The sequence below is a fragment of the Mirounga angustirostris genome, unplaced genomic scaffold (assembly GCF_029215605.1).
Source record: "Mirounga angustirostris isolate CCGP_5_RB_7025 unplaced genomic scaffold, mMirAng1.0.hap1 SCAF_15, whole genome shotgun sequence".
NCBI classification, from domain to species: Eukaryota; Metazoa; Chordata; class Mammalia; order Carnivora; family Phocidae; genus Mirounga; species Mirounga angustirostris.
The window spans coordinates 80,235,792-80,368,704 of NW_026991723.1; the positions used below are offsets into that span (position 1 = coordinate 80,235,792).

Sequence of the window (132,913 nt, forward strand, 5' to 3'; positions counted from 1 at the left end):
CTGCTTGTGGTCCAGTCTTCATTTCTTTTTTTTTTTTTAAGATTTTTCATTTATTTGTTTGAGAGAGAGAAAGAGAGCGCGCGAGCAGGGGGGAGAGTCAGAGGGAGAGGGAGAAGCAGACTCCCCGCTGAGCAGGGCGCCAAACCCAGGATTCAATCCCATGACCTGAGCCAAAGGCAGACACTTAACCGACTGAGCCACCCAGGCGCCCCAAGTCTTCATTTCTTTTCTTTTTTAAAGATTTTATTTATTCATTTGAGACACAGATACAGAGAGAGAGAGAGCATGAGCAGGGGAGATGCACAGGGAGAGGGAGAAGCAGGCTCCCCGCTGAGCCAGGAGCCAGACGTGGGGCTCGATCCCAGGACCCCGGGATCATAACCTGAGCCGAAGACAGACGCTTAACCATCTGAGCCACCCAGGCGCCCCCCAGTCTTCATTTCTTAAATAATTTCTCATTCTTTTCTGAATTCTTCATCCCATTTTGGATTTATGCAATTCTCTCATGTCTTATTTCATGTGCTTAGTGTATTTTCATTTTTAAATATGTTACGGTTTTGGTCTCTTTCTAACCAAGTCTCCGTGGTGTGCTTCCATTGTCTATAGGGATGTTATTTTGCTTCCTCTTGGTCCCTTTTCTGTTCATAACTTTGGATGGAATTTGGCCTTAATACTTTTCTATTGTTTGATTGTGAAATGATCCTTCCTGGCTTTTTGAATTAAGGCTATATTCAGGAAAGATTTTCAACCTTCACAGAGCCCTCTCTTCTGTTGCTTGTGTGTGGAGTTTAAAAATAAAGCAGCTTGTTTTCTGGGACTTCCTGTCTCTGTCCTTATCCTTTCTTGGGTCTCGGCCATCTCTTTCTTTCCTTGGTCTTCAAATTCTTGTAGTGTCTTACATGTTCCTACATTGCCTACAAAGACTCTCAAGAGGAATAGTCTCTCTTTTGCCTCTGTCCTGCTCAATTCTGCTTTTAGTCCCAGGTGTTTTCCCCAGTGTGGGGTCCTGTTCTAGAAGAAAGCAGGCAGTCTCATGAGCTTATAAGGGCTGCCCTGCTCCGGCCCTCGCATGAACCCACTGTTGGGAGAGAACAATAGTTCTCCCAGCTTCAGCCAACATTTTTAGATGGGCTGCCCCTCTTCAGTGATCACCTGTTGCCTATCTTGGGTTCTCCTGTTCTCACGTCTGTCATATACTACCCTGTTCCTTCCTTTTCCTCCTGCGCAGATGCTGTTCTCATGCCAGTTTTTTGTTTGCCCCACCTGCTTATATTTTGGGGTTCATGGTGTTACCTTGAGACCTACTTTTTTTTTTTTAAGATTTTATTTACTCATTTGAGACACAGAGATACAGAGAGAGAGAGCATGAGCAGGGGGAGAGGCAGGGGGAGAGGGAGAAGCAGGCTCCCCGCTGAGCAGGGAGCCCGATGCGGGACTCGATCCCAGGACCCTGGGATCATGACCTGAGCCGAAGGCAGACGCTTAACCATCTGAGCCACCCAGGCGCCCCGAGACCTACTTTTAAGTATTGTCTGGGTTTTTGGTTTTTCTACTGAGGGGTTGTTTTTATGGACAGATTTGGAGAGACTGAAAAACTAGGCCTCCACCACCAACAGCCTGCTCTTTTTGTGTTGAATTTCAGTTGTTTAATGATTTTGTCTTCAAATTCTAGCACTGTCTTATGTGTTCCTGTATTGACTACAGAGACCCCCAGGAGTAATACAATCCAGTCAACCACGCATATCCTAGAGCTGGCTTACAAAGGCTGGTAACTTACTAGGTATCTGGATCTAGAATCCTCTTAGCTTGGGAACTCCATACGGAGAGTTACTTCTTCCAGGAAACCGTGGTTATCACCCTTAAGTAGAGTTTCTCCCTTATTTGTACTTTCTTCATTATACCTCTCGGGTTTTGTGTGTATGACACCCCAGAGAACCGTGAGCTCCAGGAAGCAGGGACCATACACATTTCATCGCTGCATCCCCGGGCCCTAGCACAATGTCTGGTATGGGGACTTTGTAAATATTTCTGGAGAGAAGGAATTTGAGCTAAATGATGCTTGCAGCTGTATTACATAACCTAAAATATTTAAAAAATTATTCTTGGGGCGCCTGTGTGGCTCAGATGGTTAAACGTCTGCCTTCGGCTTAGGTCATGATCCCAGGGTCCTGGGATCGAGCCCCGCATTGGGTTCCTGGCTCAGCAGGAGCCTGCTTCTGCCTCTCCCCCAGCTCATGCTCTCTCTCTATCTCTCTGTCTCAAATGAATAACTAGAATATTTTTTAAAAATTATTCTTAAAAATAATTCATATTCAGTGTAGAAAACTTAGAAAATACAAAAAAAGAAAAAGAAGCATATAGAAAATATTTACCTACAATCTCATCCCCAAGAAAGAACCACTATTACCCTTTTGGTGTATTTCATTTTGTTGTTCTGCATATTTAAACCATTTAGTTTGAATAATGTTGTAGGCCATTTTAACCCGGTTTTTCAGGTATATTTGTGCATTTCCCCATGTATTATTCTTCCTAGCACTATTTAATAGTTGTGTATTATTTCAGTGTATGATAAAAGCAATTTCAGTACAAAATTAAAGGCATTTCTAAAACAATAAAGACAAGTTCGCACAGACTGCCTGCTGATATCGTGACATAACCTGCCCTATAATAACTGGAAACAAGTAGAAGGCAACTCCAGTTTTAGAACACATTCAGAGTGGCTGTAAGGGCAAAAAAGTTAATAGAATTAATGTACTCGACTCATTGCCAGGTGTTATTCCCAAATATTCCAGTAGGTGGCAGAACAGGTTAGCTAATGGTGGTTCTCAACCTTCATGGGCATCATCACCACCTGCCAGGCTCCAGTTGGGAGTTTGAGTCATTAGCCTTGGGTTGTGGCCCAACCATTTGCATTTCTAACAAGTCCCAGGTAATTCTGATATGCTGGACGGAAAGAAACCTTGAGAACATTGAATTAGAGGAAGTCGTTGTAGATCAACCCAAAGCACATTCACCCACACATCCATGCATCCCCATGTTCAGTTTACTTTGCACCGGTTTTATGAGCACAGGAAAGAAAAAGAGATTTCCTGTTCTCCAGACATAGTCTTGTAGGGGGGTGGGAGGGAGGAGAAATGAAGAAAATAATGCTCTGTTTATTACTTCTACCTCTCCATTTTTTCTTCCTGACATGCAGCCTTCATGAGTGTTTGTTTTTCTGATCCTGTCTCAAATAGAGTTCGAGCTTTGCGCCCTTAAAGCTTGAATGATCAACTAGTTCAAGAGTCGCCTTACATGGCTAAATCTGATGAACTACCAAACTCAAGAATGTCTGCTCTCCTAAAACTCTGAGAGATGAAAACTCTCCTCTCTGAACCCACCAAGGCTTGAGATATAAAAGCACACTGGACAACGTCCTCCCTGACTCTGCATGAGTAAAAACGAAACACTAGTATGACTATGTTCTTGGTATCTGCACTTGGTTGTCTCCTGGATTAATTCCCCATTTTAAATTTCAAACATATTATGGTTAATTTTGGAAGAAAAACTTGGCCCTGGATCGTCCATATTTTCCTTTAAATACTACTGATCACCTGCAATACATCTGCATTAGGAAAATATTAAATTAAAAATACAGTTCTACTATATGTCCAGTACTATTGATTAGCTCTCTTCTGCGGTTCTGGGTCTTACTAGACCTACTTTAAGAGATGATGCAGGGGTGCCTGGGTGGCTCAGTCGGTTAAGTGTCTGCCTTCCCCGCTCAGGTCATGATCTCAGGGTCTTGGGATCGAGCCCCACATTGTTGGGCTCCCTGCTCAGTGGGAAGCCTGCTTCTCCCTCACCCTGCAGCTTCCCCTGCTTGTACGCTCTTCTCTCTCTCTGTCAAATAAATAAATAATCTTAAAAAAAAGAGGGACACAATGCATATTTGTGACCTATCACATTAATTACTGGGATGTTAATAGTGATTGTTGATAGGTTTGCTTTCAACACATGCCTTGGGTTTAATTATTATTTCTAAATTAGTGATGCCTATATTAGTGAAATTTTATTTGTGACCTTAATTCATCTCAATGTTTCCCAAGTACTGAAAATGTAATAAAAGTAAACGGGTGAAAGATGCAGACAGAATTCAAAAGAAATACAAATATACATTAAAAAAATCTGTTTTCTGTCTTCACATAAAGACAAGAAATGTCAATTAAAGCAAACTTGAGATGCCCTCTTTATACCTACTAAATTGGCAAACATATTCAAAATAACCACTCAATCTTCCCATTGAACTAATTGCTACAATAATGAAAGACTTTATACAATTCTGCAAACTATGTAGGTTACATCAATGTAAAAGAAAATTATGGCAATACATCTGTATTTTCCAGTTAACATAGGAATTACCAGGTAAATACTGTTAAATTCTTTGTCCCACAACAAGAGTTGATTCATTTGGATGGTATAATTTATTATTTATTTTTTTAACCAAATACCTCCTCGGTAATTTATAATGGCTTTGCAGTAATGTGTATCAAATAAGCAGCACTAGGAAACGGATATGCATGTTGATGAATATGCATGTTGATGAATATGTAATAATAAACATATCTCTTATAGTTAATTTAAAAAAAAAATACTCAAAACTGATGATGTTGTGGTGAAACATTGCATTTAATCCAGCAAGGTGACAATATAAATCCCTTTAACCCCTTTGGAAAGCCATATGATAAATATGATGCAAAAGCCAAGAAATGTTCCTTCCTGGACACAGAGGAGGTTTCTGGGGAGCCAGAAATTACCCCTCTTGACTTTGACAGTCCTCAGACAGGTGTTTGCTTTGTAATCGTTCAATAAACTGTGTGCTTTATGCACTCTTCCCTGTCTGTGACAAAAAATGTTAAGAAAGAATTCTCCTTTGCTTTTACTGATGAGTCTTCTACTAGGAATTGTTCTAAGAAAATATGCACAAAGAAGTCCTCTGTAGCATTGTCTAAAAGCAAAACTGGAAGCTACCTAATTATCCACCCAAACAGGAACAGGTTAGCAAATTATAATAATAAAAGAATATTACAAAGTATTATGGTAAATGAAAAGACTTCAAGCACATTTTTGACAGCGCAATAAAACACAATGATCTGTCATCATATAAATCTATACTTAGGTGCATAAGGATGAGAAGAGAATATTAAAAATTGTTATGATACAGGAGCTCTGGAGAATTTTCTCCATAAATGTGTCTTATTGTTCGATGAGCTTTACCACAATGAGAGCAGAACATGTGGTTCAAATGCAAAGGACAGGAACATCCCACTGGCAAGGACTACCCATGTCTAATCACAGAATGATCATCAAACATTGTGCCTTTGCAAATGTTCTCAGAACAATTTAGGCATTTATAGGATATGGCAGAACAGGGGAATCTAAGAGGAAGAGCTGTGTATCATCGGTCTTTCATTCTGCTTCAATGCTCTGATACTCTCAAAAGTTAATGTAGCCCCTAAGATGATCCGTGGAACTTATTAAAATATCTTCCCAAGAACTTACTGAGCATCATGCAGTAATTCAACCTTAAACAGTGTTGCTGGGGAGATAAGGTATTCACCTGAATTTTGAGAAGTTTATGGAGCAAGGGTGAACGTTAATGGTTTGCCAACCGCAAAAGGTACAATGTGATGAACTGCCAACAGGTTGCACATCTCACAACCCTAGGCAAAAATGTTGAGTCAGGCTGAGTGGGAGATGTTGGTCAGCTGAGGCTCTAAAGATAGTGGGAGGTCAATGGGATCCTAAAGGCTGGCTGTAGGAGTGGGAGAAAGGAACTTGGGGACTTTTCCATGAGGATGGGAGAAGACCCAATGTGCAAAGTCAGGAAAAGAAAGAGCAAGAACTGTTTGAAGAGATGAGTCAGAACTCAATTATGGATAGGTTAATAAATCTAGACACCCCGTTGTTAATAGGGAGTCACTGTGGTTGTTTGAACAGAGAAGCCACGTGCTCAAAGGAGTGGTTGGCAAGATGCCCTGGAGGCAGGTGCCAACGGTTTGAAAGGCGCACACAAGTGGCGAAGGGGGAGGGGGGCCAAAGGGGGAGGGGAGCCGCACAGGTTTGGATGGAAGAGTCTTGAAGTAGGCAGAGAGTGGGACGGGAAACAAGAAAAGGGGGAAAAATCTAGGACCTGGGTCTGTGGAGGCTAACACTCTGGGCCCCAACCTCCTCCTCACCACTCACTACTCCTCCAAGCAATTAGCCATTTTCCAAGCTTCAATCTGCTCCTCTATGTAACAAGAGTGACAATCTGCCTATGTTGGTACTGTGGGGGATCAACGGTACAGGACCATGTTTGGTGAACGACAAGGAGTCCTACAAATTTAAATTAAGAACGAACCAACTATGGGATTGGCTGAGTAGAGGAGGCAGGAAGATAATCCCAAGATCTGGAACCTGCATTAATGGCACTCCCCTCCCGACGCCCCCCACCCCCCCGCCCAATTTGCACCTACTCATGGAGGTTGCCAAAATTCTTTCCTTGCATTTGACTTTTCAATGTATTGTTTTCCTGTTGGATCTCACTCAGAAATTGTTGTAAGGTTGGGCTTCTATTCTAGAACATGCAGAAACAGTAATTACTAGGCACAGAGCTGCTTTAGCTCACACGAGAGGCAGTTCCATTTCTAAAAACACATTCTAAAACGCAATCACTCTCGAAAAGTCCCATCTGAATTCACTGAGGAAAAAAAGTGAGAAAATACTTTTTTTTTTTTAAAGATTTTATTCATTTATTTGAGAGAGAGAATGAGAGAGAGAGAGCACTAGAGGGAAGAGGGCAGAGGGAGAAGCAGACCCCCCGCCGAGCAGGGAGCCCGACGTGGGACTCGATCCCGGGACTCCAGGATCGTGACCTGAGCCGAAGGCAGTCGCTTAACCAACTGAGCCACCCAGGTGCCTGAGAAAATAGTCTTAACTACAGGATGTATTTTTAAGGAAATGCAGCTTTATTACTTTCAAGTACAAACAATAACTTGGACTTGACTAACCAAACGTTGCCTAATTGAGAGAACCTGCCTTAATGTATAAGTATCAATGATTTATAGTTAGCACAATCACCATGGTAGAAGAATGCTCCCGTGATGCATGAAAATAACTTCTCATTGTATGGAGACATCTTGTCCCCCATTTGCTCCACTATCTGCCTTGGCGATCCCTTCTCCCCGCACCCCAGAGACACTTCAGATAGAAACTTCAGCTCTTTTCCCTAGATCACAACATACATCAAATTAGTGAAACAGGAGTTGATACATTTTTACCACATTGCCATAGACGTTGGATTGGTGAGACCAGCCTTTTTCAACCTGAGCATTCTCATCAAGAGCACTAAGTCTAAATTAGTGAAATACGTCTGTTCACAATGTGAATAGAGGGACACAATAATTGTGAGCTTCGTCATCTGAATTAATGATTTTCCAGGCTTACATATGCAAAAACATTTTAATTTGAGCACATTCACGAAGAGAAGTAGCTGGGTTTAAACTGCCATAATCCAGTGGGGTTACACTCCTCAGGACTGTGATACTAACCTGAAGCAACTAAAGTTCCCTGTTGTGCGGAAGACAAAGCACACTGAAACTACTTGGTGGCAAACATCCATCTGCACTGAGCATGATCATTCAGCCTGACTAGGGAGTGGTGCAGAGACAATCCAGGACTCTACTGGAGGATTTATTCTGGAAAGAACTTTCACTTTCCTAGAGCAGTCACAAGGGACCCTCTGATCGAACACTGCCAAAGATGGCTAGTGGGCATTTCTATCAAAAATGCTAACCTGCTCTTTCCATCAGACACTCTAGCTGGGAACTGCATAATTCACAAGAGGGTCTTGGTGGTCTTAAAAATATCTTAGCAAGCCCCAGCATAACCAGGTAGGAAGCCTGTGTCAAGGGGACAGACCTAAAGAGCTTCGCCCCTACCCCGACAAACTCTGTGTCCCTAAAGGCAAAGGTGACCGTGTGCCCTGCCCCAGACTGCATCCTAGAGCGGTGATCAGATTCTGTACACTTCCCTACTGAGAAAGGCACTTGCAGGCCACCTCGGCCCGTAAGAGGCCCAGCGGAGGAGGCCCAGAGACTGGTAGAGTGATAGTGGAAGATTCACCTCTAGGTTCCCAAGAAGCCAGGGCACACAGCCACAGCTTCAAGGAGCTGGCTGGGTTTGGCCAAAGCAATGTTGTAAAGCCCGGCTCCACCATCCTTAGCTACCTCTGTTAGGTCAAAATGCCTAACCTAACAAACAACTTTGTGTCTAAAATAATACTCTTTCCAAAAATATTTCTTTTCTCCCTAAGATGTTTTCTAAATGCACAGCAGTAATCACTCTCCTGAGAACAAACACTAGAATGATTACATAATCCTCATTCATACTTTACAAGTGTCTGCAGTGGCCAGAACGGTCTTTTTTAACTATGAAAAATGAAGTGCAATCCTTAAAATTTAATAGCAGTATTCCCCTACCTTCCACTTATGAAAAGCTATCCAAAACTGTGTACTTTCCTGTGGAACTTTTCAACGTCTAGCCCCACCCCTGAAAAGAAGTCTTTCTTCCTATTTCTCTGATACGTCTAAAGGTCAGCTTAGGGCCAATTTTGACAAATCTGACTTATTACTTCAAATATTGGCCTGGAGGAAATTACCTCCCTTTGGAATGTGAAAATGTCTCACTCACTCAGCTCTCCTGGACCCTCATCCTCACCCCGGAGCCTGAAGTTGTTTCCCTGCTCTTTATGAACCCGAGAGGAAAGGAGCCCTTCGCTTCCACCACACAACTTCACTCAAGAAATCCAACGCTCGTAAAAAAAGGATGGGGTCTCTGTGCTCATGACCTACAAATTTTCCAGAAATGAGAATGCTCACAAAAAAAGAGGAAAAGGCAATTTCCTCCCCTCTGAGCTAAGGAAGCAGCAGTCAACGCGCGGGGAAGGTAGCCCCCTAACGCGAAGCAAGGGGACTACGCCACTCCAGCTTCGGCTAGCCCCTACCCACTTCTCTCACTGACCCTCCACTTTGCTTTTTAAAGGATGTGTCAGCTTTTCATTTTCATAAAAACTGGCACTTGTCTGATTAAACCTGGCACCTATAAAGCTATTAAATAAAATGCTCAGGTCTAACAAAGGCCTCTGTGAGGAGGAATCAAAGCTAGGACTCCAGCCCCTGCCTCAGGTACTGCTGTCAACATGAGCTGCACCAAGCTACCACCAGGAGGGTAACTCCAGCATCCACTGAAAACTGAAATGGGACGTGCCATACAAGTTCCAGGCTTGTCATTTGAAAAAAAAAAATTTCCCACAAATAACTGTTATTACTTGCCCTGTGAAACTGCTGGATGTATCTGGAAGTGAGGTGGGAGTAGGGATGGTCATCCGATCAGTGATCTCAGAGATGTGTTCAGGTCGGAGGAAAAGGAAAAAGGCATTCGCCCTCCTCACGGCCCCACGGCCCCTGAGGCTCCTGCAAAATGGAGCCCAGCTGCAATTCCCAGTCCATTTCTGGAAGACCGAGCAGAGCTCATGCACACAACTCAGTGTGAGATGGACTTTGGGGATGGAGAAGATACTATTCTTTTGCCTAATCTCCTTAGAGTCCCAAGAGGACTATGAACTACACCTGTCCTTGAAACCGACCACCGATTCTCTAGAGTTAACTTCACGGCATTGGCTCCGTGCTACTGCGGATTCTGGGAGAGCTGGGTCTCCACCAGGATTGGTTTCCTTCCCAGCTCTGCCAGCAAGCCCTCTGTCCACCTGTGAAATGGATATGCTTTATATTGGCACCAGCAAGAATGAGTCGCTCACACTCCCAGGCAGAGGCTACAACTGAGGTTCCAGTTTGTGTGTTCATCTTCAAACTACTTCCTGTTGGTGTGCGGATGAAATAAGCCCCCTCACTTTCCTGTAACACAATGGGAAACAGGTGAATTATCCTGGGGCTGGCTCCCTCTACTCTCTCCCTAATGTCTGTGACAATTATGTTAAAACATTCCCACTGCTGATGCCAGAGTTACCTAACTTTACAAGAATGAGAGGCTGGAGGATACAAACTGGCAGCTCGTGGACACACTTTGTTTAGCTCACTCTATTTCAAACTATCCTCGATTAGCTGTCAACATGTTAAAAATCAGATTTCAAATAAAAATCTGGATTTCCACTTCCTCCTGAAAAAAATCCTAAGAGCTGCCACCACTGGGCTCACTTCTACCTAACACTCAGAGCTGAGTAACTGCCCCATTAGATGAGCTTTCCATGATTCAGCACAACCCTGCCCAGCACGTTCCAATCATTTACGTCATGTGAATGGCTGCCCCGGGCATTTGAGTCTGTGAACCTTAATCTAGGGCAATTCCTTCATTTTAAAGATGAAAATGAGGGTCCAGGGATAGAAAGTTAATCTGCCTGAAGCCACACATCAGATTAGAGGCAAAAGAGCAAGAAAAGTCAGGTTCAGGTGTCTTTCTTTCTAAGACCACCCATTCTGTCTAAAGAACCACGATTCCCCTTAGCATTTCATCCAGTTGCTAACATTTTCTAGGTGGAATCTGTTATATTTTCTACATTCCCCCTTTATCCATCCTTGTCATTTATCTGGTTTCCTTATAGATAATAACTTTGTACCAATGATTTCATTTAAGTATCTTCAACCTAAAAGAAATAATGAATCAGACAAAACTGAAATACCAACTTTTGTCCACACCTCAGCAGACACAGGACCAAACCTTAGAAATCACTTAGCTTAACACAGGCAGGGAAAATGGGGCCCAGGAAAGTGATATACTGAGGGGTATACTGCAGGGATGCTAGGTAACAGAGCTGGTCTTCAACCTTCCAGCTCAGTGCTCTTTCTACTGTATCCCATCACCTCTGTGCACTCACCCAAGCGGTGGGGGACTGAGGACCAGCTTGCTCCACATGGAAACAAAAACTCCAGAACTCCCTTACACCTCAGACATGGCCAACCTTGACTTTGCCGAGTACTAGAGTTTAGAATGTGTTGTGAACAATCAATTTATAGAACTTGATTTGCCCTGGAAGACAAACTTTCTTTAGAACTGGTATTTGGTGGAGAGTTCATGAATGTCACAGGACTCAGTGGTCTTTATAACACTGGCGGTTATAAAAGCTAAACCCCACGTGAGAGAAGTTGCTGGAACATCATAGCACCTTTGCTTCAACTTCAAAAGAAAAAAAGGCGATGGTAAGAAGCTTTAATAGACTGTGTTTTTACAGGCAACCAATTAGCAGATTAATGAACCATTTAACCTTCTTTACTGAAAACCAATATTCAAGAAAGATGAACCCCAAATGCATCCTCTTATACTGACCAACGTAACTAAGTACAAATGAAGTCAATGGTGTACCCCATTAGCATGCTGTGCTGTGTGTCAAGAAAACAAGCCCTCCCCCGCCCCGAGCCCTGGCCCCCTGGCAAACACAGATAAATGATTGTGCATTGCGCGATGATACCATTAGGTGAGAACTTTGGTTCATGCAGTCGGCTGCCAGAGAGGTTGCACTGAAAACCCGCAGCCCCGGCACCCAAAGTCGGTCAGCAGTGGTCAGCTCGTGGCATCAACCGTGCTCCTTCCACAACACCAGGTGAATACTGTGGTCAGGCATGCTGGTGGCAAAGACCAAGCCCGTGTCATTGTGCCCATCCAGTCCGTTGAGCCAGGATGCTTCACCCGCCAGGAAGCTCGAGCCTCTCTTTGATTTCCGGTACTCTGGCAGAGGCCAGCGGCTAATCAGGCTCTCTGTCCGCAAGTCCATGATGTACAGGTAGCGGTTGTCAAACAGCAGGGCAAAGATATCTCCAAAGCCAAGCAAGGCCAAGTTAGCTATCTCAGGAGTCTTGATGACCCTACAGAGACGAGAGTTAGGAAATATGAACCAGAAGGCAACTTCACTTCTGTTTCTGCCACTGTCATCTTTTCTGGACACACAGAAAAACAATGCAAATTCAAGAAAATTTAGAGAGCTAAAGGAAAGTTTTCCATAAAATGGAACAGACGAAAAACTAGGCTTCCTTAAGAAAGGGGAAGGGGGAAAAGCCCTTCACAATGACATGACAGCCCAGGCACGTAAGGAGAAAGGAGGCATCTGATGAACATTTCTGAAAGCACAAAATGCCCAAGGCTGAAAAGGATCTTACAGATGATCTCACTTAACATCTCATTTCCAAGATGTGAAAACTCAAGTCCAGCTGGCACACATACTTTGTCTAAGGATTCACAACTGGTCAGTTACCAGTAAGAACTGGGATGCAATCACTCTTACTACCAGGTAAAAAGATGGATTCATCAAATCTAGAATACTGGCCTAGGGGAGCCTCTTATGCCTGGAAACCAAGTGACTCACATACTAGTCTATTCAGCAGGTAGCAAACTCTAAAAACAGTAGAGGCTGAAAGACTGAAGTGTTCCTAAATAATCCAGAAACATTAATAATAAATGTGTCCGAAGTTGTTAACAGAAAACTCGGGGAGCGGGAAGACAGACAGCCTTCACTTTCCCCAAATGCTGATGACAAAGGCACAGAGAAATGGGAGAGATCCAGCCAAACAGCAGCATAAATGAAAAACAAAAACAAAACCACACAGTCTGTTGTCTGCACACTTAGTGAGGCAAAAGGCTGACAAGAAAAGCTGATGTCCTCTTTGGAGGCACTAGGAAGAGCTACAAGAGAAGGATATGCAAATTGTGCTCTGCGACAAGACAATAGGTCCGGGCCTCGTGACGGTTAACCCGAGTTCCAACAAGGACACTACTGTCTAAGAGGTCAGCCAGAACGGGCGTGGCCTGGTTACCAGGACAAATAAGGAACAGGTGAAGGAGATCAGCTGAGAGGGGTAGAAAAAGAATTCGCAGGGACAGGGAAACTATAGCTGATCATCACCTATAAATACAAAGTGAAGGATGTGTGAGGCCAGATATGACGAGCTCTAGAACAGAGAACTAGGTCCAAGGCAAAGAGTTACAGTGAAGCAGATTTCACCTCACGTTAGGAAGGGAGGGCATTTAGTCATGAAAAAGACCTGTTCCTCACACTCAAGTCATCCCAAACCGAACTTGCTGGCCAAACCTGTTTCTCCTCCTTACTTCCTGGCTTGTTCTTTCACCCCGTTGCTCAAGCTAGGAAACATGGCAATCCTCCAACTCTCCTCCTTATTCAAGCCACCAATTCAATCACCACCATCTATCGATTTTACCTCTTAAATTTTCTCCTACTTCATTCACTATTATCTAAATTGCCACGACTCTGACCCAATTTGTCTCTTTTGCCTGCACTGCTGCCAACAGTTCCAACTGGTCTCCCCACATCTACTCTCGGCCCCTTTCAATCAGCTAATCTCACCTTAAGATGTAATCCTATTACCACCTCATTTAACTTTAAACCCTCTAGGACTCTCTACTGCACTCACATCTCCAGCACCAGGCTCCTTCAGTCTCAGGGCCTTTGAACAGACTGGTTTCTTGGCGTCCAATGCTCCTTACTGCACACCCACTGCTGGCACTTAGTTAATGCAGATAGTCATCCTTCGGAGCTTAGCCCAAACCTCTTCTTCAAAGAGCTTTCCCTTACTCCTCAACGGGGTGGGGTCTCGAAGTACGACACACAGTGTGGCCCTCAGCCCAACCATGAAAACATCCCTAGGTAATTAGCTATTTAATGTCAATCTTCCCTTCTGCGGGTTAGTAATTTCCACCAGTGTGGTATCTCTACAGGCTCCCAGTGTAGATCCCAATACCTAAACACAGGTAATGCTCAATAACTACCTGCTAATGAATGCAGCAGTGGTGCAATGAACATGGGCACATAAAAACTCCTACAAAGCAAATCCAAAGGAAACTGGGAAAACAGCAAGAAAGTCTAGTAAGCCCCACGTCACCGACGCAAAGCAGGAAATAATCAGAACTTAGATAACTGGGTGGCTGGGGATAGGACTTAAGCCTGGTGAAGATGAGCCAACTCCGAAGACTGAAGCAAAAATATGTTGCAGAGGAGAATACAGGTCTTGACAGGCTCGTTGCCCCTTTAACTTTGATTACTTTAGAACTGTAAACAGACATCCCTGCTATGCAGTCTGGGCCCTTGAACTTAAATAACCCTGCTTGCTATACTAAGATAACTCAGCTCCAGAGATTGCATCATATCTTAGATTTATTGAGCAACATGCTACCATTTGCACTTTGCTTCTTTTCAGTTAGCTTCAAAGCCTAAGTAGCCCTATCTGATCTTAGCAACTGAGGCCAAAGGAGTTGCACTAAGATTTCAAAAGAGGCTGGTTTATTTGTGTTGCTGGAAGTGGGGAGGAGGCAAGAGATAAAACGTCTCCCTTTCCAAGAAATCTGAATCTAACACTTCCTGGCAGCAAACAATTCTGCAGATTTATTGCTCAAAGCTAGTGTACCCGAATCCCCAAAATTAACACAACTTTCATCTGGCTCTCTGGACTCTCTACACTCCACTCAGAGTAAGAAAAATACATACATGAGAAAGGTAGATGCAGGATCAAATTAAAACCTTTAGAAACTCAAAGCATTAAAAAGATGATACCTCTATTCCACCTTACTTCTGCATCCCTCCCATCCAAGCCTTAATTGAACAATAAAGGATGCCTGGGTGGCTCAGTTGGTTAAGTGTCTGCCTTCAACTCAGGTCATGATCCTGGAGGCCTGGGATCGAACTCTGCATCAGGCTCCCTGCTCAAGTGGGGAGTCTGCTTCTCCCCCTGCCCCTCACCCAGCTCATGCTCTCTCTCTCAAATAGATAAAATCTTTAAAAACAAACAAACACAATACTAAACTATAGAAAGTCTGATTTTCCCACGGTGACTACTTGGATTTTTGCGAAGTATCAAGTTCTTTCAAAAGTTCCTTCTCTCTGGCTTGCTGGTACCTTAAGCATATGACTGCTGGATGATGCCAGGATGGATGGATGGACAGACAGATAGATGGACAGACAGATGGTTGGATGCAGGACTAGAATGAGCTATGGGATGCTGGGCAAGGCCCATACCTGCTCTTGGCTTCATTTTCCCCATCTATAAAACAAAATGCTTAGACTAATGTTTTTTGGGATCTATTCCAGTCTTTTTTTTTCTCAAAGCATAATTATCAATCATATCTAGAAATGATTCTGACCGTTTGGAATCTTAAATGGTTAGAAATGTAGGTCTGATTCCAGGAAGACATAAAAGGGGTTATAACTGTATGACCAGAGACAGGACCCGCCAAAGTCCTGCTGGCTAGTATGACAGATACCATACAGCTGACCTCAAACAGTCATGCATAAAAACGACGACGAGGGCGCCTGGGTGGCTCAGTTGGTTAAGCGACTGCCTTCGGCTCAGGTCATAATCCTGGAGTCCCGGGATCGAGTCCCGCATCGGGCTCCCTGCTCGGCGGGGAGTCTGCTTCTCCCTCTGACCCTCCCCCTCTCATGCTCTCTGTCTCCCATTCTCTCTCTCAGATAAATAAATAAATAAATCTTTAAAAAAAAACCACACACACAAAAAAAACAACGACGACGAGAACGTTCAATTTTCTGTACTACTGCAAGTCAGCATTTCCTGAACCATGCCACAGAACACTAATTCTGTGAGGTGGTAAAAGAGGTGTTCCTCAAAAAAAAGTACAAGTGAGAGGTACAGTAGGTTAAATGAATTCAAGCAGGCTTCTTTATGTAGGGCTTCTCAGAGCTATTAGTAATAAAGATCGGCCAGGTCCTGTGCTTGGTCCTCATTACAGGTACTTCATTTGATCTTCACTTTCCAGATCAGGAAACTGAGGCACAGAAAGGTTAAGAAACTTACATAAAATCCTCCAATTTACAGGAGGTTGCGCCGGTTTTAAATCAAGGATTATCACCAAAATAATTTCTCTCTCTCTCTTTTTTTTTAGAGAGAAAGAGAGCATGCATGCCCGGGGTGGGGGTGTGTGGAGGGGCAGAGGGAAAGGGAGAGAGAGAATCCTCAAGCAGGCCCCATGCACTGAGTGGAGCCTGACATGGGACTCGATCTCACAACCCTGAGATCATGACTTGAGCCAAAATCAAGAGTTCGGATGCTTAACCAACTGAGCCACCTAGATGCCCCACCAAAATAATTTCTCTTAGCCACCATATAGCACTGGCTTCCATTAGCCTCCAACATGCTTACAGATACCATCAATCTCCAAGAAGGGTCTAAGGTATGCAATGAATCATAAAATTATTTGGCCATGGACCAGGAAAAAAACCCTCTAAGTTTTATTTTTCTATAAATACCTCTGTCTTTCTACTAGTCAACAAAAGGCCACTTGATCCCTCGATGCAGAATTCCACTGACCAGGAAGTAGAACTTAAAATATCAGAACTAGACATACAGATGGCCAATGGACACATGAGAAGATATATAACATCACTCATCATCAGGGAAATGCAAATCAAAACCATGATGAGGAGTGCCTGGGTGGGTCAGTGGGTTAAGCATCTGCTTTTGGCTCAGGTCATGATCCCAGGGTCCTGAGATCGAGTCCTGCATTGGGCTCCCTGCTCAGCGGGGAGTCTGCTCCTCCCTCTGCCCCTCTCCCTGCTCATGCTCACTCACGCTCTCTCTCTCTCAAATAAAATTTAAAACAAAAACAAAAACAAAAAACCATGATGAGATATCACCTCGTACCTGTCAGAATGGCTAAAATCAAAAACATAAGAAATAAAAAGTGTTGGTGAGGATGTGGAGAAAAAGGAACCCTCTTGCACTGTCAGTAGGAATGCAAACTGGTGCAGCCATTGTGGAAAACTGTGTGGAGTTCCCTCAAAAAGTTAAAAAAGAGAACTACCTTACAATCCAGTAACTGCACTACTGTGTATTTACCCAAAGAATACAAAACACTAATTCAACGGGATACATGCACCCTGATGTTTATTGCAGCAGTATTAACAATAGCCAAGATACAGAAGCAGCCCGAGTGTCCATCAACAGATGAATAAAGATGTGGTGTACACACACACACACACACACACACACACACACACACACACACTGGAGTATTAAACAGCCATAAAAAATGAAATTTTGCCATTTGTAACAACATGGATGGAGCTAGAAAGTATAATGCTAAGCGAGATAAGTCTGAGATACCATATGATTTCACTCATATGTGGAATTTAAGAAACAAAACAAACAAAGAAAGGGGGGGAAAAAAGAGAAAGAGAGACAAACCAAGAAACAGACTTTTAAGTATAGAGAACAAACTGATGGTTACTAGAGGGAAGGTGGGGGGGGTTGGGTGAAATAGGTGATGGGGATTAAGGAGTGCACTTGTCATGAGGGGCACTGAGTGACATACAGAAGTGATGAATCACTATATTGTACATCTGACACTAATAATACTACAGTGGTAACTATACTGGAATTAAAATAAGAAACTTTATAAATGTATCACTATTTTACTAAATACACATTATCGGTCTAAAATCTTAAAAAAATATATTAAAAAAAATGTATCAGAACTAGGGGACCTGAAAGATCTCTTCATCCAAGCCCCTCATCTTCCGGAAAAGCACGTTCAATTCTTTTTTTTTTTTTGGTGGGCAAAGTTTATTGAGGGCTAATAAAAAGCTCCCGAAGAGAGAGAGAACCCAAGAGGGTTGCCCAGCATGTTCAATTCTGAAAAGGGAAGTGACACAGTAAGGGGAAGAGATTAGAACCTACATCTTCTAAGCTCTAGCATAAAACTGTAATAATTGCCTCTAAAATATTTTTTAGGTGTGTGATTTTCAGCATATAACTCTGTTTATAACATTTCCCAGATTCAAGCTACTGACTGGTTTATCCAAATACTTAGTCTGGTCTTTACTATTAAACCACAACAAAAAACTAAACAGGAACAGACTGTCATAGGTGAAGGCTCAAAGAAACATTACCTGAGAATATCATAACTTGCGAAGTCCCACTGGTAGAGACCCAGTGCCGAACTACAGACAATGTATTTGCCATCAAAATGAAGTCTTGGCTGCAGGCAGATACTCCTATCTTCAGAGACAGACAATGTCTTTAAGCACTTGCAGTTGATTTCTCTTCCAATTGGCCAAATCTACAGATAAAAGAAAATTAGGGAAGATGACAAATCACATCACCATAGAAAAGCTTGTCCTTAAACAATGTGATTTGTGTTTGCCAAAGCCAGATAAAAAGTGAAGTAAATTGGAAAGACCTCAGGTTTTATAGTTGACAGGCATGGGTTCAAGCTCTGATGCTACATGTATGTACTGTGTGATCTCAGATAAAATACTTAACCTCTCTGAACCTCAGTTCCCACAATGAAGATACCTACCCACATGGAATAGTTTTAAAAATGCACTAAGAACATATATAAGAGTGCTCTGTAAAGTTTTTGCAAATTTTTTTTTTTATTACACAAGTAAATTTTTATGTTTTCATAGTTTAGGTCTGAGAATTAAAAGGGTATGAGATATGGGTCTTAAGAAAACAGAATGTGAAGATAAATTTCTGTGGATCTTTTTTTCTTCATTTACAAATCAGGGGTAGAAACTGCCTCGTACATACGGGACACCTGGGTGGCTCAGTCGGTTAAGCGTCTGCCTTCGGCTCAGGTCATGATCCCAGGATCCTGGGATCAAGTCCCGCATCAGGCTCCTTGCTCAGCGGGAGCCTGCTTCTCCCTCTAAATGCTGCTCCCCTCCGCCCCACTTGTCCTCAGTCTCTCTCTCTGACAAATAAATAAATAAAATCTTAAAAAAGAAAAGAAACTGCTTCATACATAGAAATAATAATTCTTTCCAAGGAATTTAAGATGGCTTATACTAAGACATTCCTGCTTCCCTTGAAATATTCCCCCTGTGCTGCACCATTTTAATTTTCTTGTATTTGCCAGTTTTCCTTTGATGAGGTGAATTAATGGAGGAGAAAACCTCACCTTGATCTCATATTTGTCCGCACTTAAGAGTATGTAGTCTCCAGGGCTGTGCAAAAGAGACTTGACTTTACACTTTTGCAAAACCACCTAGAAATATAAACATCCATGTTTCAGAATGATCCATTTAAAACTATTTCTATATTGCTTTTTTAAAAATTAAAATATGAAGAAGAGCCTGAAATGAGATGGTATGCTAGAAGAGCGAAGCTGTAATGCTACAACCACATTAGCCTCTAGTTAGTACAACCAGATTCTCTACATTGTCAGTAGGATCTAAAATTGCCTAGGGCGCCCAGGTGGCTCAGTTGGTTAAGCAACTGCCTTTGGTTCAGGTCATGATCCTGGAGTTCCGGGATGGAGTCCCACATCAGGCTCCCTGCTGAGCAGGGAGTCTGCTTCTCCCTCTGACCCTCTTCCCTCTCGTGCTCTCTCTCTCATTCTCTCTCTCTCAAATAAATAAATAAAATCTAAAAAAAAAAAAGAAAATTCTTTTAAAAATAAATAAATAAATAAATAAATTTGTCTAATGTTGGCAGCATTTAATTTCCACTTTAGTCTGGAAGCAAACATTAGGAATGATTTTAAAAACTGTAAAATGTGACTTTACAGAAAATGTGAGGAACAGGAAAGAAAACAGCCCATAGACCTAGAAGCAGATACGAATGATCGGTTTTCCTGAGCACATGCATTATAACAGAAAAAGCACTGGACTTGGGACCAGAATCTGCCATATACTGACTCTGCAACCTGGGGCAAGACCAGCTAGCATCTTTGTTTCTCAACTTCCTCATCTTTAAAATAGGGGATGAGGCACGTATTATATCTCATAACTGCAATGAAAATGAAATAAAACAATTAAATGAGGATGATGATGATATAATAAAAGCTAACATTCCATTAGCACTTGGGATAGTCTGTAAACATTTAGGGGCTATTTTTGTAGTAAGTCAGCACCAAGTGAGAGGGAGGCCAAGCTCACTTCTTCAGAAGTCTGGGTTGCAGATTCAACTGAAACTGACAGACGTACTACACACAGATGCCCTGCTGGGTCCTGTCCCATCATCTCATTCAGAATTCACAAGAACATTTAACAGATAAAACTCAGGCCCTGAAGGGACGAGTGACTTGTCTTAAGACATCACAGTGTCCTGGCCCCAAGTCCAATGTTTTTAACATAACACCAAATTGTCTTATGTAACTTTTCCATTTAAATAATTCAATGTGCCCAATACAGAACTGTGATAAAAGATACATTAATATAAAATGTACTATTCTCAGCTATTTTAAGTGTACAGTTTAGTGGTGTTATTGATCTTCTCACCAACTGTCCCTTTAGCTCCGCCTATTTCAGAAAAACACATTCACCCACCTAACCTAAAACCCACTGGGAGGCTCTTATTCCTCCTTCTTTGTTCCCCATGAGTCGGTAAGTTCAGCTGGCTTTCCCCTAAAGACATATCTTTCATGCATGATCTTCTCTTTCTTCCCTGCCACCTGGGTCCGAGCCACAGGTATCTTTTCCTTAGATTACTGCAAAAGCCTACTTGGCCTCCCTCGGTCTGTTTGTGCCCAACTCCAATCCATATTTTACTTAGCAGTTATTTTCTTAAAACATAAATCACACAGCTCCTTGCTCAGAACACTCAACTGTTTCCTACTACACGTATGACAACCAAATCCTTAACATGGCCAAGGGAAGGTCTACATGATGGCCACCTCTCCCATACCACCCCCAACCACAACACAGCTCCACTGGCCTTCAGGCCATCAAATGTTCTAGGATCCTTCCCACCTCAGGGCCTGGGCACATACTGCACACTCTGAAACACTCTACTACTCTTTATCCAGCTACCTCCAATTTCTTCTTCATGTTTTGTCCCTTCTCTCAAGCTCTCCCTGAATGAATTAAACTAGATACCTTCGAGACTTTTTCACAGAGCACCGCACTTTGTCTTCAAAGCACTTAACACCATTTGCAACTGTACATTTATTTGCGAAATTACTGTTTAATAACTATTTCTCCTACTGGGGTAACGTCTATGTCAAGCCTGGGTCTGTTTTGCTCACTCCTGTATCCTCTGTCCTGCACAGAAAGGAATGGGAAGCTCAGGAAAAGTGTTTCTGCATGACATTCCCATGATTAATACTGCATTTGATCCTCACAGCCACCTTTTTTTGAAAATGAGAAAACACCACAATATTCTTTTAAAGATCCCATACGTTTTTCTTTATTCCACTTGCGATTATTATTTTTTCAAGGTGAAAATTGCTTTCCTGATTAAAAAAGAAATATGCTTAACCTAAAGGGAAAAAAGCACCTACAATTCCATAAGTAATAATAAACTATAACATTTTGGTGCATAACACATTTGTTCAGAAACTGCTATCAGACTCTACAATGTAGTTTTTTGTCTATGACCTGTTTATTTGCTCCCTCTACCCACTGAATACACTGTGGGCATTTTTCCACGTCCATAAGTCATTCATTTGTTAAACTATTTACCAAGTGTCTTTTACTTGGCTAGTCACTGCTGCAGGCCATCGTGCATTGTGGGTACATCTGCTCCATCTTACAGCTCACCTACCACTTACAAGAAAGCACCTAGCATCCTCCACCCCACCCCCAGCTCCCTCACCCCTACAAAGCCTGATGTCAAGGAGATTTCTTCTGTAAGTCTTCCTACCTTGGTGACCCATTCCGTGTGCCCGGTGAGTGTGTTCAGGCACGTCCCAGCAGATAAAGCCCATACTTTCACAGTGAAGTCTGCAGAGCCACTCACCAAGATATCCAGTTCATCATTGTAGTCAACGCTAAACACTAGTATATATAACATACACAAAGTTAACACATGCCCCTGGGAGGGTCTTTCATAATAGAGTTCAATCACGTTCATTCTCCCTAGCTAACCAATTGTATAATTTCTCAACCAGAGATACTAAAAGAATGGTGCTACTCAACTAAGAATTTTATGATAAAAAACATACCATTTCAAAATTCTTGTTATTATTATAGCTTATTATTCTAAGGATGGAACGTCCCTGGAATAACAGAATCCCTTATACGTGTGCTAGCTTCGAAGTGAGAGGTAAAACCAGTGCTGGAGATAATGGCATTCCCACTCAGGCCTGCCTGCCATGCCACAAAACTAATCCAGCTCGTGCAGGGAAAATACAACATACAAAGGTGGCCCTACTCAGATTTGCACTATTCATCACGAGACAAAATGTCAGAATAATACCCATAATCAAGAAAAGCCAGTGTAATGAGAAAAACAAAACACACACAAGTATCTCAAAGGTCAGACTTAAGCCATTCTCTCCAACTATCTGAATTTCTTCACGGGTGTACCCCCAGCACCTAAAACAGTGCTTGACTATAGCAAGTACTCAAACATTTGTTTTTAAATGCCTGCCAAACTCTAAAGGAACACTGGGGACCCAGAGATGAAGACACTGGGCTTTTCCTTAAGGAACTAAGTGAAGGGTGAAGGAGGAGTCCAAAAAAATTAAATGTTTACCTCTTGCTAGGGAAACACCAAGGAGAATGACTAACTCTGCCCAGGGGTATCAGGGAGGACTTCAGGGAAGAGGCGATATTGGAGATGGGCCCTGAAGGATGAGTAGAGTTTGTCAAGAAAAGAAAGAATATTGCAGGTAGAGGGAACAGCAAAGGCATGGAGTTAGGAAAAGCCATAGCAATGTCAAGGAACAGCAAGGAAGAAATTTTTTGAGCAGAGCTCTTGAAGTTGATCAGGTATAAAATCACCTGGAAGTCAATGTACATCCTGACATACGGAACAGTACACTCAATTTAATATATACCATACTAAATCATGTATCTTCCAATATTAATTTCTAAAAAGCAAGTGGTAACAAATAGACTGAGGAAAAATGTATAAGAGGGCAAACAAAATGGGGAAAAAATTGTTTTCAGCAAAATAGCTAGGTTCACTTCAAAGTATTACTGAGCACCAGACACAATACAAGGAACTCAGGACCTCAGGGTGAACAAGACAGGCAGGATCCCTGTCCTCCTAGCGTGTATAGCCTGATGAGGAATCAGATTACCATACTTATTTGTATGATGAGTGTTATGACAAAATATAGGTTATCGGGGAAACCTATAGCAGAAGGGAGTCCAAGAAGACTGCTCATAAAACGTGATGCTTAAGATCACAGACGTGACTCTCCAAGGCTGAGGCAGTGGGTAAATGGAGGAAAGGAAGAAGGGAGCTGATGCACAAGAGGCTGGGAAACAGCTCAACATGATTTCTGCACAAAGCTCCAAAATACAATGCAGGAGAGTTTAGCAGCTCAGGTCTCAAAGCTATATTCAAATGACCAGTTTCTGCACACTAGGCCACTATAAAATTATTAGGAAATATTCACATATCTGTTTCCTTTATCTTATCTCTAGGCACTGGTTTATTTTAATCAATTGTCAACCAAGCTCCAATTCAACATAGTATGTGTGGATCATACAATCTGAGAACTACTGTCACTCCAAAGGATTTTGAGCCCTGATTCTACAAATAGAGTAGACTGAATTTACAAGTGTAGGACTTGCTCGATTTGGAGGTATGGAATCTGACTAAAGCAAAATGAACTGACTGTTCAACAGGGTATAAATGAAACACATAAGGAGAACCACCCCCTCCCAGCACAAGGGTACACAGAAGAGTTTTAAAATGCACGAAGGAAATGAAGCAAATGAAATAAAATGAAGCAAAATTCAGGAAAAAATTCCAAACAGGAGTACCTTAAATAAAGGGATTAATTGCTATGACTAAGAAAAAAGAGGAGGGAAAGGCAGGTTAAGTTAAAAACAAAAAGAAAACAAAACGGGGTCACATTCTTGGCTCCTGGTTTTAAGGAACGAGGTTAAAGTAACTGTAGAAACCCCTGAAAAAGGGCAACCCACCCGCCCCTGTGTGCCCCCGGAAGTGCTGGGTCCTGGCTCCAGAACTCCATTCCCAGCAGGCCACAGTGTTGTCAAAGGAGCCTGTCACAAGCTTCTGCTCATCAAATTTCACTGCTGCACAAGTGTGGGTCTGGATGCCATAAACGCACTGTCCTGTGCTCACATCCCACAGTTTTGCAGACAAGTCATCTGACCCTTCAAGAGAAAAACAGGGAGGTTAGTAAGAAACCAAACACTAAAGAAGGAAAGTCAATCCCCAAACCATGGTATTCTTCAAGTGGAACATCATCTTCCCCTCTTCTAGCATTTCCACTTCATAGCTGAGAAAAGCAAAGCATGGGGAGGGTAACGACTCACTTAGGGTCACCAAAGTGGTGTGAAGAGCACGGGGACTGAATGCAAGCTTTCTGGTTTAGTCCTTTTCCCTTAACTTCCAAGGCTATAGAGGAGTACTAGACTAAAGCATCCCTTGGTCCTTCCACTTAAAAAATTTCATAAATCTTTGACTATCATGAGCTTTCTGATTTGAGCTTGAAATGATGGGTATTACCTATGACTGCACGTATACATTTGCATGCCTACCCATAACCCAACAACCCTGAGCAAATAAAGAATGCTGAATAGTAAAACTGTCTGCTAGAATATATTCTACTCTAAGTCAAAGATAAGCCTCAGATCATGGGCTAACTTCTGCAAAGGCTAACTGCTAATTCCTTGAGCCATCCTGAAATGTGTAAAGGAACCTCTAAGAAAACCACTGATAAATTATTCCCAGACATTCATGACAACTCAACAATGAGCTTATAAAGCCTCTTAAGATTCTGCAGAAAAAAGTAGGTTTTATTTCTGCATCTGAGATTATACTGATCATGATGATAATTCAGGTGTAGCTTTAACTACGTTTAAAACTCTAATGATTAGATCAGCCTCACAACTTACCTTTATAACAAAAAGTAATAGTAAGAATTAATAAAGACGTCTTGAGAATACAAAAGATACAGTCATTATGACAAGGACATCGTATGCAGGAAAGCACCGAATGACCAGTTTTGGAATAGACAAAATGACTAAATAAAGCCAGCCACAATTCTACCTTTAAGGGCTGGTGAAAAGCCACTGTTTCACACAATGGAAAAAGACCACTTATGAAAGGGGTAGAGCATGAATTTCAACCTGGACAAACGCTAGGAGAACATACTGAAATGAAGATTATATTTGTTGTCACTCTATTTAGAGACTCAGTTTCTTCTTTATAAAATAAGGGATAGGACTTGGTTGGTGCTCCTCAATGGTCATATGAGACATCAGAATCATCTGGGTAGGGGCACTGGGCTGGCCCAGTCGATAAAGCATGTGACTCTTGATCTTGGGGTTGTGGATTCAAGCCCCATGCTGGGTGTAGAGATTACTTAAAAATAAAATCTTTGGAAACAGTGCTGTCCAACAGAAACATAATACAAATCATAGAAGTAATTGAGATATGTAATTAAAATTTTCTACTATTTACTTTAAAAAGTAAAAAAATATGTAATTCCATTAGCCCACTGTATCAAAATATAATTTCAACTTGATGTAACCAATATAAAATTATTAACGAAATATTTTATATTCTAAGTCTTTGAACTCCATTGAGTATTTCCCATTTCACATCTCAGTTTGGACTAGCCACATCTCAAGAGCTCAAAAGCCTTATGTGGCCTGTGGCTACTATACTGGATAGTTATGTCTAGATAACCTCAACTATACAACACTTAAAAATGGTTAAAATGATAAGCCTAGGTGTTCCATAAATATGTCTTAGGAAATGGCATGATTGGCTCCTCAATCTTGTATATATTTTACCACAATTTGATAAAAACAAAAAAAAGGGAGATTATCCTAATTATTTAAATTCATTTATATATGAAAACATTGGGCCATTCAGTTTTATACCCTAAAAAAACATCAGAGAACAATTAGCTTGACTTCAATTCCATTTTATAGTGTTGCAAGTCTACTCTTCACTGTTAAGCCTTCAGGAGCCATTATTCTCCCCTCCTGTTTAGTTTTATTTTAACCTTCCCTGTGGACTCCCATTCGCTGCGCTGACTAGCAGCAGGTCATCAATGATGCAACCCAGAGATGAAAAGGGACTAAATAAATGCAGACTATTTTTCATTATATGAAAGAAAAAACAAGCCCTCTCAATTCAGGAAAGATGATGAAAATAATACTTTGATATAAAAAATTACAGGGACAGGTACATAACAAAAAGGTAAGCAGAAAACAGAGCTGTAACTCAAATGGAGTAAACTATCGGATCAAGTGAAGTTTAAATATTTAACTGGTAGAATCAGATCTCGGCTCTCAGCTGCCTCTTGGGGGCATTTGACTCTGATGACCAAATGAACAAACATTTGCCACTGCCTCTTCGAGACAGGCAATTTTCAATGCCCTTCTTGAAACTCTTCATCACCATTCTGCTTCTGTACCTCTTCCTCCTCTTAAGTACACTCTTCAAGGATCCATCCTATTCTTCCATCTATCCTTCCTTCCTATTCCATCTATTCTTCTTCCTCTCCATCTCCTTTTTAAATTCCCCTGTTCTAGCCAGAGCTGTAATGTGGCTAACCCCTCAACCTTTTGCTCTAGCTCTGAGCTACATCCTGAAGCTCTGATGTTGCATTTCCAGGTACTTGTGGGAATCTCCACTCACATCCAACTGCATTAAGTTCATCCCAAAGTGAACTCCCTCTACCCTCTCGAATTTATTCCTTCATTTCCTATTCTTGTTATTAGTACCACCAACTTCCCAGGTGTATATATAGCTAGAAATCCTAGTCATTTTTTAAATCAACCCTTTCCTCGCCACATACTCAATCCATTGCCAAATCCTGTCAATTCCATTTCAATGGCTGCTCTTCCATTTAACTGCTCCTTTAAAAAATCTCTACCCTTACTGTCCTAAATCTACATCTATCTACTCTTACCTAAACTGCAACACCCTAATACTTTAATTTAGAAACTCTACATTTGTCTATGTCAGAGGGTCTCAACAGAAGTAGTATCATCTCCTAAGGTAACATTAGGAATGTGTAGGGGTGATTTCAATTGTCACAATGATTTTGGGGCAGGGGGTGAGGGGCATTACTGGCCTCTATCGAGCAAAGGCTGGAAATGCTAGACATCCTGGAATGTTTGGGACAGTACACAAAAAAAATTGTCTCGTATTTTGCACGACCTTGTGAAGATTCTGCCCGATAGTCCTTTTTTTGTTTGTTTTTAAAGATTTTATTTATTTGACAGAGAGAGAGACAGCGAGAGAGGGAGCACAAGCAGGGGGAGTGGGAGAGGGAGAAGCAGGCTTCCCGCCGAACAGAGAGCCCATCGCGGGGCTCGATCCCAGGACCCTGGGATCATGACCTGAGCTGAAGGCAGATGCTTAACGACTCAGCCACCCAGGCGCTCCGCTGCCTGATATTCCTAAGTGAAAAGCTTATCCTTAGTTGTCTGAGCCTTGGACCTGTTTTACAAAGCATGGAGTTTATTCTAAATTTTTTGAGTGTACCAGGTAGACTGAGGAAAAACGTACTTTGCTTTGTTGGGGACTTTATTAAGAGCTTTTCACCACTTGAGGTCACATCACTGATGGTACAAATACAACATTCTGCATTTAGAGCTGTCATGTTCATAACAACAGTACATACATAGGTGCAAATTTGATTACACTTCTGTCTTCTAGCACAAATGTGCTTGAGCACAACACGTTTAATGTGTACTACTTAAAATTACTGTCTTTTTAATTTCTGCTCTGGATCAAAGTTTAGGTATTACATTAATTTTCTGAAATATGTGTATGTGCAGATAAGTTATTTCTATGAATTTTACTTCAAGGTAAGAGAATATTATAAAATATGTTATAAGAAGACCTGGGTCTGACAGAAGTAAGAAACACTGGTCTACTTGGAAGACAGCTCTGATACTGGCCCTTTTTCAGCTCAGAAATCTTTCATATTTTTTTTCTTACTACTCACAGAAAATTGTCCAAACTCATGTTCCCAATATTTAAGGTTTTTCTAATACACCTCAAGCCAATTCTTCAGCTTATATTCTAAGAATCTCATAGAGTCCCTACTTATATCCTGAGTTCAGCTAAAATGAATTTTCTTTATTTTCCTCCTATATGCTCCATGCTTTCCTTTCCACACCTTTGCTAATGCTGACCTTACTACTGGAAAGTGCTTATTCTCATCTCTCTAATATCCACCCATTCTCTAAGATTCAACATAAATACTGCTCAATTTTTGCAAATGGAGGAAATCGATCCTTCCTCTGAACAACTGTATGATTTGTTTTCCTCATATAATTCAACTATATCACCTGATCACACCTCTTTTATAGCTATTATTTTTCTTATTCAACCAACTATAAGCCAAGGTCACAATATGGCAGCTTGCAGACTCACTATGACCCAACCATAATATTTTAAAAATGTGAATAATACTTAAAAATCAGTACACTAAAAAAAAAAAATCAGAATATTGCACAGAAATCTAGATTTGGGAATTCTCTTACTATCAGATCCGATCACTCTAAGCTTAGATCCCACATGACAATAATTCACTACACCCTCCCTAGAAGGGCAAGTGCTCTCTGATTAGCACAGTCTACACGGAGACTTTTACTTAATCAGGTTACCTTCTAATCCCAGTGTGTACTTTCTCTGAGCAAAGAACTGCCCTAATTCATCCATGTATGCCCTCACATTGTCTTTCACATAGAGCTCATTTTATAAATACCTACTGGATGGCACAAAGCACAACAGGTTCCTTTCTTAACATTTCAGAACTAAGCAGAAGGATAACTATCTAACTAACTATACTACGTTAATTTTTAGCATGAGCCATCAATCTTTTTGGCAATACTATTTTATTGCTTGTTCAAGGGGCTAATCTAAAGATGTCACTGTAAACTTACTGCCAAATTCAGAATTTCCCAATTCAACCACAGAGAAAACACAAGCTCTTCAGTAATAGCATGAAACAAACACATGTATATTGGTATAACAAATACTTCTCTCACTGGTTACGGTCCCAGGGATGCTATTAGAAAAATTAAACTAATGCTTTGGATTATTTTCAATAGAGCATAATTTTCAATATGCAAACCTGATTAATTTAATCAGAGTAAAAAATACAAAATATAGACCCACCTAGAAAATAACCTTAAAATGCAGGGTTGGGTTCACAGTTATTGTAGGTATTAACTTTCCAGGTAGTTAAAGAATTTCAGTGAATGTGTCCCATTCACTTCTGCTTCAAGTAACTGAAGTTTTACCGCATTTCAAAAGTAAAGTTTGATGAGAATTTTTTTTTTTAAAGCTCGATGTGGTTCTGAAAATGAGTCAACTGCCACTATTTACCTAAGTACAAATGAGCACAAATCTCAAAGGTAATACTGCATCTTAATCTTTAAAAACTACCTGCCATTGATCATAAGGCAAAAAGGACAAAGAAAAGCCATCACCCCAAATGGGAAAGTACATCAAAATATAAAAGAACGGATGATGCTTTTCCAATAACCTGGCTTATAGGACAGGGAATAACATGAGCATGGAGTAACTTCAGGATGACAAACAAATGAAACCACGAAATGCCTTAAATTTAATGTTTATTTTATAAAACTGGCAAGTATCTAGCATTTCAGAGAATATATCACCACATGAGAAAATGTATATCCTTGAGAAATCATCCATCTCAAAAATATTAAAATTGATTCTGGTGGAACGCTCAGAGAGAAGCAGGTTATTTAAAACTTTGCTGTGGCCATGGCACCAATTCAATCTCTCTGGGAAGGACAGTAAAAGGAGCTTTAAAATCATTCATATTTCTGGATCTGTGATTCTACTTTGAGGCTTCTGCCCCAAGTAAATAATTCAAGGGAAAAAAATGCAAACAAAAATATTCATAAAAACAGAAACAATCTGAATATGCATTAATATTGAATTGGCCAAATAATGATGACATATTTACACAAAGGAATAGTATATGCAATTTAAAAAAGGCCACTATTTAGAAGTTATCTTGGGGGGGGGGGGGGTGCCTGGATGGCACAGTTGGTTAAGCATCTGACTCTTGGTTTTCGGCTTTGGTTGTGATCTCAGGGCTGTGAGATCGAGCTCCGTGTGTGGGGCTCCACGCTCAGTGTGGAGTCTGCTTGAGATTCTCTCTCCCTCTTCCTGTACCCCTCCCGCTTCTGCTCCCTCTCTCTCTCTCATAAATAAATATTTAAAAAAAAAAAGAAGGAAGGAATTATCTTGAATGAAGAAAGAACACCAAGTATCCCTAAATATTATATACAGTGAAAGTGAATAGGCATTGGGATCATTGATAAGAACTGCCTGGAACCATTCTAGACATTGCCTAAGAATTACTTACAATGCCTATCAAAATGTATTGCCTAAAACATGTGCACTGATTATAATTATGCATAGAAACATATGCTCATTATAATTAGAAGATATACATAATTACAAATTTTAATGATTATTTTATTTGTTATACAGTTACTTAATTGCTTAGGGTTAAAATATCTAACTTTGTTTCCATGCCCAAACTCAGATTCTAATTCTTCTTAGAACTACAGGAATTTACAGCACAAGACAAATACCTCCCTTCCCATATTATACAGACAAGGAAACAAACACAGAGAGGTTAAGTAATTCTTCCAAGATGATCTAACTACTCACTAGGTCTAGACACCAACTTTTTCACTGATTTTTCTCAAAAAACATTGCTGACAGAAAAAAAAAATTTTAACCAACACGGAGAACCGTACATGGAAGGAAAAAGCACTGAAAAAAATAGTTACAGCTTCCTGATTCACATCACATTTAAAAGAATGTCTGAAGCTTTCTTCTCATACAATTTTATAAAAATGATTTGTTTCCTAGAAGGAAAGAGAATAAATGCAGGTAAAACCACTTAGGGATGGGGGAAGGGGGAATGCAACTACAGATATCTCATATAATTAATACTTGCCATCCTCAAGCCTAAGGAGTCATTTGTTCTGTTTCTAAGATTATACCCTATGAAATGCAAAACAATAACAAAACCGTTCCAGGATCTCTTACCTGTACAGAGAAGTCCATCTTTATAGTAAAGTGCATACACTCTGGCACTGTGTCCAATTAATGATGAGGTCTCAAAGGCTTCATGGTCCTCCAGTTGCTTCATTCTCAAAATAGCCTTCAAATAAACCTTCTTCCAGTGCAAAGCGTCCTGAACAGAATCATCTATCTGCCAGCCCAAATTTTTACATGCAGTCTGCCACACCTCTGTACAGGCACTTATCACCTTATTCCACTGTTTAGAGACGAGGCAGCATGTGAGTAAAGTCTGAGGATCGAGCCATTTTAACAAATAAAAACTGAGCTCCAGGGGAAGGAGTTTGAGGAAGTCCCGCTTGAGGAGAGTCTCCAGGTTATTGGAGAGATGCCTGAGCTGGACTGCCCCACTCAGACTAATCAGGTGATCCAGAGTTTCATTTTTCTGCAAGTCCGTCAGAGAAAGAAATGTAACAGAAATGTTATCAAGCCATGTCTCAAAGTCCTTTCTCTCCATAAGGTTATGGAAAAATTTACCTGTGGCACATCAAAATATTGTATTAGTTCTGCTCAAAAAGACTGTTCAAGCAAGACTGCTAACAAATGAAAATTAGTGTAAAAAACTTGGCATTACAACTTTATGCAGAGTTACTACAACTTTACAGTTAATATACTGCATTTGAAAATCTTCCATGCACACAGAGGAAAATACATTTGAGAAAACATACTTTTAATAAATCATGATCTCTGAAACACAAGTCAGTGAGACTCATGTAGGTGTATGTGACTTGCTCCTTTTGAAGTCTAGCAAATGCTACATGCATCTTCACAGTAAAAGATTTACAAAGTATTCATTCATTATAAAATAGTTTATTCTACATAATATACTTCTCCCCACCCACCCCCATCAAAACCATCATAACACTACTTCCTTAATATACACTCTATTTGGGTACTAAAATCACAAAAATAAGCACCAGCATGTGACAACCAGAAGGCAAGTCTCCTGAGCAGTAACTGGATATATTAGTTATCATGCTAGGCACAGCCTGACCTGTTACCAAAATCACAAATCTGACTACTGGCTTTTCAACAGATGTTCAGCCAAAAAGGGTTTAGGGAAGAAAAATAAGCATATGTAATAAGTTATGTGGCTCAGGTATTCTGGTTCTTCTACTTCCTTTATGGCACTACCTGTTAGAACATGAATTACCATAGGCCTTACGTGGCCTCACACAGTTTTTATAAGCCTCGTTATGAGCTGGTGACAACTCCTAACCATGTGCCACACAGAGCAATGAGGGTCAAGGAAGCCTGCACAAATAAGTCAAATGAGTGATCCTGATGCTTCCAAAACACCAAAAAACCAGGTAGCATCATGTCCACTTTGCAGAGGAGGAAGTTAAAAGTCAGATAAGGTAAGTGATTTGCCTGTAGTCAACAGAGCCATTAAAATGGCATCAGAACAGCCTGGAGGTCAGTGCTCTCACCATCAGTACTCTTCTAACCACATCAAGCTGTCTCACCCTGACAACAGCTACAACCAGGAGCATCATAGGCTGGTCATAAAATCTGGAGGCACTGTAACTACCTGATTACAGCACCTTCTCCTTTAGGAGAACGACAAATTGCTCCAGGACTAACTGGAACAAAAAAAAACCTTACAAGTATACAGCATTACATACTGTGTCAAAGTGTCAACCCACTTTTAACAAAAGGGTCTAAACTAATGAAAAGAAAACAAAAAATGAAGCAAATCAGTAAAAACATCTTTCCCAAGGTTGGCTATATGTTGATACATGTTAGTGCTGGTGATTGGTACATGGAGGGTTTTTTATTCTCTTTATTATCATATGTTTAAACATTTCCATAATTTAAAAAGAAAACCATCTTTCCTTCTAACCTGATCACTTATTCTCCCACCAGACTGTCATACTAATTTTAAAAATTTATATCCAAATTAATGTGGAAGAGGAAAATAAATTCCTTCCCATATATGTCTTCTAGGTCAGGTCTACATCAAAAGCCAGATCTCATCTTTCAACTTTGTTCATGGAGGTCAGTAAAAATCATTTCCATTAATTTCCCAATACCAAATTTGGCAAGAATGTTATCGGACACAAAAGAGTAAAAGCAACCAAACCTTCCAATCATATCATCTCCTATCTCACAGTTTGGTTTTGGGAACAGTGAATGAACTTTAAAATAATATTTTGGAATCCTCCGGGTTTGGGCTAGGTAGGATTTATTAGTTTAAGGATTTACTTGGCAACCAAAAAATAGTTCACCAAAAGTTTTATCAACAAAACAAGCTAACAAGCCTCCTCCTTCTGAATCCAAACAACATTTTAACATTTCTGGAAATTTTTTACTATAAAAAAACCACTCACAGCAAGACAAAACAACCGTTTTCTGTGGACATTCACAAAGTGTCACAACAGCTAATTAATTAATACTGGCCAATTAAAAACATACACCAAAACATCTACCCAGGAATCACTTTTTACAGTGAAAAAGTGTGGAAGACTTCCTCTCTCACACCTACACACACACAAGTATCCACACATCCATCACAGAAATGCTTATTTCCGCTTATAAGAAGCTGAATTATTAAATGACTACAAGGCAAATTTATAATACCCATGAAAACGTTATCAGGTTGCCACCATTGACAACAACTAAGAGACATCCTACAGAATGCCAAATTAATGTACTCATGACACCACACAAGATTATGGGACAAACTTTCCAATGAGCACCTTTAAAAAACTCAGCCATTTCTGAGATTCAGATATTCTCTTAACCTCTAATAATTTTTTCCCCAACTCGGCACTATTAAAAAAACACCAGTTTTTACTTTTCTAAAAAAAATCAACTGACTTGGAGGGAACTTTCTTAAGGTCACAGGTCTAAAACGAACCCTTTTAGAGAGCCTCTAGGAATATCATGTACTGGCAGCACAAGGTCCAAATGGGACAACTTCAGGAAGCAGGATTTCAATTCAACAGGAGCTTTCCAATAATTTAAGGGCTGTCTCCAGAACAGTGTGAGGTTCCCACTGCTGGGAAAGTCAAGGACAGTTAGAAACAGAGGCAGAATGAGGTAAATGAAAATGCTCTGGAGTCAGTCAAATCTTGTACTGATTCAGCTACTTCCTATGGGATCATGGGCAACTTTGACCAATTTCTAAACTTCAGTTCGGTCATCTGTAAAATGGAAGCTATTACTCACTTTGAGAGTTATGAAAATCAGAAATAGGGCAAGGACATCCTTCACACAGTCTAAAGCTAACTCACATGGTATTTTTGTTAGTTTTATCACTATGAATACCTGCCAGGAAAGCTTATAGTAGCCATAAGGCTGGAACAGATAGGACCACTAACATCCCTTACTACCCTATGATCCTTATCATAAAGTTTCCCTTAAAATGGCTCAAAATATATGGAGGAAAAACTCAAGGGCTCAAGCTTACTGGGATTTAATTTTATAATTAAGGGCAGGTATTGACTTGAGGCTAGAATTTCCCACTAGGTGCATTTTTGTCTCTACCCACACTTCATTCTGTCTTGCCCTTTTTCCCCCAATTCAGATTAAACATTAAACCTGCCCTTCTGCCCTCAATATTAACAATCACAAGGCTCCGAAATGGGTGGTGTGATGAAGACTCCTAAACTGGAAGATGGGAGGTCTGGGTTTGGTCTCTAGTTCTGCCATTAACTCCATATATTCCCTTAGGCAACCCTCATATTTGTATTGGTTTAAAAGACTCACGTACTATTCATAGACACTACTTCATCTGATTATCAGAACTTCATGGAAAGTATCAGTACTCCTGCCCTTAACTAATAAATGAAGAAATTTATGGCCTAAAAAGTAGAGTGACTTTCCCAGGGTCCCATAGGAAGCAGCTGCTTAACATCTTTCCCAGCCCCCACCCTCCCAAAACAAAACAAAACCTATACCCCTAGGTTTCATTAGAGACAGCCTTCTGGATAAAACATCGCATATGTGTTTTCCTTTTCTCCACCAGGACCTGGCCTAGTTAAGAATGAAAGCAAGACATTTGTTGTTGGAGAGGAGGCTTCATCTTCCCTGCTTCCTTATGAAACATTATCAGCAGTTATGGTACAGAGGTTTTGAAAACGTGTATTTATAAACATACACGTGCCTGGTATCTTTTGACTATTCAAGAAGCTGGTAATACTGGTTGCCTCCAGAGAAAACTAGACAGCTAAGGAATAGGCGCGAGGAGCCCTTTCTTGAATTTAAAACCATGTGAATATACTGTTTACTTTAAAACCGCCTTTAGTTTTAAGATAAATAAAAACAGCTCGGAAAGAATACAAATAGTGCTAAATACAAGCTCTGCAACTCCACTTGTTGCTGAGTGACCCTGGGGAAATCACTTCACCCATCCCAAGTCCAATCTCTTCACTTGAAAAATGCAACCACGCACAGCATTCCCTACAAGGGTTTTTGTGAGGATTAAGTCGGATAATGCACGTAAAGCGTTTAGCACAGTACCCGACACACTGTAAGCCTCCAAGAAACGCCAGGTACCATTATTATTTAGCATTAATATTGTTATCTGTATTGCAAGCGGCACCCCACATGCACACCTGTTTCCATCGCATACCCACAACTATGGCGCAGTCCCTCACATTAATACAGCGCTTTGTACTTCTTAAACCACCTCGCCACACTTCATCATCTTTCAAAGTCACGGCAGCCCTGGGACATCACTGTTAACTCATTTCACAGCTAAGGAAACTGAGGAACTAAGAGGCAGTAACTCCGAGACTCAATTTTCCCAGATCCCTTATTAACTCCAGATCCCTTCAACCCGTTCGTCGCTCCCAGGGCCCCTGCTTCCAGAGTCGTGTTCCGCGCAGCACTGACCTGAGCGAGCGCCCCGGGGCCCGGGACCTCGCGCCGGGCTCACACCGACTAGGCGCGCTCGGGCCGCCAGAGCCTCGCAGCGGCCGGGTCCGCTCCGCAGCCATGGCGCCTGCAGGGAAAGAAACACAAACGGCCCGAGGCGCGGCTGGTCAGCAGAGGCGCGGGCGCCTGAGAGCCCCCTCCTCGGCCCGGCCCCGCCTCAAATACAGACCTGGACCAGCGGCCGCCGCTCGGGGTCTGCAACCTCACAGGGGAGCGGCTTCCGGTGCTGCCTGCGTCATCTCCGCGCGTCCCTCCGCCCGCGGCGCCCAGCGGACGCGGGTGCACTTCCGGCCCCGGCCTCCGGAGGGAAGCGGGCGGGCGGGGAAGAGCGCGGAGAGGGGCGCGGAGAGGGGCGAGCATGCGCACTACAACTTAGACCTGTGGAGCCTCGTCCTAAACTTCTTTCCGTGCTGTGTATCGGAAATGTCTCTCGTCCGATCTGACCTTGCACTGTGTGGCACTTTTTCTTATCCTCTCCTTACGGAGGAGAGGGAGGGAAATTTCAAAGACGTGTCCACAGTCAAACAACCCATCGAGCCACCTATTATTTCCCAAAAACTGTTCTGGGAGATAGGGTTAATGAGCCAAAAGCACAAAAATACCCGACCGCCTGGGATTTACGTCCTAGCGGGGAGGGAGACAGATAAATAACTAAACAAGGTATGGTGCAAGTCTTAGCAAGGGCTAAGGAGAAAATTAAGCAAGTGAGGGGATGGGTGAGCGAAAGAACAGTCAGGTGATCTAGATTCGAATCCCAGCTCTGAACATGCCCATGCCCTACTTATTTAACCTCTCTGGATTTATTTCCCTCTATTGCATAGTAGTCATAGTACCTTCCTCCTGTGATCCTTCCAAGGACTGAAAGATGAAGCATAAATCTTTAAGTGTCAAAGAACTAAAACTGTGCTTCCTATGTGCCAGGCACTATGCTGATCACTTTATGTCACCGCGCTCAATTCCCACAGCAGCCCTATACGGTAGTTACTATTATTAGCTCTGTTTTTAGAGATAGGGAAATCGAGGTCAAAAGGCATCTTGCCTAAAGTCTTAGTAACTGGCTATCATGGGATTTCAACCCAGGCCCCCTTCAGAGCATAAATTCTCCTTGTCGCTCTGTGAAGGCTCATAAACCGCATACACGCACTCGTATCTTACACCAGCACCATCCGATAGGATTTTTCAGCAAGGATATTCTCTATTTGCATCGTCTAATAGGGCAGCCACTAGCCTCTTGAGACTATTGAACACTTGAAAATGCCTAATATGACTGAGGAAATACAATTTTAATTAATTTAAATTTAAATAGCCACACGTGGCTAATGGCTACCCTGTTGAACAGACTGGTCCAAGAGATAGCACATTGTATAGACCATAAGACAGTCGCATATCCAGTTAGTGGTGGAGAATGGCCAAAGGTCCAAGCATCCTGGGTTCATCTAGTGTACTTGAAACATGGGAAATAAAAATTTGACTACGTGAGGTAGAAGTCAGGTATGATGTCTTGAAAGTCAGGTCTGGGAGAGCAAAAGGAAGCCTCTGTAGCCAAAGAGTGACTGATGACAACATTATAAGAAAATTTAGGAAGACAGGGGTATGCAGATCAGATAACCTCTATGAAAGGGAAGGCAATGACAAGATAATTAAGAAAACCAAGCACCCCTATGTGTCTCAATCCCAGTGAGGTAGGAGTTTGATGAATCAAAGTGAAAATCCCAGATAGAGCTGCCTGGAGATAATGTTGTTTGACTTTCCCATGGACAAAGAAACCAAACTGTCTAAGTTGAAGCCAAGAGGAGATCTGGGAACAAAATTTATAGCTGAGAAATGAAAATTGCAAAATAGGATTTGTATTCAATTAAATACAAGACCTATTTAATTGCTAAACTTAGAATGTATTAAAAATTTCCTTTCACTTGCATTTTTTTAGGTTAGATTTTCCCACTTTGTAAAAATTTCCAAGATTACATGACAGTGGTTGAGAAAACATAGCCAACTTTGAATGTAATGAGATTTTCCTGGCTAAACAATTACCAGAAAAAATGCTGTGAGTAGCAGGCAGGAAGATCAACATGTGAAAAGACAAAGATGAAATATAGCCCTGCCTGAAAACAGAATGCTCAATACAACTGCTTATATGACAAGAACATGAAAATATGCTGAGTGTTGTTTCTTTTCTTCAACTTGCTGGTAGAAACAGTGTTTGGAATAATTCCTGCACATTCATGCCCTAGGAAAATGGCAAACATAAACCAAACCTCACCATATGATGTTTCTTTTGGGAGAAAAAAATGCACCCATTAGGGATGACAAGTATTCCTTGATGTTTAGTATATGTCTTGCATGTGCATAGACCAGGGAGCAGGAACTATTCCAATTGTTTAGTTTCTTGAGAGCACTCCAAAACAGACTGTTCGACATTTCTCCTTGTGTGATGATGTGTGGAGGGGTGATGTAGGTGAACTGCTCTTTCAACTCCCACACTTACTTCACCAGGAATTCAGCATAAAGGCAAGGGATCAGTTTCAAGAGGTACACAAGGTTGGGAGCATTTGAATAGGTTTGTGTTCTCTGTTCTTTGTTCTGGATTCACCCTAGCTGTAACATAATCTGTACTTGCTTTCCTATGGAGCCAGCAGGTATTCTGGGACAAAAGCTCAGGTTGATTAGGAAGAAACTTTATCCTTAAAGTCTCAGACACAAAGTACTTTACTTCAATTGCTGTTAGACTGGAATGATGCTGAACTACATTTGGGCATCATTTGGCATCTGGACTCAATAATTTCCAAAGCCCTGAAATTGCTCACAGATAACATGCAGGTAAGCTCCTTAAATCTTTGAAGCATTTGATATCTATTAAAATCTTCTCTGTGCAAATCATCAGCATTGAGAAAATGGAAAGGAGTTCAGATTATAATTGCAGGGGTTCATTTTGTTTTGTTGTTCTTTTCCAATTCAGTAGACGTAGAGAAGGAAAAGATGAGAGTCAGGATTCTCAGCGGTTAAGAGTGAGCTTTGGAATTTCACAGACTTGAATTCAAATCATGGCCCTACCCTTTGTACTTACCCATTGAGTGATCTTTGACAGGTTTTGAAACTTGGATGCTTACCTTAATTTTGAAGATAACCTGAAAAGGATATTACCAGGGCTAAATGAATTAAGGCATGTAAAGTGCTTAGCACAGTGCCTGGCATGCTGCAAGTGCTGGATAAGAGGTTACTGTTATTACGAGAAGCTTTGTCAATCGAAGCTCCAGTAGAAATTTAATTCCTTTAATGTTCCCTTTCTCTGTTATGTTACAATACTGTATTTACCCTTCCAGATGGAAAGTTTCCATCTTCTTTGATGATGTGGAGTAAACTTGGCACAGGTCCATCCTAGATCTCCAAAGGGGTGCCATGCAGATAGAGGGAACTTGTCCATATTGATAGATGTGTCAGATGGATTAGGGGACATTGCCAAAACAGACAATGTCAGAATTCAGTATTAGATTAAATTGGAAAGTCATACTAGAAGGATGTAAATGTTTGATAATAGCCATTGTTCACTGGCCAACAAAAGCAACTATTTCATGGAAAATTAGCCCTTGACCTTTATAATTAGAGAAGAAACTGATCCAAATGCTTCACTTCCAGAAAGAACATCATATATTTTCCTATACGTTTTTAGCACAATAATGCCACTTGCTACTTTGTATCCATGTGTCTATGTCTGATTCCTCTTTGCTTCTCCAGTGTCTAACACAGTGCCTTGCATATAGTAAGTAGGCTTTCATCCAAACGAGGAAGAAAACAACCAACTAACATTTTATTCAGTTCCTACTTCATACCAAACACTAAACTCTGCAGCACTGGAGAAGAGAGAGGCATGAAACCACCTGTCCAAGGGGCCATGATATAGTGGGAGAGACATATAACAAAAATAAATTAAAAACCCCTAAAATAGTGTACTTCTAAGTGCTGTAAGAAGTACTTATACCATTCAGTGGGGGCAAAAACAAGAATAGAGTTGAAATTTGAATGAACATGTGTTTTCTTCTTATTTAGGTGACATTCTGCAGACTCCGGACTCACCAGTGGTGTTTCATTCTATTTAATGTTATCCTATTTCATGCCTTGCTTTTTGGGGCTGATTTTATGGAAGAATACTTTCTGCATGCTTTGCCTTATGTAGATATGAAAGTTCTTGAAATAAAGGATAAGGCAAGAAAATTGAACGTGGAACCCCTAAGAAGTAATCTTTCCAAATATTATATCCTGAGCCAGTCGGAGGTGTGTAAAGGGAAGAATATATTTTTACTTTCTCTTATCTTCAGTAGCCCAGGAAATGGAACAAGGCGGGACCTCATCAGGAAAACCTGGGGTAACGTGACCAGCGTCCAAGGGCACCACATTCTCACACTGTTTGCTTTGGGAATGCCTGTTTTGGTAACTACCCAGCAAGAGATAGACAAAGAGTCCCATAAGAATAATGATATAATTGAAGGAATCTTCTTGGACAGCTCTGAGAACCAAACCCTGAAGATCATCACAATGATGCAATGGGCTGTGACTTTCTGCCCTAATGCCCTATTCATTCTCAAGGTTGATGAAGAGATGTTTGTCAATCTACCAAGCTTGGTAGACTATCTTCTCAATCTGAAAGAACACTTTGAGGATATCTATTTAGGAAGAGTTATCCATCAGGATACACCCAACAGAGACCCTAATAATCAAGAATTTGTTCCTTTTAGCGAGTACCAAGAAAAGTATTACCCAGATTACTGCAGCAGTGAGGCCTTTATTATGTCCCAAGATGTGGCTCGGATGATGTATGTGGTTTTCAAAGAAGTACCCATTATGGTTCCTGCTGATGTGTTTGTAGGGATTTGTGCCAAGGCCATTGGCCTTATTCCCATCCACAGTTCAAGGTTTTCTGGGAAAAAGCACATCAGATACAACAGATGTTGCTATAAGTTCATTTTTACGTCCTCAGAAACTACAGATGCTGAAATGCCCCTGGCATGGAAGGAAATTAGCAGTGGGAAAGAATGTACCCTGTTTGAGACTTACTACGGGCTCATTTCCTGCAAACTTCTGACATACCTTGACAGCTTTAAACGTTTTCACTTGAGTACCATGAAAAACAATGGCATGTATTTTGGTGATTAGGAGGGTTTTTGGTTTTCTTTTTTGCTTTTTCTTATAAATGTCTTATTTTTAAATTAACTCATACCTTGTTATAGAAGGCATCCCTCCTTCCTTATGTTTATGTAGTTTCTCTTAGCAAGTTGCAAAATGTTATTAGTGCTGTGATGTACTACATCATATTGAGATTTCATTTTATGATATTTAAGTTGATGGAGCGTGACTCTTTACAAAATAAAACCTTTTGGGGCTCCTGGGTGGCACAGTCAGTTAAACATCTGATTCTTGTTTTTGGCTCAGGTCATGACCTCATGGTCATGAGATCAAGCCCCACGTGGGGCTCTGCACTCAACGTGTAGTCTGCTTAAGACTCTTTCTCCCTCTCCCTCTGCCCCTCCAAGCTGCTCTCTCCCTCTCTAAAATAAATAAATCTTAAAAAAAGAACAACATAAAACCTTATATCCAGAAATGAGAGAACATTACATTTAATTATAACCAGAAGTCTTGTTTCTCTTTACAGTTAGTGAATTTGTAAACATCATATTCTGTGGAACTGTCATGACTGAGCAATAGCAATGGTGACTGATTTTTGAGAATGCTCAGAATTGAAGGAAAATACTAAGGAATGTGTTGAACAACATTTTCATCTTGGATGTAAGCAGGAAACATTTCAGTAATCGGGTGGTAGAATTTCACTTAATTTAAAAGTGTCAACCACCTAGTATATGTTAACTTAAACCATACCAAAGACTTGGATCTCTAACTCTTTGTAAAGCTATTTTCATCAAGTCCTAGTTAGACACTGCTTTACAGATAGGATGCAACAAATTCACATTTTGTGTTATGTGTATACTCTCCATTAGTTTCCTAGGAATGCTGTAAGAAAGTACCACAATTTGGGTGAATTAAAAGAACAGAAATGTATTTGCTCAAAGTTCTGAAGACTAAATGTCTGAAAGTAAGGTGCTGGCAGGACCCTGCTCTCCCTGAAGCCTATAGAAGGGAGAATCCTTCCTTGTCTTTTCTAGCTTCTGGTGGTGGACAACCATCCTTAGCATTCTTTGGCTTGCAGACAGATCACTTTAATCTCTACCTCCATCTTCACACATGGCCTTCTCCTGTGTGTCTGTGACTTCACATAATTTTCCCTCTGTGCTGTGTCCAAATTTCCCTGTTCTAAGGATAACAGTCATTGGACTGGTACCCAAATGACCCCATCCTACTTTGATTACATCAGCAAAAACTATTTCAAAATAAGGCCACATTAGGAATCAGGGGTTAGGAATCCAACATTATCTTTTTTGGGGGACACAATTCAACTTACAACACACTTTCTGATTTCTCTTGTATAAAGACTAGGCACTAGATCAATAGCTCCCATCCTGGGTGGGGTTCTTGGGATTTTAGGTGTCCCCAAAGTAATACACTTTGAAAATCTCCACCATGACACTTATTAGATATTTTTTGATATATTACTAAAATATACTGAGCCTCAGTTTATGTACAAAATCAACCTTGTAGGACTTATGGACTAAATGAGATATGTCAAGCATTTTGCATTGGATTTGGCCCACAGTAAATGTCCAATAAGAGGAAGAGGCAGCATTTATGTTTTGAGTTAAACAGTTTAGGTTCAAATCTTGGCTCCACTTGCTGTGTGATCTTGTGCAAGTTCTTTAATTTTGCTGTACCATGGCCTCATGTGTAAACAGGGTAATAACAGTATTTTATTTCTGGGAGAGGAAGGATAGCAACATAAGTTAATAGATGAAAAGCTATTTATTTATTTATTGGGGTAGGGGAGAAGCAGAGGGAGAGAGACAAGCAGACTCCCCACTGAGCAAAGAGCCTGATCAGGGGCTCAGTCTCACAACCCTGAGATCATGAGCTGAGCCAAAATCAAGAGTTGGATGCTTAACCGTCGGAGCCACCCACGTGCCCCTGCAAAGCTTTTAGAACAATGCTTCACAAACATTTGTTTGTTATTATCTTCAAAATATAATCAAGCAACACATCTGACTAGCCACCAGGAAGCCAGGTTAACATTCTAGCTCTGGAGTGTGCAATCTGTCAGAAATAGTAGCTACTATTAGTAATAATGATAAAGAATTTCATAATTTTCCCCTTTTAAGTTCCAGGGTTTGGTCACAATGCCTTGTAGTTCCCCAAATGTTTCTTGTTTTCATATCTGAACCTCTGCTTTCCCTGCTACTCTCCATTATTTTTCACTTGACTCTCTCCTACCGGTTCTCCAAGAGTCAGGTGTTTCCTTCTCTGGGAAACCTTCCTTCAAGTCTAGGGTAGGTGTTTCCTGTTTTTCTCTATTATTGTACTTACTATATACACTAATGTTTTATTTCTAGTTCTAGTTCTCTAGTTCTTGTTTCTCTTTTCCTCCACTATTAGTTGCTTGCTACCTGTGTGATTTTGAGATAAGCTACTTAATTTCTCTGAGCCTGGGTTTCTTCATCAGTGAACTACAGATGTAAAAACGTAAACAAGATGAACTTAGCACTTAGGACAATGTCTAACACTTTTCCCAATGCCAAGCACACAATGAGCAGTCAATAGTGTTTATTGATTAAATGCAAAATAAAATAATTTGCAGATTTTATTTAATCTCAGAAAAAAGTCACGGGTGCAAAATCAGAATGAGTATGTAGGCCACACATAGGAGAGAGGGCAACTCTCTGAACTCGGATGTTAAATGAATAAAATTAACATCATGAATGAGATTAAAAAAGTCATCTTAGAGATAGACTGTTTCTCAGGCCAGGAAAGACTTGGCTATAACTTATTAGTGGTATTAGCTGTAGAGAAATGATCAGTATGGAAACAAACAAAAACACCCACAGAGGGTTATCAGAGATGTTAGAAACGAGATGATTAATCTGGGACAAGAGAACTCCAGGCACTTGAGAACCATTTTGTTACAGAGTGGGAAAGGTTTATCAACATCACCATGGCTTAAAAGAGATCTACCTCTGGATTCTGAATCACACTCTGATAACACTCTCATGCCGAAACCTGACTGGTGATTGGCGTGCAGAGTGTTTTTCCAGTTACAAAGCAGGGCACTGGAAACAGGTGGGAACATTTTTTTTTGTCGATGAAAAGAAACTGCATCCTTTGTTAAATCAATGCGATGGCATCCTGGTTTATATATAGTGTCCTGCCATCCGACTCTGGTTATTAGGAGTCAGTGTCTCTCTCTCTGGTCAATTCAATTCTGACTCGATGGCTCTGAAAGATTAAAAGCGAAACCCTCAACAATGATGATCCACCAATAAGTAAAACAAGAGTTTGGAGAATCTTTCTGCTCTAGCATGTTAGCACTCCTTCCAAACCACAACAGAGTACAATTCAATGATAAACAACAAAAAAAGCAAAGAACACTAGAAACATTTTTAAAAGATTTATTGTCCATTTTCCAAAGGAATATAATGGTAACAAAAAACCCAAAGACACCTTATTAAAAGTACTTATTCTTAGTATGGAGAACATAATTTCAAGATTCCATATTGTTCTTCAAAGAATATTTATACCCAAGACTTTGAAAGTGGAATCAGAAAGGCAAAAAGGACCTAAAAGGAAAAAAAAGGTGGTAAAGAGAATTCAGAAACAATTTGTTTCCAATCTATTTGAAGCAGAATTTTAAATAAGACAGTGAGTAAGTCCATGAAAATTTCTGGGGGAACAAAAACACCATCTTCTTGGAAAGATTAAGGCAGTCAAAGGAATCTGAAAAACATCGGTGCAATTAAGACCAAGTTTGCCTGCTTTCCTGGTTCCACACTGTGTTTCCATGTAGAAACACCACAGATGTAGTGATATAATTACATTAGACACTCCATGATAATTCTGGGGGAAGGGAAGCCTCTCTTTTGTAAAATACAGGTGAAGTCAAATGCCTTAGGAGAAGTTTTGGTCAAAAGTGGTCTCAACTCTAGAAGAAATCATTCAGCTCCTTCCACGGCTGTTGTGGAGATAGGTTTCACATAGTATGGACCTTCACTCAGGTAAGTTCTGAGCCTCAAATAATTTGGGTTCCCAAAGATTTCTGCAATTGTCTTGGAATTGGCAAGTGCTTTCACCAGTTCATATTTAGCATCCTTTGAAGCTTTGTCACGCTCCACAGACCGGTCCATCACATATTCCACAAACCCTGGACTATTAAACATAAGTTTCTGAGCCCAGGGTTGATTTGCAATGGCCTGAAATGGAAAGCAGAAAGATTAAAACTCCTCTGAGCCTTCAGAAGTTAAATGTGTTACTCGGATAGCACAATCCTTAGGAAAAAACTGGACAACATGAACCTTAAAAACGTTACTTTTTGGGCCACCTGGGTAGCTTAGTCAGTTAAGCATCTGACTCTTGATTTCAGCTCAGGTCATGATCTCAGGGTCCTGGGATTGAGCGCCATGTCAGGCTACACACTCAGCAGGGAGTCTGCTTGAGATTCTCTCTCTCCCTCTGCCCCTCCCCCACTCACACTGTCTCTAAAATAAATAAAAATAAATCTTTAAAAAAATGATACTTTTGCCTAAATAAATTCCCTCCTGAAAATCTAACTTAAGAAAATAACCTAGGGGTGCCTGGATGGCTCAGTCAGTTAAGCATCTGACTCTTGATTTTGGCTCAGGTCATGATCTCAGGGTCATGAGATCAAGCCCAGTGCTGGTCTCTGTGCTCAAAGTGGAGTCTGCTTGTCCCTCTCCCTCTACTACTCCCCCTACTTGTTCTCTCTTTCCCTCTCTCTTGCAAATAAATAAATAAAATCTAAAAAAAAAGAATCTGAATATTAAAAAGCTTTGTTTACAAAGATGTTTATCATAGTGTGGAAGTCATAATATAAATGTCTAATAGTGGGGGGGATAGGTAAGTAAATTATGGTATATAGGAAGAAAAAATTAAATAAACATAAAGAATAATGTTTATAGGGGCGCCTGCGTGGCTCAGTTGGTTAAGCAACTGCCTCCGGCTCAGGTCATGATCCTGGAGTCCCGGGATCAAGTCCCACATCAGGCTCCCTGCTCAGCAAGGAGTCTGCTTCTCCCTCTGACCCTTCCCCCTCTCATGTGCGCTCTCTCTCTCTCTCATTCTCTCTCTCTCAAATAAATAAATAAAATCTTTAAAAAAAAAAAAAGAAGAATGTTTATAAAGAATAGGCAAATCTATGATATTAAAAAAGTAGATCCAAATTATATACATGGCATAATCACAACAGTGGAAAAATAAAAACTAAAGAAGAAAAGACTACCCTGAAGAAACTCTCATATGTGTGCAAAAGATAAGATTTTTGAGAATGTTCATTGTAGTACCATTTGTAATAGAGAACTACTGAAATCTTCATTGATAGGAAAGTGATTCAACTGTGGCTATACAATGAAATAATGACCCCTTTTTAAAAAAAGATTTTATTTATTTATTTATTTATTTAGAGAGTGCAAGTGGGGGTGGGGCAAAGGGAGAGAGAGAATCTCAGGCAGACTCCACACTGACTGCAGAGCTCAATCGGGGCTCAAACTCAGGACCCTAAGATCATGACCTGAGCTAAAATCAAGAGTCAGATGCTTAACTGACTGAGCCACCCAGGCACCCCTGAAATAAAGACTTTCTAATTGCCACTTTTAACATACACAAACCTTAGAAACATAATGTTGAAGAGAAAAGAATGATATGAACAGCATGATACCATTCACAAAGTTTAAGTATAGGCAAAATACTGTAATTTGTTTAAAGATACACACATATGTAGTAAAAGTATAAAATCATGCATAGGCTTATAAACCCCGAATTCATGACAGTGATTACATCCAGAGAGGGAGGAAGGCGGGGTGGGGGGCGGTTTGGCAGAGATTGGAAAGTATTACTGATGTCTGAAATTTTCACTAAAGGGCGCCTGGGTGGTTCAGTTGGTTAAGTGTCTGCCTTTGGCTCAGGTCATGATCTCAGGGTCCTGGGATCGAGCCCCGCATCGGACTCCTCGCTCAGGGGGAAGTCTGCTTCTCCTTCTCCCTCTGCCCCTCCCCCTGCTTGTGCACTCTCTCGCTCTCAAATAAATAAAATCTTAAAAAAAAATTTTTCACCAAAAAAAAGGTACATAAATACTAACACTAACACTAAAAGGAAATACACAAAACAGGTCTGACTTTAAGTGATTTCAAAAATTTCTACTTCACAATGTTTTCCAAATTTTAAAATAACGAATAAGCAGCTTTTACGAGAGCTGACACAGCTTAACTCAACCTTGTGGGTTTGGGCAAAGCTTGCTGAAGACATGCCTGAGCTAGTCCTTTAAGAATGAGTAAGAGGTTAACAAGCAAAGTTAGAGAACAGTGTTGAATGTAGAGGGCACATAAAGGTCCAGAGATGTGAAGCAAGCAGTTTGGTATTACTAGAGCACTGAGTGCCAGAAGGGGAATGGCAGGAAATAAGGCTCAGGAAGAAGTCTCGGGCTGGGTCAATAGAGGATTTGCTTGATGGCAGATAAGGAATCTGGAATTAATTCTGTGATCCCACAGAATCCTGTCCAAACCTCTGCCACAATACCTAATGCCTTTAACTGAAACAATCTGTTGACACATCTGTCTCCCTCATTAGTATACACTAATAGCACAGGGCTACGCACTGGTATTTCCCAGGGCATGGCAGAGTAGCCACAGGCTGAACTAGCTTCATCCCAGAAGGACCTGAGAAAACGAAGAAGATTCCTACCGTGAACACTTTTAAGGCAGCGCAGTGCAGTTCAGGGAAGGGTTGATTACTGATACCACGGAAGAGCTCCAGAGGATCCCGAGATAAAGAAGAAAACCAGGATTCTGTCATCCGCAGGAGGTCATCAGTCTGCTGCTCAGGCTACAGGACAGAAAGGAAAAATCTCAAGCCTTTGGAAGTCAGGAAGCCTGGGTCTGATGGCAGGCTGTCCTTAGTTTGCTACATGATCTCTGCTAAGTCTGGAGCACACTTTCCCAAACCCAGCTCAGACTTCCCCAGTTGTTTTTTGTTTTCCTGATGGGGTGGATTAGGGAAGCTCTAGGGTCCTCTCTCTCCAGTTCTTACCTGGATGACTCCACTTTAACTTAAAAGATGTCACTAGTTAAATAGTGAGGGTTATCTTCTTTTACTAAAAGTTGAGTAACATTTATATTAAGTTAACCAGTATTATGTTGACTTATACAGATTTATTCTCCCAAACATATCCCACGGTCCTTCATTAATTTCCCAATTTACTTACCGGTATATAAAAAATAGATGAAATAGCATCTAAACACCTAATTTTGAGCTCTGTCGAGGCATTCTTTGCTTGATATCCTATTTTCATGAGCAAGCGTTCAAAGCGAGTTCCTTTGAAGGATAACAAAGTATTTTTTATTGTGGTAAAATTAATATAAAATTTAACATTTTAACCATTTTTAAGTATAGAGCTTAGTACATTCATGTTGTTGTGCAACCATCATCACTACCCATCTCCAGAACGTCTTCATCATCTCAAACCAAAGCTCTGTATTCATTAAACAGTAACTCCCCATTTCCCCCACCCTCATCCCCTGATAACCAGTATTTTACTTTCTGTCTCTATGTATTTGACTAAGTACCTCATATAAGTGGAATCATATAATACTTGTCCCTTTGAGTCTGGCTTATTGCACTTAGCATAATGTCTTCAAAGTCCCTACATGTTATAGCATGTATAAGAATTTCATTCCTTTTTTTGTTCTGACTGGACCATGCCCAGTGTGGAGCCCAATGTGGAACTTGAACTCATGACCCTGAGATCAAGACCTGAGCTGAGATCAGGAGCTGGACACTTAACCAACTGAGCCACCCAGGCGCCCCTCATTCCTTTTTAAGATTGGATATTTCATTGTATTGTATACACCACATTTTGTTTATCCATTCATCCATCAATGAACATTTTGGATTGTTTCTACCTTCTTGGCTATTATGAATAATGCTGTTATGAATACAGGTGTACAAATACCTTCTGAGTCCCTTCTTTCAATTCCCTCGGGTATATATCTAGAAGTGTATTTGCTGGATCATATGGTAATTCTATGCATAATTTTTTAAAAAAGATTTTATTTATTTATTTATTTTAGAAAGAGAGCGCATACAAACCGGGGGGAAGAGCGGGGGGCGGGTGGGGAGGGCAAAAGAATCTCAAGCTGACTCCATGCTGAGTGTGGAGCCTGATGTGGGGCTCAATCTTAGGATCTTGAGATCATGATCCAAGCTGAAATCAAGGGTCAGTCACTCAACCAACTGAGCCACCCAGTCGCCCCTCTATGTATAATTTTTTGAGGAACCAACCACCATAATGTTTTCCACAGCAGCTGTACCATTTTACATTCCCACCAAATATGTACCAGGCTCTCAATTTCTCTACATCCTTGTCAACATTTGTTATTTTGTTTTTGTTGTCTTTTTTTGTCATAATAGCCATTCTAATGGGTATGAAGTGAACAATGAGATTTTTTTAAAAGTATGCTTTTATATACTATGACCTCTACCAATCTAAACCAACACAAAAATGAAACATGTAGTTGGAGACCAAGTGACAGGCCTAAAACACACATTTATATGTAATACAGCATATATATAAGACAAACTGCAGAGGATTTGGAATCAAAGGACCTGGATTTGAGTATGAGCTGCCCCACTGTCTGTGTGATCTTAAAAATTCTCTTAACTTCTCTGAGTTTCAGCTACCTTATCTATAAAATGAGAATGCCATACTATGTTCTTTGCAGGACCATAAAAGGATTACATGTCATAGGTAAAAGCACTTAGAAAAGTATATATAACCAGGATACCAGTTGTGATACACAATAGCATACTAATTTTCAATTCAAGATATACTTCATAAAGGTTTTAATAGTGCCCATATTATTTTTTGTATAGAATTCAGAATGCTTTAAGATACTCATGGATGTGCTGTAAAAGTATCATTCTTAACATAAATTTGTAACAAATTTTTGTTTCTTTTTCTTCCTGGACATTATAAATATAAAACAAATGTCTGTTTTCATTAAATATTCACAATCCCAAGAAACAGTTGTTTATCCTTTTTATGAATATACGAGGAAAACGGCCTAGGGTAATGAAGTAAGGATATAAAGTTCAAAAAGCTAAGTCAGTGTTGGAACTGGGACGTGAACCCAGGTCTTTCTGACTCTGGTCCACGGTCTCTGGACCATGAATACCATCAAGGAAGGTGTAGAGGGGACACAGTGCTTGGTCTAGCCAAGTAAAAACATAAATAAACAAAAATTCAGTAATAATTATGAGACTTTCTAGGGATGAATCCAAGGTCACAGTAAAAAGACAGCCGTCTGTAAGAGTAGTTTCTACAGTGTAGTTAATGCACCAACAAATGAGCTTATATATTGAATCCTTGTCAAAAATGAAGATATCCCTAAAGAAAGCCAAAATAAGTCATACCAACCTGTTTTTTGTAAAACTTGTTTTCCTTCAACATTGGATCCCAGGATTCCAATTGTGTCCACTGCTACACCAATCATGGTGAGGTCCTGACTTTCTGTCATTTCAAAGACTTTTTCCATAAAGACAGGATAACGCTCACAGATTTGTTGAGGACTATCCATGATAGCCAGGTTTCCAAAAAACTTCACAAATCCTAAAGATATTTACAAAAACATACGTTAATAGAGGAGGAAGGCCACATAAATTGTGGGCCCTGTTTTCATAGGGACGGTAATAAACTACCGGCCAGGAAGGGGAGATTGGTTATAGTACTGTACTCAGTTCCTGGCAATCAGACAGCCCATAAGGAGATACCGAAGAACCTGTGATGTGTGGTCCTGAGAAGAGAAACCCCAGGGTATCAATGGAGCTGGATTCAAATACTGAAGCATTGTCATATGCAAGAGGAAGAGTAAAGAACAAGATACAAATTGGATACAAATTATAGGAAAGCAAGTTTGGAGCGACTGTAAGGAAGAAATTTTTTTTTTTTTAAAGTAAGCTCTATGCCTAATGTGGGGCTTGAACTCATGATCCCGAGATCAAGAGTCGTGTGTTCAATACAGACTGAGCCAGCCAGGTGCCCCAAGAAATTTTTAAACAGAGATGTTCATCGATGAAGTAAGCTAGGCTCCCTAAGGAAGGAATACATTTCCAATTTCTGCAAGTGCTCAAGAAAAACTAATTAGCCATGTCCTAGAACAGCATGGCTGGAGTAGATCCTATATTAGATAAAGATTCCAAGAAAGATTTGTTGAATCTGTGAAATATACTGTAAATGTCATTAGTAGTATTTTTATTTATGTTGCTTTTGACTAAGGTTTGAAGGAAACTATCCTCATGCTCTAAATAGCAATGGTATTTCCAGAAAATCAGAATCAATAAGGCATGGCTCCCACGGCAATACAGTCCATCTCATTAAGGGCTGTGGCTATCATCTAAAGGGAATCTGCTCTAAAGAAAATAATCCCCGGGGCGCCTAGGTGGCTCAGTTGTTAAGCGTCTGCCTTCGGCTCAGGTCATGATCCCAGCGTCCTGGGATCAAGCCCCGCATCGGGCTCCCTGCTCCGTGGGAAGCCTGCTTCTCCCTCTCTCACCCCCCCTGCTTGTGTTCCCTCTCTGTGTCTCTCTCTCTCTCTGTCAAATAAATAAATAAAATCTTTAAAAAAAGAAAAGAAAAGAAAAGAAAAGAATCCCTGGCCTCTCCCGTCAGAAAGAACTCAGAAAAAACATATACCATCATTTTCACAGAAATCAGTATTTCTTACCTGGCAAATAGAAGCTAGAGAAAGGGTCTGACTCTGCCCCAACAATTATATTAGAAATCTGATCAATTACTCCTTCTTGAGCAAGGTACTGTCGTCCATGATGAGTATATGCCAGTGACGTCACCATTTCTATACAGGTGGCTCTGAAATGCCAAGATTTTGCATGTGGTTAACATAGTTTATAAACTGCTTTCATAGGCTATCTTACTTAATTCTTTTAATCTAAAAGGTCAGTAACCCTGGCTCTACTTTTCAGATGAGGACACAAGGATGAGAAAATTGCAATGATTTGTTCAGAATCACATTGTTATTACAAGGTAGAGTTTAGACTTAAATTTTGACCTTCTGACTTGAGGCCCATTACTATTTCCACTATGATAGGGCTGCTTCCTAAAGAATTTTTTTTAATTTTTATTTTGAAATGTCACACATATACAAGAGTATAAGAGATCAGTGTAGTATGTCGCCATGTACCCATAATCCTGATTGCATAGCCATCATGATTTTGCCTTACATAAGATTTTTGACAAGATTTTGCTTTTCATCTTTTTCCCTCCATTTCTGCTGAATTATTTTAAAGCAAATTCTAGTCATCTAGCCATTTACCCCTGCATACTTCGGTATGCATCTCTAAAAACATGAATATTTCCTCACACAACTATAATGTCATTTCCACATATTTTAAAAATTGATAAAAATTCTTGGTATCAGGGACCTTTGGCTCCATTGGGCTTGTTGGCTCTTACTATTGCAGTGGTGACGCACTTCATCCTGTCTTTCTCAGACTCTTAACATCTGGAGGTCTTCCTACTCCTCTCAGCTCTTCCACCTAGATCCATAAGCCTGGGCCTTTCTTACAATCTCGCTCTTTTTTTTTTTTTCCGTCTACCCTCGACTCACCAACATGAGTGCAGATCCAGCTCTGCCCCAATGCCCGCCTGGCCCCAAAGCACCCAGTTCTAGGGACTCTTCTCCAATGCCTGAGATTTATGGGGCTGGAGAAAATTATGCGTCCCTGCAAATGTCATCTGCTGAGACACCCCATGCGGAGACGGTCTCTCCTCTTCCTTCATCCATGGATCTCCTTGTTCAGGACAGCCCCGACTCCTCCACCAGTACCAGGATAAAACTACCACCCACTTCTGGAGAGGAGAGAACAGTGAAGAAGGACGATACGGCCCAGGGCAAGAAACAGAAGATCAGGACTGTGTTCTCTCAGACCCAACTCCATGTCCTCAATGATCGATTTCAGAGACAGAAATACCTCAGTCTCCAGCAGATGCAAGAACTTTTCAACATTCTGAACCTTAGCTATAAGCAGGTGAAGACCTGGTTCCAGAACCAGAATGTAAGAGGTGGCAGAAAAACCACTGGCCAAAGGAGAGCAAGAGTGTGACTCAGAACAGCACAGCAACCGCAGAATACCCAGGCTTCTATTCCTACCACCAGGGATACCTGAGGAACACTTCCAGAAACCTTCCAATATGGAGCAACCAGACCTGGAATAACCCGAATTGGAGCAACCAGATCTGGAACAGCCAGTCTTGGAGCAACTCCTGGACCAGTCAGACCTGGTGCCCCCAAGCCTGGAACAATCAGCTCCAGAACTGTGGCGAGGAATCCCTGCAGCCCCAGATCCAGTTCCAGCAAAATTCCATCAGCAATTTGGAGTCCATCTTAGAAACTTCTGGGGAAAGCCATAGCGTAATACAACAATCTGCTAAGTATTTTAGTACCCAGAAAATAATGGATTTGTTCCCAAATTACTCTGTGAACATACAGCCTGAAGATGTATGACGATGAGTATATTATTCGATCTCAATTTGGGCGGTGGCTGCATTACTTCTCCTAGGCTTTGTCTTTTAGGGTCCTATATATCTCTGCCTCGATATTCTGTTTCCCATTATTCTTATTGTGTCCGTTGAGGGGGTTCGATTGGAGTCAAAGAGGTTTCAGTAGCATTGGCTGCTATGGACAACATGATAAAAGGTGTTTCTGGCTATAGATAACTAGATACAATCCTAACGTGGATATCTTTAGGCTCTAGAATCTAACCTCAAGAATAGGAAGTGAAGATACAAAGACGTGTGATGAAGGATAATTTGTATTTTCTGAGATTGTGAGGCTTTTCTTGTTAATAACCTCAACTGTTAACGGTGAAGGGTTAAGCTATAATGTGCCTCATTGATTTCCTCTGTCCCTTGTGATGTTTTACTAGAACTGTTAATTTGTTCATTATTCTAGTATTTGTAGAAAGATGTTTTGTATTTTAATGTATCATGATAATAGTACCAGTCTGGCTGATTGGTTTATAGGTTTAAGTACAAATAAATAAAATATCCACTTTAAAAAAAAAAATTCTTGGTATCAGGGCGACTAGGTGGCTCAGTCAGTTAAGCAGCTGACTTGATTTCAGCTCAGGTCATGATCTCAGCATCCTGGTTACTAAGTCCCAAAGCTGTTTCCTGGACCTCCAAAAAAAGACGTTTTAAGAGCTCTCTCAGCCAACATACCTGACCAGCACATCCTCCCCAGTCAACTCCCTGAGGAGCTGGGTTACCAATCCACTGGTGGTACAGTAGGTTAAAGATTCTGGTGACAGAGAAGAAATCTCCACAATTAACTGAAAGAAAAAGACAGAAAAAGCAAAAAGGTCAAAACAGCCCCAAATCTGTTAAATCTCATTTTTATAATAGTTATTTAGATATGTATAACCAAACAGGTTCTCTTGTCCTTTCTCAATTCTTCCAATGACAAGATGAAATGAAACCTCTTCTAACATAAGGAAGACTCTACTCTTTAAAGCTCCCTGGCCCAAGGCCTTTAATACTACTCCTTTTTTTTAATTAATTTTTTTATTATGTTCAGTTAGCTGCTGTATAGTACATCATTAGTTTTTGATGTAGTGTTCAATGATTCATTAGTTGCATATAACACCCCGTGCTCATCACAACACGTGCCCTCCTTAGTACCCATCACCCTGTTACCCCAATCCCCTCACCCCCCTCCCCTCTGAAACCCTCAGTTTGTTTCTCGGGGTCCATAGTCTCTCATGGTTCATCTTCATCTCTGATTTCTCCCCCTTCAGATTTCCCTCCCTTCCCCTATGGTCCTCAGTGCTATTTGTTTATGTTCCACATATGAGTGAAACCATATAATTGTCTTTCTCTGCTTGACTTACTTCACTTAGCACCCCTCCAGTTCCATCCATGTCGATGCAAATGGTGGGTACTTATCCTTTCTGATGGCTGAGTAATATTCCATTGTATATATGGACTACATCTTCTTTATCCATTCATCTGTTGAAGGGCATCTCGGCTCCTTCCACAGTTTGGCTATTGTGGACACTGCTGCTATGAACATTGGGTGCAGGTGCCCCTTCTTTTCACTACATCTGTATCTTTGGGGTAAATACCTAGTAGTACATTTGCTGGGTTGTAGGGAAGCTCTATTTTTAACATCTTGAGGAACCTCCATACTGCTTTCCAGAGTGGCTGCACCAGCTTGCATTCCCACCAACAGTGTAAGATGGTTCCCCTTTCTCAACATCCTCGCCAACATTTGTTGTTTCCTGTCTTGTTAATTTTTGCCATTCTAATTGGTAAGGTGGTATCTCATTGTGGTTTTGATTTGTATTTCCCTGATGGCTAGTGATGTTGAGCATTTTTTTCATGTGTTAGGTCTCAGTTTAAATTAAACACAGGACTAGGCACTTTATATAACTGAATTTTTAAAAAAATCCATTATCTGTCTCCATAAGTAGAAAAACTTCATTGAACGCGTAAGAATTACTTTGGCACAGAAATACTCCATTGTATCTGATTGTATTTGTGTGTGTGTGTTTTTTTTTTAAGAAATCATCAATCAGGGTACAAAAGCCTAAATCAGCAAAAAGATGGTTAAAAATCATTCATTCATTCATACATTCTATCAGTCAGTCATTCACTTACTCATTCCACAAGGTTGTCCTGAGGGCTTATGGAGATACAGGACATTGAAGGATTTTAAGCAGAGGAATGACAGAACCAGATTTGAATATTTAAAAGATCATCCTGACTACATCCGAAAATAGACGAGTGGTATCAAAAATGGATGGGAAGAGACCAGTCTGGATGCAAATAGAATAGCCCAGGTGAGAGATACTGGTAGCTTAGACTAGGGTAGTGGTGGTTGTATCAAGGAAGAGAAGTGCATGGTTTAAGTAAAACTGACACCATATGGACCTAATGGATATGTGGCAGGGAGAACAAGGCCTCACAGAGAATGAGCCCAAGGTCTAATACCCAACCATGCTGACTATGATACAGGGCCAGTGTGTTGCTATTTTTGACTGGAGCATGGGCTGGGTAAGGAAGCTTAGGAGTTTGGTTTGAGCATGAGTGTGAGGGGCCTAGAATACATAGGTCTAAAGGGGGAACAGTGAGTAAGCCATTGGACATGAGGGTCTGGGCTCAGAAGAGAGGTCTGGGTTGGAGGTGTATGGAGTCATTCCATATAGATGGGAACTGAAATCATAAGATGAATAAAATTGCCTAGAAATGTATATACAGTGAGAACAGGGTTTGGGAATTCACCTTTATGAACTCCAACAATTAAAAGTTCAATAGAGGATAATGAGCCAGGAGACTGAGAAGAAATAGCTAGAGAGGCAGAAGGGAAACCAGGAGAGCATGGTATTAAGACATGCAAAGTAAGAAAGTGTTGTGAACAGGGAATTAGACTGTCAACAATTCCATTTTGTATATGCAGCCTATTAACTGTATGGCCTGGGTCAGCTACTCCATCAATAGTGAGGTTAATGATGATCATGTACAGGGTTTACCATAAAAACTGAAGACAATATATGTGGAGATTTAGCACAATGGTAAGTACAAAGTGGGTACAAATGAGAGTCATTTCTTCATCTTACTACTGTAACTATTTCAAAGTCTAGTTGTTGTTTTTTTTTTTTAAAGATTTTATTTTTATTTATTGGACAGAGAGAGACACAGCGAGAGAGGGAACACAAGCAGAGGGAGTGGGAGAGGGAGAAGCGGATTTCCCGTGGAGCAGGGAGCCCGATGCAGGGCTCGATCCCAGGACCCTGGGATTGTGACCTGAGCCGAAGGCAGACGCTTAACGACTGAGCCATCCAGGTGCCCCTCAAAGTCTAGTTTTAACATTATCTCCTTTATTATAGTACTTTATGTAGTGCACTGTAAATATTTTTTATATGACTGTCCCACATACTAGACTGGGAGTTCACCCCCACATCCCCAGCATCTAATATAGGGCCTAACACACTCAATGAATACATGGTAAACAAGCCATCTTGCCTTGCAGTGTAAGCTCTACTGCATTCTGAATTGCAGGCATCAGAAAGTGTGCGGGGTGCCTGGGTGGCTCAGTTGTTAAGCGTCTGCCTTCGGCTCAGGTCATAATCCCAGGGTCCTGGGATCGAGCCCCACATCATGCTCCCTGCTCCGTGGGAAGCCTGCTTCTCCTTCTCCCACTCCCCCTGCTTGGGTTCCCTCTCTCGCTGTGTCTCTCTCTGTCAAATAAATAAATAAAATCTTAAAAAAAAAAAGAAAGTGTGCTTTTAGGGGCACCTGGCTGGCTCAGTTGGTTGAGTGTCCGACTCTTGATTTTGGCTCAAGTCATGATCTCAGGGTCATGAGATCAAGCCCTGCGTTGGGCTCCATGCTGAGCACTCAGGCTGCTTAAGATCTTCTCTTCCTCTCCCTCTGCCCTTCCCCTTGCACTCCTGCACTCTCTCCCTCAAACAAACAAAAAAAAGCGTGCTTTTAGTCTTACCTCATACACTCTGTATCGAACAATGTCATTTGTTTTCATTACCCTTTTCAAATCATCCAGCAGATTGCTTTCAAATAAAGCCTCCAGTCCAGCTTGGGTTAGTGATATTCTTGACAGGGACTTAATGGCCTTATAAGGAAAGAAAATACCTCTTAAATCATAAAAATGCAAAATATTAATACTTATTTCATGAGATTGATGTGAAATTAGTATGTGGAATGCATCTTGCACAATGAGCGTTCACTATGTTTTAGGTATCATTATTTAAAACTGAAAAAGATACACAGTATTCCCACTAGAAAACAGATGATGTAAATTTTGTTTCTTATCAAGCAACCTAATATAAGCTCCATGATGGATAATTTAGATATGTGTATTCTAGAAAACAGAAAGGGTTTACTGGTATTTATTTGACACCATTTATTTATCTGATACCATCTATATGAGGTTACCAATTCAACTATACAAATCATCCATCCTAAACTTGCACCTCTCAATCCAGAAGGCCTTCTTTTGTTTTTTAGAATACTCTGTGTATTTAAGCTGATGGTTTTAGGTGACTCACCGCTTTAGCTACAGACAGATTGTCTCCACCAATACAATAAACAATCTGTTTTAGTAATTCAGCATTATTTAGAATCTCAGTAACAGCATCAGAATTTTCAACAATTCTTCCGACCTGAAATAAAAAAGCAATCAGAAACTCCCTTAGTGTGCATTTATCTTAGGAGTTACTGATTACAGCTATAAGACAAGCCATTAAAAATTCCAAATGACCCAAATTCATTAAAGCTGAACATACTCATGGTATAGTCACATTATTGAAAAGAAAGAAAAAAATTAACGGTAAAGAACTGACACTTCAGTGAGAGAAGACAATACAAATTCTAGTTCTATCAATTTTTAGCTACACTGACCTTGGGCAAATTAACTTTCTTTGAACCTAATTTCTTATCTGTTAAATGAGAATACTATACTTAACTGTAGATAGTTATGATGATTGAAGGAGACTAAACAGGAAAAGTACCTACTATGGTGTCTAGCACATAAATAGTCAGAGAATCAATCAATACTTTCTCCTTTTCTGTTGAATTAATACTTCCAGAGGAGAGAAGGAAAAACAGTACTTGAATGCCTACTAAGTAACTAACTGCTTGGGTCCTAACAACTTAACAAAATAATCCTCAGCAGCAGCTCTTCACCCAAATAGCAGAGTATTTTGGTTACTAGGGTTATAAGAGTTACTGTCTCAATTTCTTGGTTTAGTGACCTTTACAATAGTACTTTTTTCATGCCACTATAATAAGACCTAATATGGCAATTACTTTCTCTAGACAAGGAGCTCCTTGAAAGAAAGAAATAGGCTTTATTTATCTTGGTAGCTCTAATAGTATATGGTACAATGCCCGGCATGTAAAAGGAATTCAGTCAGTATTTGATGAATGAATATTTCAGACAATACTTATTAGAACTCCTTACTTTAGCTTGGATCCTCCCGGTTATAGTTAGCTATGCACACTAGAATAGACTAGATACTTCCTAGGCACAGAGAGAGATTCTGTTTTCTTCATCTTTCTATCTTTGGCACCCAACACAGAGCCTGGTCCAGAGCAGGTGGTCACTAAATGTCAGTTCCCTTATTATGTGCTAGTAAAACTTCATACCTGGGATAGAGTGAGAATTTTTACAGAATCATTGGGGTGAGTCAGTCCCCTCTGAAGGTCAGCCCCGAGGTTCCGGGCCACGTGAACTGGCTCCATAGCTTGGAGCAATCTCTCCAGAATGGATACACACAAAGTGATCTGTTCCCTAAAGGAGACATCATAGATCTCATTAGTTTGTGTCCTGCCACATACGTAGTAACAACCTATTAATATCTGAAGTCTGGCTCAATGAGGATCTTCTCCACACAGACTTCCCTTTAAAGTACTAACTTCGGGGGTGCCTGGGTGGCTCCGTTGGTTAAGTATCTGCTTTCGGCTCAGGTCATGATCTCTGGGTCTTGGGATCAAGCCCCATCCCCATGGCGGGCTCCCTGCTTCTCCCTCTCCGCCCTGCTCATGCTCTCTCTTGCTATCTCTCCCTCTCTCTCAAAAAATAAATAAAATCTTAAAAAAAATACTAACTTCTACTAATTTACTAAACATTTACTAAGTACCCATTATGTGCCATGCCTGTGCTGGGGCTACAGAGAAGGATAATTCTCTAGCCTCAATGAGCTCAGTCTAATGGAAAATATAGAAGAACAGAAGGGCAACTATAATCAGGTGGATAAATGTTAGAGGTTAGGATTGGAAGCTATGGGAGCTCAAAAAAGAATGCAGGGATCAGGAAGCCCTCCCAGAGGGGTAATAGCTGAGCTAAATTTTAAGAAAAAGTGGGGATTATCTAGGAGGACAAAGGTGTTCCAGGTAGAACACATGAAGGGGAACAGAGGAATGAGGCAGTGTTATACATTCAAGGAAGTACAAGGAGCTCCATCTCACTGGGGTAAGAATGGGAGAGAACTGGGGAGAAGGTAAAAGGGGGGTATGAATGGGGAGCAATAAAAAAGGAAAGATGCACAGAAGACACATTCTGATGGGTCTTTTTTGTCATGCTACAGAATTCAGACTTTTTCCAGAAGGCAATGGCAAGCCACAAAGTGGTTTTAAGCAGAAAGTAACATGATGAGATCTGACTTGAGGAAGTCACTCTGCATCAGTTAGAGAAAGAATTTTTCAGTTAGAAGGCCGGTGATGAGGGAGTGAAACGAGGGAGTAGTAAGGAGGGATGGAGAAGAGAGAAAAGATTCAGGAGCAATTAAAGAGGTAAATTAATCAGAACTTGATGACTACCAGTTGTGGATACAGAAGATGTTTTAAGAATAACTTCCTTTTCTCTTAATGGGCAGTACAAGTAAACAGCCCAGGCACTCATATACGGTTAATAGGAGCATACAATTAAACTGATACAACTTTTCTAAAAGTTGATTAAGCAATACATAGCAAAAGCCTTAAAAATGAACATAACATTTTTAACTTAGGGATTCCACTTTGTATAACTGCACCTAAGGGAATGATTAAGAATGTTTATTATACCCAAGATAACTGAAACCATATGTCCACACAAGAATTTGTACGTGGATGTTCATAGCAATAGAAACAACCCAAATGTCCCATCAATTAATGAATGGATAAACACAACCCAATTTTATCCATCCAATGGAATATTATACAACATGGATAAAATGTGGAAATATGCTAAGTGAAAGAAGCCAGACATAAAAAGCTTCCTTTTGATGATGATTCCATTTATATGAATGTCCAGAACAGACAAATCTATGGAGACAGAAAGCAAATTCCTGGTTGTCAGGGCTAGGGGAGGGACAGAGAGGAGGAAGGTGGAGGAAGGACTGTTAATGGATATGGATTTCTTTTCCTTTTTAAAAAAACTGTGACTGGATATACCATGGAATTTACCATTTTAACCATTTTTTAAATGTACAGTTCTGTGCATTAAAGTTCATTCACATTGTCGTGCAACCATCACCATCAACCATCTCTAGAACTTTTTCATCTTCCCAAATGGAAAACTCTGTATCTATTTTTTAAAGATGCATTTATTTATTTGCTAGCAAGAGTACGAGAGAGCATGGGCAGGGGGTAGGGGCAGAGAGAGAAGGAGAGGGAGAAGCAGACTCCCCGCTGGGCAGGGAGCCCAACACGGGGCTGGATCCTAGGACACCAGGATCATGACCTGAGCCGAAGGCTGACACTTACCCAATGAGCCACTCTGGTGCCCCAAACTCTGTATCTGTTAAACAGTAACTTCCTATTCTCCCCTCCCCTGAGCCCCTAGTAACCACCATTCTACTTTCTCTCTCTCTAAATGTGACTACCCTTGGTGCCTCATCTAATTGGAATCATACAATATTGTCCTTTGTGACTGGCTTATTTCACTTAGAATGGTGTCTCCAAGTTTCCTCCACGTTGTAGCATGTGTTAGAAGTTCCTTTCTTTTTAAGGCTGAATAATACTCCATTGTATGTATATACCACACTTTATCTATTCATCTGCTGGTAGATACTTGAATTGCTTTGTTATTGTAATTTCAATTTGCATTTCCCTAATGACTAATGACATTGAGTATCTTTTTATGTGCTTATTTGCCATCCTTGTATCTTCTTGTTCAAATATTTTGCCCATTTTTAAATTGGATACTTTTCTTGTTTCTGAATTTTGAAAGCTCTTTATATATTCTGAATACAAGTCCTTTATCAGATACACTCTTCGCAAAGATTTTTCTCCATTTGTGACTTGCCTTTTTATTCTCTTAACTGTGGCCTTTGAAGAGCAGATTAATTTTGATGAAGTCCAATTTATCAATTTTTCCTTCTATGGATCACGCTTTTGGTGTCACACCAAAGAAATCTTTGTTCAATCCAAGGTCATAAAAATTCTCTCCCAGGTTTTCTTCTAGAAGTTTTATAGTTTTAGGTTTTATATTTAGGCCTATAATCTCTCATACACTGTTGGTGGGAATGTAAAATGGTACAATTACTTTGGAAAACAGTTAGACAGTTTCTTAAAAAGTTAAATATACACCTGCCATATGATCTAGCCATTTCACTCCTAGGTATTAACTCAAAGAGAAAAGAATATGTCTGTGTAAAGACTTGTACACAAACGTTCATAGCAGTATTATTTGTAATAGAGTCAAACTGAAGACAGCTCAAATGTTCACCAGCAGGAAAACCGAAAACAAATGTGGTACATCTATACAAGGGACTACTATTCAGCAACAAAAAGAAATGAAGTATTCATCCACACCACATGGAAAAATTTAAAATAATTATGATGAGTGAAAGAGACCAGAGTACATACTATAGGATTCCGTTTATATAAAACTCTTTTTTTAAAAAAAAGGCAAGGGCGCCTGGGTGGCTCAGTTGGTTAAGTGACTGCCTTCGGCTCAGGTCATGATCCTGGAGTCCCGGGATCGAGTCCCGCATCGGGCTCCCTGCTCGGCAGGGAGTCTGCTTCTCCCTCTGACCCTCCTCCCTCTCATGCTCTCTGTCTCTCATTCTCTCTCTCTCAAATAAATAAATAAAATCTTAAAAAAAAAAAAAAGGCAAACTCATCTATAGTGATCAATGGTTGCCTGGCTGAGGTGGAAAGGGTTTACAAGGAAACTTCTGGGGGTAAGAGATATCTTTGCTATCTTGACTGTGGTGATGGTTCCATGGGTGTATACATATGTCAGTATGTCAATACCTGTCAAATTGTGTAGTTTTTTAAAGATTTTATTTATTTATTTGACAGGGAGAGAGCAACAGAGCACAAGCAGGAGTGGCAGAGGGAGAAGCAGGCTCCCTGCTGAGCAAGGAGCCAGATGCAGGGCTCAATCCCAGGACCTGAGATCATGACCTGAGCTGAAGGCAGACGCTTAACCAACTGAGCCACCCAGGCGCCCCTCAAATTGTTTATTATGTGCAGTTTATTTTATGCAAACTACATTTCAATAAGGCTATTTTTTTTAAAAAAAGCAGCCATAGGTTAAACTGTATAGTGCATAAATTTCAGATCACATGTAGCCCTTTATAGTAAAAAGCCAAAGAGTTAATAATTTACAATCAATCTCCATATTGTAAAGCAATAATCTTAGGACTTACTTTCTATCACAAAAACTCCTGTCAAGATTCTAGATTTACATCTATTAGATCAGATTCTGAACCAATATATAGCAGCCTGGTTTTGCCAGGATAATAGAACTAGATCTAGAGACTGCCAATCTACTATCTGCAGAAGAATTATTCTCACAAATTGCAATTGATATCTCCTATGTACCCAGTTCTGAATTACCCTGTTTTTAAATTTCCATTAAAATTGTTGCCTAGAGCACTGCTCCTTCATTAGGCAAAACACATCCCCCATAGACCTTACTCTTCAAACTCCCATTCATTTCAGCTCCTACTGTATCTCTGGTGTTAATTTAGGTTATGACTTTTGAAATTTTCTTCATCCCTGATATAAAGTGGTTGGACTAGGTGGCCTCTTTAAAATTTATGAGTCTAATCTTTTATTTGGCATATATTGTACTATGTGCTACACCCTAAGAGGGATGCAGAGATGAACAAAATACGTCCCCTGCATTCAAAGGATTTTCAAACCAGAAGTAAACACATAAAGAACTATAATATAATGCAACAATGTCAAATATCATTAACAGAAATAATGATAATGCCTCTCAGGAGATCTGAGGACCAGTCACTTGAAACTGGAGTGGCCAAGTGAGACTTTTTGGAGGTGACAGCACTTTACCTGGGCTTTCAAGAATGGAAGAATTTGGAGAGAGGGAGGGCATTTCAGTTAGAAGGACATGCATGAACAAATTAGGAAAGTGCCAAGTCATGCTCAAGGGAAAGTAAATGTGCCACATGGTAGCTGAAGCAGATGAAATATCTGTAGAGGAGTGGAGGGAAAAGATGAGGCTGGAAAAGTAGGATGGAAATATACTGTACCGGCCCAAATGCCAGAAAAAGAAGTCATAATTTCATACTGTAGACAATGGGAAACGATGGCAAAGATTTGAGACAAATAACCCAAGAAGTTAACTGGTTGCTGTGTGGGAAGAACGTGCTGGACAAAGAAGCTTAAAGGTAGTGAGTCAGACTAATAGCAAGAGACCCAGCAAGAGGGAGAAAATGAGGGCCTGAATTAGAGAGGACAGAAAAGAGAGATTTCATAGGCAGAACCGGATACTGTTAACTAATGGATTTAATGAAGCAGAACATGTATAAAAAAGGGAGGAATCTCAGAAGGATATAGCCAAGAAAGCCCCCTGAAATCACCCAGTGTTGATCTAGTTAAGATTTTTTTATCGTTTCAAGTAGAAGGATCACTTTTACATTTCTGGATCACAAAACATTTGTAAAATTAGGAGCTCCAGTGGCGCAATCGGTTAGCCCGCGGTACTTATACAAAGTGCTTTTTAATCAAACAGTACAGATGTGCATAAAATGAAAAAAGTTGCCATCCTAAGTCCCACTTCTGCTTTAACAGTTCCTGCTGTACCTTTCAGATATTATCAGTGTTCTACTAGTCTGTGTAGTGGGGAGGGGGGACGGCGATTGAAATCCTCAAAAACATTACACATAATGGAATCACAAACTCCTACAATTTTCCTTTTTCATTCAACAAGATATATTAAGAGATTCTTCCATGTCCACATACATAGATCTACCTCAATTCTTCTACTAGCTGCACAGGGTTACACAGTAGTAATGTGTCATAATTTCTTTCCAACCCCTTCTAATGGATATTTAGGTTGTTTCTAGTTTTTTGCTGTCACCTTCTGTTATGCAGCTTTCTCTGTATACAGGACATTTTGAGTGCGAGCATACCTGCCTGTTCCATGCCTACGGATCAAAAGATACGTGAACTCAGAATGTGGGTGGACCTTGTCAAATTGCCAGGATAGGACCCATTCTTAAGAGGAAAGAAAGTCACGAACCCGCACACGGGACTGCGGAGCCTCCTTCTAGGTGGGCAACCTCGCTCTCCCTCTCCAATTCCTATTTCAAGGATGGAGGCAGTGAGGCCGGGCGACGGCCAGGGGCACACAACTCGGAGGCTGGACCTGAGCGCCGTGTCTGGCCTCGCGACCCAGGGTCCCTCCCGCTAAAGCGTCAGCGACTTCTTTACCCTCCCTGCGACTGGGGAGAACCCTTCCCCTCCTCCCAGCCACCCTCGTCTCCATGCTTGGGGTCGTCTCACCGATGGTTCTCGTTGAGCAGGGAGAAGAGCGGGCCGAGGCGCAGTTCGGCCGCTAACTCGCGGAGCTCGCTGAGCGGCACGGTCTGCAGCACCGAGTGAAGCGCGCGCAGCTCCTCCAGCGGCGCTTCCAGTCGCGACACCTCCCTCAACAGCGCTAGCGCCTGGGCCGCCATCGTGCCCCCCCCGCCCCGGCTCGCGGCTCCGCCGGCTCCCGGCTCCCGGCTGCCGGCTCCCGGCGCGCCGCTCCGAGCCTCGCGAGATTTGCGGGGCGCAGCCTCCCTTCGCGGGGTTTCCGCCGGGACTGCGAGCTGCCCCGGCCGCACCAATAGCAATGTGGGGGCGGGCGGGCAGCGCGCGCGCTGCGGGGCCGCCAAGCCTCGCGAGACGGAGGCCGTCACGGGCCGGGCCAACTGTCGCCGGTGGTTACGGGGTTGCGGCCGGGTGTCATCGTGGGCGCCGCTTGGTGGGTCGCGGAGGCCGACTTTCCGGTCGGCTTGCGTATTTCCCGCAGAGAGCGAAGGCGCGTCAGATGCCCGGCAAGCGGAGTGGTGACAATGAGGACCCACAGAAGGTTAAACGGCCTCGCGGGCGGCCGCCCGGTCCCAAAGCCAGGCTGTCGGCTGCGGCGAGGGCGGCGGTGGTGGAGGCCGCCGCGGCTTGGGCAGCGGCCGAGGCCACCCCCGGCGGCGCGGAGGCTATGGGCATCCTGCTTCCGGGCCAGACACGAATCAAGAGGAGGCGGAGGGTCATGCCTCTGGAAGACAAGATGAAAATTCTCGAGAAGCTGGAAGAAGGCGTGAGTAACACCGACGTGGGGCGCCTGTTTGGCGTCAACGAGTCGACCGTGCGCACCATTAAGAAAAACGAGAAGGCCATCAGGGCCAGCATGGAGAGTGTTTCGCCCGTGTCCTCCAAGGTGCTGTGCATTCCCCGTGACGTAAACATCGAGAAGATGGAGACCGAGTTAACCTTCTGGGTGGAGGACCAGACCATAGGGGGCCGGCCTCTGACGCTGAAGGCCATCTGCAGCCAGGCCAAACGCATTTACAAGCAGCTGGTCGAAACCACTGGCAACGGCAACCCGGATAAGTTTCATGCGAGCAAGGGATGGTTTGAGAAGTTTAGAAATCGCTACAGTCTGCGAAATTCGAGGTTGATGGGGGAGGAAGAACCCCTGAATGCCCAGTCGGCACCCAAGTATTCCAAACAACTGCAGAGACTGATCAGAGCCAGAGGCTACGTGCCTCAACAGGTCTTCAACGCCGAGGAGATGAGCCTGTTTTGGAAGTGCATGCCTTCACGTACTTTTAGGGAAAAAGACAAAAATCCCGAAAGCTTAGAGGAAGCTAAGGACAGGATTTCCCTCATTTTTTGTGCCAACGCCGCCGGTGACAAAATGATAAAGCCCTTGCTGCTTTATAAAGACCCCAATCCCACTTGTCTTTTGGAAAAAGATAAAAACCGCCTTCCTGTGTTCTGGCGATCACACCCCAAAGTATCATTAACTGCTGCCCTCTTTTTGGATTGGTTTCATAATTGTTTTATCCATCAGGCCCGGAGTTATTTAATAGAAAAAAATCTTGAGTTCAGAGTGTTGCTAATTCTGGACAGAGGTCCCAATCACCCAGACTCATTATTCTTTGCTCATCCTAATGTTGATATTGTGTTCCTCCCTCTGGAAGGCACTAGCTATCTTCAGCCCTTGGACCAGGGTATAATTGAAGCATTCAGGAGGTATTACACTAAGCATATGTTTGACCACTTTGCTGACTGTATTGAAAAAAACCCCTGTCTTACTTTGAAAGAAACATGGCAACAGTACAACATTGCTGATGCTTTGGTAGTGATAAAAGAGGCAATGGATGATATAAAACCGGCTGCTCTTAATAAAGCCTGGTGGAAACTTTGGGATGATGTTGTGAATGATTATGCGTGTTTCCCTAGAGCTAATGAAGAAGTTGCAAAAATCGTAGAGTCTGCAAAACGGATGGACTTTAAATTCCTTGACATTGAAGAGGGTGAAATTAATGAGCTGCTCAAGTTTCAGGCTTTGGCCATAACTGAGAGAGAGTCTGTATCAATAAGTACGGAAGAAGACAAGTCCCCGGAACCAGAGGTAAAGATGAATTTAAGGAAATTGAATGCTGTCTTACGCCAGGCCTCAGACCTCATTGATGCTGCAATTGATATGGATCCTTTCCTGGACCGAAGTTTGGCCTTTAAAAAAGACTTCAATAAATTGTTATATACCTATAAAGAGGTACAGAAGAACCTTCAAAATAAAGCAAAGGAGTTGAAGAAAGAAAAAGACACAAACAAAGAGGAAGTAGTGTGGATGAAGAAGATGGATACAGAATCAGAGTCCGAAGGGGAGTCTGAATCTGAATCCGAGTCTAAATCCGAATCTGAATCCCATAAGGAGGAGCAGGTAGAGAGAAGGAAAGAGGACAAGAAGCCTCCAGAAGAAGATCCTGGACCCTCAAGCAGTGGCACTGAGACTCTCACTATATCTGAAGAATCTGCCAAAGCCATAAATGCAGAATTGGACTTTTGGAATCTAACCTTGGAATTGAATCTGGAGAGAGTAGATGTGCCTGAGTTAAAGGAAGAGAATCCAGAGGCAGTTCCTTCCAAATGACAGTTCATCTCTTGCCATTTTTCCCCTGTTGCCCCAACATCTCCCTTCATCATGACCATCCTTATCATCACCAGCCACACATCCGTATCATTTAGTCATTCAACAAACAGTTACTGAGCATAAGCTGTGTGGGGTCCTGTGCTAAAATTGGGGACATCATCTCAGGAAATCATCTCGGGATCTAAGGTAAATAGTCATTAACAGTGGCTACATTTCTTATTAATGTAATAGGTATAAAAGATCACAGTCTTGACTTATTTTACTGGACTTTGGATATAAAGGTTTTCTTAGGACCACAGCTTCATTTTCTCTAAGCCAGTTTTTCCACAGATACTAAGTTCTTCAATCACAAATGGAGATTTTCTGAGTTAACCCTGGTAGTCAGTATGAGATTACTTGCTTCTGGATTTTGTTTGTTTGTTTGTTTAAAGGTTTTATTTTTAAGTAATCTCTACACCCAATGTGGGGCTCAAACTCACAACCCTGAGATCAAGAGTCACATGCTCTGCCACTGAGCCGGCCAGGAGTCCTGAGACTACTTTCTTTTGAAAAGCTGACATGGTCTTACGTTTTCTACAACATTCTTACCATCAGTATTCTTTGTTAATCCCGCCCCCGCCCCCCGAAGGTGGCATTAGCCCTTCCTTTACCAACACCACCGTCGTCCCCCCCCCCCCCCCACCCCAGAGCTCAAAGAGTTTATGTAATTGGCATAAGTCTTCACAGCTAACTATGTAAATGATAAGGCCAGGGCTACAACTGGATTATTAACTACTTTGTCAGACACTGGTGAGAAATGTGGGCCTTTAAGAACTTAAGAGTCCCAAGGAATGAGACAGACAGTAAACAGATAATTAAACACAAAGACTGTGAACTGGCAGCCTGCAAGCCAGATTTGGCTAGCAGATGTGTTTTGTTTGGTTTACCCAGCATACAACAATTCTGAATTGGTTTCCAGCATTTCCCCGGCTTGCTAAGGTACTGTTTACATACAATATAGAATTCACCAACATAAGCGTATGTTGAATTTTGTTGAATTTTTTTAAACGCTTGTGTAACCACTACCACAATCCAGATATAGAACAGTTTCCTTAAGAAAGTTTACTTGTGGCCTTGTGTACTCAGTCCTTTCCCCTGCCCCAGAGATATCATTTAAAAATTAAGATATTTCACATAAAAAGCTGGATTAAAAAATTGCACACCCTGGCATCAGTGGACTCTGCATCCCCGAAGGGCAGCAGTCAGTCATTAGCTTGCTGCTCTTCTTACTTGTTTGCAGCTCCCCATAGTTGATGATGTCGAATGCTGCAACACAAGTGTGTACGAAGTGCCTTAGGGGAAATAGAGGACTGTGGGACTAACCCTGCAAAAAGCTTCACGGAGCGGCTGGTCTAGAAAGATGAGTGAGTTCGTAGGTTTAAGCCAAGGAGAATTAGATGTGAGATCCTGGGAGGAGGAGGTGCTGTGGGGGGATGGGAAGGTAGGGGTGTGTGTGGGTGTGCGCACGCATGTATGTATGTGTGCTTCACTTGTTTTTGTAGGCAGGATGGACCCCTATAAAGTGGAAGAGTTTTGTGTGTGTGTATTAGTGTTTGTGTGCCGTGGTTTCTGGAAGTTTTATATATCTAAGAAACTTAGATCTCTTTATCTGTACATGTGGGGATTTTATCATTTTTTTTGTTGTTAGAATGGGAAGGGAAAATTAGTATTTTTATTTTTGGAGGGGTTGTAGGTCAGCATATGGTGTCTGGGTTTTTTGTTTCTAGGAAGAGAATTGCCTAGTGAGAATTACTCCCTCTTTCCCTGCCCCCTCCCCCTGCACTTTGTCCTCCCCGCCAGCCTGGCTGGGGCCTGGCTGGGCAGTGGGGCAGGCAGCAGGTGGTGAGGGGATAGGGCAGTGTAGGCCCTCAGTGCCCGCCCATCAGGTTGCAGCTCAGCCCGAGGCTGCAGTTTGCTACAGCTGTGCTACTGAATTACCAGTGACGCCATGGACAGGCTGGGCGCTCGGTGCCCTCTGCCAGGCTGTCTGCGGCCCTCTGTCCTCATATGCTTCCTGGTGAGTGTCCCATGCTACGGCTCTGTGAACTCTCTCACCCCTAGACCTCCAACCTGGGGAATTGAGGGGAGAAGGTGTGTTTCTTTTTTCTGCTCCTGGGATTTTGAGCTGGGAGCAGGCAGGTAGGAGGTGGAAGGGGGAATCCCCCGAGACACACGACCCCTTCCAACCCCGCCCCCCCACCGGTGTCCTGGAGAGTGTATAGCATGCTTCTGAAGATTACCAGCAATGCCTCACTCCCCATTTTGTGAGGAGGAAGGACTGGGCTGCGTTTCATTGCCAGGGTTGTCCGGGGAGGTGATGGGCTGTCTGCTGGTGAGTTCTGATCTAGGGGTCACATGGTAGATTCTTTTAACCTTTCTCTTGCGGTCACCATCTCGTTTTTTGTTTGTTTTGTTTGTTTGTTTGGGTTTTTTTTTTTGCATTTGAAGAAGAGTTTGGTTTTCTTATCTCTGAAATATCTTCAAATGTTAAGGTTGGAAGTGGCCACAGAGCACCACCAGTGGTGTGGTGGTGGTGTTTGAAGGGGCGGTGGAAAGAACTGTAGGAGACGGTCAGAAGTCTTGCTCACTTTTTGGGTGATTTCTTCTCTGTGGCCGTTACATTGCTCATCTGAAAAACTGGCACAAATCAGTGGCTCTTAACCTTTTTGGAACTGTAGATTTTCTTGATTTGTGTGTGTGTGTGTGTGTGTGTGAAAATTGTGGATTTGTACGAGGAAAATGTATGGCTAAACACAATGTAGCACTCAATTCCAGAGTATCACAGGTTCCTTAAAATTAGGTCGATTACAAGCTTAGAACCACTGGGTGGCTTCTGAGGCCCCTTCTGCCTTAACACAGGTTGTAAAGTCAATCATAACCTCTTCAAAGCTATGTAAATATTCCAGGACAAAAAAAAAATGGCAGAATGAAATATGAACCAAAGGGATACATAAAATATTTTAAAAGAATGTAAAATTAGAAAAAGTGTTTAGTGAAAGGTAAGTATGAAAATGGTATAAAGACTTTAAAAATTATAGTGAATCTTTTTTCCATTATAATATTTCTATTGGGGAATATTCTGATGTGTGTATTTTCTGTCAATTTTGCATTCATAGAATGTCACAGAATATGTCATAGAATGAATATATTGTAGTCCACCCTTGGTTCCAAACTGTCCTCTCATGCTTCCAACACATTGTGGCTAGGTCCACAAACATTTCTCAAATCTCCCTGTCAAGGGTGGTAAAGTCCTGCACGTGTGAAAATGAATGAGACTGTAGAGCTCATGCCCAGTGGGGGAGACATGTGTAAACAGCTGTCTGTCCTTCACTGTGATCAGTGGAACAACAGAAGGATGTGAGCAGCAACTCTGGCCTCTACCTACCTACTAGATGCCAAGAGCATCTCCTCCCCAGTCATGACAGTCAGAATTGTCTCTAGACGTTGTCAGATGTCCCCCCGGGGGCAAAATTCCTCTGAGTTGAGAACCACTGGAGTATGTGAAGCTGAAATGACCCCACTAAACCCATTCCTAGGCATGCTCACTGCAGTTCAAAGAACCCACAGTGGGATGCAGGAGTCTTGGATTAGTCTTGGTTCTATCACAGTTTCTGTATGTTCTGTCTGTTACCTTGTTTGTGAAATGATGGGTTATCTTAGATACCTGAGGGCCCATTTACCTCTTAGCATTTTGACTATGAGTTCATATGAGAGTTTCAATACATTTTAGGTGAGTTTATAGTTAATCCTGTAAGTGCAGTTTCCCACTGATACCTACTGGCTGAAATGTTCCAGATCTTCCCTAGGGATGGCTTTTTTGGTTGGGGGACAGGCCACTACCCCTTTTGTCTAGATTCTGTGCTGGAAGCCACTTTAGAGTCATTGGAGCCTTACAGTGTTTTAGTATATCCAGTTCTCTGGTCAAAGCCAAAGCTGGTGACTCAAAAGCCCTATCTACTTCACTATTTAGTCTTTTTTTTTTTAAGATTTTATTTATTTATTTGACAGAGAGCACACAAGTAGACAGAGCGGCAGGCAGAGGGAGAAGGAGAAACAGGCTCTAGGCTCCCCACTGAGCAGAGAGCCCAATGTGGGACTTGATCCCAGGACCCTGGGATCATGACCTGAGCCAAAGGCAGACACTTAACCGATTGAGCCACCCAGATGTCCCCACTATTTAGTCTTAATAACCACATCTTGCTGGTGTAATTATTAATTCACTAGTTTACAAGTATTTATTGTGAACCTTCTGCGTGCCATGAACTGTGTGGGGGGGTACAGTGATGAGCAAAGCACGGTGCCTTTCTTTATCGGATCAGTGATTACAAAGTCTTTTTCCTATCCGGTTTGAACCCATGGCAACTCTGAGATAGGCAGTAGAAGTGTCAGAATCTGCATTCTCTAAGGAACAGTTACGGAAGGGAGAGGAGGTAACTTGTCGAAGGCCACAGGCAGTGAGCAGTACTGGCACTAGGATTTAAATCCTGCTCTCTAGTGCTTTTACTTTTTTCTTACAGTCTAGTTGAGTTGTCATTAAAAAACACACACGTGCAATAAAAGCTTCACTGAGAAGCCTGGTTCTTTTGTTCTTGTGTGGTCACTGGTTTAGTTCAGAGGACTGGTATTTTGATTTGGAGGTGTTGGCGGAGGTGGTAGGAGGGATTGAGGAACCCAACCCAGACAGGCCTCTAGTCAAACTGAAACTCCAAACATTAAAAACGCTGCTCAGGCCCTGCCAAGAAGTAGGAGCCAGGCTCCAGGCAATACTGTGGAAGGAGTGGAAGGACAGAGGCTTATTTGAGTGAGGCCTGAGCCCTGGGCTGGGAGGCAGGAGAAGCGCACTTCTGTTCAGCCTTGCCTGAGTCACTGCGGGCCTCCTTTCAAGTCGCCTCTATCCTGTTAATGGCTCCATGATCTCCCCCAAGCAGAGAGCCCTGGAATGGAAGCCGTTCTCCAGTTGTTTCCAGTTCCTCTTATTTTAAATGTTTATCATTAAAATAGTAAGAACAATTGTATCTTGAGTGTCTTTTGCTCTCACATTGTCACTGCCATCTTCTTTGCTCAAGATTTTAAGGTCTGTTACCTAGATCATTGTAGTGGCCTTTTAAGTAGACGGCCTTCTGGTCACTCCTCTCTCTGTTATTCTTCCCAACTTGACCACGTTTATTACTCTCCTACCTAAAAACCTCCGACGGCACCCTATCCCATGAGTACAAACCCCAAACTCCTCTGACTGAGCCTTCTCTTTATAAGGCTAGCCAGTCTCATTTCCTCTTGATATCATACCTGCAGATTGGAGATCTCATCTATCCCATAATACCTCTTGAGTTTGTACATATTAACGTTTACTAGGAGTACCTCCCTCTCCTCTTGTAAACTTACTTAGGATTTCAGATCCAACTTAGACGGTACCTTCCCTTTGAAGCCTCTTCTGCTCCCTCAGGTACAACCTTCCTCTAGGTCCTACCACCTCTCAGTTACAACAACACAGGTCACATTACTTTGAATTAGGCTACCTTTTCCACTGGACTACCCACAGTGCCTGCACAGACACAAATGAATGGAGGTGAAATTAACTCTCTACGACATCAGTAGATCATTCATAAATAATCCCCATAGGATGATAGTAGTTCAGTGGATTCCAGTTGGCATTACCTCCAATAGCAGTTTTATACAATCAGAATGGATTTCTGCTCATCCAGATGACAATTCCTAATCTTGGCTTCACCAATTACAAGCTATGTGATCTTGATTTCTGAGCCTCCATTTTTTTTATCACCTGCAAAATGCAGAGGAAAATATTTAGGCACAAAAACTTAAGCACTAAAGCTCAATACAGATACCAGGAATTATTTTGTGGATGGGGAATGGGGATGAAAAAATGATGCTTAGCCTTGGTTACAATTTGCTTGAGCTGGCAGATCGTGAATTGGCCATGTCACTGCTGACCTGTGCTTTTTTTTCCCTACCATGTAGATCCTGACAGCTTCTTTCCTGTCATACCCCATATTCAGGACCCTTAGCCTGCGGCTCCATTCAGCTGTCACCGGCAGCTATGTTTCCGGCACTTACTCCATCGTCTTTGTCAACTGTCCCAATGAGCAAATTGCCAGAGATATTGCCAGGTACGGTGAAGGGGCTTAGGTGCTGCCCCAGGACGCTGGGGGAGCTATCGGGATACTCCACTATGTCCACTACACAGCTATCTGCTTGAGGTGATAAGAGAAGCATGGCTGTATGATCCCCCGACAGATCCTGCTGCTGGGCCTGAAAATGTTGAGTGGTGCATGGGAGCGTTTAAGGGATATGAGGCCCAGAGAGCTAGGTGGCTTGCCCAAGGTGTTAAGGTCAGAGGACAAGGGAACTCTGCAGGCTGAGAATTTAAGTCTTCTAATACTTGGCTCAGCTCTTTTTCTTCTTAGAGATATTCTCTTAGCTTACTCCTAGAGGTGTTCACCATGGCAAGTGAGGAGGAGGAGGCCATTCCACATATTTAGCAAATTTCTTTCTTTCTTTTCTTTCTTTCTTTTTCTCTTTCTCTCTCTCTCTCTCTCCCCCTCTCCTCCTCTCCCCCTCCTCCCTCCCTCCCTCCCTCCCTTCTTTCCTTCCTTCCTTCCTTCAAGATTTGTTTATTTTAGAGAGAGACAGAGAAAGAAGAGTGTACGAGCAGGGGGAGGGACAGAGGGAGAGAGAAAGAATCCCAGGCAGACTCCCCAGTGAGCATGGAGCCAAATGGTGGGGCTTGATCCCACATCCCCAAGATCATAACCTGAGTCGAAATGAAGAGTTGGATGATCAACTGACTGAGCCACCTGGGCGCCCCAGTATTTGGCAAATTTCTTTCTTTTTTTTAAGATTTTATTTATTTATTTGACACAGAGAGAGAGAGAGCGAGCAAGAGAGGGAACACAAGCAGGGGGAGTGGGAGAGGGAGAAGTAGGTTTCCCGTTGAGCAGGGAGCCTGATGCGGGGCTTGATCCCAGGACCCTGGGATTATGACCTGAGCTGAAGGCAGACGCTTAACGACCGAGCCACCCGGGCATCCCAGTATTTGGCAAATTTCTTTAAAAGCAGCTATGGTGTGGTACAAAGAGCACTGGACTTACAATCAGACCAGGGTTTGAATCTTGGCTGTGCCACGTCAGTAACTGTGTGACCCTGGGCAAGTCGCTTTCTTTCTCAAAGCATTAGTTTTCTGAGTTATAGCATAGGATAATGCCACTTACCTCACAGGACCCTTGTGAGGGTTAAACGATAGGAAATATGTACAGTTCTTACCCCAGTAAAGTGGACATAGCAGATGCTCAGTAAATGTTTGTTGTATCTGAATGTCCCCCATCACTCCTTTTTATAGCTGTGACTTTGAAGAGGGTTAATGGGTCTGGAGGGCGATGGACTGGCTTACTCTATAAACTCAGCCATCTTGAAATTGATAGACTAAGTTACAGTGTTTTAAAATGTTGAATCTGGTCTTTAGGGACACAACAGCTTCCAAATTCTTGGTCACAGATTAACCTTGCAATTTATTCCATTTTTCTTCCCCCAACCAGAATGTCTATGTTTTCCCCATTACACAATGTTACATTTGGAGACTAGCACTTGCCTGAAAGAACCCATGATTACTCCAGAAATACGACCATAATATTTAGCAGCTAGGAATTGAAATCCCTTTAAAGCTTCTGGTGTACCTAGGGTATGTGCTAAACTGTTTGAATCAGCTGCTCTGAGTCCTGTCAGGGAACAGTGTCAGCTCACATCTGTGAGGTGGGGTATTGGGAGGACAAGGACTCTAACTCCTGGGTCCTAGCTAGTCGAAAGGCCAGTTCAGTAAATGGATCCATGTATGCTTGGGGAGCGGTCTCTGTTGACTTCTTGCATCCAAGGTTCTGTTGAGAAGTCAGGTGTTTGTTGAGTCTCGTTCTTTGTAGGTAATGCTTTTGGTCTCTGATTTTAGGAGTTTCTCTCTATCTTAATGTTCAACTATTCATTTGGTAAATATTCTTTCTCTATTCTTTCTGTGTCCGTTTCCTGGAGCTCCTAGTTAGGTAGATGTTGAGTTTGTTCTCTGGGACTGAACTTTTATATTTTTCTGTTTCTTTATTCTACATGCTGGGAGATTTTGGAGCATTCTTCTCTCTTCTTTGTTTCTCAGCTCTTTTGCTATTCAGCCCTCCTGGTTTTTTGTTTAAACAATTATAGTTTTTTAAAAATAGTTTTTTAATAGTTTTACTTTTCAAGATTTCTAATTATTTTTAATAACCAACTGCTCTTATTTCATAATTGATCATATTTTATGGATGCAATAACTTTGCCTTATCTCTGTAGATATTAATTATACTTAATATATTTTAAATTTTTTTCCAATTTTATTGACCAATTATTGACATATATAACATTGTGTAAATTTAAGGTGTACCACTTGATACTTTATATAAATACATATTGCTAAATGAGTACCACAGTAAGGTTAGTTACCACATCCATGACCTCACATAGTTTATGTGTGTGTGGTGAAAACTTTGAAGATTTGCTCTCAGCAACTTTCAAGTATATATAATTATACTTATTTTAAAAGCTTGGTTTTGAAAGTTCTATTAACTGATTCTCTTGTGTAAATTCTTCTGTTCGTTCAGTTTTGTCTCTCTTGGTTATTGACCTTCCTCAGTTACTTGGGATTAATTGGGACCTCTCTCATCTTTTTTTTTTTTTTTTAAAGATTTTATTTATTTATTTGAGAGAGAGAGAATGAGAGAGCACGAGAGGGAAGAGGGTCAGAGGGAGAAGCAGACCCCCCCGCTGAGCAGGGAGCCCGATGAGGGACTCGATCCCGCGACTCCAGGATCACGACCTGAGCCGAAGGCAGTCGCTTAACCAACTGAGCAACCCAGGCGCCCGGGACCTCTCTCATCTTTTTAGTCACGTTTGTTGGGGGGGGGGGGGGGTGCAGAAGGGCTGCCAGGAATTGGCATTATGCAGCACTGTTTTCAGTGAGTGGGGGCTGGGGGCCCTCGTGATGGCTCTCCTGGCACATTTAGCGCTCCTGCCTGGCGACAAGCACTCCATCACTTGTGCCTGGGCCCTGGGAGATTCCAGGGGTCCACCTGCTCCTGCCGTGACATCCCAGCTACTCACCTGGATGGTTGCCTCCATGTTCCTGCCTGCTCTGGTTCCCCCGTGGCCTCCAGACAGGGACTGTTGCTCTCATCTTCTGTGGCAGTTCCCCTGCCTGCACCCACTCATGTCTCAGGGTGGCCTTTTCTCCTTTGGGGCTTCCTCGTAGTTGCTGGTACGTAACACGTTCTTACTGGGTGCTGGCAGGGCTGAGTAATGAGCATTTCCTGTTGTCTCTACGGTTTGTTAGTCCACCCACTTGACCTGCAGGTCTGAAGTGGAGCCTTTAGGGAATATGGCTGTGGGGCTCTCACTCAACCTAATTTGTTTCGTAGTTTTTATTAATGGTTTCGAGAGAAAAGAGGCAGACAGGTTTAGTTGCCAGAGTTTATAGAAGGAGAGTAAATGGTACATGATGGGGAGGGCCGCATGAACAGGAGCAGGCAGGAACCCAAGCTTAGCTACAGAACCAGCACTGAGGCCAGGTCCCTTAGCTCTGGGCTAGTGGTCTGTCTTCTGTAGTGTTCTTTAGAGATTAGTCTGCTGCCTCTCAATTCTGGGTCAGTTCAGTTCTGGTTCCTGGCAGGTTCTTAGATCTCTTCATTGAAAGACACATCCTTAGCTAGAAAAATTACCTAGAAACATTTCTTATTGGGGCCGGGGTGAAAATCCTGAGTGTTGAATCAGAAGACCTGATTCTAGTGTCCTCTTTGCTGCCAACTCCACATAGGACCTTAGGCAAGTCTTCCTTCCCTGGGCTTCCATCTCCTGTATATAGAGGGAAATGGATTAGATCCGGGCGCAAACACAGATACCTACAGGCAGGCCCCTAAATGAGCAAAGTGGGCTGGAGTGTCATGAGGGCAGGTGATGGTGGATAGCAGCCCTGACTCTCCCTGTGTGTTGGGAGGAAGAAGAGCAGTGGGAACTGTGTGGACCTGAGAAGCGGATGTCACGCCTCAAGGGAGTAGCCACTGCTCAGCTCTAGCTAAACGTGACCTTGTCAGACTGTAGTTCTAATGTTACCAGGCTTACTTTCTGGTGAGAAGATAGATAATCTGATTTTTTGAGTGTGAAATATCCTAATAATAAATATTAGTAACAGAGTCAAAATTTTTAAAAATTCTGGGGATGCCTGGGTGGCTCAGTCAGTTGGGCATCTGCCTTCAACTCGGGTCATGATCCCAGGGTCCTGGGATCGAGTCCCGCGTCAGGCTCCCTGCTTCGTGGGGAGCCTGCTTCTCCCTCTGCCTCTGTCTCTCTCTCTCTCTCTGTCTCTCATGAATAAATAAATAAAACCTTTAAAAATTTAAAAATATTCTGTAAGAGCCAAACCATGTCTGTGGTCTGTGATTCACTAGTCTGTGAATTTGGCAGTTTCTCAAGGCCCTAAGAGCTCTATGTGTCTCTGTCCTCTGCTCTCCTCAGATGAGCCTGTGTGTCAGTCAGCTGATGTGCTCTCTTTTGCTTTCACGCTCTCTGGTTGTGTTTTTGTTTTTGTTTGGGGTTTTTTTTGGCTATAGGGTCATTTTGAATAACACAGTCCTCCATATTTCTACAGTGTTTTACCTATGGACAGGTTGCTGTGATCAGTCACTGAGGAGTTTACATTCTAGGCCTTTGAGACAATGGGATTATTTTTTTTAAAGGTTTAACTCACTCCTTGTGTTTCCTTGCCACCTTCAGGAGCAATAAAATGTCATTTCTCAGTGGACAATTGAATAAGACTTGCCATGGTTGCTTAAACAGATTTGTGCCATGTGCCTCTCCTTACAGTCAGGGACTTATTTAGCTCTGGAACTTTCCAAGGGAATGCCACATTAATGTGGAGCCTTAAAAAGAGTACTGTTGAACCTGGAACTGGAAGAGAAAGTAGGTCAGTTCTCTTGGCAGCAGCTGAGGGCAGGAGGGATCGGTGTGTAGGGCTCAGATGAGGTTGATCTGGCAGGGTCCAAGCACTTCAGAGCACAGAGACCAGCCCCCGCTTGGCGGCCTGAGACCTGAGAAAGGTTTGTCAGGGCCGGCCTGATTCTGAGGGCTTCCGGTTTGTTGCTTGGGAATGCTTCTTTGCATCGATGATTTGGTGGTGCCCCCATTTCTGTGACACCTGCACTAATTCTGTGTTCCCCGGGGCTCTGCACAGGAATCAGAACGTCAGACCAGGAGCTCCAAGCTGTGGTCTGCCCAAAAAATCTTAGAGGTCTGCAAAGTGATGGCTGTGCTCTTAGAGCTGTGGTGGAAACCTTTACATAAAAAAGGTGAAAAGAGCCTATATTTGCCAAACACAGGGTATGATTTTTTTTTTTTTTTTTTTTTTTTTTTTTGCTTTTACTTGGACTTATAGCTGTTCTGTGTGGTCACGTGGGTATCTATAGATCAGAAGCAGTGAGTGTCAGCCCGACACATACCCAAGAGATAACAGCAGAAGATGGTGATAGACTAAAATGATGGTGGAAGGGTTGGAAACTGCTGACGAACTGATCCTGTTATTGTACAGGAGAGTCAGCTTTAGTGAGGGGGACATGCCTATCTTGGGTAGGGGCTCAAATACTTATTCTAAGAATGAAAGAAAGAACATGGTTAAAGTCACGTGCAAGGTCGGAAATGGAATCCAGGTCTTGTGTCCAGTGTTAATCAGTTTCCCTTCCCCAAACAGACTGGGCCTGTCCTTAAAACTGCCTTGCCATAGCTACTTCCTTCCTTTCCTCCCCACCCAGGGAAGGATTTATAAACTGCGCTGTCTTTAGAAGTTCTGTGGTGTGCATGCTGGTTATGGAATGTGTTGGCTTGAGGGGGAAGGGTTGCTCTAAATGGTTCTCAGGAAACCAGAGTAATTCCCAAGAACTCCTGTCCCTTGTCCCTTTTCTTAAGATGTTGGGTACTTACCTTGGTGACGGTGACTCTGTCTGTTTGCTTTAGGGCTAGCCTGGATAAGAAGCTGGCTGCCTCTGTGAACATCCTGCCCAAGGCATCCTCACTGTGAGTTTTGCTGTGGCCTGTAGAAGGGTGTGGGGGTGCTAGGTCAGGTCCTGGCTGGTGGAAAGAGCACTCAACTGCTGGGTATTTGTTTAATGAACACTTCATTGTTAATTTGTATTCGGAGGAAGTCACCTAGTGGATTTCTGTCAACCAACAAAAGCAAAAATAGGCTGTGTATGGAGAAGGGAGGAAAAAGACCTAGTTCAGAAAAAGCGAATCTTGTTTGCACATTCTTTGTTTTAATTAGTTAGCTTGCTGTTAGCAAAGAAGTCCGACTGGGCATTCCATCCCTGAGTAAGCCTGTTAGGGATATCAAAGAAAATAATTCCCACTGCTTTTGAATTCTCTGGAAAACTTTGAGGGGTTGGCTTATGTGACAAGCTGTTTCTGGGTTGTTTGCCTTTCATTTTTTTAACACCCTCACTTGAGTTAATTCTGGTCTTTCCATTTCCCTCATAAAAATATGTCAGCATCCCAGTACTAGCTGTGCAGGATTTGTCTTGTGCCTTAATCTCTCCCATCCTAGCCTGTTTCTCATCTCCTTCTTCCCCTGGTTGGGTGGGGGGAGGGAGGGTGGGTGAGGAGAGAGAATATCTACTGTGAAGGTCAAAACAGAAAAGTGCTCTATAATGGAAGCTCCCTCCACACCCCTCCCCCAACGATGTCATCCCCTCAGGACTCACATCATCTATAGCTATAGCTCCCAAATTTGGCTGTGTTTTAGAGTCCTGAGCACCATTCTAGATCTGCTCTATCATTCTCCCTGAGAGTGGGGCTCGGGTCACTGAATTTTTAAAAAATTGTGTAGGTGATTCACATAAAGCCTGTCTGGGAACCAGTGCTTGGGAACTAGAACAGAATTTCAGCCTCACATTCCCTTCATATGTCCATCCTTTTTATAATTGACCCCTTCACCATAGCACCAGTGGTCTAGGTCATCTTAGACTTGCCCTGAGTCAGTATAGATATTTTCAGGCCAACTTTCTTTCCCTTCCATTGATACTGTTTTTGGACTCTTTTCTGAACTTCATTACTGACTTTGTTTTTTAACTTTTGGACCTGTTTTCATATGTTATAAGGCTCACTTTCCCTGAAGTCTCCTGTGCTTTTTTGATTATCCATTTGTGGGCACTCCACTTTGAGAGTCAATAATAAAAGTATCAGTAGTCCAAAGGATGGGAGGGGCCTAGAAGCCAGGAGTATGGGATGAGCATAGAAAGAGCTGAAGGGGTGCCTGGGTGGCACAGTCGGGTAAGTGTCCAACTCTTGGTTTCGGCTGAGGTCGTGATCTCAGGGTCGTGAGATCGAGCCCTACGTCAGGTTCCATGCTTAGTGCAAAGTGTGTTTGAGACTCTCTCTTATTAAGATAAATAAAATCCGAAAGAGCTGGAGATGCCCAGTTTGGAGGAGAGAAAACGTAAGAGTTTCTGCAGGGCTGCCCTGAGGTGGCTCTTCATATGGAAGTTGGAGAAAACGACTGGGTGGCAGATGTTGGCATGCCATAAAGAAAACCGTCTCATGTTTTCTAGCCTGTAAGGTAGATCGATGGACTTCTTCAAGAGATGGTGAACCTCTCACCCCCAGGAACGTTTAGGCAGCTGCTAGAAGCATTCATTAGAATGGTTGGACTAGATGACCTTTGGGGACTTGGCCAATTCCAGATATTTTTATGTGGGCTTGGAAAGATTTTAAAGTTTCTACCTTGGTAAGTCACCTGACTGGGCCAGGTCAGGCATCTCACTGGGCTCATCTTGTGAGCATAATAATTTGCTTTTGTTCTCTTCTTCTAGGTACTTTTGGAATGGAGAAATCGAAGAAGCCACTGAAATCCTGTTGGTGAGTGAGGATGGGGGGGTTGGGGCCTTGATAGAGGAAGAGTGAGACCAAGGCCTTTTCCCAGGTTCCAAGGAAAATTGAGCAAAGATCAACCGATTGAGGTTCTTGCCCCACATCAGATGCCCTAGGCTAATTTGTGAATGCACCAGTGCCTGGTCACCTGTAGGAATGCTGTTTCCTGAGTGGCCAGATGAATCAGTAGCTGCCCAACTGGGCCTGAGGTCCTCCCTAAAGCAGGGATTTTTTTTTTTTTTTCCTTTACAGCTAATAAAGACAAAGACTTCCAAGGTCCACGTGCTATCCAGCTATATCAGGTAATGTTGGCATCTCTTCTCAGGCAGGGACGTACTAGGGACTAAGTGAATAAGCTTGAAAATCAGGAGACTAGAGCCTAGTCACCAACCTCCCACATGACCCTCGGCACATCCTTGCCCCTCAGATTCTTCATCTGTAAAATGAGAGGCTAGAATGAGTTTGTTGACAATGGTTCTCAAAATTTTAGTCTCAGGATCCCTTTACACGTTTAAAAATTATCGGGGGGCCAGAGGAGCTTTGTTTGCATGGGTTATATTAAAGTTTATTGTGTTAGAAATTAAAACTGGGGCGCCTGGGTGGCTCAGTTGGTTAAGCAACTGCCTTCGGCTCAGATCATGATCTTGGAGTCCCGGGATCGAGTCCTGCATCGGGCTCCCTGCTCAGCAGGGAGTCTGCTTCTCCCTCTGATCCTCCCCCTCTCATGCTCTCTGTCTCCCATTCTCTCTCTCAGATAAAAAAAAAAAAAAAAAAGAAATTAAAACTGATAAATTAAAAAAATATTTTAGTTCTTTTAAAATAATAATAGGTATACCTGGTGGCTTGGTTGGTTAAGCATCCAGCTCTTGATTTCAACTCAGGTCATGATCTCAGGATCCTGGGATTGAGCTCCATGTCAGGCTCTGCGCTAGGCATGGAGCCTGCTTAAGATTTTCTCTCTCCCTCTCTCTCTGCCCCTCACCCCCCCAAAATAAAACAAACAAATACGTACACTGACGTGTGTCCCTAAAATAAGAAAATTCACTGTCTTGAGTCATTGGATAAAATTACCCCAACTCCCAAATGTTTAAGCACCTGTGCATGTGCCATGATTACTAAGGATGCTATCTCATGAGAACTTGACCGTGCCTCTTTCACTGGAAAGGAAGCAGGGATTATCACCCCATTTGACAGATGGGGAACTGAGGCCCAAGGCCTCACATATCTGCCTTGTGTGCTGAGGGCCAGGTGAAAGAAATGGAGAGAAGGGAGAGATCCCTGTGGCTTTGGATAGTCGAGGAAGATCCCTTGGAGAAGGTCAGTGGTTGAGTTGGGACTTGAGGGATAGATAAGCTTTTAAGTGATCAACGGAGAACTTTATAGATGGACAAGAGAATCCGGAGGTATGGGGGGGTGGGGCTTGTTTGGGGAAGGCACAGTGATGAGTGTGGGATAGTAATGAAGATAGTAAGTGACATTTAACGAGGGCACACAAGGCTGGTCAGTATACCAGGTAAGCGCTTCATGTGTCTCATTGCATTTAATCCTTGGCAGTCCAGTCGCGGAGGAACTATTTTTATCCCCTCTTTTGTAGGGCCTTTGGAGAAACAAAGTGACCTGTCCATAGTTCCATAGCTATGAGGAGGGGCAGACTTAGAATTTGAACCCATGACTGTGAGACTAAAGCCATCTGGCCCAACTCCCCACTTGTTGACAGGTGGGAAACAGGCTCAGAAGCGGTGGGCCACTGCGCTGGACAAGATGGGCTACGGCAGATCGCAGGGCAGCTCAGGTGACACTTTCCAGTTGGGTCTAATTGCATAGACTGGTTCTAACCCTCATCACTTACAGGGCTCTGCTTTCTTTCCAAAGGTTGGTGCATCCTTTTGAAATCCCAGAAGTCTTCAGTCTTCCCATGGACCAAGGAGATGTCCACTATTTCAAGTGGCTGGAGGAGGGCATGGAGGAGGACTGATTTGGGGCAGGGGCGGGGGGAGGCTTTTGTGTCTCCTGATGGCTGCCTCTAGGGAAGGGGGGTCTCTCTCTGTTTCCTGGCACCTCTGGATTCTGTGTCATTACATCACGGAAGAGCTAAGGAACTTGAGAGGCTGAAGGTCTGAGCCCCTGAGGCTGGAAGAAGAGGCTGGGTTGGTCGGGCCAACCAAGAACCCGGTGGAATTTGTCTCGAGTGCTTCAGGCTTAAAGGTGGCCAGGGGGTGGGAGGGCGAGGATGGTTATGTGGGGAGGCCAAGGGGAGGTGGCAGTGAGGGTGAGGTTTGTCATCTGCTCCTTCAGTCACTGGGCCTACCTCGAGTGCCCAGGATGTAATTACTCTTCTGCTTCTCATGAGGAGGAATGGACCTGGTGACCTGTTTACCCGAAGTGTGTGGGCTGAATGTCGCCTTCTAGGGGAACTGGCAAGCCCTTTATCCAAAAGGATGAATTGCTAATGGTAGAAATTTAGGGACAAGCAGGATTATTTCTTGTAACTAAAGATGCTATTTGTTATTCCTGAGTCCTGAGGAGGTGGGAATGGGCTTCATGAGTGTGGGTAGGACTGGGGGAACATTAGGTATTAGACACAGCCTCATGGCTTAGAAGCAGGTCTAGACTCTTCTGTAGCCTGAATGTGATGGGTATCAGAAGGTTCTGGTGCCTTGCTCATTGGAGACATAGGTTCTGAGCCCATGGTACTAACCTTGTCAGTTGAGCATTGAAACTGAGCATCCTAAAGTGGCAAGAGCCCTGGGAACTGCCAGACCAGTGTTTTCCAGACTTGTTCCCTTGGGTCTCAGAAGTTGACAGATGGTACCCTGGGTGCTTCCTGGGTGGGGGTAAGGGTATGAGGCTCCCCACCCATACCTCAACCAGTATAACTACCTTTTACCATTTTTATGTATTAAGCTCACTTGTAAGATTTTGGGTTTGGTTTGGTTTTGTTAATTTTTTTGGTTAAAAGCTAGTAAACCAGTGTTCTAAGCCAGTCTCCATTTTATAGATTACCAAAGGAAACTGAACTGCACTGAGGTCCAGCAAGGGGGTGGCGTGTTGCGTTAAGGATGGTAAGGCCAAGCCTACTCACCCTGTGTCTGGTGCTCCTCTACCTGCTCCCTGGGTCTCAGGTGGAAGAGAGCAGGGAAGGCAGAGCCCCTTTGGGGTGAGAAGAAAGACTTGAGCTAGGCCCCCTCCATGAACCTGTCACAAGGTAACCTCGCTCTGGGGAGACTCATGGGCAGTTTGGGTGGGGGTCCACAGACCTCTGTGGAATCCCAGGTCTTCCCAGAGGGAAGGGTATGTGGGATGGGTATTTACTGCCAGGCTCTGGTTCTGACACGAGCTGTGCTTCTTAAACCTTAGTGCCTCCAAATATAAAATGGAGGCCCTCCCAGGGCCCTTCTGTGAAGCTCTTGTAGGGACTTAAGGCAGAGGCTCTTCCAAAGGTCCAGAGGATCCTTTTTTGATAGCCAGTGGGGATTTTGGAGGGTTACCTCAGGAGAAGGACAAAGAGAATGATAATGGTGATGTCCCTTTTTACAACAGATGTTTCTGATACACGCGAAAATCTTGGATAAAGTAAGCCCTAGGGAAAATGCTTTGGGGACCCCAGAAGGACTGCCTCTGTTGCTTTCGGGTTAGAGCCCAGTTTCTTTCTTTTTTTTTTTTTTTAAAGATTTTATTTATTTATTTGACAGAGAGAGAGAGCATAAGCAGGGGGAGTGGCAGGCAGAGGCAGAGGGAGAAGCAGACTCCCCGCAGAGCAGGGGGAGCCTGATGCGGGACTCGATCCCAGGACCCTGGGATCATGACCTGAGCCGAAGGCAGTCGCTTAACCAGCTGAGCCACCCAGGCGCCCTAGAGCCCAGTTTCTTGGTCTGGCCTTCAAGGCCCTTCATAGCCTTGCCTCCCCTCACTTTTTCCATCTTCACCTTCCACCTGTCCTTGCCCACGCTGGCAAGGAGATGTCTCCAGTAGGCTGTGTGAAGCTATTCCTGTGTTCGGGCCTCCCCTCGGCCTGGAGCGCCGCCCGCATGAATGCCTGGGAAATCTGGCTGCTCCTTTGCAAGGCCAGCTCTGCTTGGAGGGAAGCTCTCTGGCCTCGGTGTCCCTGTTATCCTTGTGTATCACGGTCATCCTCCTGTTTCTAGATCATGAACTACTCGAGGTCAAGGGCATGTCTGAATCTGTTTGAGCTCTTGCACAGGATTGGGCAAGGATTTGAATAAAGAGTTCTCTGTAGCCCACAGTTACTCAGCTATGGAATTGGCAAAGTCCAGCCTTTTTTCTTGGAACTTTCTTAAAGTGGGACTAATTCCAAAGGAGATTTTTCTATTTCTGGCCTTCATTGGGGCATTTTCTGTGCTGACTGCACAGAAAACTGTCTCTTGGGGGACTTCCTTTGCCTCAGTGTCCCAGCTGGCTACAGGAAATGGGAGAGGGGAGGACAAACGCCAGCTCTCTGCCTGGTGCTCTCCTAGGTTCTCCACATTATTTTATCTTCTAACTCATTGTTCTCCTCAGCTGGAAGCTGACTCCTGAGATCAGAGAGCATGACACTTAAAATACTTGGCCGACTAGGCTGTGAACCCATGTGTCCAATTCTAGATCTGATGCTCTTACTGCCTCCTTCAGAGAGGTTGGACATACCCTTGGTAGGCCAAACACCTTGAGAGCCTACTGTAGCCAATTCTAAAAGAAGGGGTATTGGTTCCAAAAAACTCTGTGCAGTAAGTTGATCTGACACTTAAAAATGTATTGTTTACTTCTCCCCACTTATCTGGAGGCTGGTGACAGGATCTTTATTCTGCAGATGAGGGAACAGATCTAGAGGAGATGAGTGATTTTTCAGGTCTGCGTGACTCCCAGCTTACTCACCCTAGACCACACTGTCCCTCCAGAGTGCTGCTGTGGGGCTGGGCTAGGACCTAGACTAGCGGCTCCATGCAGGAATGCCTTCCCAGCATTTCTCAGGGAAGGTCTGTTTTTTGAATCCAAAATCTCCAGAAAAGTCACTTGAGGAAATGAGAAAAAAATATTAAAATTATCTGTGAATACTGAAGCTTAAAAGCATAGAGATGTCAACTGGTTTGAAGAAATCATCAGATAAAAAAAGCAAGAAACACCAACATGCGGAGTTGAGGGTTGAAGGGAACCAGGACAGGAGTGCGCAGGAGAGAAATGATTACCATGGAATCAGTCTTGCTTGCAATTGTTGCTGAGTCCCAAGTGCATCTGTCTAGCCCTATCTGCTGCAAACTGAGTTATTTTTGCAGATAAGTTTATACACATAGTATACATTAAACAAATTCTGTGAGCTTTGTTTGAAGAAATAAGCTTTGAAAGAAAAATAAATTTTAATTGAGCAATTCCGACATGTGATTTCATGTAGTATTCTTAACCTTGCTAGGATATTTGAATGTTCTTTGAATGCTATCCAGTAACGTTCCCCGGCATTTTCCAGTGTTTAAATATTCCCTATAGGCTACAGTTCTTTGTAAATACTACTAAGTAAAATTCCTATTTGTTAAAATTTTTTCAGATATCTATGATAATGGGGAAAATATGAAAAATGTTTTAAGTATTTTAAGAATAACTTATGATTTGGGGAATTTTTGAGAATTCTAATTTCTTGTTCCTAAGCTCCAAAGGTAAATATTTATTGTAAATCTGAATCACTAATCTAGACCACAGAGAACCAGGCACTCTTCAGCCTGGGAAGGACCACTAATCTGAGGAGGTCTATACAGCTGTTCACTTTGGAACTTGGACTGGAACCCAAGTCTCTTGACACCGCAGACCATTCACTTTTCATTCCATTAAATTGATTTCAGCCCAAAGAATAATCCCACCCCCTTCCCCCACCCTGGCTCCAACTGTGATTTTGTTCTAAGGGCAGTTAAAAGGCCAAAGCAGAAAGCATGGTAGCAAAAAGCGGGAGCCACAGCTAATGAAGTTCTAGGTGCAGACATTAATAGGCTACACTCTGGGGTGTTTAACAGGTTACACTCTACCCCTGAAATTACAGAATCCACTTGAACCCGTGGCCTGCACCTATTTCTGACTTTTTCCTATTCCTTCATGCCAACTTTTTTCTCAAATTCAGACAAGTTTAAGGTCCTAACCCATCACATTTATATGTGAAATGGTTTCCTCTTTCACCTGGGAGCTGACTTCAGCAGGGATTATTGCTGGCACTGGAAGGGTGAGGAATGCAAAGGAACCTGCCCAAAGTGCTGTAAGTTATAACTAGCAGAGACAGGCCTAGAACTGACTGCAGATTTCTAGGTTTATGTGCCTGTGTGCATTAAGTAGTTTTACAGTGGCTGTACGTATTTTAACAAGGTCCGTTTCTAAGGCCATTTCCCATCTTTTACTTCTCCATGGCCCTGAGCTAATGCTGTTTGCCCTGATGGGTCAGGTACTCACAGATAAAAATTCCACATCCTGTTGGTGGTAGGGTGAGAGTATTGTGGGGGAGAATGTGGGAGGCAGTTGAAGGACTGGCAGGTGGCCAGATGGGGTCCTGTCATTCCTCCTCAGTTTCCAGGAAACCAAGACCAGAAACCAGATAATTCCTCCTGGTGCCCAACAGCTGATAGTTCGTTCACTAGAGGGAAGATAGTTAATTTTTCAAAGGGAGCTTTTAAATTATAAACCAGACACATTAATTATAACTTTAATATAACAAATGTTATTAAAAGCAGCAAATTCAAAACCATAAATCTTTTCAAAGGTGCACAGGGTTATTATAAGGTCAGTTGGCAGTAATGCAGCTGTTAACTGGTACAAATGAAATGCTGGGATGTGGAGTCAAGGTGGCCTTGCTAGGCCTTATGCTGAATTTCCAAGTGAGGAAGACACCCCCTTCCCCCCTTCCCCTTCTTCAAGCCCAGAGCCTCTCTGGAGCTTGAGTAGAGAAGGTGCAGGTGCAGAACTGTGGCAGGCCTTGCTTGTCCTGTGCTTTCTCAGAACCCTAGAAAGCAGGCCTGGGGGGTTGCTGTACCCTCTGAAGCCAGGCAGGAAGCCACAGATTGGATCCCAGGTCCCACACCCCTGCTGGGCGGGGGGCTGGCTTCTCAGCTCCCCTTCCATCTGGCCCCAGTTGGGGGCTTCAGTGGCAGCAGCTGTGGGGCTGAGAAGGGAGAGAACGGGGCCCACCCCCAGCTGTTCCCTGCCTGGCTCACGCTAGGGAAGCAGAGGGAAGTTGGTGGGCCGTGTGCAGGAGGTGAGGTCCTGTGTGAAAGGCACTATAGGAGCTAAGTTTGAGGCAAGGGGCATCTGGATGATCTCAGGGACTCCCTGATGCTCACGGGGGGGAGGGGCTGAGCCTAGCAATGGAAAAACCAGCTCCCCAGGCCCGCTGCCCTGATGCCACCCCTCTGTTCATCCACCTTCGCCCTGCAGCTGGCGGCCTGCAAAACCCAGCCAAGCTGGGGGCCGCAGCAGCGGTTGGCAAGGCTGGCGCCCATCTGGCCCAGGCCCTGCCCTAGTGAAGGCACTTATTTCTACTTTCCAATCATGTGAGTCAGTTTCTGATATCTCTGGAAGCAGCAAAAATGAGGGGTCCCCTCCCCTTCTCATTTCTGGTTTTCCTCCAGATGGGTAGGAGTTGTAATGTCAGTTCTAAAAATTCTATTTTTACTCCCACTGACAAAGACTTTCCTTTGAGGGGACTGAATAACACAAGCCCTTTAAAAATCCCAACCTGTTCCAGAAAGTGATTGTCAATCTCAGGGCACAGCAGGGGCTAAGGAAGAGGGTAGGCGTCCTCTGTGCCTCCCCGCGGGGTCACAGCTGGTTCATGGCTGAAGGAAGGGGGCAAGGGCTGGACTTCCACGTGTGGTTGCAGCACGCGGCCCTGAAGAGGGCCGAGGGAGAGCCAAGGGCAGGAGCGAGGCCGGTACCAGAGGGAGTGGGGGTGTGTGGTGTGGGTGTGTGTGGTGTGTACTCCGGAGGGTGAAAGCACACGTGTGATGGGGGCTTCTGTGTGAGTGTGTACTGTCTGGCTGCGTGTGTGGTGGGTCGGGGGTGGGAGGCACAGGAGACATCCGAAGGTTAGCGTGACACGGCTTCCTTTCCTCCCACTTCCGCCCCCGTCCCGCAGGTTTTCCAGGCCACTTCCATTCCAGCAAGGCCAGGCGCGGCTCCTTGGCAGCTATGAGGGGGTGTGGCCAGGGAGAGGATAACTCCTGGGACCTGGGAAGCTGACACCCACAGCCCTTACGCTTAGCCTTAGTCACTGGGCTCTGTCGTTGGTGCCTTCGGAGGCAGAGACCCAGCCTCTTCTGGCCTCAGATCCCAAGAGTCCCAGGCTCTCTGCCTCCCAGGCTTTCACAGAGGCAGTCTCCCACCCTCACCACCCCTGGCCAAGGGCAGCAGGGAATGGCAGGAAAGCGGGAGGGGAAAAGCTCTGAGAGGCGTCCTCTTCTCTACCTTCAGCAATGCTTAACGGCTCCTGTTCTTAGAATGCGATCCGGGGGTCGACTGGCTGTGCACGGGTCAGGGGTGAAGGACATCCAGGAGAGGGACAGCCATGCACGTGTTAAGTGTGTAAACGCACACACCCAAAAGGGGTGGGGGAGAGAGGGACACAGACAAAGAGAAAGACTCGGGCCTCAGGAAAAAGGGTCGGAGAGCCAGGGGGACACCCAATTCAGAGTTACAGGTGAACAGTTTGCGGAAGTGTGTGGAGACACTGAGGCATAGCCAGTGGGACCTTAGAGACACAGGCAAAGGGGTGAGGAGCCTGAGGAGGCCCAAGAGCAGAATGGGCACGCGGAGCGGCGCAGGCCTCGGCCTGGCAGGCGGGCGCGAAGGGCCTTTTGCCAAGCACTGGGAGCTGTCTTGCTTTCCTCCCCCAGCCCCACCTGGAGAGAAGTGTCTCTCCGTTGGTCTCCAGGCTCCTGGCATCTCCTGGAGCGAGTCAGTAAGGGGTGGTCCCTTCCCACTCCACCAGGTACTGAACCTTGCCCTCGGGTGTGACCCTCCTGGCCAACACCTGGTACTTCTCCCCACAGGCTAGCCGCCCGGCCGCGCCAAAGTAGTTGGTGATAGATGACTTGAGGTGGGACAAGGACGAGTCATCCTCACTGATGCTCTCGAAGGTGTGGCTGTCGATGCCTTCGTCGGGCCGCTCAGGGCCCGAAGCCCCCTCGGCACTGCTGTCCGAGGGGCAGCGCCCACCCAGCTCGGCTGCCCGCCGCTTTGCCCGCAGGGGCATGTACGCTTTGGCCGCCAGCTTCCTCTTGCGGCTGCCCACCGTCCGTCTGCGTCGGGATGGGGAAAGGAAGACGACAGGAGTGGGGTGGAGTCATCCTGACAAGCCCCTCTCCCCGAGCACCCCCCGGGCCCCGGGCGCTGGGATGGAGCACTTCCCTGGGTCCTCACCACGATCCCGAGGAGGCTCGGGGAGCGGGGGAAACGGCCCGCGGAGGGAGTGACGGCGCCAGGGCCCGAGCCTGGGTGTGCCCAGCGCTAAAGGCCGCTGCCGAGGCCCTGCCTGCGCTGCCTCGTCCCTTCCCTGGACTGTCCCTGGACTCGCAGCTAGGAGTCCAGTGGGTGGGGGGATGGGAGCGACACACTACCGTACCTTGTCCCCAGAGCCTGGACTGGAGAAAGGCAGACGTGCGTGTGCAACACACACAGAGGGACAGAAAGAGCTGGGGGAGAGACGGACACACACAAAACAAGAGGTGCGTGTCCACAGGTGCTTAGGAACAGGAAGCAAGCCCCGAAGAGCTTGTGAGAACCAAAGAAACAGGAGGAACCAAATACAGACAGAGGTGATGCAGAGAGAGCCACCCAGAGAGGCCTGAGGGCGGACAGACGCCAGGACATGAGTGTCCTAGAACGCAGCTGCAGGAGCCTCCGGCGCCGCTGAGGACCGGCTACTGCCAAACAGACGGTAGCCTTGTCTAGGTCCCCAGGTGTTTCTGTCCCCTCTCCCAGGCCCCACCCCCTGCACGATGCCATTTCCCCCTCCATCGGGCTTCCAAATCAACGGCTCTTTTCCTTAGGGACCCAGAAGACAGACCCCAGATTTAGACAGCCAAGAAGCAGGGCGCGCTGCGCTCAGAGGCAGAGACATGCGAAGCCGTGGCCCATGGAGGCCAAGAACCCTGGCGCGGAAACTCCCCAGGGACAAGTGTCACATCACCCGCAGCCGGGGCAGAGCACCGTGAATGGCCGTACGCAGCCCCGTCTGAACCCCAGGACTCCGAAGCAGATGGTCCCAGACCCAGACTCACGAGCGGAGAGAGCCAGGTCCCCAGGCTTGAGGAGGCACGGCGAGGGGCGGCCTCACCTGGAGTCGTAGGAGAGGCTGGTGGAGGCCGAGCCAGAGGTGCTGGCGGCATCAGTGGAGTCCACATCTGAGAAGAAGGTCTGGCCTGAGCTGGCGCTGAGAGGGAGCAGAGGGTGAGCCTGGCCCCCGACACCCGGCTACTCTCTAGACCCGAACGGCCTTCATTTCCAGCACCTGTTTCAACCTCCTACCAGCCATGCAGACCCAGGTGACGAGGTTCAGAGAGGCTGAAGGACTCCGCTGGGGCTGCACAGTTTAGTAACTGCTCAGGAGGGGCTAGAGCCCAGGCCTGCCTGACCGACACCCTTCCTCTCCTCCAGGAAGCACTAAATGACCTTTCATCATTTTGGAACCAAAACGGGACTGTGCAGTCCCTCCCCTGAGGTGCACCGACACAGCCTGGGGAGCCTGGGGAGCGTCAGGGAAGGCGCCCTGGAGGAGTGGGAATGCAGGGTAACCAAAGCAATTCTGGTGCACAGTGGGAGGGCCGGCAGAAGCAGGAGAGGGGCTGGAGAGGTCGGGAGGGCCCAGGCAAGGTGGCCCGTGACCGTGCTCTGGGGAGCTGTCCTGGCCACCTTCCAGCAGGGGCATGGCGTGCCGAGACAGCTCTAACGTGGGAAGACCGGTCAGGCAGCCTAGGCAGGCAGCCTAACGCAGCGTGGACCCCTTTAACGGGAATGACCCCCGACGGGGCTTCAACTCCTTGAAAGGCTCTCTGCTTCGTCCCTTCCAGAGCCTTCCTTCGTTGCTGGGGAATCGAGGTCTCACTGCTTGCTTCCACCCCACGCTTCAGAGCAGCCCTCTCTTGCCGGGTCCCTCACTGTTACCTCTTTAAGCTCTGAATTTCATCCAGCGAGAAGTCGAATATGCTGGCTAGGTGGTGGTTGGTGCTCCAGGCTGAGGTAAAGTCGCTCTGTGGACACAGAAGGAGGGGGAGGAGGGTCAGTGAGCGTCAGACCCGCCTCACAGCAGCCTCTCTCTGCCAAGGGCCACACAGGCTCTCCGAGGACTGGGCCTCCGGACGGTAAGACTGGTCACTCGCTCTTCCGTCCCAGGCCGGCCAGGGAGCCGGATCACAGCGGGCCTGGCCCTGACTCCCTCTCTAGCCGACTGCGCCACCTTCCCACCTCTGGGCCTCAGCCACCCGAACGGCAGAAGGCGGACAGGAACGGCTGCCGGGCTTCCCTGCGCGCGGGGCCGGGACGCAGAGCAGAGTGAGACGCTGACTACGAGCACCTTGCACAGCGTCAGGTGCGGGGCAGGTGTGAGGACCGCTGGCGTCACTGCCCACACGGAGGGCTGGCGCGCCGAGGCCCGGCCACTAAGGAAAGAGTGCTCTGGGGACCTGTTCTAGGCTGGGCTCGGCCACTGGCGGACGTGTGACCTCAGGGGAGTCGCTGGCCCCTCCTGGTCCGCAGTGACCCCACGGGACTGTGGGAGCAAGGACATCACCTCCCCTGCCCTGCCCCCTCGGCTTCTGGGGAGAACTCGAGGAGATAAGGGAGTGGTCTTGCGGAGCCTTAGCCTTTGCTTGTTTAGCTAGGGGAGGAACTGGCTTCTCCTTTAAGGGACGTGGGGGAGTCTCCCCCCTAGGCCTGGGGGCTCAGTTCCCTGCACAGGAATCCCTACTGTGCGCTGACCCTGTGTGTGAATGTGGAGAGCAAGAAAACAAGAAACTAACACTGGGAATAGCATCTTCCAGCAAAAACTTTGATCTTTTTCTTCTATAAACTCGCCTTTTCTGCTGCTGGAATTCGTGAGGCAACAAACTGTGGAGACAGAAAGGGGAGAGGGGGGCCAGGTCAGAGCCTGAAGGCCCAGGGGGAGGAGAGGCAGGGCTGGGGGACACAGCAGTGCTGGGGCGGGGGGAAGGGAGACAGGCACTCCTTCCAGGCAGTGGGTGTGGGAGGGCGTGGGGCAGGGGGGTATGGTGGGCAGAAGAGAGAGAGGGCTGGTCTGTCCCCGACGCCCAGGATGAGGGGCTCAGCTCAGCCAGAACCAGGGACGCCTTACGCACTCTCACTTCCCCTTACCTCTCTGCCTAAGCCCTAACCCAGCAAGACCGGGCCCCCTGAGCTGGCTTGCCCTCCAAGCAAGGCAACAGGGGCGACGGTGGAAGGAGCCCAGGGTGTGGGACTGGGCCCCAGCTCGGTTGCTAACTGGCCCTCTCGGGTGCCTCCAGCTGGGCCTAGCAGGGTGGAGGTCTTCCCTGCTCACTTGGGCCCGTCTGGGCCCACTGCACAGCCCATCGGCTGGGGCTGGAGCTGGGAGTAGCAGAGACCCCGAGCTCGCCCCCCAGGCACTGACCCAGGCTTGCTCCTTCCTCTCTTACGCAGCTCAGAGGAGGCGCCGCTCTCAGTGGGCGCCAGGCCCTTGTCAGGCAGCAGCTTCCCTGGGGGGTTGGGGGGGACACGGATACGCAGACGGAAGATGCACTTCTTCTTCTTGATCTCCTTGCCACAGAGGAACCTGGGGGATGGGCAGGGGGAGGAGAAAGTTCTGGAGTCTGTCGGTCCATCCTCCTGGTCAGGAGAGTCAAGCATTAAAATCACCCTCTCTGCCTCCCTGGACCTAGAGCTAAAATCCAGGGTTGCCCGTGGAGACGCTGATTCCTCAAGGCTCGTGGGACCAAGGGTCCTGGGTGGTGGCTGGGGATGTGGCTATGGTTCCTCCCTGTCCTCCCTCTTGCATGTATATGATTCTTGCTGCTCCTCTCCCTTTTCTACCCTGCCTAAACTGGCCCCAAGGTCACCGCCTCCAGAAAGGTCTCCTCTAGCTCCCAGGGGAACGGCTATGGCCGACACTGGATTCTACACCATTCCGTTTTCTGGTCTCCCCAAGGAGACTGAAAACACCTCCAGGTGCTTCCCTCCTCCTTCCAACACTGGCTGAGCTGCCATGAGGTGAGGACGTGACTCAAACAGTCCTACCCTCAGAAGACTGTCCACAGGGAGTGTGGAAGGCCCCACTGTTCAAGAGTAGGACTGTGTCTGGGCCCCAAACCATGAGAAGGTGGAAGAGAGAGTGGATAATTCTGTCTAGAGATGTCTGGAGAGGTTTCACAGAAGCAGGGACCATGTCCTATTCCTCACTGTGTCCTCGGGACCTACACAGGGCTGATACAGTAGCAGTTCAATAAACAGTCATTCGTAGAACAAATGAATGAAAGGGATGGAAGAGCATTCTGGTCAACAGAGGGATCTTAGCAAAAGCACTGAATGGGAGAGCAGTGGGTTCAGAATGGCCAACACCCAGAATAAATAAAGCAATGGATCAACGGCAGAAGGCAGGGGCAGGGTCTGCTCATGAGAGGCCTTGAATGCCGTGCTCAGGAGCCTGGGCATTCCCTGCAGCGGCAGCATGGGATGTGTCAGCTGTGTGTTCTGAGAAGGACTTGGAAGTCTGGAGGAAAGACGAGTTAGGAGGCTGCAGCCCACCCGGGAGATGATGAATTGATCCTTCAGTGCCTGGCCCAGAACCACAGATGGTGAGAGCAGGAGGGGCCCTCAAAGCTCAGGGGTGTACCCTCTATGGAGCCAAACCCAGGACCCAAATGCATCAAGCTGCTGGAGTGGTCGGGGAGGCATCACAAAGGAGGTGGGGTGTCCCCTGAATCTTGAAGAATGGGTAGGACTTATTTAGTCAAAGAGAAGGGGAGGGAGACCCAGGCTGGAGCACAGTTTGAGCCAAGGCCATGAGGCAGGAAGATGCTTTACACCCAATCCCACCTGTTGGGGGCCCCGTGCACTCCCTCCCTTCCCTGCACGCACCGGCTTTTGTAACTGTTCAGCGCATTGAGGAGATGTGGTCCTCGGTCAGTCACGGGGGTGCTGGTGAGCTGAGGGGAGCAGCCAGCAGGAGAATCAGACCTAGGCATATGACCCCTGTCCCCTCCCTCCCCTCGATCTCTGAGTGAGGGCCCTGACTTCTGCTGAGATTCTAAATCTTTTCACCTCTCTGAACTCACTTCTCCATCTGGAAATGGGAGAGTTAACTCCTGTCCTAGATGGATCAAGAGGTTTAACGGGACACCTGGGTGGCTCAGTCGGTAAGCGTCTGCCTTCAGCTCAGGACATGATCCCAGGGTCCTGGGATCGAGCCCCACGTCAGGCTCCCTGCTCAGCAGGGAGTCTGCTTCTCCTTCTCTCTCTACCTCCCACCTCGTTCTCTCTCTTTGGCGCACGCACGCACTTTCTAATAAATAAATAAAATCTAAAAAAAAAAAAAAAAGGTTTAAGAATGCCCATGCCCTTGACCCAGTCATGCCACTCCATGGGATCTATCATAGAAATAGAATGTGAAATTCGAACAAAGCTTTAACAAAGCTCCCCTGCAGCGTCAGCCCTAATGACCGGCCAGTGTGCAGAGCGGGGAAGAGACTCCCTGCCCAACAGGAAGGAACACAGTAAGTAAGCCATGGTGGAAACCAATGCAGTCATTAAAAATGTTGATGAAAACTCTTTCGGAATATAGAAAAGTATTTATGATATAATGTAAACTGAAAAAAAAAAGATTTAAAATTTTATATACTATATAACATAAACCAAGGAAAAACAGACGTAGAAGAAAAGATGGAATATATTAGTTGCAATTGTTTCTGAGTGGTGTGATGGGGGAATATGGATGACTTTTTTTTTTTTTTTTTAAGTAGGCTCCATACCCAGTGTGGAGCCCAACACGGGGCCCAAACTCAAGACCCTGAGATCAAGACCTGAGCTGAGATCAAGAGTCAGACACTTAACTGACGGAGCCACCAGGTGCTCCCGGATGATTTTTTTTTTAAGTATACCACCTTATACTTTTTAGCACTTAACAAATTTTTCTACCAAGAACATGTATGTTCTTTTTATAAATCAAGAAAAAAGATATTAAAAATACCAGTTCTATCTTTTAAGGCTTTACAATATGTATACTTTTTTTTTTTTTAGATTTATTAATCTATTTTAGAGAGCGAGAGGGGGAGAGAACAGGCACATGAGCACACACACGGGGTGGGGGGCGGATCTAAAGCAGACTCCCTGCTGAGCACAGAGCCTGATGCAGGGCTCGATCCCATGACCAGAGCCGAAACCAAGAATCAGCTGCTCAACTGACTGTGTCACCCAGGTGCCCCAACAGTATTTATGTCTTATAAATTATCAAACACTATAAATGAAGATGTTATTATATGAAAAGCTTCTACAAAGCATAAGGGTCATTTTGTGTGTGTGTGTGTGTGTGTGTGTAAATTCCTGTCTCATCAAAGAGAGATTTGGGGCAGTCAGAGAAGACATCTCACTCTGGATTGGTGGAGAGGACTCTAAGGCTGTCGTTAGGGAAAAGGGGGCATGGCCCCACCATGGGAGAGGTTGGTTCCAGTCCTGGCTCAGCTCCAAAGCTGTGCTGGCCGCCAGGGAGTCGCTCTCCACCTCTGACATCCTGAAAGTCTGTGGTTTGTTACTTTGCTCCCTGGGTCCCAGGGCCCCAGGACGGCTTCTGCTATTCAGAGTAATACCAGCAGGGGGCAGGCCCACTTCACTTTCCACTGTAGCCCAGTCATCCGGGGGACGTCAAACTTCTCTGTAGAGAGCCCTGTTCCAGCCAGATGCACCCCTAGCTCCCTGCTGCTGAGTCAGTGAGACCCCAACCCGCCCACTGCCAAAGCCTGGGTCAGGAAGCCCCTTGCAGGGCACCGGCTCAGAGGCTTGGACTCAGGGACGTGGCAGCTAAGAGGCTCTGGGTCTTTCTCCCAGCCAACAGCCCTCACAGACAGGCAGTGCTACGGGAGAGTGAGCCCTCAGACACCGAGATCCCAGTCCTGCATGGACCATGTGGCCCTGGGCAAACCTCTTCCCTCTCCTGACCTCGGTAAGCCCACTGTGGAATGGACTCCTGCCATTCTGCCGTCCCACGGGCCTGCGTACCTTGCCAAGCTGCAGGAGCTCCCAGTGGTGGTTGACAAAGGCCAGAATCTCCTCAAAGTCAAAGTACTTCTTCTTGCTCTGCACCCCCAGGTTGTAGAGGGCCAGGTGAACCACATCCACCCTGGGCAAGGGGGCGAGTAGGTGGGGCTGGGGTGAGGTGGCAGCCTGCCCAACCAGGGCTGGAACCTCCTGGGTCCGGGCTGAAGGGCAGGGGCAAGGCTGGGAGCTGGTGGCTGGAAATGGAATTGTTCCCGGAGGGCGGTGGGAGCGGAGCCGCTGGGAGGGGACGGGGGTGGGCCTGGGTCAAGCCCCACCCTCTCACCATCGAAGGGGCAGCCGCTCGATGTACTCCGGGCCCTGGTTACACACGGAGCAGAAGAACAGGTAGAACCTGGGGGCGGGTGGAGAGGGGCCTGTGGTGGGAAGAGCTGACATCCCACCCTAGCCCAGCCCCTCGCCCCGCACTCCCCACCTGCCTTCCCACAGTAAGTGTCATCCTCATCCCGAGGGCTAGTGGCCCTAGAGCGGGTGGGGGTTAGCATGGGGCAGGACGAACACCATAAAATACTTCCCTGCCCCTCCTTCCCCTACGTCGGCATAATGGAGTGTGGCTGAGTTCAGAGTGAGCTGAGCTAGGCTGGGGTGGAGCTGGCACCCTCTTCCCCTCTGAGACACACGCGCACACGCACACACAACCACAAACACGACACACCAACCGAGACACACAATATCTGGTACGACGACACACATAACCCTTCTGTTGGCTTAGCCCCACCTGTCAGAAGCCGGATCAACCATCCACCTCCCAGTGGCTCCTCTGGTAGCCTGGGTAGGGGTGGGACGGGGCCTGCCTCATCCTCCTTCCCCAGACACTGGAGGAGACCGGGGCTTAGGGAAGGTGGCACTTTGTCTAAGGTCTCCCCCCAGGTCAGTGGCAACTGGGGCCGCGGCCCGACATGCTCCTTCCAGTGAGAAGGCCCCTGTCGCCCTGAGCGGACTCCCCAGGACAGGTGCCCACCATCAGAGACCCCCACCCCCCTGCGCAGGGCCTGGCAGGCGGTCTACAGGAGCCGCTGCCCCTGCTGAGGTCCCTCCCCCCACCCGCCCACCTCCCCCTCGAGGCTGAGCCGGGCCAGGTGAGCACCTACCGGTCTCCGAACATCATGGGCTCGTTGAGGCACTGGGTGCAGGCCTCGTGGAACCACTGTCGGCACCGGTAACACTGCAGCATCCGCAGGTACCATCTGGAGCCAGAGGAGCCAGGGTCAGGCCGGCCGCGCTCCCAGCCAGCCACCAGCCTCAGCCACCTCTGCCTACACCAACTCGCGCTCCGCGGGGGGCGGGGGGGGAGGGGGGGACTCACAGTTACCGAGCACCGAGGCTGCGCCAGGGGCGGTCGGGGGAGCAGGCGTATGCTCTATCGTTTCATCTCACCGTCTGGTAAGAGACGGGCCACTGTCCTGATTTTATGGGTGACTCTGAGCTTAAATGGCTTGCTCAAGGTCACTCAGGAAGCAAGTGGTGGATGGTGACTCAAATCCTGGGCTCCCTCACTTCAAAGCCTGTGCTCTTCATGCTGCCCTGGAGCCCCCATCTCTGGACTGCGCCCCACGCGCTGTTTCTCAGACACCACCGAAATGCAAACGTTTGCCCAGGAGACACGCGGGAGACTAATGGCTCCTGCAAGCTCCACGGGGCAGCACCGCGTCTGGTTTTTCTTACCCGATACCGTATCTACCCTGTCATGTGAATGAAGGGCCAAGTGGTATTTCCTTAACGACAATCGATGCTTTGTTTACAACTTGCCAGGTGAGGTCCCTGGACTGCCTGCGTCAGAATCACCTGGGGTCTAGGTTAAACTATGAAGATCCCTTGGTCCACTCGAGACCTCCTCAATCTTTTGGGGAGCCCCTGGGAGATGTATTTTTAATAGCCACCCTGAGCAGCTCTGCCCAGTAAGCACTGAGAGCCACTGTCCCAATTCTGTAAAGGTCTCATTAAGCATTTCTCCCTGTTATCTCACATCCCTTCCTGCACTCAGGGAAGTTGATCCCACCTGAGAGATGAAATACTTCAAGGGATTTGCCCAAATTACCCAGTTAGGCTGGGTAAGCCTAGCCTCCAGTCCCTTACTACTTGTCAACAGATCTTGGGGCCAGGATTCAGGACTTCAGGGCATCCTGCAGGCTGTGTCCTGAGGGCAGAGACCCTATCTCTCACTTCTGTGGTTCCTGCCACCATGTCTGGTGCAGTCGGCCCAAGGGAGCAGGCTCAATCCCCCATGGCTACATGGACACCCAGCCTGGTAAGGAAGAATCAAAGACTCTTGTCCTATAGTCGGGGCAAGAATCCCCTCCACGGCATCCCTACACATAACCCCCAGCCCCTACTTGCACACCTCCAGAGGAAAGTACCTTAGTATCTCATCAGCAGCCTATCTCACTGACTCTGACAACGGAAAGGTTTATCTTCAATTCCACGCACCAACAGTAACAGCTCACATAATTTATTAAGTGCTGACCAAGTGCCAGGCCCTGGGTGAGACTTTCTGTGAATTATCTAATCGCTGCTCTGCTCACAACACCACACACGGGGACACTACGACGAGAACTGCGTTCAGGTGCTGCGCACAGCTCCAAGGAGCTGGGACGATCTGGACACTCGCTTCAGTGCTTCCTTCCCTTCCCGGGGCCTGGTCTGAGAGCGCTAGCCTCGCCACCTCGAGCCCCGCCCCGGGCCCCGCCCCCACCCCTCGGGAGGCCCCGCCCCCGCCCGGGGCCCCACCCCGCGCCCCGCCCCCCGGGAGGGCCCCGCCCCGCGGCCTTACTCTCCCGGCCCTCCGCAGTAGCAGTAGCACTGCTGCTGGTTGGTGCGGTGGGGCGAGTCCCACTCGAGCTCCTCGGGCTGGTAGGACAGCACCATCTTCACGGCCTGCAGCGTCCTGGCGATGGCGCCCTTCTTCAGCGCGCCGCCTTTCTGCGGGGAGATGTGGGTCCGGCTCAGCCGCGGGGTCCCGGCAGGGGTTGGTGGCTGAGGGGAGGGCGGCGTGGCTAGCAAGGGACATGCTGACCCCGCGGACCCGCGGATACTCCAGTGTAGTCAGAAGCGCAAGAAGCTTTTTCTCATCGATCCCGAATCTATCCTCTCTCCATCCCAGAAGGCTCTCTTAGTAACAGTATTAACACGCAACAATATAGGTAACGATAATAACCAGTATGTATTGAGTGGGGGTGCTCCCATGGGTTTTGTCTGTTGATAGCAAAGCGCCTACCGCTGGCACCAGACCCGTATCCATTCTGCCATCTGTGGAGGAAACAGGCTCGGGGGGCTAAGGAACCTGGCCAAGGACATAGCACTTGCGATCAGTGGCAGCAGCGCTGTCTGCCTCCAAAGCCCAGGCTCTGTGACCTGCAGTCCGGCCTGAACCCAGGGAGTCTAGGCTTCCCGACGAAGTGGGGAAAGGCAGGGACTGCAAGGATGGAGGGCTCACCCGCACAGCCAGTGCGAAGATGCAGCGTCGGCAGAACCAAGGTGTGAGCAGGGGCCGGTCCGCACTGCCCGCTCTAGGGATGTGGCACTGCTGGTGGTACCCTACAGCAGAGGGGGGCTGGTGAGTGCCCGCGGGGAGCAGCGGCCCCAGGCCAGTCAGCCCAAAGGCCACAGGGCTGGGGAGGGCGGCCGCAAGTTGGAGGAGCCTTATGCCTGCCGGCTGCTTGGGGACTGGGGGGCGATGCTCACCAAGGCAGCCAAGCTGGTGTCCAAGCAGGCGACTCAAAGACAGCCTGGGCCCCAGCAGGGGGAGGCACCACAGTCTGGCTTCAGCCTCCGTGCTCCATCTCTCCACCCTTCCTCTCTACTGGGTTAGGGGGAGCTCCAACCTGCACACCTTGTCTCACTTTCCAGAAGCCCCAGCTCTCCCCAGTGGTCACCTCCCTGGGCCCTCATTTCCAGAGACGTGCTCCCTGTCACTCTGGAGCTCCAGTAGAAATAGGAAGCCAGCTGAGATCCCAACAGTAAGGCCTGCCCATTGGGCCAGTGGGGGTGGGGAACCGCAGGTCGGAGCCTCCTCTGTGCCCTGCTCACCACACTCACCCAGGCCACACTTCCCACAGATGAGGATCTCATTCAGTGGCCCTGACGTCTTCCCCAGACAGATGTTGCACTTGGGCTCCTCCCCAGGAACGCCAGCTGAAAGGGAGAGAGGTCCTCTAGGGTCAGTTCTGGCTCACAGGAATTAGAAGAGTTTAAAATTCACCTTCCAGGTACTGAGCCTCTACTCAGTGCAGAGCCTGGCACTGGGCCCCACGGGCCCACTCACTGAGTCTTCCCAACCACTCTGAGGTACCTAGTATCATTAGCCCATTCTAAAGATGGGAAAACTGAGGCTCAGAGCGGTTAAGTCCCAGAAATTAAATAGGAGACAGATTTGAACCCGTGGCTGTTTGACATCAAATCCTTTGTTCTTTCTGACCACATCATGCTGCCTCTTCTGCCTAATTTAGTTTGTTTCTTAAACATGTTTTTTAAATTTTCTTGTTTTCTTTTTTTTTTTTTTAAGATTTTATTTATTTATTTGACAGAGAGAGAGACAGCGAGAGAAGGAACACAAGCAGGGGGAGTGGAGAGGGAGAAGCAGGCTTCCCACCGAGCAGGGAGCCCGATGCGGGGCTCGATCCCAGGACCCTGGGATCATGACCTGAGCTGAAGGCAGATGCTTAACAACTGAGCCACCCAGGCGCCCCTCTTAAACATTTTTTATGTTAACAATAATAGAATGTTATAATGAAACTCCATGTTCTTATCAACAATTAAGAACTCATAGCCAATCTTGTTTTGACTACATTCCTACCCACTTCCCCCTCTTGTATTATTTTGAATCAATTCCCAGATACCTAACCATTTTCTGAAAATATTTCAGTATGTAATTCTGAAAGATTAGGATCCCTTTAAAAAAAACCCAACATAACTATAGTGCCTTTATTGCACCTAAAAACTAAAAACTATTTCTTAATATCACCAACAAATTCAATTAGTGTTCACATTTCCAGCTGTTAAATAAAAATGTCATAACAATTTTAGGTATGCTCAACTGCTTTTAATCTACAGGTTCTTTCTCATCTCTTTTTTTTCTTAGGTTTTTTTTTTTTTTTTTTTTTTTTTTGTTATTGTTAAAGAATATGTGTGTTCTGCATGGACCACAGGGTGTTATGCACAAACAATGAATCATAGAACACTACATCTAAAACTAATGATGTAATGTATGGGGATTAACATAAGAATAAAAAAAAAAGAGTATGTGTGTTTATGTGTGAAAGGTTTGAGTGAATAAATTAACACATTCTGATACATGTTTCTGTCTTGTTCCCCCTAGTGGACTGAAAGTTTTTTAAGAGCAGAAATAGTATCTGCTCATCACTATGTCCCCAGGACCTTATACATTGTGTAGCACATAATGTGTTCAAGACACATCTGTTGAATACATGGTCTCTTGCCTCTTATTCCTGAATATGCAACAGTGGGTCGCAGTAAGCCCTCACTGGCTTAAGGAAGTAAGCCACTGATGTCAGCCAATAAGGTAGGAAGCTTAATTAAGTAATCAATAACTCCGGCTTACTCAGCCTTGTGCTTTCGTAACTTGGGTGATGCCAAAGGGGCACCATCCTGCCTGTGAGGCACAGTTATCTGGCTGGGGAGACAAGCTGTTCCCCAGGTGAGCCCTGTAGCACATCCGGGGTCCCCGGCACACCGTGGGTCTCTACTCAAATGTCTGCTAAGGCATCTTTCTTCACCTGCTGGCTCCCTATGCCTCCAACTCAAGAGAAGAGCTCCTCATCGCTTTGGACCTTTGTAGAAGAAATTGAGAGTGCAGGGGGAGGGGGGCTTGGAGAAGAGTCTCCACGTCTGCATCAGCCACCACACCTTGGAGACAGGGGTGGTTTGGAACCTCTACGAACTGGCTGGGTTCTGTGGCCTCTACTTGGCAGGCTCCTTGAAATCCTTTCTTACAGTAACAAATACTTTCGGAAGTGCCTCCCTATAACTCAGTAGCGCTGGGCTAAGTGCTATACTTGGGGTCTCATGTCACCACCCCACGAGGTCACTAATGTCATCACCTCCTTTCTTCAGATGAAGAAACTGAGGCTCAGAGAAGTGGTGTCACTTGCCCAAGGACGTGCAGCTAGCAAGCTGCAGAGCTGAAACTTGGTGCAAGATCTACTGAACCTAAACTTGGAGCTCCATGTTGGAAATGTATGAGTGTTGGGACTGCTGAGTGGTGTCTGTCGTGTCCGTGGGAAGGGGGAGTGGTGGCCAGAGTGGGAAAATGTCAGTTCTCTGCGTGCAGGGATGGCACTCAACCCGGCTCCCTTTCGAAGCCGGTCCAGCTCCGTCCAGGCATGTCTATCTTCACCCTGCCTGGTCCAGCTCTGCTTTCTTGACTTTCCCACCTAGGCTAGGGCTGCTTCAACTAGTTTTCTTCACACGTGGATAGGGCACACTGCGCTCACATCTAGGGGTGCCAGTTTTGATTGCGTGGGCCCCTCCCCTCCACCCCCGTTCCTAGCCCCAGACTGATCCCCAGCTTTGTGCAGCAGGGGATGACATGCCATCCCAGCTCTCCCGGCGCCTTCCCAAGCCACTTTCTCCACCTGACTGCCTCCCTCATGACGTGGGAGTGATCAAGGGCATGATGGATGTCAGAAGTGCCTTTCCATGTAAACACACAACTAGTCATCTTATCCCCTCAGGTGGGCTTGTGGGGGGATGGGGCTCCATGGACAAGGCCAGATGCCAGGAGTACCAGAGAGAAGGAGAGAAGGAAAAAACATGGAAGTCGAGGAGGAGAGAGGGCCAGGGATGGGGCAGGGGAGCCCCGAGCTCTCAGGAGTACTCACCATGTTGTATGTCCTTCCACAGGACCCAGTATTTGGAATTATCTTCAAAAGTCACAAGGCAGCTCTGCTTAGAACTGCTGACCTGGGGCACGGAGAGGGAGGGGCAACGTGAGACAGTGGCTGGGGAAAAGCCATTGGGACATGGTCTTCCTCTCCTATTTTTGTCCCCACAGGACAGAGGGATTACACCCGCTCCTTGTGGCCCAGAAGTCAGAGCTAGGCTGGAAGGGGAAGGACGACAGCAGTTCCAGAGGTAACGTGCACCCAGTCCCTGGGGCCGCAGTCCGGGGCCAGGGGACCACAACTTGGTGGGAATGCAGAGGATAGCACAGGCCAGGTGGTCATCTGAGATAACCTCCAGCCTGATTTTGTTTTGTTCTGTAGGCTCGCAGAGCTCTATTCTAAAGACCTGGTTGGACGGTGTTGGCCCTAAGGATGGCACCTGCAAAAGCAGGTTCTGGTTCCTTCCACGGTCATCTTTTGAGCAGGAGGGGCATGAAGGGAGGCCCAGGCCAGAGGCTGCACCTGGGAACTAGGGCCAGGGAGGAAAGGTTTACCCTCTTGATCTTCCCGAGGTAATACAGTCCATCGGTCCAGCGGCACAGCACATACTGGCCCTCCGTCAGCTTGGACATCAGGTCTTTGAAGTTGTTCTTGGCTTTTGCCAGGGCCCCCTTGTTGGGGAGGTGGGTGGTGGCACCATAGGAGTCCCGAGTCCCTGGATCCAGAGCGCGATTCTCCATCGGCTTCCCCTGACGCTGGAAGAGAAAGAGAAGAGGGTTTTTACTCCTTGCTCCCCTGCTCCAGCAGTCCATCCGGGAAAGGAAGGGGACTACCACTTACACAGCCTATGGTACTATGGGCCAGGCACTTTGATTATCTCACAGGATCCTCGTGACAACCCTGTGAGGGAGACATTATTATTCCCATTCTATGGATAGAGAAACTGAGGTTTGGCAAGGGAAATGGCCAGTGGGGCAGAGGCCAAGGCAAGGCTCATAATCAGGTAGGCTGACTCTAACCCTGCTCTCTTCCCACCCATACCATGCTGCCTTCTAAAGAGAACGAATCTCTCAACCAACCACAGAGCAGTCTCCCTGCCCAGGAGGCCTGAACTCCCAAACTTAGGAGCCTGAAGCTTTATCCCTTAAGCAAACATGTTCTCTGAGTGGAGGGTCTTCTCCAGGGGAGCAGCTGGAAGTCTTCGCTAACCTCCTACTCCCCCCACCTAACCCCTGCCCTGAGATCTGGCCAGAGGAAACTCACCTAGGAAGGAAAACTCCTAGATGGTTTGCGAACGGGTATAGACAGTCCACCTATGTCTTCTATAATCCCCCTTTCTGCTCTCAGTTATGGGGTGATTTAATGGAAACCACATTTCTGGGACATTTAAACTCACTCTATGCTTTTACTCAAATGCGAATGTGCTGCAAGCAGGTAAGTCAACACAAGCACCCTCTCGGCACCTGTCTCTCTCACCATCCTATAAAACATGCTACTGCCCTACTGCTCTCTTCTTCCTGCTAATGGGACCACTAATGGTCCCCAGAAACCCTGGGCATCTTCAGACTTCTCCAACCAGTGAGTTGCCAGTTGGCCAACTTCAAGCCCAATGGATTTCTGGCATCTGGCCCCTCTTTTCCACGTCCCTGTCCTGGTCTGAGTTCAGGCCTCTCTTTCGCTTGGGCCATTCATTCATTCAATAACTGTTTCCAGAGCCTTGTGCTCACTTATGCCGGCTGCTGGGATGGGGAATGAGACTACAAGCACCCAGTGCAGGTCACTCCCTGCTTTCCTGTCTCCCCACCAGACTCTTCCACAGGGCCACCAATTCTTTCTTATTTCTCCCTTTCTTATTAATCCCTTCCAGAATCCTTCTGTGACTCCGCAGTGTCTTCGCAGGCATTGGAAGCCTTCCCCAAGGCCCCCTCCTCCCCTCTCTGGGCTCAACCTGGCTCTGTGCCCCTCCACACTCTCCAGCCAAACACAGCCTTGCTCTGTTCCCTGCACCCCCTACTCTGGTCCCCTCCTTCTCTGCCATGGCACAGGGCACCTGGTGTTTATTATTTGTAGACAGGGAGAGAGTCCCGTGTGTTTTGCTGTGTCAGTGCGTGTGAACCCTTGTGAGATTGTGTTTCATGATGTCTGCGGCAGTGTGTCAATGGATATGTGAAATTAAATACATGTGTGTGCCTGTTCAGTGGCCCTGGGGCGGACAGGGCACTGTTGGGGTCTTGGCTCCCCAGACGACACTGGGGCCATGTTCCCCTCCACCCCACACCCCCATTCTGCCCTTTTCTGGACGGCAGAGCACCGCAGGCTTGGGGCAGGGTATGCGCTCCGAATCCCTGCCACCTGGCTCCCGGGCGCTGTGAAGTCCCCGCCCGCCGGGCCTGGGCCCCGGGCCGCGGCAGGTTCACAAACTGACACTTCCTCCCCCTGCCGCGCCGTTGGGAGCCGGCCCGGTCGCCGCGCCCCCACTGGCCGGGCGGGGGCCCCCGGGTGGCGGCCCCCTCCCCGCGCCTCCATCCTCCCGGAGCGGGCCCCCGCGGGCTGTGATTGGCTGATTCAAACCCATCTGCAAAGAAATGCCTGTTTGCGGGTTCCCGTCGGCGTCCAGTTCAAATCCGCGGCACCCGGAGCGCGGGGCCGGGCGGGGGCAGGAAGCGAGGATGATTCATGCGCCGGGGCCTCTCCCAGGGCGGCCGTTGGCTTTTTAAAAAAGGGTGTTCGGGAGGGAAAAAAAAAACTTGCAGAGGTACCCCCGGCGGGTTCAAGCGCTCCTCTCTTCGGTCGCTCCGACGCCAAGCATCCCCCCCGCCCCCCCCCCCCCCGTCCCAGTCCTGCCGCGGCCTGACTTCGGACGTGAGCAAAATCCCAAATGCCCGGGTCGGTCTCCACCCCCGCCACCACCACCCCCCCGCGCCCCCGAACGGGAAAAGTCAAGATTTGGGGCCAGGGAGCAGCGACCTGTCACCCAGCCCCCCCCAAGCCTCGGGGACCCGGGCGAGGCTCCCCCGTCTCGCAGACGCCGCTCACCCGCGTTCCAGCCTCAGGCGCGCAGCTCCCCGGGACCCCGACCACCCACCCACCCGCCGCCCCCGAGGCGCTCGGTTCGCCGAAGTCCGGGGAGATTTCGCAAAGACGGATGTGTTCTGGGAGCGAAGCGTGCGGCGGGGAGTCCCCGCTGAGCTTACCGCGAGCCTGCGTGTCGGCCGGTCCCACTTGGAGTCTGGCCACCAGGCGCATCGGCGGCGGAGGCGGCTGCGCGCGGCCCGCGGCTGCCCGGCCGAGTGTCCGCCCGTGGGGCCGGGGTCGGGGTCTCGGCGGGGGCGGGGCGGGGCGGGGGCGCCGCGGGGAGGAGGGGGGGAGGCGGGGGAGGGAGGGGCCGGGGCGCTCAGGAAGGGGCCCCCCGGGCGCGGGGCGCCATCTTTTTCGCGTTTTCCCGCGAATTATTGACGTCCCGCTTATGTAATTAGCGGGGGCCGCGCCGGCCTCGCCATTGGAGCCCGCGGCCGCGGGGCCCCGCAGCGTCGCCCGCCGGCGCCCGCCCCCGCCCCCGCGCGCCCCCGGCCCCCGCCCCCCGCGCGCGCGCATCCCCGCCGCCCCGCGCGCCGGGCGCAGGCACGCGGCGCGACAGCACGGGGACGCGGAGCCGGCCGCGACCCGGCCACGCCGCGGGCACACGCGGAAGCACCGCCCCGCGCCGCCGGAGGAAACACAGTAGGCTGGGGCGCAGACCTCCCGCTGGCCCAGACGCGCGGCGGGGAGCTGCGGCCGCGCACTGACTGCCCGCCGAGCCGCCGAGCCGCCGAGCCGCCGAGCCGCCGAGCCGCCGAGCCGCCGAGCCGCCGAGCCGCCGAGCCGCCGAGCCGCCGAGCCGCCGAGCCGCCGAGCCGCCGAGCCGGGGCGGCGGACGGGACTCATGGGTACACACACGGCCGTCCGCGCTCGCCGCCTGGACGGCGGCACAGCGACACGGCACCAGCCGAAGGTGGAAACGTACACAGCGCACCCAGCACGGACCCAAGGTCCCAACCCACGACACATAACAGAGACATTTACAGAGTATCGGCATAGATACACACAAGCGGAGACACAGTTTGCACAGCATAGACACACAACAGAACATACGCGAAAGGTAGACGAGCAACAGGCATAGACCCACAACTCAGTAACAACACAGACACAGGAGGGAAAGTACGCCAACGACATATCGCACACAAACACAAAGATACAATCGCAAATACATGCCACATACACAAATACAACGTATAAATAATCGGCACACAGTGAAAGACAACATGCAGGGTCCTAGGAATAGCAGACGGAAGCAACGGACATGGCCCCAGTCAGATGGCGTCCTTTCCTAGGGGAGAAAGGGCAGACTTGTCCCTATCCAGACTCACTCTCTGTGGGGGTGGGGTGGAGAACACTTGCAAACAACCGCCCACCCCGGCCCTCAGCCCTCCCCTGACCTGCTACCATCCCATTCTGCAGACACCCCCGCGAGGCTGGACAGTGTGTGCATAATGGGTGTGGTCAGTGGACATCCCCATCCCAGCCTTCCTTGCTCACTGTCAAGTTGCCCACTCTTGGCCCTTTGCCTCCCAGCCCGGGGGTATGATCTCCCAGCTGGGGGGTATGATCTCCCAGCTGGCTGGTTCTGCCTTTAGGATGCGAGGGGCGGAGCCGATGGGAGGAAGGGCTTACCTCTGGGTCTGAAAGGCCAGCTCCACAGATTACTGGCTGTGGGACCCTGAGTTTCCTTATCTGAATAGAGTTGCTGTGAAGATTAGAGTTAATATTTGCACAGCCCCTGACACCCAGTGGGTGTGTTGTGATTGTTGTAGTTTCAAGCAATTACATACTCACTGAGGGCACCCTTGGGGGGTGGGGACTAGAGTGGGAGCTAGGAGGCCCGCCGTCTCAAGGGGGAATCAGGTATGGGCACAAGCAGCAACAACACACACACATACGGGGGGCATGGTGCAGTGATCTAGACCGTGGGACTGGGAGAGTCCTGGCTTCGAGTCCAGCTCTGCCTTGGGGTCCCTATGGGATCTTGGGTGAGCTCATCCCCCTTTAGGCCCCGTTTCCTCATCTGTTCAAAGGACTTATGAACACTACCCCATTTCACAGGCAGTTGCATAGATGAGGTTAAAATCAGATTATGAATGAAGATTAAAATAGCATAATGAAGGAGCAGATACTTTTGTAAAGGAAAAAAAAGGTATGCAAAGCGAGTTGTTAAAGCCCTACACACTAGGAAGTGAGAAATGCCACCAGAAAGGTAGAGAGCGTCACCAGTGATTGTTTACAGGCAGCTCTAACTTTGAATTGAGAACAGTGTATAAATACCATGGGAAAGGTGGCACGTAGGTAGAATCTGGAAATAGGGAGGTGAGCCTTCCAGGTGAAGGGAATGGTATGTGCAGGAAGCCTGGGACAGAGCAGGCTGTGTTTATGGGGCTGGAATTAGGAGTGTGGAGGGAAGCAATGGAAGGTGAGGTTGGAAGAGAAGGTGAGCTGACTTTGGGGCTGAGCTCGATTTGCAGCCCACAGGCAAACCAGGGCCACTGAGCAAGGTGACAAGCTAAGCCGTGCATCTTCTAGAGAGAGCTGTGGGAAGTGCCATGATCTGAATTTGCTTTGGGATCTGGCAGGAGTGGCTTGAAAGTGGGGACAAACAAAACAAAGACAATCCAATTGCTGAAAAAATAAAAACAAATGGTTAAGGATATCAATGGGCAATTCACAAAAGAGGAAATCTAAATTGTCAAAAATATGAAAAGAAGTTCAGCCTCACTGGTCATGTGAGACATGCAAATGAAAAGAGCCAGGCTACACCATTTCATATCCATCAGACAGGCAGAGTGAGAAGTCTGTTGTCGTGGGGCGAGTGGTGGGGTGTTAAGCACGTGGCATGGGTGGAATCCTCATACACCACTGATGGGGATGTAAGTGGCTCCAGCTACATTGGACAAGTGTTGACAACCTCTAATAAAGTCCAAGATGCCCATATCTGCCACACAGTGACCCTACTCCACTCACTCTGCCTATAATGCTGAAAACTTAGCTCTTAATTAATTGTCCATCCACAGCCGTCCAGATAGATAAATCATGATCTGTTCATACAATGAAATGATATACGGGGTGTAAAAATAAACCAAGACTATAAGCTTCAACACAGATATTTTCTAGAAGAAAAAAAAAACCAGCATCAAGTTGTGGAATAGGTACAGTGTGATATAAAAAGGTTTTTAAAAACACCCAAAACTGTGAAATATATATATACATATATATATGGACAATATATATATATGGACACAGTCAGGTACAGAGAGTGCTAAAATGTGTGCAGGAAATCAAAGTCACTGAATTTACACTAGCAGTTACCTCTGGGAGAGTTGGGAATGAGATCAGAAAGAGACACACAGGGGATTTAATTCTATCTGATTTATTTCTTAGGAAATTAAAAATATCTGAAGCAAAGATGGCAGAGGGTCAAGATTTGACAGAGCTGGGTGGCCAGTCCATAGCTGTTCTCTGCAATCCTTCTCCTTCTCAAGCCTGAAACTTTTTCCTCTATTTTCTGTATGTTTAAAATATTTGGAAATTTCATCTATTTGTTTTTAGTAGTCTACACCCAACATGGGACTCAAACTCAGGACCCCAAGATCACCGCAGACTCTTCCGACTAGCCAGCCAGGCACCCCTGAAATATTTGGTAGAGACCTTGACGAGAGTGCGGCAGAGGAGGTTGGTAATAGCACGACCTGTCACGTATGTGGGGCCATCATGGTTACGGCGTCCTAACACATCTATCACGGAGGCCTGCCAGAGCTTGGGGAGCTGGGCAAGGCAGCCTCCAGATCCGGTTGCAGGGGAGAGAATGGAGGCCGGGTGACGTGATTTGTCCAGGGTCACACACGATAGGGAGGGAGGAGCGGTCCCCTTCCCCTCAGCTGTGTCTCAGCACCTGCCCGTCACGGGAGACTACGAAAGGCCACAGAACCTCCAGGGGAGGTCACCCTCCTTGCGGTAATTCATCCTTCTCCGTGCACTGCACTGTTCTAGTTTTTTCCTCCGATGAAGGACAACTTGGAAAATAGGGAAAAGCACAGGAAGAAGATAAAAGTCACTTGTGATTTTCACGGTCTTTTAAGCTTTATTGAGGTATAGGTATTTCTTTTTTGTTTGTTTGCTTTTTTGTTTTTTTTTTTTTTTTTTAGATTTTATTTATTTATTTGAGAGAGAGAATGAGAGAGAGAGAGAGAGCATGAGAGGGGGAGGGTCAGAGGGAGAAGCAGACTCCCTGCCGAGCAGGGAGCCCGATGCGGGACTCGATCCAGGGACTTGATCCAGGGACTCCAGGATCATGACCTGAGCCAAAGGCAGTCGCTTAACCAACTGAGCCACCCAGGCGCCCCGAGGTATAGGTATTTCTTACACCATAAATCCACCTGCTTTCAAAGTACAGCACTAACTTATTTTGAGAGAGCATAATTTTGTTTCAGAAATATTTTCCGAGTGCTCTACAAAGAAGAAATGCTTTTCACAGATACAAATAATTATTGTTATAATACAATTTTGGGAAATAGCTATGGTAAAGTTACTTTTACCCTGAAGCCAGGTGGCCAGCTAGGTGGGTCTGTGTTTCATTGCCTGAATTTGGGGGTCAGTTTATAATGTCCCTGGCATGGAGGTGCCGAGAGTTTTCAAATTATAGTAGAAAGCAGGATTGTTAACACCATTTAAACACGAAAAACAACGACAACGACATTTGACAAGGTCAGACTCTGACCCATTGAAGTACTTGTGGTCTTGGTTAGCTGCCAAGCCATAAACACTTTAACCTGTGGCTTTTGGGGGAAATGAGAGAAGGCAAATGTCTGCCCCCTCTTCCAGCCCAGGAGGGGAGGAAAGAAGACTTCACTGAGACACAGGAGATCTTACGACAGGCCCTCCCCCCCCGAGCCTTGCTGCGGGACCCTAGGTGGGTCCCTTCCCGCCTCTGAAATGTAGTCTCCCCATCTGTTAAAGTGGCGCTTTACTCACATTTCCACATTCAGGAGACTTTTAGGGAAATGTGCTGCGGGCGGGCGTTATGTGAGGAAGAGGGGGTGAGGGCAGAGGGAGATATGTCATAGAGAGAAAGACACAGCCTCTGGCCACAAGAAACGCCCGGACAGGACGGAGCTGGTGGGTGGGTCTGGAGGTACGGACCCATCAACAGGTTATTGTGATCGTGCATTAAGAGAGGGGCAAGACAAGGAGTGGTGGCCTTGAGCAAATACCGGGGTTCTCTAAGGCCCCTCTGACAACATTATGTCATTCTGTGAACTGAATGTAAGCTTGGTTTCTCCCTCTCCGGATGGCCTCAAGCAAGTCACTTCCGAATTTGGGCTTCGGACTTACTCACTGGTCAAAGCATAACATTTAGAATGAGTAGTTCCTAGTCTTTCTCCACAAAGGCTCTTGTATCAAGATTTGACTACCAAACACCGCTTTTATTATAGGATAGTTATTTTGTCTTCTCTCTCGTATGAATTAGGTTCACATATTACATGCAATCAGAACTTGGATTGATATGATACAGATAGCGTGATTATAAAATATAGAATTGATAGATAGCTAGACAGACAACAGACACACAGGATTCATGCCCAAAGCAAGGGCACTGGGTATTTAGTCCATCTATGCCATTCTATGGTAGATGCTTCCAGAGAGGGTTACAGACATCTTTCAAGCCACTCTGCCTCCTTTGCTTTATGGTAGGATATTCAGGATGATCACCGAGGTGGATGGAACACATGCCACACGCCAGGCATCACCCTGGGTTTCACACGAGCTATTATTACTCCATTTCACTCATGAAGAAACAGTAAGCTTGGCAGAGGTGAGCCATGAACCCAGGTAGTCTGATTCCAGAGCCTTTAACCCCCATGCCCTTTGTCCCCTTTGAACATTGCTATTGGGTCTCTCATAGGGGCTTGTGCAGTTTAAGACACCCTAGATACATTGCACAATATTTCATCTTACGATAATAGTTTATATGTGAATAGTGCTTTGTAGTTTACCCAGGGGACCCTCACGTCTCTCACTCCATCCCCAAAGTCACTATACAAGATGAACAAGGCGGGGATTATGAGTCTCCCATTTTGCAGGTGATGAATCTGAGGTTGAGGTTAAGTGATGTGCCCAAGGCCACGTAGCTAGAACATGTTAGATACCAGCCTCGGGGAGCAGGAAGCCAGAACAACTGGAGAAGACCTTCCAAGTCAGGTCACCCACTCCTCATTTGTAGCTGGTATCTGAAGAGCAGGTAAGGCTTGCTCAAGGTCATCCAGGAAAGATTTGTTCAAGGTCAAGCGGTAAATCAGCAGATGAGCCATCCTGTGATGGAAGCTTCTTTCTCCTTGCCCAGAGATTTACGTCACGTTGCTTTTGTTGGATCTCCAGCAGTCCTCTCAAGTTTCTCTATTGCCAGAACTTGTTTAAAAACCCTTCTGGTGGAGTGTTCTGTGATACGTGACATTCTCATGAATTTCAGAGGGAGTCTCTGCCTGAATGGGGGGAACACCTATGTGACCATTCAGCTTGGAGAGCCTGGATCCCGCCACCAGAATTCTACAGCTATTTCAAGATAATCCTCAGTCTTTTGCTGCCCTCAGAAGAAAACTCTCAAGTCTGGTCTCTGTCTTTGGTCTGTCCTGCTCCCTGATTTTTGGACCTAATGTGGGACAATAGTTCCAAGAAGTTTAGCTAGGACCACTCATCTCTGCATCTTATAGCAGCTTTTTCCAAGATTATAACCCAAAATCCCATAGGCCTCCCGCCACGGAGGAGAGGAAACATCTGAGCCAGAACTGCGTGGAGGCCACCTGGCTTGTGTGGGAGACGCCCTGGGTAGGAGGCTGTGAGCGCAAGAGCTCTTCATTCCAGGTGTGGCTCAGATCATTAGTGTCTGGATCTCACCTGGGAGGCTTGGACAGGCCCAGGGCATGGGGGGGAGGGGCGTTGGTTAGAAGAGAGACTGAGAGGGTGCCTGGGTGGCTCAGTTGGTTAGGCGACTGCCTTCGGCTCAGGTCATGATCCTGGAGTCCCGGGATCGAGTCCCGCATCAGGCTCCCTGCTCGGCAGGGAGCCTGCTTCTCCCTCTGACCCTCCCCCCTCTCATGTGCTCTGTCTCTCTCATTCTCTCTGTCTCAAATAAATAAATAAAAATCTTTAAAAAAAAAAAAAAGAAGAGAGACTGAGAGGGGGTCCAGAGCAGTGGGCACCCGGGAAGGAGGAGCTTATGGGGCTCACCAGGAGGCAGCCCTCTGGGATGGCCCTTCTGCGATGGTTAATTTTATGCATCCATTTGGCTGGGCCGTAGCGCGCACGTACTTGATCCAACACTGATTTAGGCGTGGCTGTGAAGGTGTGCCGTAGATGCGGTTACCATCTGCAGTGAGTTGATCTAAGCGAAGATTACCCCTGGTACCGTGGCTGGGCCTTATCTGATCAGTTAGAGGCCTGAAGAGCAAAACCTGGGGTTTTCCGGGGAGGACGAAACGCTTTCTCAGGACTGTGGCAGTGACTCCTGACTGTCGTCAGCCTCGCCCATGGACTTTAGGCGTGGCAGTCCCACAACCCTGAGAGCCAATTTCTTAAAATAAAGCTATCTCTAAATGAATGAGTGAATGAATGAATGATATATATAGTGTGTGATATATATATATATATATATATGATTACAGATTACTGATCAGGCCCTGACAGGCTCATCTCCTGAGCACCTGATGATACATATGCAGGTCTCTCCCCCATTCCTTACCCTCCCGCACTCTGTATGTATCCCCCAGCCCATCCCTCCTTCCGCAGACCATACCCTTGGGGTTTTCTTTTTTTTTTTTTTTAAAGATTTTATTTATTTATTTGACAGAGAGAGAGACAGCGAGAGCAGGAACACAAGCAGGGGGAATGGGAGAGGGAGAAGCAGGCTTCCCGCCGAGCAGGGACCCCGATGTGGGACTCGATTCCAGGACCCTGGGATCATCACCTGAGCCGAAGGCAGACGCTTAATGACTGAGCCACCCAGGCGCCCCCTTGGGGTTTTCTTCAGCCTGCTTCTCCACACTCAGGATGGGGAAGGGGCCAGAAGGACCCAGACAGGAATGGGGTTGGAGAAGATCAAACTTGGTGGCCACTGGAAGGCCTGGAACCGTGTGGTGAGACAGAACAGGACATTATGCCTGGCTGTTCAGGATGCAGCAGCTGGGTCTGTCGGCTGGGATATTTCTGTGGCGTTGGCAACAGAGGCTGTGTCAACATTTTCATTTCAAAAATGGTTTTCCTGGTAAGAATCTCCTGGGTCAGTGCCCACAGCACCATGAAAGGTGGCTATTGCCTGCTAGCTTGGCAAACAGGATGAGGACCTATGGCCTTGTATCAGTCGGGATTCTTGGTTACAAGTCACCAGGACCATCTCTGGCCATCTTCAGCAAGGAGGGACTTGTGGGAAGACAGTGAGGGCTCACAGAACCAACAAGAGGCTGGGGAACAGGCTTGAACAAAGGGCAGAGCCAAGGGAGTCAGGGAAACCCCAGCCAATGGAACGCTGCAGACACAGTCTGATCCAGGGGCCTCTACTGAGAGTGGATTTTAGCTGCGACGGTCCCCTCACCCAAGAGTCAGCTTAAGGAACAAGTCCCTGATTGGCTGAGGCTGTATTTCACACATGCCCATTCTCTATCCAGGCAGGAGATGATGCTTTCATAGTAATGGTGGCCATGGGAAATGAAGGCTAGTTTTTTTCCTTCCTTACAATGGGGAATTCCCCCCCCCAAAAGGGAACCAGGGTTCTAGGTGGGGATAGATACTGGGCAGATTCCAAGTAACAGCTAAACTTGGAGCTATCGTCTTACGTAAGCCAGTAACAGTTAGATGGTGTTGCTTAAAAATCAGCAAGGTAGAGTAGACAGAACTTAGATGTGAACTTGGATGACCTAAGAGTAAGTTCTACCACTGACTAGCATCATGATGCTGGGCAAGTTATCTAACCTTCAAGAGGCTCGATTTCCACCTCTGAAAAATGGGGAGAATAACAGCACTAACAGCTCATGAACTTGCATGTGTAAACATTCTGTAAAATATTTTGAGCCCTAGAGGGCTGTGGGGATGGAGCAATCATGCCTGAGGCATCTTTTCATCTTGGTGCCCAGGTCACAGCCTGGCACCTAGTAAATGCCCAGTAAGTGTTGAGTGAATGGATAAACAAGCCATCAAGTGATTTTTATCCACATCCTAACTTGACCCTCAGCTTTGCAGAAAAAAGGGGCAGATGTTATTGAACTCTGACACAGGTTTTATGAGCTGAGGCTTCACAGATGAGGTTATATATATGTATTTATGTGTATAAATATTTATATTTTTAAACAACCCCTTTGACATTTTCATTTTAATATGTGAGACCTGGCTACTTGTCTCAAGGAGAGTTTATGGGAAGAAAGCTTCCAGCTGGCTGTGGGGCAGCCCATAAAAACGTACTGAAAAAGGACCAGTTAGAAATGAGGGGCTACTGGGGGGATAGAGATCAGTGACTCCATAAGCTCTAGTGAGGCCCACAGCATTTCAATAATTAGCTCTCTGGGCAAGAGGATGCATGCTTCATTCCTTCCTGGTTCCCAGTCAAAGGATGGGGCCCAGAATCTCTTAAAGAGAAACCATAGCTTTCAAATAACAGACAAACACATCTTTAACACAGGCAGCCTGTGTGATTCAAAGGGTGTGGGGGAGGGAAGGGTTTTCAAGAGCTTTAACTGTAATCAAAATGCCCCCATCTCTCCCTCTCTGCCAGCTTTCCAAATTCTACGCCTCCCCCCGCCCCCCACAACTCAAGTCTGACCTCCTCCAGGAAGCCCTCCTTGGTAACTCCAGCTCATCATGAGCTCATCATGGGGTTTTTGGGTTTTCTTTAGCCATAGGACTCCTTGCCTTTAAACCCTCCAGAGGTGCCTGTTAGGTTCAGGGTCAAGTTCAGTCACCTTGCGATTTGGCCCTTTCATGCGTCTGTGGCCTCTTATGCTCCCCAGCCCCAGCCTTGATCCAGCTGTGCCAGACAACCTTCAGCTCCACCTCCTCCCCCTCCACTCGGGCCTCAGAGTCTTGGACTGTACCCTTGCTTTGGCTGGGATTTTCCTTCCCCTTCTTTATGTGGCTGGATGGTATTTACTCCCCAGACTTAGCCCAGGCCTCTCCTCCAGAGCATGGGGGGAGATGGTTTGAGTCTCCCAGGCTGGGTTAGGTGCCCCCGCGTGGCTTCCCCCAGAGTACTCACCACACTTACTGTAAAGTCTGCTCCCCATCTGGGAGCTTTGCTCACTCACCTCTGTGTCTCTACAGTCCATACCAGATCTGGCTCAGAGCAGGTCCTGGGTTTTGCGTCCTGCTCCTCACACCTCGGAGCCCACTGGGATCACCTGGGGAGCTTTAAAATGCAGACACCTGTGTTCTCATCCTCGCCGGTTCTAACTGGTCTGGCAGTGGGGCATGGGATTGGGGTGCACGGTTTGAAAATTTCCCCAAGTGGTTCTAATGTGCAGCCAAGGTTGAACAGCTCTGTGATTTATAGCACTTGACTCAGGACTTCCCCAGCAACTCAGAGGAGTTGCACTCAGGGCGCCTCTCGCAGGCATAACCTTGAACTCCCAGCCCCACTGTCCTTGCTGCAAGTTGTACTCAAAGAAGCACCATTCGTCCTCTTACCTGGATCAGCGGTGCTGAGCAGCTATATACCCCCGCCCCGCGGCCCCCCAGCCCTCCAGGCCAATGAGGAGGGAGTCCCTGTGTTACAGCACCTGTGAGAAGGATTCCGGTCTGAGCCACACCCCGAATCCAAGCAGCCCATCTGGGACCCGCCGTGGAAAGAAGTTATCAGTGATTCTGAGGCACACCTGTGGGCCACGACTCGGGGCTGTAAGCTCCCCAGGGCTTGCAGAGCCAGGCATGGAAGTTAAAAACAGAAAGGGCCTTGAGGGAACCATGGGTTGGGGGGGCGGTTCGGGGATTGGAAAACTAGCCAATCCTTGTCCTTTGGGAATGTGGGCCCCATGTTGTCAAATCCCCCCTCCTTTTTTAAATAACAAATCTGGATTTTTCTGTGAAATCTAACTATTTAAACTTGACAACTAATTCAATACAACTTTTTAAAGTTTTTATTTAAATTCCAGTTAGTTAACTGGATACTAGTTTCAGGCATACACTACGGTGAGGCCACACTTCCATCCATAGGCCGGTGCTCATCACAACACGTGCACTCCTTCATCCGCATCACCTGTTTCCCTCTCCCCCCGCCCCAGCTGCCTCCCCTCTGGGAACCCTCAGTATCACCTATAGCTAAGAGTCTGTTTCTTGGTTTGTTGCTCTCTCTTTTTTTCTCCCTTTGTTTATTTATTTTGTTTAAATTCCACATAGGAGTGAAATGATACGGCATTTGTCTTTCTCTGGCTGATTTATTTTTGCTTAGCATAATACTCTCTAGCTCCATCCATGTCATTGCAAATGGCAGGATTTCATTTCTTTTGACGACTGAATAATATTCCTGTGTGTGTGTGTGTGTGTGTGTGTGTGTGTGTGTGTGTGTGTGTGTGGACATACATACCACTGCTTCTTTATCCATTCATCAGTTGGTGGACACTTGGGCTGTTTCCATAATTTGGTTCTTGTTGATAATCCTGCTATAAACATCGGGGGGCATGTATCCCTTTGTAATTCAGTCCATTTAAATACACCTCTCCGGCCAAACAGAGCTCCCCTGAGGCCTGCATTTAGCTAGTAGACTGCCAGTTTGTCGCAAATGTTTCCTATAAACGCTGCGTACAGATTAAGCTGGGGGAGGCATGCTTGCCCTGTGTTGTCACCCTCTCCCGTCTGAACGGAAGCTGTGGGACTTCGGCCAGCACGGAGGGGCATCTAGGAAAGAGCCCCTGAGACCTGCCCCGAAGTGCACGGTTGGGGACAGTGCTCCTTACATTCTACTGCATTCCCTCTCTTCTCTCCAGCTCAGCAGGAGAAGGCCTCTCTGGCCTTGGGGCCTAGGAGAGTCATGTTTCTCCTCTGCAACTGGTTCATGAACCCTGAACCGCGTGGGATCGGGGTTTGGCGGCTAAGAAAGCTCAGGGGACAATCTGGGACTTGTCTCCATAACATGCAGGACCTCAAAGCCTGCACTTTGTGTGCCTGCTTCATTCCCGGGTTCCTCTGATGTTCTCAGCTTCGGTTTTCTAGTTGTCACTCGTCACATGAACATACCTGTACTGTTTAGTTTGTTTTCTGGCATAAGGCATGCTATAAATACATAAGCCCATACGAAGTAGTAAGTGTTCAAAAAAACAAAGGCTTGTTGAATAGGTGACTACTTGAATGATTCATCTTGCAGTCGCACCCAGAGCCCTGCCCAGAGCAGGTGTTCAGGAAATGAGGGCAGGAGTGGGGTGGAAAGCGACAGTTTGGGGGGGGGGGCAATAGGCCTGTCATTTCCTAGCCACTGGGACCTCTGCCAAAGTATTTAACCTCTCTTAGCCTCCATTACCCCCCCTGTACAATGGGGACAATCTCAGCACTCACCTCATCAGCGTTGTTGGAGGACTGAATGAGCTCATGCATGTAAAGTGCCTGGTACACAACAGGTGCTTAGTAAATGGCTGCTGTGACTATTAATACTAAGAGTGCCCTTGTCTGGGGCGCCTGGGTGGCTCAGTCGTTAAGCGTCTGCCTTCGGCTCAGGTCATGATCCTGGGGTCCTGGGATTGAGTCCCACATCGGGCTCCCTGCTCAGTGGGAAGCCTGCTTCTCCCTCTCCCACTCCCCCTGCTTGTGTTCCTTCTCTCTGTGTCAAATAAATAAAATCTTAAAAAAAAAAAAAGTGCCCTCGTCTGTGAGGTCAGTATTTAAGAGCCTAATTAATAAGGCACAGCATGAGTGAGAATACTCTCGCTCTGCTCAAGCCAGCTAGAGCCTGACGAAGAAGCCACATGTACCCGCTGAGGAATAAAATGGAAATGAGTTCTGGGAAGCCCTCCATTTCCTCAGCTCTGTGTCCCAGGTCTCTGCTTACCACGCCCAGGGACCCCCTGGTTATAGCACTGATGGCAGGTGGCTTCCTGTCTGAGTCTAGAGTCTACCGCTGCCCCAATACTCTCTTTCCAGCATGCTCTGGTGCAGAAGACTCTGTCCTGCCCCTTCCATCACTCAGCTCGGCAGTCCTAGTCCTGAACACCCCCTTTCTGGAAGCTTCTCACAGTTTCCCCCAAGCTTTCTAGCTCCTTTCCTGGCCCTGACTGACCGGCCTCTCTCCTGGTGATCACGTAGGAGCAAACTCATCATGAACAGTCATGAACGATTTGCTCTCATCGCTTGATGGCTACACCCCCACGTAGGAATTTTGTGTCCTGGGGTGTTCAGGGGGAGCACTTACAGAGGACTGAAGGTAGCTCCTGGGGGGCATCCCTCTGAGGATGGGACATCAGGTGGACAGTCAGGAGTGTAACCCTGTAATATCGTTACGAGTAAGGCAATTCCTTATAGATCCTGGCCATGGGAAGGGGTCTATGCGGAATGTAAGGTCGGCCTAAATGCTGAATATTGATCCAGAGGTTCCCGGAGTGTGGTCCCCGGATCAGAATGTTGGAAAGCATCAGCATCAGCTGGGAATGTGTGATAAATGCAAATTATTCAGCCCCACCCCAGCACTACTGAGTCACAAATCTGGGTGTGGGCCCAGCCACTCTGTGTTCTAAATAGCCCTCAGGGTGCCTTGGATGCTCAGCCAGCTTGTAGACCAGCGGAGTAGCGGGGAGGGCAAAGCCTGGGTTCTCACTCTGAGCTTGTCACCTCCCCTGTAAAGAGGACTGATGCTTCCAGAGCGGGCTCTGCAGGGAAACGAGATGAATGTGGGAACCGTGCCTGGCACAGGGTTGGTGCTGAGCAACCCCCTCAATGTGGGGGGTTGCCTACCTTCTGCTGCTGTTCCGTGATGGGCTGGGAATCAGCCACAGACCCTGAGACAAGGGCTCCATCAGGGAAGTTCCCGGACACTGGATTAGAAAGGTTGGTTGGGCCCTAAATGCCAACCTTAGGATTTTGTATTTGAAATGTTTCTGTTACTTTTCTACTACAGTGCAACAGGATCCTTGTGATTACAGAAGCCCTGGGGCCACTTGGCGCCTTCCCTATAGGCCGCAGGCCTTTCCAGGCCCAGTGTCCCCAGCCCCACGCCTGGGCAGCCCAGGTCTGCCACCACGCTCCCTCCCCCGGGGTGGGGCTCCGGGGTCAGCCTGGCGGGGCAGTGGGGAGGCCCTTATCAGACCTTGAGGCCAGGCTGCCGGGAGAGGCTCTGGCTGCCTGGGGAGGGCCTGGCGTGGTCCTGGAACAGGCTCCGGGGGAGCAGAACCCCGTGCTTGGAATGCAGGCGCCGCTCAGTGCATTCCTTATGGCCACGGGTGCTGGGCGGTGCCGGGCAACCCGAGGGGACCAGAGGAGGGGCCGACTGGCCGGCAGCCCGACGCTTCCCGGTTCGGCCCATGCCCGGCCCTCCCTGCAGGAAGGCACATTTACTTGTGCTCATTTGCTGTCTGTCTCCCTAACCGCCCTGTGTGCCCGGACGTTGACCACTGATTACTGAGACTAGCACAGTGCCAGGAACATAGTAGCTGTCAGGAGGATTTGATGAGCGAACACTTAATAAACAATGTATTGGGAGAAGGCTTTTGGAATTCCCCTCCCCCCCCTTAAAAAAGCAGAGAGCTCATTTCCCTCCCATCCAACATACCCTGTGTCAGGACCTTATATGAGTGATCCCAGCTGCCCCTTATACCCCCACCAGTCAGGAACTTGGTGATTCGGCTCCACCCTTGATGGCAGCGGGGCTCAGAGCTGGTAATGCGACTTTGGACAAGGACCCCGCAGGGCCTGAAGCCAGGTCAGAGGACTCCAGGTCCAGTGCTCTTTCTGTCTGAGGCCCCCGGGGAGACAGGCCCTGCCGAAGCTTTACCCTGACCTCCTGGGTCTTTTCTCACTTGGATTCCAGAGTTACTGAAACTCATAAAGGAACTGGACTCCTTAAGAAAACAAAGCATAGAAACTTCCAGCAAGCTTTTCAAAAACATCCCCCCCCCCCTCCAGCTTCACTGATGTACAGTTGACACATGAAATTATCGGAGGATTTTGAGCTTTCAAATTTAAGGGAGCGTGATTGGCTTAAAGAGGAGTCTGTGATTTTTGTGTTGTGTTTATGTTACGGCTGTAAGAGCATGATGGCTTGATTAACAGGCTCTTCGGGAAGAAGTCTTCCAGTGAAAATTAGGAATCCAAAAGGGACGTCTGTTACTACTATTATTCAACCTTGTTCTGCAAATGTAAGCCACCACAGTAAGATGTGAAGCAAGAAGATGGTGAGAGATAGACACCACCCTTTCTTAAGGACTCTGAAATTGGAGTTTATATCAAATATTTTATCTGATTCTCATAGCACCTCAACAAGCTAGGTAATTATTTTATGTATTAGTATTAATTTCATTTTTTACTTACAAAGGAATTAAAATTCACAGATCATAAGTCACTTGTTTATGTTTATCCACCAAATGGTCCTCTTGGCTCCAGGGTATTATTGCTGTTGGAAAGGAGACAAAATTATGCTGGGTTCAGAAGGATCTGTTTGTCCCTCTTGAAATCCAAGAGAATTCACTGAAAAGCTACTTGAATTAAGAGATTCAGTTAAGTAATTGGATGTGGAAGGTAGTCACAGTCCTGTGTATCTGTACCAGCTACGTACCCACAAAACCAACTAGAAGATATAATTTTAAAAGATCTGTTATGAAATACCTATGACGGAACTTAACAAGAAATCTAAAAAACCTATAAGAAGAAAACTACAAATCCTTATTGAGAAACACAAAGATAAATAAATGGAGGTCCCTTCATATGATGGTCTTGGGTGGGAAAACTGATATTGTACAGACGTCAGCTCTTCTCAAGTGACGTTGCAAGTTTAATGAGATTCCCACAAGAAATCTTTGAAATATTTAATCATGTTTATTGTATCTGGAAGAATAAAAAATCAAAATATGTTGAAACATAAGAATAATTAAAAAAAAAGAATAATGTGATGGGCGATGGGAAATAACCAGCTGTTATGGCACATTTTAGAACATACTATAAAGCTATAGAAATCAAAATAGAGCAGTAAGGTTGTAAGAAACGGCAAAAGGATCAGAAAAACACAAGACCAGAAACAGTCCTTATCATCTATAGGCTTCAGGATGTAAGAAATGGCAAAAGGATCAGAAAAACACAAGACCAGAAACAGTCCTTATCATCTATAGGCTTCAGTATATGATAATAAAGATGGCATCCCAGATTACCAGATAAAGAAAGGATGGTTCAACGGGAAGGCGAGGACAATTGGCCAGCCATCTGGAGAAAAATTAAGTCAGAGCCTTTGCCTCTCACTATACATAAAATAAATTTCTGATGGAGGAAAGAGTCCATAAAAATTAAGAGAAAATCTAAATGATGACTCTTTTCTTTTGTTTTTACATTTTACCCTTTGATTTTGAAGTAATTTAGGACTCAAGTGAAGTTGCAAAAAGAATCCAGAATCCTTGTGTCCCCCATCACCTAGCTCTCCCTGATGACAGCCTCTTATGTAACATAGTGCATTTTCAAAACCAGGAAATTGAAATTGGTACAATACTATTAACCAATTACACAACTTACTTGGATGAGGACATATTAAACAATAAGAAATACAGCTCCATTTAAAAAATTAAGCTATTTTGGGGCATCTGGCTGGCTCAGTTGGTGGCACATGCAAACTCTTGATCTTGGGGTCATGAGTTCAAGCCCCATGTTGGACACAGAGCTTACGTAAAAAGAATGAAAATCTTTTGTATATTAAAAAGTCATAAAAAATAGAAAGGCAAATAACAAAGTGAGAAAAGTCTCGCAACAAGTAGGGCGGATGGATAGTTAATTACCATACGTTGTGATGATTGCTTCCAAATTAATAAGAAAAATACTAACCTTTACCTAGAAACTTGGACAAAGGGAATGTGTAGACAATTCACATAAAACAAAATGTAGATGCTTAATAACCACATGAAACAGATTCATCTTCCCCAGATACCAAAGGAACCTGTGTTAACATCTTAAAATGCCATTTCTCATGTAGCAAATTAGCACATATTTTAAAAATATAATCACACTTAGGTAAGATATATACTCTGATACACTGCTTGGGAAGTGTGAATTGTGTATGTAATTTCTGGAAAACAAATTTCAATGTGTATCAAGAGCCCTAATAGTGTTTACATCTGTTGATACTTTGTAGCTCTTCCGAGCATCTCTCCCCAGGCAGTGATCAGAGGCATTACTGAAGACTTTGATGAAGACGGTTCATCAAAGTGGGGTGAAGCTGAACTAGCCAGCAGTAAGAGGATGGTAAAATGACTTCTGTCCCCTCCATATAATGGAATACAACATTGCCACAAATAAACATTTTTCATAGATTTTTTTTAATGGTACAGAAAACTGTTAATGGGAAACCGGAGATACAAGATAATGAATGATGTACACATATCCCAATATTAAAGTGTGTGTGTGTGTGTGTGTGTGTGTAATTTCTGTACCGATACCCATATCTCTGGAAGAAAATATACCACCATGTTAATAACAGTGATCTCTGAGCAGTGGGATGCTTTTCTCTATTTCCCCGATCCCTTTTTAAAAATAATGAGCACCTATCACTTTTATATTATTATTTTTCAATGGCTTTATTGAAGTATAATTTACTTAACCACAAAATACACCCTACCTTTATATTATTTTACATGATTATATATTTGTCCACTTAAAACAAATGTATACTTAGAAAATTGAACATTATTTAAAACAAAAAACAAGTCTGGACTGTATCAGTTGGGATTCTACCGAAGAAACAGAAAAAAATACACCAGTATGTATGTGTATATATGTATATTTTATGTGTATGTATCAACACCTTTGCATTTTACACTTTACATGGGTGAATTGTATGGTATGTAAATTACATCTTAATTGTATCTTTTTTCAAATTAAAAAAAATTTTTTTAAGTAGCCTCCATGCCTAGCATGGAGCCCAATGCAGAGCTTGAACTCATGACCCTGAGATCAAGACCCGAACTGAGATCAAGAGTCAGACGCTTAACCGACTGAGCCACCCAGGTGCCCCTGAATTGTATTGTAATACCAAAAATTTCTTGACTCTGCCTCACAAGGTGTGTGACCTGGAAGAGGGACCCCCCCTGCCTCTGCCTCAGTTTCCTTATTTGATGATTGTGATAGCGGGGATCTCATGAGCTTGTGTATCAATGAGGGGAATTACGTAACCGGTTAGCACAGTGCTTGATACACATGGAGCCCTTGGTGAATAGTAACAACATGGAACATTCGCCAAGGTTGGCGGACTACCGTGCTCCTCCATGACGTCGGTGGTCCTCCAAGCACCAGCATGCCGTGGAGTGGAGGAGATGGGGCACAGCGAAGGCCAAGCCAGACCAGAAACAGTCTGGTCTGCTGAGGGATGGGCAGAGCCTGGAAGCCAGGTAGTCCTGAGGCTGGAGTTAGGTTCCGAACTATAAGGCAATTCTGGCTTCTGTGTCATTTTGCCTTTATGTTTGTATGGATTTTTTTTTATTACTCTGACCTGCTTTGCCTGCACAGCCTGAGGCTAAACTTCATCCAACTACCACCTCCTTCCAAATTGCTTCTGTCCTTTTCTCTTGCTTAGAATACTTTCCAAGGTATAAGATGCCCCCGGAGAAAGGCTGCCTAAGACCTGGCAAGCGCCCCACACTCGGTGGACAGGGTCAGGCCTTGGGGAAGAAGGCTCAGCGACTGCTCAGCCCCCTCCTCACTTGTAGAGACCTCTTAGCCTCGGCCTCGCCATAGAAAACGTGCAGATGATGATAATACTTACTTGCCACGGGATGTTGAGAGGTTTGCTTACAAGCCCTGAAAGGCCCCAAACCATGGAGTTGTGTTGTCCCAGGACCCCCGTTGGCAGGGAGATGGCAGTCGTGCGGCTGGCCCACACCCAGCGAGCTTGAGAGCTTTCTGTGCTGAGGCAGCAAGTACAGCTGCTAAAAATAAAAGTCACGTCTAGCAGGGCCATGGGCTGGCCCAGAAAGCAGGGCTCACCCCAGGCAGATGGGAGTGGGGGAGGAGGGTGCCGGGACACCCACCCACCACCAGCACCCTCACCCGCAGTGTGTGTGTGGGGGGCTGATCCTTTTACCCAGCGCAAGGCCCCCATCCCCACCAAGGGGGGGCGCTGCTCCTTCCAGCCAAGGCAATGAGCAAAGTCCTCTAGTGCTGACCCAAGTGATGCAATGTGAGCTACATGTTTTCCCAAAGTTTCTAAGACTGACATTAAAAAAAAAACAACCGGAAAAATGAATTGTAATAATAGATTTAATCGAATAGGATGAAATGCTGATCATTTCAACATGTTCTCAATATAAAGAAGAGTAATGAAATAAATTAAATTCTCCTTTTTGTACTAAGTCTGGCAAGTGTGTGTGTTTTAGGCTTGAGGCTCATCTCAATTTGGAACGGCCACATTTCAAGCCCTGTATTAGCTCTGACTGCAGGTGTAACACATTTTCACAGTATCAGTGGCTCAGAATAGCACACATTTACCATCTTACCATTCTGGACGCTTGAAGTCTTGAAATGAGGCTTATGGGGCTAAAATCAAGGCGTCGGCAGGGTTGTGTTCGTCCTGGAGACTCCAGGCGAGAATTCCCTCCTTGGATTTTCCAGCTGCTGGGGGCCTGCTTTTCCACCTGCATTCCATCCATCCCCCATCTTCAAAGTGCATCATTCCAACCCCTGCTCCCATGGGTACATCTCTCCCCCTGCTTTGGCTGTCACTTTGCCTTCCTGGACTCGGACCCTCTTGACTCCCCACTTATGAGGACTCTTGCGATGATACTCAGCCCAGCCAAACGATCCAGGAGAACCTCCCTGTCCCAAGATCCTTCACCACATCTGCGAAGTCCCTCTGCCGTGGAAGGTGGCATCTGCAGAGGTTTGGGGATCAGGATGTGGACGCGGTGACTAACGGACCGGACAGCGCAGCTCCAGGGAATCAAGGTGAAAAGTCTGGTGAGATCTCCTAGCTTCACAGGGCAGCCCTGCCCCCAACACGTGGTGGGAACTTGGGCAAGTCATTTCACATCCCTGCTTGACTGTACTTTCCTTGTGCATGAAATGGGGTTGATAATGATCCATGCCTGACAAAATGCAATGAGCTAGCGGGCATGTAAGTGCTTATTTAAATGTAAGGAGGGCAGACTGGAGGTTGTTGCTGCCCCGTGGTGGGAGACCTCACTGCTGGGAGGGTCCTCAGAGGCCATTGGTTCAGCAGCCTCGTTTTACACATGGGTAAACTGAGGCCCAGAGCTGGAAGAGGCTTGCTAAAGGTTCCCAGTGAGTTGGTAGCTGAGCCAGGGAGGGGATCCAGTGGGAACTTCCCATCCATGTCACACTGCCCATCCCCTATAAGCCCCAGTCTCCTCGCCTATAACATGCAAATAGTGGGGCACCTGGGTGGCTCAGCTGGTTAAGAATCTGACTCTTGATCTCAGCTTTGGTCTTGATCTCAGGGTTGTGAGTTCAAGTCCCGAGTTAGGCTCCACGCTGGGTGTGGCGCCTACTTAAAAAAATAAAAATAAATAAAATGCAAACAGTAATGGCATATTTTCAGGGCCGTTGTGAAGATCAAAGGATGTCTCAGGGGGCGCCTGGGTGGCTCAGTTGGTTAAGCGACTGCCTTCGGCTCAGGTCATGATCCTGGAGTCCCTGGATCGAGTCCCGCATCGGGCTCCCTGCTCGGCAGGGAGCCTGCTTCTCCCTCTGACCTTCCTCCTTCTCATGCTCTCTGTCTCTCATTCTCTCTCTCAAATAAATAAATAAAATCTTTAAAAAAAAAAAAGGATGTCTCAGGTTTGAACAAGCTCAGGAACAGCGGGTTGTGTGAAGGAAGGTCTCGATGACACCTGGGCGCAGGCATTAAGTATTTATCCAGGGCAAAGGCAGCTGAACCCCCTGTCTCCCTAGCTTGCAGTGCACTGGAAAGATACCTCAGAGGACCTCAGGGGGCCTGCTGAGCGTCCTCACAAGCTCTTCCTGTCTTCCTGTCTATCCCTTCTCCCCCCTTCTAGAACCAAGTCTCAGGAGCAGCAGGAAGCTGGCTTTCTCCTTGTTGACAAGGGGCCTGCAGCCCTTTCCCGGAATGTGACCTCCCCAAGGCTTGGCCCTCACCTAGCTCAGCCCCTCCTGTGGGGGCTGTGATTTGGTTGGGGGGAGAGGACCAGTCAAGTGCTCTTTGAGGCCGAGGGGGTGGAGGAGACTGAGCCTGGGGCTCCTGTCCTGACCCCTCCTGCTGCTGGCTGGGGCTTAGACCAGAGGTGCTCGCCTTCTGGGGCACCCTTCCCTGTCTTTACAGGGGCCAAGAGATAGCCTGTACCTGAGCCAAACTCTCCCCTGCACCAGGAGGCAGGGCCAGCCAGCTGGTGGGAACCAGCATGAGAGGCAGGGGTGGAAGAGGAACCCCAGGGTGGCTGCGGCCTGTGCCAGCTTCTCCTCTCCCTCCCAGCGTTCTGGCTCCATCTCGAACCCTGGGCCGGGCAGGGCTGTCCTTCGGAGCTGCAGGGAGACCCCTGGGCAGGAAGGAGTGGCGGCCGGCATCGGTGGTAAGACTCTGAAAACAGGCATGCTCTGGGTGTTAACCTAACCTGCTAGCTCGGCAGCTTCCATGCTGGGGGGAGGGCTTGCTTCATCCCACAACACCCCCACGAGGTAGGGATTTATTATCACCATTTCACACGTAGGGAAACTGAGGCACGGAGCTGTTAAATAACTTGCCCAAGGATACCCAGCTACGAGATGACAGAGCCAGGACTTCAACAGGACTGCTGGACTCCAACACATGTACTCCTGACCAAATGCAAGTGTGAGGCTTGGGGTGTGAGTCTTAAGTGGTCTGCACTCCTTGACCCATCACGAGGGAATCCAGCTCACGTGCTGTGGGGATGCCCTGACCATGGCCCTGTGAGGGCAGACAGGGCCAGATCCTTAGGTCCTCAAGAAGCAGGGGCCAGGGCCTCGAAAAGCTATCACCGAAGATTCCCATGGGAAGGGGGCCTCTCTCAGTCAGACTCTTTGTGCCCAGAATCCAACCTGATCAGAGCTGGAGGCCTGTATCCATCACCACCTACCTGTCCACCGTGCAGATGGGAAAATGGGCTCAGAGATGGCAGGTGCCTGGCCCAAGATCCCGCAGCAAGAGTGTGGAGTCCTGGGGAGGCTGGACACTGGACATTCCGCTGGTCCTGGGGGTTCTAAGAGACCTCATTACACTCACCCGGCCCCCACCAGACATCCGTGGGAGGACAGTAGCAGCGGAAAAGAGCTTTCTCAACCGCTGTCCCAGCTTGAGTCCCAGGCGGATTCCACCCCACTGCTGGCCCTGGGATTTCTTGACAGATGGAGCTGTGCTTGGGAGTGGGAGTGGGGATAGACATCAGTTGTTTCCATAAAGAGAATCTTCAGTATTGATACCAACAAGTTACTGGGTGCAGGAGGAAGGGCTGGGCGTTGTGGCAGAAGACCCAGGTCCCAGGCAGGCTCTGCCTCTTGGCAGCTGGGTGCCCCCGAGTGAGTCACTTTTCTCCTCTGAGCTCCTTTTCACTTGTACAAAGAGAACGGAGACTTCGCGGCTAGAAGGGAGCCCACTGTCCCAGGGCGAGGTGACAGGGTCCGCAGGGCAGGCAGGGAGGGCCGAGGGCCGAGCTGACCTCCTCCACAAGAGAGGAACCACCGGCCGCCACCCCGAGCCACCAACCTGCTGAGTGACCTTGACCTCCTGCTTGCACGGCAGTCAGCCCTAACAGCTACGACATCAGCACCATACACCGCAGGTTTTCTGGGGAGGAAGATGCCATGAGATGGGTGGGGATTGAGGAAAGGACCCGAGAAGGAAGAAAGTCCTGGCCCAGATGAGTGTAATAGCCCAGCCCCCTCTGGAATGGCTCCCCAAGCTCTGGACCACATGAATTTGTGTTGCTTAACACACACATGTCCCCGATGTGGAGGTGGCAAGTGAGGTCCAGCTCCTGGCAAAGGGTCACTGGCATACCAGCGGCCCCCCGGCCCCTGACTTCATCCTTCTCCTTCCCGTGGCCTGACAATTCCACCCTTGTGGTGCCGCAGGGTGGGGAGGTTGCCCCTGGAGAAGAAAGGCTGGCAGCCGGTCCAGAAGACCTATCACTTCTCATTTGTCTGACCCTCTCCCACTTCCCCAAAGCACTGGAGAGGACGTGACAATGGGCAAAGCCTCTGGTTGCGGGGGCAGAGATCTGCCTATTAGTTGTGTGACCTTGAGGAAGTTGCCTGGCCCCTCTGAACTTGTATCTCCATCTGTAAAGTGAAGAAAAGGATACCTCCTCCCAGGCCAGTTATGAGTATTAAGCGTGGTGCTTGCAAGTAAAGCAAGCAGGTGCTCAATAAGTGACGGCTCTCATCATTTTGTCAGGGCTGTTTAAAAAATCAATTTGCAGTCTGTGCAGAACTAAAACTGGATCTCACCTTGCGGTGCCATTTCCACAACATTATGCAGATCAAGTCACTGGACTGAAGGGTTTGGAGCTTGAATAGACTGATCTGGGTTCAAGTTCTGGCTCCTGGCCCTTGTGTGACCTTGGGGGTGTGATTTTTACTCCTCAGAGCTTGGCTTTCCTTGTCTATCACCCCGGGGAAGATCATCACCATGCTTCCTCCTGAAGGGCTACATGCAGCCAGGCATTTCATGGCTGTTGGGGATCCTTGTTTCTATTATTATTTGACCGGGGACCCCACAGTGCCCAAAGCCAGTGGTTTCTGCGACCCTGACACCCTTGCCACAACAGTGGGGTTGTGAGAACCCAAAGGGCAGAAATGGAAACCGAGGCTTAGCCAGTCTCTGCTCTCGAGGTCAGCAGGGAAGCAGGGGGAAGTAGGGGAGAGCATGCCGTTTGCTCTGCTGGGGTTCAGCTGTTGAAGGCAGAGGATGGTTCACTCTCCCCAGGCCCAGGCTGTGGGCATGGTGTCCTGTCCACCAGCTTTGGGACCTATTGTCTCTTCCAGACCCACAAAGAAAATCCTCTCCTGGGATCTCCCCGAACCCTGCTGGGCACCGGATGCAGGACAGAGAAGAGTCTAGACCTTTGGTGGGGGCTCACCCCTCAGGAGGAATGCAACCTCATGTGGGTCACTCCCCTTGTCTGTGGCTGTTTCTCCATCTGAGTGCGAATCACACCAGAAGTGTGAGTCCCTATCCCACCTCTTATCTGGAGTGGCCTTGAGTGAGCTACTTGCTTTCCCTTAGTTTCTGTGCCTTTGCCTACAAAAAGAGGCAAAATGTTATGATGGGATGTCCATGAAAACAGGAGAGCGTAAAGCTGTAATTGGTATGATTTTCATCTCATTTTAAAAAGTCTATGCGTGTGGGGGCGCCTTGGTGGCTCGGTCGGTTAAGCAGCCAACTCTTGATTTCGGCTCAGGTCGTGATCTCAGGGCTGTGGGATGGAGCCCCGAGTTGGGCTCTGCACTGGGCGTGGACCCTTACGGTTCCCTCTCTCCCTCTCGCTCTGCACCTCCCCACTCACGTGCTCTCTCTCAAAACAAACAAAAAAAGTCTATGTGTATGTTTGTATCCACTGTTTCAAAAAGACAAAGAAAATTTACTAAGATGTCCCTAGTCCCTCTGGACACTGGGCTCATGGGTGGCTTATTTCTTCCTATA

General features: G+C 45.8%; 5 protein-coding genes and 1 pseudogene across 29 annotated transcripts; 3 read left to right on the top strand and 3 right to left on the bottom strand.

Annotated features, from left to right (window-relative positions):
- Window positions 1-4,214: 4,214 nt before the first annotated feature.
- Window positions 4,215-36,214, bottom strand: FBXW2 (F-box and WD repeat domain containing 2). 2 transcript variants are annotated; one of them, XM_045883026.3, is made up of 8 exons: window positions 36,073-36,214; window positions 35,862-35,970; window positions 30,990-31,499; window positions 23,879-24,073; window positions 21,642-21,775; window positions 18,958-19,044; window positions 17,945-18,114; window positions 4,215-11,897 (listed from the first exon to the last, which is right to left on the bottom strand). In XM_045883026.3, the coding sequence occupies exons 3-8, from the start codon at window positions 31,477-31,479 to the stop codon at window positions 11,609-11,611; spliced, it is 1,365 nt and encodes a 454-aa protein (XP_045738982.1). In that variant the 5' UTR covers window positions 31,480-31,499; window positions 35,862-35,970; window positions 36,073-36,214; the 3' UTR covers window positions 4,215-11,608. The 2 variants fall into 2 exon arrangements, with proteins under 2 accessions (XP_045738982.1, XP_045738983.1); XM_045883027.3 differs by lacking the exon at window positions 4,215-11,897 and adding an exon at window positions 16,748-17,687.
- A 2,500-nt stretch (window positions 36,215-38,714) lies between these two features.
- B3GALT9 (beta-1,3-galactosyltransferase 9) lies at window positions 38,715-41,051 on the top strand. Its single transcript, XM_045881869.1, has 2 exons — window positions 38,715-38,720; window positions 39,948-41,051. The coding sequence occupies exons 1-2, from the start codon at window positions 38,715-38,717 to the stop codon at window positions 41,049-41,051; spliced, it is 1,110 nt and encodes a 369-aa protein (XP_045737825.1).
- Window positions 41,052-44,429: 3,378 nt separating this feature from the next.
- PSMD5 (proteasome 26S subunit, non-ATPase 5) lies at window positions 44,430-65,731 on the bottom strand. 2 transcript variants are annotated; one of them, XM_045883037.3, is made up of 11 exons: window positions 65,332-65,472; window positions 61,877-62,084; window positions 59,239-59,383; window positions 58,140-58,253; window positions 57,575-57,703; window positions 54,295-54,404; window positions 51,782-51,924; window positions 50,476-50,667; window positions 48,265-48,374; window positions 47,745-47,885; window positions 44,430-45,241 (listed from the first exon to the last, which is right to left on the bottom strand). In XM_045883037.3, exons 3-11 carry the CDS (start codon window positions 59,332-59,334, stop codon window positions 44,984-44,986), a joined length of 1,293 nt encoding a protein of 430 aa, XP_045738993.1. In that variant the 5' UTR covers window positions 59,335-59,383; window positions 61,877-62,084; window positions 65,332-65,472; the 3' UTR covers window positions 44,430-44,983. The 2 variants fall into 2 exon arrangements, with proteins under 2 accessions (XP_045738993.1, XP_045738992.1); XM_045883036.3 differs by lacking the exon at window positions 61,877-62,084 and having other exon boundaries at window positions 65,332-65,731.
- LOC123849955 (homeobox protein NANOG-like) lies at window positions 52,686-53,578 on the top strand (annotated as a pseudogene).
- Window positions 65,718-87,315, top strand: LOC123849953 (protein CutA homolog). 16 transcript variants are annotated; one of them, XR_010407743.1, is made up of 6 exons: window positions 65,718-68,155; window positions 73,985-74,133; window positions 80,039-80,098; window positions 81,889-81,934; window positions 82,199-82,248; window positions 83,541-87,315. XR_010407743.1 is itself a non-coding variant. In XM_064579553.1 (5 exons), exons 1-5 carry the CDS (start codon window positions 79,332-79,334, stop codon window positions 83,560-83,562), a joined length of 255 nt encoding a protein of 84 aa, XP_064435623.1. In that variant the 5' UTR covers window positions 77,878-79,331; the 3' UTR covers window positions 83,563-87,315. The 16 variants fall into 16 exon arrangements, 3 of the variants coding, with proteins under 3 accessions (XP_064435623.1, XP_064435622.1, XP_064435621.1); XR_010407744.1 differs by having other exon boundaries at window positions 83,664-87,315; XR_010407745.1 differs by having other exon boundaries at window positions 83,819-87,315.
- Window positions 87,316-88,605: 1,290 nt separating this feature from the next.
- PHF19 (PHD finger protein 19) lies at window positions 88,606-108,609 on the bottom strand. Of its 8 annotated transcripts, none has more exons than XM_045883040.3 (15): window positions 108,240-108,608; window positions 105,600-105,800; window positions 105,043-105,124; window positions 102,242-102,337; window positions 101,640-101,740; window positions 100,977-101,125; window positions 99,298-99,393; window positions 98,472-98,540; window positions 98,150-98,270; window positions 96,017-96,084; window positions 94,554-94,715; window positions 93,928-94,015; window positions 93,074-93,159; window positions 92,247-92,342; window positions 88,606-91,209 (listed from the first exon to the last, which is right to left on the bottom strand). In XM_045883040.3, exons 2-15 carry the CDS (start codon window positions 105,783-105,785, stop codon window positions 90,867-90,869), a joined length of 1,743 nt encoding a protein of 580 aa, XP_045738996.1. In that variant the 5' UTR covers window positions 105,786-105,800; window positions 108,240-108,608; the 3' UTR covers window positions 88,606-90,866. The 8 variants fall into 8 exon arrangements, 7 of the variants coding, with proteins under 7 accessions (XP_045738996.1, XP_054365362.1, XP_064435624.1 ...); XM_054509387.2 differs by lacking the exon at window positions 108,240-108,608 and adding an exon at window positions 108,082-108,205; XM_064579554.1 differs by lacking the exon at window positions 108,240-108,608 and adding an exon at window positions 105,886-106,958.
- Window positions 108,610-132,913: the final 24,304 nt, after the last annotated feature.

What these genes read in the sequence shown, in the direction of transcription:
- PSMD5 (XM_045883036.3), bottom strand. Translation starts at nt 65,504, where the DNA reads ATGGCGGCCCAGGCGCTAGCGCTGTTGAGGGAGGTGTCGCGACTGGAA. An exon ending in ATCTGTCTGTAGCTAAAGCG is followed by an intron (nt 57,704 to 58,139) that starts GTGAGTCACCTA and finishes TTTCCTTATAAG; the next exon opens with GCCATTAAGTCCCTGTCAAG. An exon ending in ACAAGTTTTACAAAAAACAG is followed by an intron (nt 48,375 to 50,475) that starts GTTGGTATGACT and finishes TATCCTTCAAAG; the next exon opens with GAACTCGCTTTGAACGCTTG.
- LOC123849953 (XM_064579551.1), top strand. Translation starts at nt 79,332, where the DNA reads ATGGCTGTGCTCTTAGAGCTGTGGTGGAAACCTTTACATAAAAAAGGT. An exon ending in CTATATTTGCCAAACACAGG is followed by an intron (nt 79,409 to 80,038) that starts GTATGATTTTTT and finishes TGTTTGCTTTAG; the next exon opens with GGCTAGCCTGGATAAGAAGC. An exon ending in AAGCCACTGAAATCCTGTTG is followed by an intron (nt 81,935 to 82,198) that starts GTGAGTGAGGAT and finishes TTTCCTTTACAG; the next exon opens with CTAATAAAGACAAAGACTTC.
- FBXW2 (XM_045883026.3), bottom strand. Translation starts at nt 31,479, where the DNA reads ATGGAGAGAAAGGACTTTGAGACATGGCTTGATAACATTTCTGTTACA. An exon ending in AGATGGACTTCTCTGTACAG is followed by an intron (nt 24,074 to 30,989) that starts GTAAGAGATCCT and finishes TTTCTCTTGAAG; the next exon opens with GGTCAGATGACTTGTCTGCA. An exon ending in ACACGGAATGGGTCACCAAG is followed by an intron (nt 19,045 to 21,641) that starts GTAGGAAGACTT and finishes TTATATTTCTAG; the next exon opens with GTGGTTTTGCAAAAGTGTAA.
- PHF19 (XM_045883040.3), bottom strand. Translation starts at nt 105,785, where the DNA reads ATGGAGAATCGCGCTCTGGATCCAGGGACTCGGGACTCCTATGGTGCC. An exon ending in CTGTGGGAAGTGTGGCCTGG is followed by an intron (nt 101,741 to 102,241) that starts GTGAGTGTGGTG and finishes CCTCTGCTGTAG; the next exon opens with GGTACCACCAGCAGTGCCAC. An exon ending in TCTTCGCACTGGCTGTGCGG is followed by an intron (nt 101,126 to 101,639) that starts GTGAGCCCTCCA and finishes ATCTCCCCGCAG; the next exon opens with AAAGGCGGCGCGCTGAAGAA.